The following is a 144,179-nucleotide window of genomic DNA, read 5'->3' on the forward strand; positions in this document are numbered from 1 at the left end:
ACTAGGTCAGGTTGCTCAAAGACTCATCCAGCCTGGCCTCGAACACCTCCAGGGATGGAGCAGCCACAACTTCTCTGGGCAACCTGTGCCAGGGCCACACTTCTTTTGATACAGCACAGGATACTCTTTGCCTTCCGGGCTGTGAGCACACATTGCTAGCTCATGTTGAGTTTCCAGCATCCACCAGCACCCCCAAGTCCTCCTCCTCAGGGCTGATCTCAACCCATTCTCCACTCAGCCTGTACTTGTGCTTGGGATTGCCCTGGCCCAGGTGCAGGACCTTGCACTGGGCCTTGTTGAACTTCATGAGGTCCACACAATAATAATTAAAGCAGTAAATGCTAGAGTTAACTTCTATACCAGTAACAGAAGATAAACTGGAACGACTACCTGAGTTTGTCTAGGTGCCCAGGTTAAAATGCTAAAAGCTAAATAGTTCAGATGGTGCCAAAGTTAAATGTGCTTTAGCAGTGATTAATGGTCAGGTTCAGCCTCCACTGAGGGTGTGGTTTCACAACCGCTTCTCGCTCACAGCAGTGCCATCCTCTCGCTGTTCGTTCTCGCTCACTGCCCGATTTTACCCACATGTTCATTTATGCCGGTGTAACAGTTTGAGTGACTACACAGGGAATTAGACCAGGAAACTAATTCAGCTTTTAGAAAATCTTTTTTTTTTGGAGTGTAGGAGAGTTATATTCCTCAATACATTTCAACATGTGCATGTAGCAGCAGTCATCCAGGCACAAATAAGGTTGTGATGCAGGGTGGGAATAAGCTGGAAGGACCAAGGCGTTAAAGCCAGCACTGTTGCTGAAAGTGTTGTTTGTGGACAATTGGTGCAGGGCGGCAGGAAAGAGTGTAACTGACTCTTCTGGGAATTGCTGGCTTGTATCTAGTCATTTTGTTTAGAACTGAGACCTAGCTCTGAGCACCGGTGGACCCTCATGCAGATTCCTCTTTCCTGTAGCAGGCTAAACAGGACTCTCATTGCTTCTAAACTCTAGAAAAATGTGCTGTGCTAGACTGGAATGGATGTAAATTTGGTCACTGATAGAAAGAAAACCAACCAACATGATTTTTTCGGTATGATACTGATGTTCTTCAGTGCAGTCATCTCCTTGTTGTTTTCTCCATTGTTCCCTGGGCACTGCTGCCACAGGAGATTCTGCAAATATTCCATCTGCTGCACAGATGTATGTCCCATCCAGGTATCCAATTCAAATCTGCCTTTTCTTGTGCTGTAAATCAGCCCTCCTGGACTGCAGCAGCCAAACAGACAGCCCGCTCACTTCTTTCCTGTCTGTCTCACAACTTTGCCTAAGCTATGGTTCCCTCAGCTAAAGACATTCCCTTTGCCTTCCTTTTTCCAGGTGTATTATAGTAAGATTTTGCTCTTTATCCAGTGCTTTCTACTTAGAGTCCTCACAGCTGGGTAAACACCTTCTTGTTTCTTACACAGAAAAATAGACATCTGTGATTGTAGCACCTTGGCCAGGATCACAACCTGGTCTCCATCAGGGCAGGGAACAGTTAAATTGCTCACCTCACTTCAGACCACTGGCCAAGTCATCTGCTTTTTAACAAGGGACCATTCCTTCCGGCAGCTCCATTTACTTATTTTTGTATGCGGATATTATGTTTCTGTGGTGTGTATTTTTTGTTAATATGGACTAATTGGGTCATTAAATGAAGTTAACGAGAGCCCACCAAATCCTGCTGTGTATCTGCATGCATGTCTCATTGCATACCTGAAACCACACTCATTGGTGCCACTTCTCGTGTTCCGGTCCTCAGTTCTTCCTCCGCTATTATTGCCAAAGCACATGGTGTTGTCCTTGTGCAATGTGGATAGATGCTTGATAAACCTCTTTAATATCATGAAGCTCAGTTCCTCTTGGACCTAAGGACAGAGGCTCCTCTCAGAGTTGAAGACTAAGAAGAGCATGCACATTGAAGTCAGTGACTTGATTCTGAAACCTAAACAGGATCAGAGTTGTGTCATATAACACAATGAGAAGATAATGGTATTAACTAATAAAGAAAAATAATTATCCCCTTACCTCATCTTTATTAATTTTAGTCTTAAAACTCATTGATCCCTTCAGTTCTGTGCACAGTCTGTTTACAAGTCAACTGCTTGAAGACTTTCTCCAGTTTTTACTGTTCTCAATGCGGAAACTTTCCCAGCGAAGCTCATGCTGTTTTGCCTGCATAAGGGGACCAGTAAAAAGGAGGCATGTGCCACGTAGCGGTGCTAGGAATCTTTAAGGCTTCTCAATGCCCAGCTCAACAAAGTAGTGAAGGCTCTGCCTGGTGCTCACAAGGGTGCTCATTTGCAAGGTTAGCATTGTTGTGGCTATACATTGATGCTCCTCTCTATGTCCCAGTAAGTGAGTAATATGCCAGGTTTTTGTCTCCTCCTCACTTTACTAGACAAAGCCCTCTATGTGGAGGTTGTCAGATTTCTAAACAGGGTTGAAACCATGAGTCTTCTCTGCCAAGTGCAGCTATTTCCAGGTGGTTATACTATACTGTCCTCTAGTGGTAAAAGATTCTGCCTGCAGTCTTAGGTTGGTTATTAGAAAAAATTTCTTTACCGAAAGAGTGCTGAAGCATTGGAACAGGCTGTCTGGGGAAGTGGTGGAGTCACTATCCTTAGAGGTGTCCAAAAAGCGTGCAGACATGGCACTTTGGGACATGGTTTAGTAGGCACGGTGGTGTTGGGCTGGTCTTCTTGGACTGGATGATCTTAGAGGTCTTTTCCAATCTTAATGACTCTATGTGAACTTTGATAGTGTGACTTTACTAACATAATTCAGTTTTGAGTTTAGTTTAAAGTTCTGTTTGGCTGCCTCAGCCATTCTTCAGTGTTGTTCCGTGAGTTTACAAGTGGAAGAATATTTGTTGGAGAAGCATGAAACATCAAGTCAAGGGGTTTGGGTTCTTGCTCTGTTTCAACTATAAAGTGTTGGCAAAAATTCGGCTATATTTTTTCCTTACCGTTTTATGTATGGAGAGTGGAGTGATGATGATAGCTATTTCATCACTGTTTGAGAGCTGTTGATGGAAACAAAGTCCTTAGCACAAAAAATGTTTGATGTAAAAAACAGTAATACACTGACTGTTACAATAGGACCAAACTCTGAGAGAATCCTGTCTCAGGAGTGGTATTTTTTATATGTTTACATAAAATCTGGATGAGCTCTTGCTATATGCAGCATTTAAATTCTTTGGTTTTCAGTGAATTCTGACCTACAATCACAGACTACAAACAAAAACGGAGGCTAAGGGAAAAAACCAGCAAATTTGAAATATTTATTTTCCTTTATTTTTATATAAGTATATTCAAATGTGTTTTGTTAATATACTTAGACCTAAATTATTAGATCATTGATTAATTAACGTTAGCCAATTGTTGATTTAACCTTTAAATTAAAAAAATATTAATTCATATGAGATAACTAGAAAGTAATATTCATGTCAATCATTTGCTGTCTAGTATCTGTCTAATGATAGGCAGATGAAAATTCCACCAATTACCCTGTTATTAATTATTAACTCTTCTAACAGAAGAAAATTCACATGCATTTTTCTGGAATAAGTATAGAAAGAAAGAAGGAAATAAAGAAGTTCGTAAGAAACTAAGCATTGCTTCCAGCCAGCATCGCTTCTTCTGACTCCAGTGAAGCAGTAATCTGAGGGACTTCAGATCTCCAGGGTACAGCAACTCGGTAAGACTTACTGATTACAGTACTGTTCAATATCTTTATCACTGATCTGGATGAGTGCACCCTCAGCAAGTTTGCAGATGACACTAAACTGGAAGGAAGTGTCAATCTGCCTGAGAGTAGGGAGACTCTACAGGGGGATCTGAACAGGCTGGACCGATGGATAGAGGCCAACAGGATGCGGTTCAACAGGCTAAGTGCCAAGTCCTGCACTTGGAGCACAACAACCCTGTGCAGTGCTACAGACTAGGAGAAGTCTGGCTGGAAAGCTGCCTGGAGGAGAAAGACCTGGGGATGTTGTTTGACAGCAACTGAACATGAGCCAGCAATGGCATCTTGGCTTGGATCAGAAACGGCGTGACCAGCAGGTCCAAGGAGGTTGTTCTCCCTCTGTACTCGGCACTGGTGAGACCGCTCCTCGAATACTGTGTTCAGTTCTGGGCCCCTCACCACAAGAAGGATGTTGAAGCTCTGGAGCGAGTCCAGAGAAGAGCAACGAAGCTGAGAGAGCTGGGATTGTTTAGCCTGGAGAAGAGGAAGCTGAGGGGAGACCTCATTGCTCCCTACAACTACCTGAAAGGAGGTTGTGGAGAGGAGGGAGTTGGCCTCTTCTCCCAAGTGATGGGGGACAGGACAAGAGGGAACGGCCTCAAGCTCCACCAGGGGAGGTTCAGGCTGAACATTAGGAAAAAGTTTTTTATGGAAAGGGTCATTGGGCACTGGAACAGGCTTCCCAGGGAGGTGGTTGATTCACCTTCCCTGGAGGTGTTTAAAAGACAGGTGGATGAGATGCTGAGGGCCATGGTTTAGTGATTGATGAGAATGGTTGGACTTGATGATCCAGAGGGTCCTTTCCAACCTAGCGATCCTATTATTCTATTGTTTACCACCTGTATGGTCCACCAGCACACAAGGCCCCGGAGATAGCTAACAACATCAACTCAGCATCCCTCCCCAGGCTGACCAAGGAAGGAGGCTTGCTGACAACTGGCTTGCTACTGCTAACAAGGCTTGAGATGAAGCTGTACATCACAGATCAGTGTCATGGACATTTGCCACACGAATTGTGGGTGATGTTCACCAACAGCTATTACTGTTTGATCACTTACAAACACAGGACATGATGTCGAAACCAAATAGCCCTCACGGACATAGTCAGCAGGGAGAATTAGGTATTGTCCTTCATTAGGTACTATCAGTTCTGGGGGAGGTGGGCTTTGCTGATTGAGGCATGCTTCATGGGGTACCAAGACAGATCCCTAACATTAGGCAACATGAAAAACTGCCTTATAGCAAGTCCAAGATATGTCTCCTTTTGAAAGATTTCAGACTGAAAACTAGGTCTACTGCATGTCTAATAATTCCCCAAATATCAACTACTCTGCCTTGCTTAGATAGCTCCTTTTAAAACACAAGAGGAGGAGCAGTGTTTTGACAAAATATTTAAAGAATTAGATCCTTGTCCAAAGGTTATTGGGAAAGAAGCTTCATTTGATTTTCAGAACCTGAGACTGTGGTTTCAGCTTTTGATTTCTATTGGTACTGCTCTGTTGCTGTCTGACTTACCACGGGCGTCAAGTGTGGTCTGAGATAATAAAGGAAAACTATTTGCTCTCATTTTTCAGTCGCAGTAGGGTATATGAAGAAGTCTATGAATGTATTGGTTTACACCCTTTGTGAAAGTAGACTCTAATGATGTTAACAATTGAAATCAATGCTCGTGGGCATTTGGTATCACAAAATATTTTATTTAATTTAAGCATGGAATTACGCTGATACGGAAGCTATACCAAGCAGTTCTTACTAAGTAGCAGTAAGAAGTGCCTTGTGGAGATTTCTTTCTTTGCTTTCTTTCTTTAATTCTTCTTTTTTTTTTTTCTTAAGGTGAGTGGTTTCGTAGGAGCACAGTTAAAAAATCCTTGCAAGGAAGTGCACAGTAGAATGAAATATTTTAGCAGAGGGCTAAAAGTACAAGACTTGACCTGCCTTCTATTTCGTTTTGTTTTTTATATTAGGAACAACTCTATTGCAGCTTGATATGTTTGGCTCGTGTGATGGATTTTCCATACCTGTATATGGTTAATGAACCAAATTTCTTCTCACACTGGCTATGTCAGTTTTTTTCATAAGCAGCATTTATTGCTGATTTGGGGTCATCACCTCATATTTTCTGCTTTTACCTCATTAGCTGCACACAGTTTTCTCTTTAGAAGCTGGGAATTTTGTTCATGCCCCTTAGCTCTATCCCTAGCACCTCATCCTACATTGTTTTAAGTGAAGTCAGCAATTACCTGCCTTCAACTCTTCATTAAATACGGAAGAATTAACCCATTCCTTACTCTCTTGCCAGAACTTTCATACAGCTCTTTCAAGATTGTAAGGGTCAAGCCCTTTAAAAAAATGAACTATTTAAGATGTAGCAGTGACCAAGTTGATTTTTGCGAATAAATTACTTCATTTAAAAAAATTATCCCCATGTTTTGCTTCTGTGTGTTCATCCTGTCTTCAGGTTTTTTAGTTTATAAGCCCTTTTGTGCTGATTTGTATTTGCAAATAAACTGTCTTTTTATATAAAAGAAATAGTTTAAATATGACAGTAAAGATATGGACTTTTTATAGCAAATACTGTAGACAGATACCACTATTTTTTATTAGTAAATGTAATAATCTTTTTCTCCCGGTACTTCCGTGAAGATCAAATCACTTGATACCAGGATTTACCACCGTTTCTCTGGAATTTCATATCATTAATGACTGGGAAGTCTATTTACTAAGCAAATAAAAGTAAGTAGTACAAATAGAATTAAGGTTAGGGAAAATATTTGAACAGCAGATAGTAGTTGTGGAAAGTACAGGTCTGAACGGCAAACAATTGGAATGGGATTCTGGGTTGACACAAACCACTATAGCTCCATGGAAGTTAGTAGATCTGTACCAATTCACCTGAGCTGAGAATCAAAATAATGAAGTTAAGCTTAAGAGGAAAAGGGAGAACTCCAGATGGGACTTGGAGAACACAGTGAGGAAGTCTGTAGGTTTTCAGACAAATACACCACAGAGCTCGCAGTAATCCTTCAGCCACTGGAATAATTTTTTTTCCGGTTCTATATGTCTGGTAGTTGTCTCATAAATGGTACCTTCTACGTGCAAGGGCAAGGACTAGGTAAGAATGCTGCCCAGTTTGTCTCTAGTCAGGTTAAAAATACACTTATAAGGTCCAGCCGCTGGATGTCTCTCTCGTTCTGCTTGCATGAATGAGGACCGGCCTTTCCGAGTGAAAAAAAACTACATGAGAAAGATAAATGGGACAGTACGGAAAGCCAGCTGTCCAGTGCTGCCAGCTGAGCAAAATAATGTGACCCCAGTCCAGCTCTCGACATGACAGACTACACATATGAGTTATACGCAAGATTAACACTTGAAAAATGCGTTTTCTTCCATTATAAGAACACTTCTTACCCCCCCATTCTTCTTAGTTGTGCTCTGCACAACTGTATTGAATAACCTGACGCCAATAAATGAATACTATTTGATAAAATAAGTTAAAATTAGTCGTGCCTTTCTCAACAGTTAGAGTATGTATGCAAATGCTATGTTAGGCTGGATGGTGGACATGCACCAGGTAAATATTCCTTTTTCCTGCCAAGGGTTTCTGTTGATGTTGGTAGTAACTTCAGTGAGACAAGAACAAGAATCCCTTTTTCTGGAAGAGTCTGCACCTTCTATTAATTTGTCTATTCTGAAACTGAATTAAGATACACAAACATTCTGAACTTCCCATGAAATCCTGTTCTGGAAAAGTAAACATTAGGAGATACTTTTGGTTACCTATGTGAGTCAAGGGTACAAGACCAGGTCTTTGTTTTGCTCAGCTGCATTGCTTAAGCAATGGAGATCTTTCTGATGGGCATTGTTGGCTCTTGTCTGTTTGAGGCGTCAAAAAAAAATGAACATAGGAAAATGCTTAAGAAATCCTTTTGAATTTAAGAACGGCCAAGGTCTCTGACTCGCGTAGAATCAGAGTTTTGTACTGCTTCATAGCACATAGCTTTCAGTGACGTGAAATACCGGGAAGAACAGAGTGAAGCCTCCAGCAGTGATTTCAGAAGGGCGTATGAAGGTGAGTGCTGAGAATTTAGAGTTTCAGTGATTAACCTAGGATAGCAGAAGAGTTTGGGGTTAGGAAGGAATGTAATAAAGATCCTAAAGTTTCAAGGTAATGTGATGATTAGATAATTTTTCCATTCTTCAATTCTCCACGCTATTTTCACAAGGACTTTTGTCTGTATATTGTGTCATAGTGTATTTCCTTATGTTCATGCTATTTGTTTAGTTCTTCAGTTTAAAAACCAACTTAGATTACAAATTCTGAATGCTAAGATTTTGATATCTTTCAGACTTTTGCTGGATTTTTTTTCTGTACCTCTCAGTATACATGGAAGAAGTTATGTAACTTTTTACTCTGATGGTTGGCCAAGATTTGCACTCCACTAGTTTATTTCTGTCAAAAATGTTGATATGAAGTGATATATCTTTGTGTACATTCCTTGTAATCAAAGTGGGATTAAACTGAGGTCCTGTTTCCCTGAATGTAGTAGGAAAAAAGACAATAGGAAACAGCTCCTTTGGCAGTAACCCAAGCCTTTCTTTTCAATCAGCGCTGCACTCAGAAAACTCTCACTTCCTCTTTTTCTCTCTTTGTTGGAATTTGGGATCACTTTGCAAAGTGTTTCACTTTTTTTAGAGGGGGTTTTGCCTCCATATGTAACACTTCTGACAGGGTCACTTACACCATTCTGCTAAAATTACATATACACCTTTGTGTTTCCATCCACATGCCTCAGATTTTTTTAATTTGCCTGCCTTTTGGCTGGGAGGTGATACCTATTTGTCTGCATTTTTTTTTGCCCACTGTTATATTTCAAACCCATTTTCCTCTCTATGGCTACAAACTGCTTTCATTTCACTCTGTTTCCTGCTGGTTTTCTCTGCAGCCGTTAAGGAAAACGGGCATGGGAAGTGTGTCTCCCACTTCTTTGTAAAAGGTGGGTTTATGAACCAATCTATTACCGCTTTTTGAATGTGCCGTTATCAATTCTTTTGAGCTCCATTTCTTTCTAAAGGATCTAAACAGCATTTGGTCATCCGAGAAGTTTTGCTCTCTCTTGTCTTGGACAGTGTATTTTAAACAATATCAGACATCTTGTTTAACTGTCTAAATTAAGACTTAAATGGGGGGAGGATGCTTGTTGCCATGTTCTTAAAGTCTAGGGCAGACAACCTGACATTCTGCTATACTGAATATTTCAAGGCCTCTACTCCTTTGGGATTTTAGCTTTTCCAGTTTAATAATGGGAAAGATCTTTGCCTAATCCTGATTATGTATAAAAACCATACTCAGAAGTGGTTATTAAATGCAAGAGCCAGATTGTACGGTTGTTATCTTAGACTGGCAGAGAAACCTCCAGAGAGTTATTTAATTTTGTAAATTAGCATGCAGTTAGAAAAGGACTTTTGCTTTGAGGTGTTTGGGGGGGGGATGCAAAGTCAAGAATAAGTGTCATCATAATGTATGGTTTCTTTCTATAGCTTTCAGGAGATTTAGCGGTTGCTTCAGAGTTCATCATTAATTATTCTGTACTGTGTCATGCAACAATATTTGTCCTAGTGTTGTCGGAACTCCCGGTAGTGTGAATCTATTCAAATTTTGCAAAAGGAGACATGAAGGGAGAGGGATAATAATGTACGCCGATGAGTGCTGTACAGAGCTCTGAAGTTCCAGTGTAATTTTAGTCAAAAATAAATGTCTGTCTAATTCCAGAATTAAAGAAAAGTCTGTAATTGTGTTCCTAATTAGAGGTGTCCTTTTTTTTTTTCTGCTTAATCCACATAATGTAAAATATGTAGGTTTCTGAGCACCATGGAAAAAATATCAAAGCTGACAATGCATGTGGTTATTGTGGTCCACAGAAAAGAGGAGGGCTGGATTCTAAAATAGTGAAAATCAGCAGAGCTGAGTTGGAGCTCTTTATTTCTATTGATTTAAGCTAGTTGAAAAATGGGGTTATGACTTCAAGTTGCATAGAAACAAAGCAAACCAAAGAAACCACTACAAAAGCATCCATCTAGGAAAACACTGGGGGAAGAAAAATGCAGTAAAAATGGAACTATTACTAAATTAAATTTAATACTAAATTTAATAAAGCTTCCTTGTAGGGAATTCCTGGAAAATGTGGACTGAAATGTGAAGCAAACTTCGATTGCTCTTTTAGCTACCTTGTCAGTATAGTTACAAGGACTAAATTTCTTTTTTCTTTTCATTACTGCTAAAGAAGCTTTCTAGAGAAAGGTACCCATGTTCCATTACCCCTTTAAGAAGCGTTTCCCATGGTTGTTTCCAAAGAAACGGATTAATAGTTTCATAAAAACCAAAGTTAACAGGCTCCTAAAAACAAGGAAAATTGCCTGTAGGTAATTTTCACTTATACAGAAATAGCTACTCTCTGAACTGAAACTTTCTCTAAACTTTCTCTCTAAGCCTGTTATCTATTAGTGCATACTTTGCTGTCCTGTTCCTACTTCCTTTAGCTGTTTTGAATCAACTGTGGGTAGAGCAGTACTTAAATGAAATGTACTTGAGGATAAGACATGATCTAACAAATTATAAAAAATAAACAATATGAAGCATAGCTTGTTACTACAAAGGGATCAGAAACAGTCAAAAGGGGACACACTTTTTTTTAAAATGCAACAGCTATGCCACATCACCATGTCTGGCTTTGAAGAAAATATAAAATCTTTCAAAAAGTGGCTTCCAGGACAGAGTCTTAGAAAAAAAATTTTTTTTTTGATTGAGTTCCTGTTTTGTAAGCAGGAACTGATCCTCCTTCAGCTTTGCTGCCTTTTCTTTTTCCTTGGTATTAATTTTAATGATGTTAAGGCACCTAACAATCTTGGTAAGCAGCTTTCATAGAATCATAGAATCACCAGGTTGGAAAAGACCCACTGGATCACCGAGTCGAACCATTCCTATCAAACACTAAACCATGCCCCTCAGCACCTCATCAACCCGTGCCTTAAACACCTCCAGGGAAGGTGACTCAACCACCTCCCTGGGCAGCCTGTTCCAGTGCCCAATGGCCCTTTCCATAAAAAATTTTTTCCTAATGTTCAGCCTGAACCTCCCCTGGCGGAGCTTGAGGCCATTCCCTCTTGTCCTGTCCCCTGTCACTTGGGAGAAAAGGCCAGCTCCCTCCTCTCTACAACCTCCTTTCAGGTACTACCTGAAATTGTAGAGAGCAATGAGGTCTCCCCACAGCCTCCTCTTCTCCAGGATAAACAACCCTAGTACCCTCAGCTGCTCCTCGTAAGACTTGTTCTCCAGCCCCTTCACCAGCTTCGTTGCTCTTCTCTGGACTCACTCCAGAGCCTCAACATCCTTCTTGTGGTGAGGGGCCCAGAACTGAACACAGGATTCGAGGAGCGGTCTCACCAGTGCCGAGTACAGAGGGAGAATAACCTCCCTGGACCTGCTGGTCACGCTGTTTCTGATACAAGCCAAGATGCTATTGGCCTTCTTGGCCACCTGGGCACACTGCTGGCTCATGTTCAGTCGCTGTCAACCAACACCCCCAGGTCCTTCCCCTCCAGGCAGCTTTCTAGACAGACTTCTCCTAGTCTGTAGCACTGCATAGGGTTGTTGTGCCCCAAGTGCAGGACCCGGCATTTGGCCTTGTTAAACCTCATGCCATTGGACTCTGCCCAGCGGTCCAGCCTGTTCAGATCCCTTTGCAGAGCCTCCCAACCCTCCAGCAGATCAACACTTCCACCCAGTTTAGTGTCGTCTGCAAACTTGCTAAGGGTGCACTCGATGCCTTCATCCAGGTCATTGATAAAGACATTGAATGGGGCTGGACCCAGCACTGAGCCCTGGGGAACCCCACTTGTCACTGGCCTCCAGCTGGATTTCACACCATTTCCCACCACTCTCTGGGCCCGGCCATCCAACCAGTTTTCCACCCAGGAGAGTGTGCGCCTGTCCAGGCCAGAGGCTGACAGTTTCTGAAGCAGAATGCTGTGAGAAACTGTGTCAAAGGCTTTACTGAAGTCCAGGAAGATACATCCACAGCCTTTCCCTCATCCATTAGTCAAGTCACTTTGTCATAGAAGGCAATCAGGTTAGTTTGGCAAGACCTGCCTTTTATGAACCTGTGTTGACTGGGCCTGATCACCCGGTTCTCTTGCATGTGCTTCATGATAGCACTCAAGATGACCTGTTCCATGACTTTCCCCAACACTGAGGTCAGACTGACAGGCCTGTAGTTCCCTGGGTCCTCCCTGCGACCCTTCTTGTAGACGGGCACAACATCAGCCAGCCTCCAGTCCAGTGGAACTTCCCCAGTCTTCCAGGACTGTTGGAAGATGATGGAAAGGGGTTTGGAAAGCACATCTGCCAGCTCCTTTAGTACTCTTAGACGGATACCATCTGGCCCCATAGACTAGTGGGTGTCTAGCTGGCCAAGCAAGTCTCCAACCACCTCCTCTTGGATCATGGGAGCCTTGTTCTGCTGCTCTAACTCCTGGGTTTGTACACAGAGGGAACAACTTTCTTTACAATCAAAGACTGAGGCAAAAAAGGCATTAAGTACCTCAGCCTTTTCCCCATCCCCTGTCACTGTTGTTCCTTCTGTATCCAATAGGGACTGTGTATTCTCCCTAGTCCTCCTTTTATTGTTAATATATTTATAGAAAGAATTTTTGTTATCTTTCACAGACTTTGCCAATCTGATTTTTAGTTGGGTCTTAGCCCTCCTGATTTTTTCCCTGCACAATCTCACTTCCCTCCTGTAGTCCACCCAAGACTCCTGTCCCTTCTTCCAAAGCTCATAGACATTTCTCTTCTTTTTGTTATCTCCCAAGATCTCCCTGCTCAACCAAGCTGGTTCTTGCCCCCGCTGGCTCTTTTTCCGGAACATGGGGATAGCTTCCTCCTGAGCTGCTAGGATTTCCTTTTTGAAGAGCTCCCAGCCCTCATGGTCTCCCTTGCCCTTAAGGACTGTCTTCCATGGGACCTTGCCAACTGGGCTTCTGAACAGGCTTCTTTTACTAAATATATAAAATCATTATTTTCTGTGTAGGCTTGGTGATGTGTATAAGAATCATAATGGCCATACTTAGAGAATACAAGAGCTCTTTCCTCTCTTTAGAGCTGCAGGAATACTCAGTTGCTGGCAAATTACTTTACGCTGTGCTTCAATCTTCTTACATGTAATATTTGTGCTGTACTTGGGGGACTTATAATTATTAAAATGCTCATAGGATCAGGTTTATGAAAAGACATGCCAAGTATGAGGAGATGCTAATTAAATTGGGTCTTTCTGTTAGGAAATGTGATTTAGTTTGGGACATCTGCATCCCCATTTTGGGTCCCCATTAGATAGAAACTAAAAGGCTCTTGCCTGACTCTTCTTTACTGTTCCTGGTTTTGATAATTTCATTTTATGCACAGATTCATTGTGTTAGGTATTTGTATTTCACATTCCTCAAGTCTCCCACATTCTTTGTCAGTGAAGAAGAAATATTCATAAAGCTGTTTATCCACTAGCAAGTTTTAGAAATCTGTTATCAAATTTTATGTAGGAGCTTTTAACAAAACCTTTATTTTTGAAAGGTAATTCTAGAAGTACATTGTTACTAGGAACATCCTTGGGAGACTGTTTCCCTCTTGAAAATATATGCCTGCTTTGAAAAGATGATGATATGTCATAGTCTTGACTCGAGTAGGTTCTTAGTTCCTCCAGCTGCTGTTTTTTGCCAAATCCATCCCTGATGCTCCATTGCAGGATGTAGTGTACAATAATGAAAACATTATTTTCCCTCAGGCAACAGATAAGCTTCTCTCACCTTCCCTGCATTCAGCTGCAGTTAAACAAAAAACACCATAGAAACTTGGAGGGACAAATAGAATTCAATATATATTTCTTCTAATCACCAGGTACAATATAAAATAAAACTTAATCCCCAACAGTTCTGTCTTTAAAACGTGTATAATATCTTCTGGTGTTCTCTTACTCTGCTGTGGCTGTCAGCATCAAAATTTCTGTTATCCTCCCTTGCTTATTGTGGGGGGCGTTTTCTACTCTTCTTCTCCTTCCACTGATCACTCCCTCATCTTCATGACACTCTTTCTTTTTCTTGACTCTCTGACAGCTTTTCAGTTCGCTCCATGTCAGCAGGACTGGATCTACCACATTTTTTCTTCTGTTTGGTAAGGGAAGCTGGAACTCAGCATCCCATGGATTTCTCCGGGTGCTGTGTAACTGAGTTGTCTCGACTATTAGTCATCATTTGATTATTCTGACATTCTTGATGAAAAAATATGTACATTAAAACCATAATGTAATTACAGAATTTTCTTTTAGCATGAATATATTTGTTCACAGTGACACTGAAATTATTTAATACTTACAATACATATATATTATTTTGACAGTTGTGCAGTGGGCAATGAGTAATTTTAAGGTGGCACAGTTTACTCCATGCAGCTTGAAAGCAAGGATTTTCCCCCTCTCCTTTTCCTCCATCACATTTTATTATTAATGGTCACATTTGAACTGTCAGCTTTCCCAAAGCCTTGGTGTATGGCCTGGAATGATCAGATTAATTTAATTGCTTAACCATGTCATTGCCAACTAGGAGTACTGAACATTCTTTTGTTCTTGCTTTATCTTTTCTCTTGCAGTTCTTCTGGGTTTTGGGTTTGTTTTTTTTTAATTAATCCTGTTAGTTTAAACACAAGAATTCCGAGTCAAAATAGCCTGTAATGTGGAAATGTAGGCTTCCAGGAGCTCTGTGGGCTAGGAATAAACTTTTGACTTTGTCTGGAGGCAGGATGCTATGACGGCTCAGCTGGCAGGTTAATGAAGATTGTCATGAATATTAAATGACAGAACCAAAACAGAACTCCCAGAGAGGCACTTATGCACAAATCTTACATGGCAACACAGCCAGCTCAGACAGCTGGCTTTCTGTAGAATTTCTTGAAAGAAAACAGTGCTAAGGCGCATTAGGATGATTTTTATAAACCGGAAAGCCAATTTGTGATGCAGTGTTTGAAAGTTAGAGGTCTTAATGATTTATAGCTTGAAACAGAAATCTGTTTTCTGAAGTAGATAAATAACAGGTAATTATATCTGTGCTGTACTTCCTTGTATTAAGTGTTTCAGAATATTTTTGAGCTTCTTCCTCACTAAAATGTGTACAAGCTTTACTGTTGAAGTTCATACCAGCTCTCTGGTGTGTGCTATAGTCCCATTTCTTCTTCTGAAGTTCCTCTAATCCTTGCTTTGGTTTTTGGGTTTTTTTCTCTCTGAAAAAAACACATTGCAGGGCACAGAATAATAAACTACAGTTGGTTGTGTTTCTTTCTCGTGATTTGTCCTGGACAGGATAACAGCTTGAATTCACAGAGCTCCTCCTTCAGCTTCAGTGGTGAAACGTGAGCTCCTGCTGCATAAAAAAATTATTCCAACACATGCCAAAAATTAGAATTCAAGCATCTTGGATCAATTTGAAGCAACACCAACATAGATCTGGGATGATTCCATTAGCAGCACTGCAGTCATGCTCTGTTTCCAAGAGAGTATCTTAAGGTGAGAAGTTCTCTGTGGCCTAGAGAGTAATCTTTGCCAGCTGGGGACAGGTTCTTGCACATAACTTCTTTGGTTTTTATGGTTATGTAAATTTATACCAACTTAATGTGTGGCTCAGTGGTTTTTCAGACACCAAATGGAATGAGCTGAAATAACAGAGTAGGTTTTCTCAGACAACTTCATGTAGGCACAATCCATTTTGTGGTGTTATTCCAAGTATAAAAAGATAAAATAAACCTATTTTTAGGTATGATGAGTCAGTCTAAATGAGTTGATGGAAAAAGATATAAATGAAAGGACAGTCCAGTTAGAGGAAATTATGGAGAGTAGTGCTTTCATATAAACATTCTGCAGAATTCATTTGGCTTTCCAAGCCCTGTTTGTAAATCACGAAGTGCTTTCCAGTGGCTCATGGAGACCTCTCTAGTCATGTGGTGCTAGCTGCCTTTGTTTTCAGTTCAACTGCATTAAAAACAGAATGCATTTTTTTAAAGCAGAATTTTAAAAGTATTTATGTAAATAACTGATGTGGTTATTCCAGTGATATTATGTGACTATGAACAGTGTGCGCATCAGAACCAGAAGTCCCAGTCTAGAAGGTCCCTTCCAACAAAAACCATTCTATGATTCTAAGTGGCCAGCAGGTTCCCAGCTGTGATGAGAACACATACAGTGAGATAATTTTTCAGCTAGTATCAGAGCAACCCCTGATTGATTTCTGTTGTTGTTAAATCAAACAGCCTAAGTGGGACGGGAGTGATTTTTTTGGTAAAGGTAACAGAAATCAGACATATATAAAAGACTGACCTAGACTAGCTTAATTTTGTGTTTTCACAGTACCACAAGGAATTTATATGCATATGGTTTGACAGGGCTTGCAATAAGGTGAGCTACAATATCGTGGAAAAATAGTTTGTAACTATTTCCCTATATATTAAAGTTTCCCATAAATATATATTACTTTGTGAAGCTGATGCAGCTACCATCATTATTCAGATAAAATCTTGCTTAACGTTTTGCTTTTTTTTCAAGCTGGAAAGCTCATTTAGGCACTTGGGGCACTTCAGGTTAATGTATCTTATGCTACAAAGGCTATGAACAGTTGTTTGGGGATTAGAAGCTATTTTCTTACTTATTTGAAATATCTAGCCTATTATAAATTACCTAAGCCTCGTGGATGAAAAGTTTACCTCTAGCTTCCAGCTGCACCTCCACTTTGCACATTTTAAATGCATCATTAATACTCTTGACAATGTTCTGAAACACATTTTATACAATGTTTTTAAGTGGAGAGCCAGAAATACTGCTGGGATCATCATGGTTTCTACCAGTATTTCAACAAACAAATGACCAATGGACTTACAGGAAAATTCCAAGTGATGACAGACACAGATAAATACAGGTGAAGTATATTCACTCCAGCTGAAAGATGAAGTACCATGAAGTGATACCTCTTTGGAGTGAGGGAATTAAAGCTAGAGCTTCAGAAAGTAGCATTCTTGATATTACAGCCATCTTAAGGTTCCACCGGCCCAAATGACCAACCAACATTACAGTCTTCAAATGGATGGAAGTACCAGCAGGGATGATGGATGAAAGACCATTCAAGGGAACTATCAGCTCAACTTAACAGCCAGGAAACCTACCACTAAGAATTGAAAGTTGTAGTGAAGCTGGGATTTGCACCTTCGACCCTTGTCCCTAGTCACCTCTTCAACTGCAACATTCCAGCCTTCTTTCTTAAACTGGAATGAGCATTTAAAGACAAAATGATAAAAAATTATAAGTTATGGACTGAATAGCAGCAGCATGATTTTCTATGAATCCAGGCACCTGCAAGCTATCAAAGCCAAAGGCATCAGTATTTTTGGAGAATAAGACAGAGGATGTCAAACAAGGAGCCAGAAGTCACAAACTGTTTAATTCATGCTGGTTTTCCCAGAACTGTATCCAAGGAGGATGTCACACTTTTTCCATTCTCAAGTTCAACCTTTTCTCTTAGCGCATCAGCAAGTTTCACCTCTTCTGAAACCGTCCTCTCTCGTGTGTTATTTATAATCTCCTGCTGCTTTTCATAAGTACAAATTCACTCACCTACCTTCTCTCTGACTTGGATTGTTACATTCCACTGATTTGCTGCTGCTTCCCACATAAGCTTTTCAGCAGCCTGTTTTTTTCCAGCTCCAAGATATGCTAAACTCAGTGGAGACCATTCAGAGAAATGGGAAGGAGGTATTTACCCTTGGCAGCAATAATTTAAGAAAATACATAATGTGTAGAATCACAGAGGGACTCAGCACATACTCAAACATACCTACTAAGCACACATTCTTAAAATCATTTCAGGTTCACTTAAATTTACAGGTTGGTCCTTAGCATGCTAATACTGAGTGCTTTTCAGATACACCTACGGGCTACCATCGTAGTTTTATTTCTGTCTACCATTTTGTTGCATCAGAGACCAAAACCACAAGGTGTTACCTCTGGCCGGTTCAGTTTAAGAAATATATGGAACAGAGCATGTTTTAGAAAGACTGTGAGATTGTTGCCTTTGTCTAAAACACTCTTATCTGTCTGGCGTTTATCTCAGACATACATGTATGTTTGTCGTTCTGTAACACAAAAATATACCACAAACACCTTGAAAATCCTACTGTCCTATTCTTAAAAGCATTGCATAACTGCTTTAATGTTCAGAGCATGGTTAAACAATAAATAAGGAAAAACCAGTGACCTTCTTGAGATACTTCCAAGCATAATATAGGACACAGACATGTCACCTAAGAATATAATCACATTTTACATGTGTAATACCTTCAATTAACACATTTGCTGTAAGTATACTTAGGTCTGAAGCAAAGCTGCACAGTTCTGCAGATAAGAATTAACATTTGCTTTTTGTAGAGCAATATTTATTCTTTTAGGTGAGACTATGTTTTTGAGAGCCTTGCACAGACTTAAAAATTAATAAAAGGTTAAGTGTAATGAATAAGTCTGAGTTACCTGGTCTTCATATATGATCATTACCCAAAGAGCGCTGCAATGTAAATAAAGAGTATGTAGCCACAGTCTCCAACGAGAGCAATAACCTCCCAGGATACTTTTGATCTGCACAGCTATTTTGAACCAGTTAACAGTTTAATCTATAAAGGTATCCTCCAGGCAGTTAATTGCTTGGTAACTAAGCTCTGCATATCCAACCCAAGTGATTTTACTGTCTCTGCAAAGGAGTGTAGAATTAGGCACAGGGAAACTTTCACTTCAGTCATCATCTAATTCTGTGTGTCCAAGTACCAGAAAAGAAACTTCCCTTTCCTCTACTGGCTGAAAAAATGCTACCTATAAAGGGTTTGGTTTTTTTTCATTCAAAGATTCTGTTGCCTACAAAAGTAGGGTGCAAGGCTTTAAGTTGAGCTCTGCATTCAAACATTCCTACACGTTTAGACCTGTTTGCACACAGGATCTTTGTCTTTGGATCTTTGTCATCAGTCTGTTATCTGCGAGGTCATAATCTCTAAAGCCCAAGTAGATACGCCAAGGAGTGGACTCAGATTTTATCTGCTGCCTTTACATAGTATGAAAAACCTTTCAGCAAAATCTAGACATTGGGACATTGATCTGTTTTCCTTGTTCAGAGAGATTTCTTTAAGTTGAGGGAAAATTATGTCACATTTTGATTTTGCTTGGATGGCTTATCTCCAAGATGGCTTGCATCCAGATTCTTCTGAACTTTTCACTTCTCAAAAGGATAATGTCTCATGTCAGAAGTGTAAAGGCTCATGTCAAAAAGTAGTGTAGAACACGGTAATTTGAACATTCATTAACAGTGCAGAATTTTGATTGCAACTGCTACAAATAAGCTATAGGAAACCTAATATGAATTGTTTATTCAAGAAGAGTTCCTGTGGCTCTGCAGTTCTTCAAACAAGTGCACTAGCTCTATTTTTCAACAAATGTTAATATCGGTTTCTACGTTATTTTGGATTTCTTGTCAACGGATAACCTAAACCAAGAAGATCTAAGCATAGGTTTTGTAAACGAGTAAATTAGGACTCATGCCTTCTACTGAATAGGAAAAAAAACCCCACAAAACAGAGGCATCAGGTAAAGACAAGCAGATGGGTAAAGGTACTAGTTTATATTATTACCATTAACCATTTTTGACAGAAGTGAAAATAGGAAGCACTGTCTTCTGACACACCTGCATGTACTGCTCTGCCACATCTACCTTACCAATATAAATTGTCACAAGAGCACACTAAGATACACTTTCATTTGCCTCTTACTCTTTTTTCTGGGTTAGGATTTCACAGGTCATGCCAAGATCAAAATCATGCTTATGCTATTACAGTACTTCTAGCAGTGGTATCCACCTCTCATACACTTAGTTCTTTGAGACTCTGATTGAGTAGAGTGAAAAAAAGATCACCTTTTGATTTGGCACTAATTCTTCTGTCAAAGCAGACAGATATATTCTATATTATGTCTGTAACTACCTAAATCAGCATTCACTGATAGGCCTCTAAGTGAAGTAATTATTACAAATCTAAAAGGGGTTTTTTTGTCTTAAACAAAGCATTCACAGACAGGACTGATTTTCTTTGAAAATAGCCATTCTGTACACCACACAAACAGCTTTCAGGTTATAGGTTCATGTGTGTTTTACTTTATCTGAATAATACTCATGGTGCATGGATTTGTCATAGAAGTTGCATGGCCTGTGCATTTTTTCCTGCATGGATGGAAGAACATTAAGTGAAAGCATAAATGGATGATGGATAACAAAATGTATGATTGTCATCACTTACATCACTTCTGGGGATTTCAAGATATCCAGTGTTCATCTGAAACCAAATATTAATCAGAGCTACTTAGCACATCTTACTGATGTGCAGCTGAATCCTACTGAACAGCAGCTTTTTCACTCACAAGAGTAGTCAGAAGGTTTTTCTGAATGTTTCTCCTCTCAGTTTAACCAGATCAGCTGAAAAATCAGCATTGCACTTACCAAACGAAACTTTTCACATCTCTTCCATTTTCTCTCGAGCAGATGCAAATTACATTGAACACATTTCAGATAAGTATATTTATCTATAAGAGAGACAGAATACATTTGTAAAAGTCAGCTAAACAAATTTTTTTCTTGTTCTCTCTCCTGCACCATCAAGTGAGTTCTACTTGTTCTTGGGAGTCTTGCAAGGGAAAAAACTACAGCCCCTTTCCAAACCTCCACTTGTTGAATACGTAGTCCAATGGTGGTTTTGAAACAGAAGTTAAAGGAGGTGATTTATAAACAGTTGAGGCTTCTCCCACTCCAAATGACCATACTTAAACAGATAAACATCCCCTTTTAGTTTTTACCAGAACATGAAAGTCTGGCAGGTCTGACAAGTGCAGTCTGAAACATGACCCTACACTGATTGTCATGATGTTATGAATTCACAGCTGCTGTCATCAGACCAGAATGAATATTAGCGTAGGCTGCAGTATTCAAAGTAACACAAATACAGAAACTGATTCACTTAAATCAATGAAATGCTCATATTTTGTCAAAGGGCCACAAAAAGAATAGTGTCCACATACACATTAGAGTTAGGGAAGAAACAGCTTTGTTTTATCGTAGAATCATAGAGCGGTCTGGGTGTCCTGTAGGCAGGGACACCTTCTGCTGTATCAGGTTGCTCAAAGACTCATCCAACCTGGTCTTGAACACCTCCAATATTGGGGCATCCACTAATTTGGGATTATGTCTAATCCCAAATTCCTGGAAAAATCTCAGCCACTTAATCTGCTGGGTTCAGAGTCTCTGCATTCTGGTAGGTGGTCTTGTTTAGACTAGGATGCAATAACTAATAATCATGACTAACAGCTGATAGCACACCTTGCTTTTAGTAGGATTTCACCTAACTGCAGTCTCTCCAACTGCTAAAAAAATATCTGCATTTCACAAGCCCTTTACTGAATTTTGGTTGCTTATATTATTAGTCCCCTTGCTCCAGTTGGTAATCAGAGATGTCCTTTTTAAAATACAGATGACAGAATTTATCCTGCCACAAACGTAAGTCAAATGCACTAGGATCAAACTGAGGGACTAAAGGAAAAGAAAGTGTCAGGTGGGAAACAGCAGCTCAGGCTATGCATCCAAAAAGCAATGAACCTATATAATAATTCTTAATGTTCTGAAGAGTGAACTATTATTAAATATGAAGGTAAGGTAATTCTTGATGCAGCATTCGTTAAAAAGTTTCGACCATTCAAACCGCCATGTTAAATTAGCAAGATCCAGATTAGAAGCTACACATAAAAAATAATGACATTTGCAATGTTACCTGGAGGCAGCAAGTAAACTGAAAAGAAATTCTTCATTCTGCAGAGGAGATGTGGAGTGGTAGGAGGGCTGCCATAAAGCTCTACACAGCTTGCAATTCATAACTAGTGAAGGTACCTATCTTACTGGAATAACACAGAGGTCAGGGAGAGGCAACATACTGAACGGAACAACCATAGCAGACAGTCTGCTTTTAAGCAAAACAAATTTCAGGCTGTTGGCAAGTAACAAGCTTAGACATGAATGGTGTCATTAAATTAACACTACAAGAAATTAAATTAACACTTAAAGAAATACTGTGGTAATCCAAATAAATTTTTAAAAAGTAGTCAGTGAAAACATGTTAAGGAGACATGCGCACTTTAAGCCTTATTATCATAATGCTATTCTGTTGAGTGGGAACCTCAAATTCAAGTGTAGAAGGGATTAAACGCGAGTCCTTCAGTTTCCAAACTGAAATAAAACAAAAAAGGAAACATTTTGCATTCTAAAATGCACTCAGTTGGGATAATCCTATCTTTAATAACAGATAGGAGGGACTAGAGCATCACCCTCCATTCACAGACATGGATAAGGACAGGTTGGATTTGAAGGATCTTGCAGTATGAGACTGGGGTTTATATCATCATATCCTGTTGCAGCAGGAGGGTTTCTTCACTGAAATGTAGTACAAATAGAAGCCAACTTTCCCACTTCAAGACCAGCAAAGGTGACCTTCATAGCATGAATAGGAAAAGGAGGGAGGGAAGAGTAACACTAAGCCAAGCAGTGGTGATCAGCAACAACATTTCTCTGTGAAACTTTTGAAACGCAGCTGGATACACTGATTCCAGATGAAGCCAAGACTATTACAGCAACCACAGCAGCACAAGCTGTCCCGTAAAGAAACACGCAAGGAAGGGAAGGGAGAAAATCATGAGGCACTGGAAAATGATTCGTGAAATGCTGGCAACAGAACAACCACCATTACCACCAAACCCATGCCCATTCCCATAAAGGTGGCAGGTATCATCAGGGGCACAACTCCAAGCTGCTGTTGGTCTAATCTAATCAAAAGTCAGCAGTTATAATAAAAAAAATTCTCTGAAGCAATAGTATTTTCTTTGATGCCAAATTATTTATTGCACCCCAGAGTATGATCCAAGAGCAGGGGCCTTATGGAGACCCTCCTCCAAATTAAGTGGTTTAATAGTAAGATACAAAACAAGTTTAAAATCCGTAACAAAGTGAAAGTAAGGCTTTTCCAGATATTTAACTGACAGGCAGCTGTCCCATGCACACCATAAAATGGAAAATTATCTAATAAAATCTTTCCTTCAAAGTAAACAACCAAAATGCTAAAAAGTGAGAATATAGAACTGTAGTATTTATTATTATTATCATTATTACCATATCTATGTTATTAATACAGAATTGGGAGTAGCTGCTCAGTTTTTCCATGTCAATTCAACCTGTCTCAGTGGCAGATAAACCCACAGACATGACAATTTACATTCTACGTAAGTCAGTGGAAGCCTGCAGTCTGCTCACTGCTTGAGAATCCTGACCATGGGGGGTCTGCTTTCACCCTTCCATTGCAACAGCAATGATGAAGTCAGAATAAAAGATGCTAACAATAACCACAAGATACTAAACTACTATACAAACCTGTGCTGTAAGACTGTGGGGTAAATGGTGGTCTACCGTTTCCTATTTTTTTTTTTTGTCAGAGAAGAAGTGGAGGAAGCTAGAAGGAAATCATCATCATCTAATATAGATGACATCTTTGATAACTATTTTAGAAAAATAAAGTATCATTTATTCAAAACTAATATAATAACAGTGTTAATTAAAATGTCACAGTAGTTCTCGAGTAAAAACCAAAGATTTATTTTTCTTGGTTTACACCTGTAGGCTTTGCAGAAATATTCCACAGTAACTGCATTTTAAGTGATTGTGTGTTTTTACATCCAGTATTCTCAAACCTATCAAGTCCTAAATCCCACTATGCTTTTTAAAATGTAAGCATCTATTGCATCTGCTTGTACACGTGATACCCACACTCACCTGAAGCAGACAGAATTGATATTAGTTTGTCCAGATAAAGCATTCACACTTCTTCATGGAGTGGGAAACAACTTGGGATTTACAAAAGGACCAGTCATGTTTCAACTATTAAAAACTTCCTTATCTCTTCTAAGGAACGTAATTTTATATTACACATTTGTAAACAGAGAAATCCAGGCAGGAAGAACTGTATGAAAAAAATTCCATAATTCAGAGCAAACACACCAAGTTTAAGACACTAATACAGATGTGTGTTTTCTCGAAGGAAGAATGCTATGAAAAATGTGTGTACACACATACATATTTTCTAAACAGAAAACTGACTCAAGATAGCTAATCGTTGTAATGAACTCTAGAATAGAGGGAATCCATCTAATATTCTACCATGTCTCTCCCTGGGCATTTTCTGGGTACAAAAGTGTTCCTCAAAATTCATCTTTAACGTTGAAATGTGGCTGATCTTCAGGTTTAAAGTCTAGATTGGGGCTGCCATCCTCATTCAGAATCCTTCGAGAAGTATAGCCAACAATTGGGTATTTGGCCTTATAAACATTATTGAAGATATCATCCAGAGACTTTAGTTCCTCTTCTGTGAGCCCTGTCTAAATGAAATATGGAAACAAAAATCAGATATTTCCATGTATTTTTCTTTTTATTGATTAGTGTAAACCCTAGGGTCAGCTTTTCAAATTCAGCCTTGACAAAATTTTAATATATTCAGGTCAAACAAATGATTAATCTCCCTTCATTTCCCCTGCATAAATACATCACACCTCAAGCAACAAGCCACTGCCAAGGTAGCATACACTGCCATGTCACTGATAGAGGCTAAACTAAATCAATTAACGAGGTGATTTACTCTTTTTGGAAGCATCTTTTTAAACAGCAAGTAATTCCCCCTTCACGTGCTTAGGTAAATTGTATGGATTTCGCAGATTAAAAACTTTCTTCTTCAGGGCTGTTAGCACTGAACCTTTCCTGAGCAGTAAAAACACATCTATTTTATGTATTTAATGATTATTAGTGCATTTTGGTTTTTAATTTAAAAGATGTGAACCGACTTAAATATATTAATACAAGTTAATGTTATAATTCTTCATCTTTCTGAGCTTTTCATGTGCATTGACTAGCAGAACACAAAGCAAAAGAAGAAAACTTTACAAAATGGAATAAAACTAATAGTCCAGTTTCTTACTATATCGTGAGTAAGATCTGCTGGATCCAGAGACATCTTGGCAACTCCTCTTGTTGAGTCTTTTCCAACCAAAGCATTGTATGGGGCCCCTTTTCCATAAAATTCTGTCAGATTAAAAAAAAAATCAAATAATCCAGTGCTGATCTGACAATGTACATGGTATGTTCAGCCTCTACTTTTTTCCCAGCCTGTTACACTTGCCAGTGAACTCTAAGAAACAACTCAAGTCTAAGCTCTTCTTTCCAAAACTGACTTTTGATTTGCTACTTTTTGCTAACATTTCCCAGTCCTTAAAAAAAACCAAAACAGAGTGTAGAGTTGTACAGTACAACTGGTGAACTCCTACACTGCAGTCTTAAATATAACTTAATTTTTAAGGGAGTTGTGCTTCATGTTCTCATGAGAGGTTTGTAGAGTCCAGAATTTGCACTGGCCAGGCTGGTTTTAAGATCAGCCGATGTGTATGTCCAGACAAGCTGCATTAACATAACAAGCTTAGTACAAACAAAGCAGCAAGCCATTAGTTCACCTGTTATGACATTAAGGTGAATCACCAGGACCCCTTGGTCCCTCCAAACATTTTATAGCACACGTGCTACCTTTCCCGCTTTCCATTAAAAAAAATAATAAAAATCAGTAAAATACCAAGATATAATTCATAAAGACTATTTCAGCTAGCTCACAGTTAAAAGCATTGTTGTCTTTTCATCACTAGAACTATAAAATTGGATTAAGTAACCCAGGTTCAAATGAAAACATCTGTATTTCTTAGGGAAGGCACAAACAGCAAATTCAGCAATAAACCGTTTAGATATAAGAAAATCTTAAGAGAGAAAAAATACTTATCCCTCCTCACCCTTCAAAACCATAGTTAGCTCTTCCAAGAGTTTTGATCAAGCACAGAACAGCAAAACACACAGAACACCAGCGCAAAAAGATATTGTGTGGCGCAGCATGAGTACATCCAGGTTAGCTTTGACCTGGTCAGTTCATGTACCCAGTACAATAAAACACTGTAGCACTGGCTTCTGTGTGGGCTGACCTCACACGTGGGGAGGACTCGGGAGCCTGGGCAGGTGGCGTCAGCGCCCCAGCTAACTGGACTGCACTGGCTTGTCTGTCTATGCGCACCATAATCTCAAACCAGTATAAGGTCCAGACAAAACCTTAGCATGAAAGAGGAGGAAAAATGAGTTTTTTTAAAAAGGAAAAGGTATATTCTTTTTGTTGCAATTGAACTAAACTTTTCTGATTGGAGATATTTAAAAATAGATGACTGAATAATGGCATGAAAACAAAGCAGGTAACAGAGGAGACACAAACTAACCTTTTCCGGAAGTGACATCGAATACTACTCCCTTCACCGCCAGGTAAATGGGCTCTCCTTCCTGGAAAGCAAGCCATCGATATCTTCTCAGCACTTGAGCACAGGCAAAAGACAATTACTTTTAGCTATGAAATCCATAAGCACTCAGGACACAAAGAAGAGAATGACATCCTCTGTAGTGCGTTTTCTCATTTGTTTGTGTATACAAACACACATTATCTCGCTTGAAATTCCTTGCTTGTGATTTAAACTGTCTCCAAGATTTTTTCTTTGAGGATTTAAACATATGGAAGGCATTTTTTTTTCATCTAAATGTCACAATCATAGAAGGCATGTCCCACTTGCAAGTAACCTCGCGACACATCTGCTTGAAGGTGATCAACTGCATCTGTCTGTTCCTACTGCAGATGGATATTGCCCAAGATAAAAGGTCTATGGCAAACAGCATTCTTTATTCAGTTACAAGAACAACAGATAAATACATGAACACACGCAAATGTGATCTGGTGACATCTGTTTTACTTAATAAGCCAGTGTTTCTGTTTCGTCTTTCACACACAAAACATTTTCAGTCAGATGCTGGTTAGGTTCTTCTAAGAGAAGATCCTGAGAAGGTCAGCCAGCAAGTTTTTCTCGAGAGAAGGTGGGTGTGTATCAATATGGGGCTTCATCATTTTGAATGTGAAGGTCTGCTGAGATTTCTGTGTCACAGAAAGCTAAAAACTCTTAAGTTGAAATTACTTTTTAATTCTGTAATCTTGTAGGCAGAAAAAAAAACGGGTCTAAAAGCATGGTTTAATTAATTATTGAGAGAAAATTACTTAGGCTTCAACTCACGGTAATCTGAAATTCCTTGGCATGAGTTTCTTGTCAAGCAGGCGCAGGATAAAATAGGAACATGCCATCTAAATGTCTGAGCACGACTTCAATAGGCCAAAACCTTCAGCTGCCGCCCAGGACAGATGACAGCAGGCCAGCAACACTGCCATAAGCAGGGATACCTCCCATCACATCAGGCTGCGCAAGGCCCCATCCAACCTGGCCTTGAACACCTCCAGGGATGGGGCAGCCACAACTTCCCTGGGCAACCTGTGCCAGTGTCTCACCACTCTCATGGTGAAGAAATTCCTCTTTATGTCTAGTCTAAATCTGCCCCTCTCCAGTTTATACCCATTGCTGATTGTCACTACAATCACTACAAGCCATTGCGAACAGTCCCTCCTCAGCTTTCCTGTAGCCCCTTCAGGTACCAGAAGGTCACTATAAGGTCTCCTTGGAGCCTTTGCTTCTCCACACTGAACAATCCCAGCTCTGTCAGCCTGTCCTCATAACAGAGGTGCTCCAGCCCCCAGTCATCTTCGTGGCCCTCCTCTGGACCCCTTCCAACAACTCCATATCCTTCTTATGTTGGGGATTCCAGAACTGGACACAATACACCAGGTGGGGCCTCAGGAGAGCAGAGTAGGGGGATAGAATGCCCTCCCTCGCCCTGCTGGCCGCGCTTCTCTCGATGCAGCTCAGGATGCTGCTGGCCTTTGGGCTGCGAGCGCACACTGTTGGCTCATGTGGAGCTTCTCATCCACCAGCACCCCAAAGCCTTCTCCACAGGGCCGCTCTCCATCACATCATCATCCTTGTCCTGCTTCGAAACCGTGGATTGTCCCGACCCAGGTGCAGGACCTTGCAACTGGCTTTATCGAACCTCATGAAGGTCACACAGCCCCGCTTCTCCAGGTCCCTCTAGATGACATCCCGTCCCTCTGGTGTGACCTGCATCACTCAGTTCAGTGTCACCTGCAAGTATGCTGAGGGGTCACTCGAACTGTCTATATCACTGATGATGATAAATGACTACCATAAACTTCTCTGCAGTGCCTGAGAAAGCAAGTTATCCCACAATTCGCGCGAGGGAGGGAATAGCGCACCAGGAATAAAAAAAAATCAAGTTATAAGGCGGTTCGAGGCAGCAGGGCCGCGGCGGCGCTGCCCCACCGCCGGCCCCTACCTGCCGCCCGTCGTATCTGGCCAGCTCGGGCTCGGTGAAGAGCCGTACGGGGGCGGGGGGCGGCGGCCTGAGGCGCGGCTCCCGCGGGGCCTCGGGCAGCACCGGCGCCGGGCCCAGCACCGCGCCGAGCAGCGCGGACACCAGCAGCCGCCCCGCCGCCATGACACCCCCGAGGATAAGCCACGCCCACCGACAGGCCACGCCCCCTCCCGGCTCGCGCCCGCGCCTTCGGGATCCCCTCTTGTCCTTAGGCCACGCCCCTCGCCGGAAAGACCACGCCCCCTCCGTGCCGCGCCCCCGACAAGCCACGCCTACGCCTTCAGGCCGTGCCCACGCGGTCAAGGGACGCCTGTGCCTCCAGGCCACGCCCCCTCCTTCAGACCACGCCCCATCCAGACCCTCGCCTGCGCCTTCGGGCCACGCCCCCTTCGTTCAGGCCGCGCCCCTGTCTTCGGGCCGTGTCCCCGCCTTCGGGCCACGCGCCCATTCAGGCCACGCGCCCATTCAGGCTCTCACCGTCGCCTTCGGGCCCTGCCCCACGCCTTTCGGCCACCGCCTCCTCCTCTCTTTAGGCCACGCCCCTGCCTACAGGCCACACCCCTCATGCCTCCAGGCCACGCCCCCCGCCGTAAGGCTACGCCCGTGCCTTCAAGTCACGCCCATGCCCTAGGCCACGCCCACGCCCCAGGCCTTGTCCGGTCCTCACGCCCCGCCCCTTCCTCCAGGCCACGCCCCCTTCAAGCCTGGCTCCCGCCTTCAGGCCCCGCCCCCTTCAGGCCGCGCCCCCGCCTTCAGCTCGCACCACCCTCCCGCCTTCAGGCCGTTGTGCCCCCGTCCCCGGCTTTGGCGTATGGAGGGAGAGAATAAATGGGAAATTTTCAGATTAATCATAGAATAGTTTGGGTTGGAAGCGACTTCAAAGCCCATCCAGTTCCAGCCAGGGACGCCTTCCACGGGACCAGGCTGCCCAAGGCTCCGTCCAGTCTGGCCTTGAACACCTCCAGGGATGGGGCAGTCACAGCTTCCCTGGGGAACCTATGCTACTGCCTCACCACTCTCACAGGAAAAAAAATTCTTCCTAAGATCTCATCTGTATCTCCCCTCTTTCAGCTTAAAACCATTACCCCGTTGTCCTATCCCTGCACTCCCTGATAAAGTGCCCCTCCCCAGCCTTCCTGGGAAGTGCTTTTTAAGTACTGGGGAGACAAGTACTTTCCAGTACTTTTTACTTTCTTTTCCCCAGTACTTTGTACTGGAAGGCTGCTATAAGCTCCCCCCGGAGCCTTCTCTTCTCCAAGCTGAACAACCTCAACTCTCCCAGCCTGTCCTCATAGCAGAGGTGCTCCAGCCCTCTGATCATCTTCATGGTACTCCTCTGGACTCACTCTAACAGATCCATGTCCCTCCTGTGCTGAGGATTCCAGAACTGAACACAGTACTCCAAGTACGTGATGATGGGACTTCCGCATCCTATAAATACCGCACAGGGAAACATTCTGGGCTGGCAGAACAATAGGGAGTTTGATGTTTGTAATTCTATACAGAACTAAGAAAATCAGGAGCTTTTTACAACTCAGGTATACATATTGAATTCCTCGCTATAGAGCTGGCAAGCGAGGACTTTAAGGATTTCATAGAATCATAGAATCATAGAATAACCAGGTTGGAAGAGACCCACCGGATCATCGAGTCCAACCATTCCTATCAAACACTAAACCATGCCCCTTAGCACCTCATCCACCCGTGCCTTAAACACCTCCAGGGAAGGTGACTCAACCACCTCCCTGGGCAGCCTGTTCCAGTGCCCAATGACCCTTTCTGTGAAGAATTTTTTCCTAATGTCCAGCCTAAACCTCCCCTGGCAGAGCTTGAGGCCATTCCCTCTTGTCCTGTCCCCTGTCACTTGGGAGAAGAGGCCATCACCCTCCTCTCTACAACCTCGTTTCAGGTAGTTGTAGAGAGCAATGAGGTCTCCCCTCAGCCTTCTCTTCTCCAGGCTAAACAACCCCAGCTCTCTCAGCCACTCCTCATAAGACCTGCTCTCCAGCCCCCTCACCAGCTTTGTTGCTCTTCTCTGGACTCGCTCCAGAGCCTCAACATCCTTCTTGAAACCTGGATGTTTGATGCTGCAGCACTCCAGGGTATATTGGAAGACTGGTGAGGGGGATTGTAAACACGCTCAAGGGACTTGCAGCTGGAGTGTAAAAAACCACATATATCATCCTAATCATTGCTCAGCCTTGTGTGCCTGACAAGTAGAACCTTTGTGTTCACATAACACAGGCCTGTGATAAAGTCAGAGGCACCCTAGCAAATAGAGAATCCTTGAGATTCCTGCCTTGCTGTGGGAAAGATCAAGGCACAGTGAATCCTTGATACACAGGTGAGAACAGCAGGTTCAAAAGCAGACTCTGAAGCTCCACAGTGCCTGCCTTCCCACTTATGTGCTTCAGCCTGAGTGTTGTTTCAGAGATCCTCCAGTTCACAAGGTAACAAAAATAAACTCACTCTTTGCATTTCATCTGTGGTTTGTGGTAGTCCTTGCATCGTGCCTGTGCCAGCTCAGACAAGCATCCAGTCTTTCCAGCTACTGTGCTGTAATTCAAATCCCTACTTGGTATCTCTGCTCCTTGTACGATGCGTTGTGAAAGCTGAATAGTTCAGAGAAGGATCTGGGCAGTAAATAAGAGAGAGAAATGGGTTTGATCTTTGCTTTAAGGATTGTTTATAAACTCTTCTTGTGTAAAATCCGTACATCTACCTTGGAGGACACCTGTTTCACATTGTCCTTACCACAGGCTGTCCAAAGGCATTTCTGTACATTGGTATAAGCAGAGCTGAAGCAACTACTCCAAAGCAACATCTCCATTGATCTCTTCTAGATGGCAAAAGCAGTACACAATGAGAAGAACAGGGGAGTGAGGGCACGTCACCACACTATGGAGGTGACGACCAATGGGCCACATCCTTGTGTGAGGAGCCATATCAAGCCTGCAGAGCCAGGGCATGGAGAAGGTGAGTTGCTGTGGCCATATGGGAGCTGACTGTTGCAGGCTCCTTAGCAGTATGGCAAGCTGAGTATGGGTCCTGTTAGGGTGAAAGTTTACAAGGTTGTTGCTTTGATTCTCCTCAGGCAGTGAAGTTTGCCTACACTGCTGGAACAATAACTGGGCTTCAGAATGGGGTTCTCAAACTGGCTGTCCATCACATTCAATTTGCTGACTCCACACACCATAAGACAGGTATGAAATGTCAAGCAGAAAAGTGACCTTTAGTAAGGCTTTGGACAAAAGAGCTCCTGAACACTCCATGCTAGAATGAGCTTTTGCATTTGCCTGGCTGCTCTGCCAGCAAGTACCCTGCATGGCTTGCCACAGAGCCCCATGGTGCTGGGAAATATGCAAAAGTCTACTTTGTCAGTTTGGTTCAAGTCACACTATAGATTTACTTTTTATTCTGAAATAATTATTTATTGGTGTCTCCCCAGGACAAGGCTGCCAGTTCTGAATGCTGGCCAACATCTATGTGAAGTGTTATTGATTTGAGAGTGAGTTAGAGCCTGCCTTTGAATCACAGACATCTGAAAAATAACTGAAATACTTTCTTTCTGAAAGGACAAGTTGTGTATAAGATTGTTGTCAAAGGACTTCAGACCTTGATTATTAACTTACTAGCTATGGACCTTAGGCACAGCGAAATGATCTACTGAGGAGGGATTCCACTATAGTGCTACTTCTCAATGGAAGAAATATTGTGCATGCTTTTTCTCAATGATGAAACATTTTCTTCTGTTCTGGGAAGAAAAATAGCTGTGTCAGTATTTGCGGACGGATGGCTTGTGAGTCAGCTTTTATGTACTTTTCACTTTTATCTTCCATTGCTGCCGTTTCTCTGCTGGCGCAGTGTGGGTGGGTCTTCCCAGGAGCCCTGCAGAAGTTCTGTGTTGTTGCCAAGAAAGTCTGTTGGTGTTTTCCTAACAGCCTTGAGCAGCAAAAATTGGAAACCATTAAAAAAACCCAAAGCAATATTGTGTGTATTTTGTGGAGAGCTGGCTAACTTGTTTTGAATTGCTTTTCCAGTCTAGTTCAGTCTTGAGTAGAAGACTTTGTGCTGTGTTCTCTTCTCCCAAGTAGCAAGTGATAGGACAAGAGGAAATGGCCTCAAGTTGCACCAAGGCATGTTTAGACTGGATATTCAGAAAAAAACTTTACTGAAAGAGTGGTGAAGCATTGGCACAGGCTGCCCAGGGAAGTGGTAGAGTCACCATCCCTGGAGGAGTTCAAAAAGCTTGTAGATGTGGCACTTCAGGACATGGTTTAGTAGGTGTGGTGGTGTGGAGCCGATGGTTGGACTCAATGATCTTAGAGGTATTTTCCAACCTCAATGATTCTATGATTCTAAGTGTGTGATGTAGAAAAGGCTCCCACTACACAGCACGCCTTGGCATCTTCCATACAGTCAACATCCTTATAAGGCTTACAAAAAAATCCACTTATGGGTGCTATGAGCAACCACACTGGGTGGCTTCACACAGCCCACAGCTAGAGTGCTTGTAGGCAAGCTCTGGAAGCTGAAACAAGACCCTTGATGGTGTTGTGAGCCTTGTGGCACCTTCTGACTTTTACAGCTCTGTCCCCTGCAGCCTGGTTGTGGGAAACAGGAGTGGCTATAGAATCATAGATTGGTTTGGGTTGGAAGGGACCTTAAAGATCATCCGGTTCCAAGCCCCCTGCCATGGGCAGGGACAACTCCCACTGGATCAGGTTGCTCAAAGCCTCACCCAACTTGTCCTTGAACACCTCCAGGGATGGGGCATCCACAACTTCCCTGGGCAGCCTGTGCCAGTGTCTCACCACTCTCATGGTGAGACATGAAATTCCTCTTAATGTCTAGTCTAAACCTGCCCTTCTCCAGTTAATACCCATTGCCCCTTGTCCTATCACTACAAACCGTTGTGAACAGTCCCTCCCCAGCTTTCCTGTAGCCCCTTCAGGTACGAGAAGGTCTCTATAAGGTCTCCTTGGAGCCTTTGCTTCTCCACACTGAACAATCCCAGCTCTGTCAGCCTGTCCTCATAGCAGAGGTGCTCCAGCCCTCTGATCATCCTTGTAGCCCTCCTCTGGACCTGTTCCAACAGCTTCATATCCTTCTTATGTTGGGGATTCCAGAACTGGACACAATACTCCAGGTGGGGCCTCATGAGAGCAGAGTAGGGGGATAGAATGCCCTCCCTCGCCCTGCTGGCCGCGCTTCTCTCGATGCAGCCCAGGATGCTGTTGGCCTTTGGGCACACACTGCCGGCTCATGTCGAGCTTTTCATCCACCAACATCCCGAGTCCTTCTCCGCAGGGCCGCTCTCCATCACATCATCATTCCCATCCTGCTCTGAAACCGTGGATTGTCCCGAGACAGGTGCAGGACCTTGCAACTGGCCTTGTTGAACCTCATGAGGTTCCCACAGCCCTGCTTCTCCAGCGTGTCCAGGTCCCTCTGGAAGACATCCCGTCCCTCTGGTGCGACCCGCACCGCTCAGCTCGATGTCCCCCGCCTCAATCCCTCTAAATCCTTCCCCATCCCCTTTTGAAGATGCTCCGTGCCCGTCCCAGGACTACGGCTCCCAGCAGCTCCCGCTCGGAGGGCGGGGGGTCCCGGCGCCTGCGTGCCGCTGCCCGGCGGGCTGGGCAGCCGCCGGCCCCATGCTCCGCGCCGAGGGCTCCGCGTCCTACCGGGAGGTACGGGGCGGGGGGGGGATGGTTCCCACTCGGCGCCGCCGCCCCGAGCTCAGCCGCAGCGCGACGTTTTCACCCTTTTACCAGGGACGGAAATCGCGGGCAGAGGTGGTTTTCTCTCCCTTCTCCCCGCAGGGAGAGGGGCTGCGGGGCGGGTTTGGCAGGGCGCTGTTTGCATCCTGCAGGTGAGCGGGATGCAGGTGTTCGCCTTCCTGTGCGGGTGATGGGTAGTTGAGGGCTCTGTTTTAGTCCGTTCTGATTGAGTTGAGTACTGTCAGCGGCGTTTCAGCTTCTGGTTTTCATACCAGGCTAAAAGGCATTGGGAGGTGATGAATCGGTGGGCCAGCAAAAGGCCTGCATGGACAAGTTCTTCTTTTATTTAAGAGGGTTTTATTCAGTAGGAAGGATTTATCCCATGATAGGAGATGTCCCATGATACGAGGACAGGCTGAGAGAGTTGGGGTTGTTCAGCCTGGAGAACAGAAGGGTCCAAAGAGACATTATAGCAACCTTCCAATACTTGAAAGGAGCTACAAGAAAGCTGGGGAGGGTCTGTTCACAAAGGCTTGTAGTGATAGGACCGGGGGAGTAGGTGTGAACTGGAGAGGGGCAGATTTAGACTAGATGTGAGGAGGAATTTCGTCACGATGAGTGGTGTGGCACTGGCACAGGTTGCCCAGGGAAGTTGTGGCTGCCCTATCCCTGGGGGTGTTCAAATCCAGGTTGGATGGGGCCTTGGGCGGCCTGGTCTAGTGGGAGGTCCCTGCCCATGGCAGGGGTGTTGGAGCTAGATGATCTTTAAGGTCCCTTCCAACCCAAACTATTCTATGATACCAGGATGAAATGAACCATGTAAGAGCTTGTATTTAGAGGAGGTACTTGAGAGTCTTAAGGAAGTCACATTGGTGCTTGAACTATGGACTGGACTACACACATTGTTTCCAGCTTGTGTATCAGCTACTGCTGACGCTGCTTTGTATGTTTGGGATTGTCACAAACTCAGTGGTGCAAGTCTGGATGGAGTGTAAGTGCAGTGGCTGCTTTCTATTCCTTTGCTGGCACCTGGGGCAGTCTGTGATGCTCCTGCCTCTAGCAAGGATGCTTAAATGCTTGTAATAGCCTTTTCTGAGCTTCTGTTTCTTCAGTGCTTTTCTGTGCGCAGGATTGAAAAGGAAGTGCCGAGTCACGAGCAGGCTCCTGCAGTTGTATCTCGCTCAGCTGCACATGCTGAGCCTAGGAGGAATGCTAAACAAGGGTCTGTTTTCGTGCCCTTACTGCTCATGACATCCTGTCCTATCTCTGCATCCTATTGCAAGTTTAACTGCCCTGGAAGTTTGTGTTCCCTCTGCATTAGCACCATGCCTCACCTCTTTATCAAAAACAGGATGTGGGAAGAGCTGGTCTGTGAGGGTGAACACTGCTGGCAAATGCCAGGTTCGCTGTTGTCAGTTGCCTTGATTTCAGTGTTCTCTCAAGTGTAGAGAAACCAGTGCAGTGCTAGCTTCCCAGTTGTTAGGCTGTAGCGCAATACGCCTGTGAGTTCTTGGGTTTGTAGGTCTGTGCTGCTGTAGAGTAAGTGTGGGAACATGGTGGCTCAGAATGCAGTGGCTGAGCCATGAACAGTGCTAAGCTCGTGGCCTCAGGGAAGTTATGCAGCATCATCTCTTGTCAAGTTAAGTGTTTGGGATTTGCGGTAAAATTACTTGGGTTTTAGAGGGTCTTACACATCATCTCAACCTACTCACTGCACCTGAGGCAATGTCAGCACTCCTGTTTTGACTAGCTGTCCTTCACTTTTTTTTAATGTGTGAAAAGCTTATGAAATTATCTGTGCATTGTGAGCAGAGATGATAAAACATAGAATCATAGGATGGTCTGGGTTGGAAGGGACCTCAAAGCCCCTTGATATGTGCAGGGACACCTCCCACCAGACCAGGCTCCTCAACCTGGCCTTGAACACCTCTAGGGACGGGGCATCCACAACTTCCCTGGGCAGCCTTTTCCAGTGTATCACCATCCTCATTGTAAAGAATTTCTTCCTAATATCCAATCTGAATCTTGCCTCTTCCAATTTAAAGCCATTCCCGTTGTCCTGTCGCTACAAGCCTTTGTAAAAAGTCCTTCCCCAGCTTTCCTGTATCCCCCTTCAGGTACAAGAAGGCCGCTATGAAGTCTCCATGGAGCCTTCCTCTGGCCATGACCTCTGGCCATGCTTCTTTTGATGTAGTCCAAGATGTGGTTGGCCACCAACAACAATACTGTGTTCAGTTCTGGGCCCCTCACTACAAGAAGGATGTTGAGGCACTGGAGTGTGTCCAGAGAAGAGTGACGAAGCTGGTGAAGGGGCTGGAGAACAAGTCTTATGAGGAGTGGCTGAGGGGATCAGGGTTGTTTAGCCTGGAGAAGAGGAGGCTGAAGGGAGACCTATTGCTCTCTACAACTACCTGAAAGGAGGTTGTGGAGAGGAGGATGCTGGCTTCTTCTCCCAAGTGACAGGGGACAGGACAAGGGGCAACGGCCTCAAGCTGTGCCAGGGGAGGTTTAGACTAGATATCAGAAAGAAATTTTTCACAGAAAGGGTCATCAGGCACTGGAACAGGCTGCCCGGGGAGGTGGTGGAGTCACCATCCCTAGAGGTATTTAAAAGACAGTTAGACAAGGTGCTCAGGGACATGATTTAGTGGTTGATAGGAATGGTTGAACTCGATGATCCAAGAGGTCTTTTCCAACCTGGTGAATCTACGATTCTTTGAAACCTGGACTGCAGGCACACATTGCCGGCTCATGTCAAGCTTCTCATCCACCAGCACCCCCAAGTCCTTCTCTACAGGGCAGCTCTCAATCACGTTGTTCCCCCATCCTGTATTTGAAACTGTGGATTGCCCTGACCCAGGTGTACAGCCTTGCAGTTGGCCTTATTGAACCTCATGAGGTTCTCCCAGGACTGCTTCTCCAGCTTGTCGAGGTTTCTCTGGATGACATCCCTTCCTTCCAGTGTGGCAACTGGACCACTCAGCTTGGTGTCATCTGCAAATGTGCTGAGAGTGCACTCAATCTTGCTATGTCATTGATGAAAATGTGAAACAGCATTGGTCCCAGCACAGGTACCTGAAGGACTCCATTTGTCATGGATCTCCATCTGGACATCGCGTATTTTTTGACTTTTTGATTTGTTTCTATGGGATGCTGAAAGGTTACATTTTCTGAGTTTTTCATCTCTTTTCCAATGTGTTGAAGAGTTGCTATAGGTCCTCTTGAGGGGACGAGAAATGTTGCCTGTTCTGTTCTTGTTTAAACTTTTGTTGGCATCCAACTGCTATCAGGAATATAGTTCACTTACCATCTACATAACCCCAGCTGATGAGATGCTTGTACCTGGGGCACTGTGGCTAGAGAGATGTGAGACTCAGCTGAGAAACTGCACTGATACGTAACTTAAGCTTAACTTTTTGGATCAGCTCTGGTATAAGGCATTTGCATGAGCATAATTTGAACTGGCTTTTTAGCTGATTTAGCTTAGCCGGTAGAAAAGGTTCAATGAATACTCTTACTGTGTCAGAATAGCTTATTCTAGGTCAGGCAAAAAAATAGAACTGGTATAGTCCTTTGGAAAGGAGCAGAGTGTTAATTTTCCCCTTTTTAGTGAAGATAATTGGAAAAAAAAAAAAGTCTTCAACTGGCCCCTAGTAAGTCCCCTGCAAATGAGCTGAGTTTAGCCTATTAGTTGCCTGTTCACTTCATGCCTCACCCCATGGGAAATCATGCTTTATTCATGTGCAAGGAATTTAAAAACAACTGGGTAACTTGCTTTGCATGGTGGAAATGAATACAGAAATATGGCAGGAGGCAATGGAGACTTGACGTCAGGCTTTGAAGACATAAAATGAGTGAACTCTTTCCTAATAAATGCAAATGGTGATCTGTTAGTGGTATAATGAATGATCATTTCAATACTGAATTAAAGTTGGGTGGAAGAAAAGCACTTCCTTATGGATATGTACATGTTGAGTAAGTTGGGGGTGTAAAGTTTAATTGCATTCAAAGTGGCTGCTGCATTATCTGTGCACCCATTTTCCTTGAAATAGGAACAAAGCTCATCTCCTTTCCCTAATGAGGTAGTTGATACTGATTGTTCAGCTTGGACAGTTACTGTGCGACACGTGACAAGCTGTAAGCTTACGCCCTGGTTTGCCTTGCTATAATTTGTATGTTGTTCCCTGCCATGCAAGAAATTTATAAAACATACTGGAGGTACTTTATTTATATGTATAAAAAGTCTAATGCTTCATGATCACACGTGATGCTGATCCGATGTGACCAGCTTCTGACTTTAGCAGAAGTGTCTTGACAGTTTGGGCCCAGAGCTCTGAACAGCAAAACAAGAAAACATCTGGTTTCTGTTGTTGTTTTAGAAACACTGGAAGACTAATTAGTTGCATAACCACTAATATATATTAATATGTACAGTGAGCTCAAGTATCCACCAGAAATGTAGGGATGTTTGACTGTTGTCTACCTACCTACGTGGCTCAGACTGCATTTGACTTACTTGCCCTAATACCTTGCAACTTGTTCCTTTTGCACCTCTTTATTAAGAAATGCTAATGCTTTGTTTGCTGGTATGTGCTGTGGTTTGTTTATGCCTAAAAAATATATTCTGGAGTGACAGAAGGAAGATCCTGCTTATTTCAGAGGGCATTGTCCTAATTAGGGGTTTAAAGTGAGCTGAAGCTGCCAGGGAAACAATTACTTTGATCTTGAAAGAAAAGGTGATGTTATTGTTGAAACAGCAGGGCAGAAGTAGGTTAAATTTAATGTGCCATCTTTCTCTTTTTGCAGCATGCAAGTCAGTTAATTTTTAGCTGTTGGTCTACACAAATGTGGCTCTTGTGAACAAGTGGCACAAATGTTGGGCACTCTTGGACTGGGGGCATGTTTTTGTGTGTTTGGTTAGTTGGAGCCTCTTTTATTTGTACCATAGAAATTCCAGCAATTGCAAGTTGAGAGCATGTTTGGAAATTGAACCACTGTTTTAACTACACAGCTGAGTGAAGATGTGGAGCGAGTATCTGAAAACCCAACAGATGAGAGAGGAGGAGAGATGGAAGTTCATGAAGATGCCAGTTCTATTATTTTACCAGGTGAGAACTGTTGGCCCAGAAATTACCAATTTTAAGTGCCTGATAAGCTGTTTCTGTGTGTGGATTTGGTTGGGTGTTTTTTTGATTGCAATTCTGGAAGCAAGCAAAACACTAAAAGGCTTGTTTTGGCGAATAAATGCTGATGGAAAGCCAAGGAGTTTTTCCAAGGTTTGAAATGAGAAAGCTGGTTTGATTTTGTGGTGGGTTTTTTTGTTTTTTCTTTTGTGAACTGTGCTCAAAGAAGATCCAGCGCATCTGGTTCTGAGATAGCTTAGTACGTCATCTACGTAAGCGATGACGCTTAGTACGTCATCTTCCTTTATGGCGTACCTTACCTGAGTTGCAGTGTCTGTGATGACAGTGGGTTTCCAGCAAAGTCTGTGCTGGGTTTATGTAAGCAAGTCACAATATTGAACAGATTTGCTTTTAAACAAATTTTAAACTGTATGGATCTGCTTTTGCGGGGTGTGAGGCAGTGTTAAGTAGGCTCATTGCAGCTCAGATATAGGCATTAAAGGAAGCCAACCTGAAATGACTGTCACCTAAATGCTTTGCAGCTGTTCAAGACATACTTATTTCAATAGTGCAATTTAATGCATATTAATATCCTAATTGCCGTAGCTGCTATCTCCTGGCATGTAACTTGGGAACACGTGTTTGACCATGGACCTTTGTAAGGGGTTATGTGTTCTGGTATTTACTAAAAGGCTAATGTTTGTTGTGGTAAGGAACAAACACCAAACTATGCTCTTACACAGGGCAGAGTGTGGCACAGCCTGAGAGGGCCTGACTCATTTAATTACACCACACAGAAGAGTCAGCATAAAATATGCCTACTTATATCCTTTCATACACTGGATTATAATACTCTTTTTTGTGTGTTCAGCTATATATCCCTCACAATCCAAACATGATGTGTAGCTAAAGAGTACATGAATTTTTCCTCACAAGCATTGCCAAGAGAAATGGTGAATGCAAAGAGTGTGAGGAAAGCAGTGTCTGTGCACAACCGAGACTAATGTGAAGGTCTTCAGAGAGTAAGCTATGAAGGCAAGGAGAGCATGAGAGAACTGGGTTGTGTTGTTTTTTTTTCCTAGCTGTAATTGGAGGAATCCTTTTGTGAAACATTATATAGTATGCACAAGAAATTATGAACCAGAGTCCAAAAATGAGAGGGCAATAAGTATCTAGTGACTTTGCTGTGGAGGAGATGCAATGCATCTGCTATCTAGATAGCTGTGTAAGAGCGTTAGAATATTAAATATCACTGCTGGAATGCATAAGAATCACTTCAGACTGCAATAGAGAGAAAGGAGTTGTTTTTTCTGGGAGGAAAGATTGACCATTAACAGACTTCTTTTCTTGTGAACTTTGAATTTTGTTTCTAAGTCGGCCTCCTTGAAAATGAGCCTTGTTTCCTGCCTGCCGTGTCCTTAGGTACAGTGCCAAATTCAACATTTGAAAAAGAAAAACAGTCCTTAGGTGATTATGCCTCATGCTTGAGAAGGAAGCATCTGTATTAATCATCAAAGATCATCAAAAACAGCAATAGTTGTGGGTTTGGTTTGGTTTTTTTTTCAAATTGAGCTGAGTTTGAGGCTTACTTTCCTCTCAAGTGATTGATCTTTAAATGAACACTACATAAATTCAGCCCAAATATCTGTATTTTAAAGTCCTAATCCATATTCTGTTTGGTTCCAGATAGTGAACTGGGTACCTCTGCCCCTTCTTTGCGTTTCAGCAAGACCTGCCTAAAGAATGTTTTTTCAGTAATTCTTCTGTTTATTTATCTGCTGCTCATGGCTGTAGCTGTGTTCCTTGTCTACCAAACCATCAGTGACTTCAGGGAGAAGCTCAAGCACCCGGTGATGTCTGTCTCGTACAAGGAAGTGTCCTTGTATGATGCACCTGGTAAGACTGGTAACAAACAAAATGGGTTAAGTTATTGTTCACATTTATCTTAGATGGTTTTAAGTTTTTGGTGTTGATCTCAAGGGCCCAGAGTGCCTATAATGCTTTGACAGAGGTCTTCCACATCCTTTTTAAAAAAATCTGTGTTGTATTGACTTTGCACAGAACTATTAATACTGTATTGGATATTTTGGGATCTTTTGTGCCTGTAACATGAATGACAGTAGCTATGGAGCATTGTGCAACATTTGAGGGGTAAGAAGTGTTTTCAGACTTTAGGATGAGTCGTCTTTTAGGGAAAGAAGATAATGTCTTATGGAATTACTCCCTGAACTGTGTCGTTCAAACAGGGTAGCACATACTATGTGTATCAGGATCTCAGTGCTGCTGCACTGGCCAGTGAGATGTTGTTGAGAGTAAAGGAAGTGAATTTCTCCAATCAACCACAAAATAGCCACAGTGCCACTTTCTGCTTCTGTTCTGCATTGTTTACAACTTGGTATTACATCAGCAGGCAATGCAAATGCGATGTGACTGCAGGGAACAATGTTGGCATAAAAATGCAGTGTGGCATCAGAAAGCTGTGTTAGAGCTCACAGGAGGGATTGTGCCACAGGAGCATTTTTGAGTAGTGAATTCTACGTTGTTATTTTTTTAAGTTATTCAGAAGCCATTCATAAATAGAGCTGCGGTAGCAACTGCAGCTCAGTCATAGGTCAGTTTCTAATTTAAAAATAACACTTCTGTTTGATGTGTGACCACATTTTACAAATAACCACTCCAGTAATTGTGAAAGGTGAGTGTTTCAACTTGTTTCCATATTCCTGTAGCTATTTTTCTGTGTGGTGATTAGATTCAGCTCTGTAAGTTAGTCCTTATGTTTGGACCACATGGATCTGACTGTAAGAGCAGGCTTTTCTGTTTGTTTTTCCCCATGAGCTTTTCAACAGGAAGAAAATATCATTTGAAGAAACAGAGCAAGATATATACAAATCCAAAAGTATTGTCAAGGATCCCTGCCAGATCAGAGAACCTAAATTAATGTAGCCCTTCACTTCTTAGCTCTGTTAAAGTGATGAGGTGGCGAGTTGCAAGCATGGAGCACTGAAGGAAAGGTTAAAGCATTCTTTGGCTGATGCATGCCAACTGCTTTGACATCTTGCATTTTGGCAGACAGGTCATCTCTGTTGTGTGAGTTAATCACATCTAATAACTAAAATCATACTTGGTTTTTTGGTTGTTGGTCTAGATTATCTTCAAGCAAGCTTGTTTCCAGTAACATGTGGCATATGTGGTGTAACAGCACTTTTGGTTATAGGCTTTGTATTTTGCTAACCTTTTACAGCTGAGGTGACTGAGGTTCTTCTAATGCATGCTGTCGGTCTGAAATGATAGGTTTGTGGGCTATATGAATTTCCATGCAGGTGAAGTGGTAGTCTGTTTACCCAATGATATCAGTAATAAGGGATGGTAACAGTTAGTACTTATTTGATGGCTTTGATCTTTATCATGACATCACATTGGGTGAACAGAAGATGCTATGTGTTGTGGAGAGCATCTTTCCACTTTTACTGGATTAGCCAGTGATCTTTGATCTGTCATGTGTAGTACATACATTGTTTCCAATTAAAATTTGACGTGTTAAACGATAATGTCTGAAAACATGTGCATGCTGTAAGTGCTACCTGTCCCATTTGACTTCAGTTGTCTCCTAACTTAGTTTATACATTCATTTCATGTAGGGCGAGAGGAATTGATGTATTAGCTTGTGGGAAGACTAAGGACACTTAGTAGCTTCTGTGAACCTTGAATTGTTGTAACAGAACATGAACCCTGATTCTTTCAACACATCACGGGTGTTCTGTCCTGATGCAGGTGGTATATTTGTCATGCTCCAGAAAAATGCTGAGGCACATGGTTTAATTTGACTGTTTTGCTGGATCTTGAGGATAGCTCAGTATGCTGTGGGATTAAATCCCAGAATGAAAATCTGTGTACTTGGGAAAGAAATCGTCTCTCTTCAATGTGTTTTCTCCCAAAATAGGTATTGCCTTTTACCCAGGCAAGGCTCAGCTGCTTAGCTGCAAGCATCATTACTATGATCACATTCTGCCACTGGTAAATCCAGGTCAGCCAGGAGACATTGAATGCACCACTCAGAGAATCAACTACACGGATCCTTTTACTAATCAAACTATGGTAATAATAATATAACAGAACAAAGTTTATTCATTGGGGGTTTTCTGCTTGTAATGTTATTTGAAAGTAAAAATATTTACTAAAAGTGCTGCAAAAAAAAATCCTTCCTTCTAGTTTTTTTTTTTTCTTTTTTTTCAAGCCATCTGTCCTTTTGTTTTCAGAAATGTAAAAGACCCCAGTCAGTGTGTATACGTGTTATGAACGATCAGCTGTCATGTGGGTGTGTGCAGCATGAAAACCTGAATGGGATAAAATAAGTCGATTTTTAATAATCAGACTCTTCTTTCATTCCTCTCCTAAATGAGCTGCCAAACATACTCCTTGGTATAGTAAATCTAGCTGTGGTTGAAAGCAATAGCAGTTATTCCATTAAAGCAGGATAGCTTATATCTTCTTGTATGTTTGCTGGGAATTACAAACTGGTTTTGTCATACCTGGAGACCTCTTAACTGGGCTTCAGCTCTTTCATTACACTGAAATGCTGTGAGCCAATAAGATAGGCACAATGAGTGATTGCCCTTAAAAATGCAAGGAGTCTTGCATCTGTATAAATAAATGTTCAAAAAAAAATATGGTCATTTGTATCTAAAGTAATTGCTCAGATGAATTTTAAGGAAACTAAACATGAACAAACAATCTAGGTACATGTTTGGTCAGCTTTTTTCCTCTTCATCTTTTGCCTTGTGTCTAGTAATATTTTTTTTTTCTGGGAAACAGCTTTTTGGTGTAATTGAAAGTAATATTCCAGGTGCAAGTATAATTTAATTTCGGCCACTCGGATACTCTTTTTGTGTTTTAAAATGCAGGTTCTTAGTTTTTTATGCTGTGTGGTAGATTCATTTAGAAGCTTGTGGATCCAGTAAGCCCTAGTCCTGCAGTGGACTGGAGAGGCAGTATGTAGAGCTCTGTTCAAATTGGCTGAGTTCTTTTCCAAGCAGCAGCTGACTGTTTGATATAATGCCTGCACTTCTTTTAAGTTGTATTCTGCCTGCTGGCAGGTTTTGTTGCTTTTTTTTTTCCCCTCCAGCAGCTTACTTGAGGTGCCAGGGGCTATGAAACTGTTCCTCTTTCTTAAGGAGAAGCCAAATGTTCTCCGCATCAGACACCATGTTCACTTGTTTCATGTCAAGAGCTGAAATTTCCTAGACTTTAATGCTCATAACAGTTTTGATTGTCCTTCTGCAGAATGCAGGTTTTGGGGCCTGGACTGATAATTCCACATCAACCCAAAGGACTGTGATAGAACTTAAGCAAATTTCTTAGAAAAACACTAGATCCCGGTGTAAAGACCTAATTTTTAACCTAAAGTAGGAATTCAATTGGCATTCTTGTTAAATATTTTAATAGACGTATGCTTAGTAGTGGTCAAGAACATCTCAATGAGTATTAGGTTTCTGTTGAGTATGAATGACAGGTGGCAAATTCACAAACGGTCAGTGAGGATTCCTTTGCTACTCTCACCATCCCTCTGTTTGCTTGCAGAAGTATGCTTTGATTGTTCAAGGCCCTCGTGATGTGAAGAAAAAGGAACTGGTGTTTTTGCAGTTTCATTTAAATGGAACAGACCAAGATTTTAGTGCCATTGACTACCTTCTGTTTTCTTCTTTTGAAGAGTTTATCAACAGGTATGTAAAGGGATGACTCTGTAACTGCATTGAACTTGCTACAACAATACTCGTGAAACGAGGACAGTTTTAGTAAAAATCTGACAGACTTATATTCTCACCAATGGTTCTCTACATTGTTTTTTTGTTTGGTTGGGTTTTTTTTTTTAAAGCAATTGGGTCCCTAGATTAATATATTGTGATTTCATTGAAAGATTCACTATATTTCATTGTATTACTAGCTTTATGTAAGATTCTACAGAATGATGTAATTTCATAGGTGGGGTGTTCAGAATTGCTTCTTGTTGGTCTAGCATTGTAGTCACTGATCAACCTTCTTCTAATCTTAACAAAAGTGGAATTAATCCTGTCATGAACTTTCTTGAAATCCCAACCCTCTTTTCCCACCATGTGAGAATAAATTCCATATTTTACTGTTCAATTTTTGCCTTTAATTTAAGTTCAAGTTCTGTGCTTCTTTCTGTGATCCACATTAAAAATAGACGAGAGGGATTAGTCACAGTGAGACCTAATAGAAAGCCTTAGTTTGGTAATAGTCAAATGCTCAGTGAAAAAGTGACAGAGGATGAAGGCCATATGCAGAACAAAATTAGGTGAGGGAGGGGAAGAGAAAGTACAGATTTTTATCACAACAAATCATTCTTGGAGGCTTGGTCATACTGGATCATACTGGTGCTTTACAGATGGAGCAAAGACTGGAAGTGTGGCCAAAACCAGTTATCCAAATTTGCTTTTATCAGAGCAGTTTCAACTTCAGTGAAGGAGAAATCTTAAGTTATTAAGTACTTTCTGTGATTGTATTATAACACCTTATAAAATGCTAATGTTCTGGGTATTTTAGGCATCGATATTTTAGGATAAGAAAATACCAATTAGGAGTGTAGTGATGTAAAAGATGCTACTTGTTCCTTCTCTGTTGCTTTTTCTCATTTTTTTTTTGGCTTGTGCCACAATTAAGTATGGTTGTGTTGTATCTGGTTCCTGGCTCTTTGCAGAATGAGCCAGTTTGCCAAGGCACAACTTGGTCTGTGCATACTCAAGTTTTGGGAGCCACATTTCTGTGCTCATTGTATCAATTTGCAGAGAAACCATTTTAAAGAGCTGTTTCTTCCCAAGTTAAAACACATATGTCCTGCTTAAGCTGGCAGTATTTCTGCAAGCAGGCTGCAAGTCAGCATGCTACTGTCCCAAACACTTGTGCTACATGTTGCGCAGGTCAGAAGTACAAAAGAGCAATGAGCAGTTTTGCAAAGGTCTTGACTTCAAGGCTGTGCATGTCCCAGTGTAGGTGAATCGGTGAGAATCGTCTGTAAGCTGCCTGGCAGAAACCTGGATTGCAACCCCCTGCCTTCAGATTTGCTAGGTCAAACCAGTTAGATGGCAGAATTGATCCCTGAAGAGATAGGGAAGTGTTGCTTTGTTCCTAGAGAAGCTGCAGTATCTCAGTGTTTGGAGGCATCAAAACTGAAGCTGGGAGAGTGAAAGTGGTGGTATCTGTTTGGGGATGCATCCTCTGTACCCATTTGCAGCAAGTAGTAGGAGTGTGACTTAAAACTGGTTTTGAACTAACCTAGATAACAATAGAACTGGTCTTTAAAGCTGTAAGCCTTTAAACTTATGAGTAAAAGATCTGCATGTACAAATGAAATACAGTAAGAGAGCCAGTTGTGCACAAGAGGCCAGTAGCATCTTTTTCAGCGTCCTCCAAAGCTTGGTCCAGACTATATGGCTTGTCTTGCTCAGTATTGTGTATTGCGGTCCTGGCATCCCAGGGCATGAACTGGAGAGGCTCAGGGCAGGTTGAAAGTTTACATTTTCTCCTGACTACCAAGTGCATGTGGAACTGCATACGTATGTGGAATGTACTCATTGTGTCCAACTTACAGCAGAAGAGAAAATAGAGATGATTTCCGGTTCATCAGCAGATGCTAAATTTAGTTGATGGGAAGTCTGGACTAAGATATCCGTAGAAACTGTTGTGTATTGACAGTGCAGATGTCCTTCTGTACAGCCCTTAAAAACTTCAATTACTGCCCGCTGTTAACTACTTCCCCTGACAAAGCCTCTCACTGGTTATGAGAACATATTATTAGCACTGTGCCCACGATTCATGTGAAGTGTTATTATACATGCTGATATATATGCTAAAACTCATCAGATATCATAATTACCTCTACATTTTTTTTGCCATGGCTGCAAACAGCTTAGGTTGGGCTGGGCAGGCAGACTGCTGTAAAATACATGCGTAGGGTATTCCATTGTCTTGAATCACAGTGCAAAACCCGTTGAAATTGGTGAGAAGAGTCCTGCTAAACACCACAGTTTCTCTGTATAGACAGTGTTATGCACAGTTCACACTTGCTTTAAATAGCAATAATCATATCTGTGAAGGCTGCTGCAAGTATCAGCCATAGGCAATAATAAAAATGGCATCTAGAGACTTGTAGCTTTAGTGGGTTTTTTGAGGCATAGCAAGTGGTGAGGACTCAAGTAAGGTCCTCTTGTTTCCGTCAAGGGTTTTATTCTCTGCAGCTCTTCTGTTAAAATTGGGTCGACAGAGTACATGAAGCTGGCACTGCCTTGCTAGTTTTGTTCTAGCCTTCACAGAACACTGCTGAACTGTGTGCTGGTTTTGGCCTGGGAGTTGGAGGGATACTACCACTGTCTTTTTTCTTCTTTCTTTTTTTTTTAAGACAGTGGGAGCTCTGCTGTCTGTACCATATTAATTGGAGTGAAGGTAATAATGAAACTCTTGCAAATTACCAAAAAAGTGTGGTAAAAACTTATTTCCTTTCCTGAACTGTCATTATTATCACATATGGATTTAAGAAGAAAATCCTCTGAACACATTACAGACAAACTATTGTTAGCATAGCATGTAAAATAACTTAGGGTCATGTGAGATGATGAATACCAGTCTGAACAGGTCAGAGATTATTTAAGGGTCTAAACAGAGCTCCATGTTCACGTGTCTGGTCTGGATTGCTGCATGCACAGAAATAATTTACAACATAAAAGGGCTGAGACTTCTGGTGCTATGCCATCTGACCTTTTATGAGATCCCATTGCTGTCTGAGAGTTTCCCCATCTAGGGGAAAAGAAAAGCGATAGACAAATTTGTATTGACCCACCTGTGGTTTTAGCTCTTGTTGCATTAGAGTCTGTTGGTGGGGCATTCCAAGCTGCCTCTTGTGGGTTGGTCCAGAGAGAGTGGTGTTACAAGGATCCACTGCAGAGCTAGAGCCCCGTCCAGAATCAGGTTAGTGACTCCCACAGTTGGGACAAATACAGTGTCTCGTGGTCTGATGTTGATCAATCTGTGCTATAGGGCATTATTAGGTGTTTAAACTCTCTGTGGATACCAGAGAACATTGGCTGAGTGGAGACCAGGGCTTTGTAGGTCGCCCAACAGAGACAGTGGCCTCTTGCACTTCTCTTTTTCTGCTGTAGTATAGGAATTTTTGCATGGTCTTAAGATACCGTTAGTACCTTGGGAGAGCCTGTTGCAGAGTTTTCTAGGACTGAAGGACAGTTTAACAGGTAGAAGAACTCAGTGAACAGGAAAAAACAAAAGTGCAATCTTTGCAGGCTGTGTGTCTTTGGGGTGAAAAGGGGATTTAAAAGAAGCTGTCTGCCTGGAGAACTGTCCTTCAGGGTAAAATCCCTTGCATGTCTTTTGTTCACTTAGTTGTGTATGGATTTTAAGCTGCATTGTTTGCTCTCTACTATCATTTGTGCAAAGTTTGTGCACCTCTGCCCTCCTTTTTCTCCCCTGACTCCATGGCAGTGGTCTAGATTACGGGCACACGCAAGGAGATGCCTTCTCCAGAACTCCCCAAAACGTTATTAATCTCTCTTCTTCAAGCCTACAATTACTGTTGAAGGCGAAGTGTACTGCTGCTGTCTGCTTACCACGTAAGTTGTGGCTGTAATGTTCAGCTCTGTCGCATAACTTCCTGCCTCAATTTTCCATGTTGGTTTGGAAAGCTTTTCTAGAATGTTGTATTTAGTCACACATTAAGCGTATGACTGGCTGGCAGAGTGCTAATTATATATGTTTTTCTGAGTGGCAAGACACTGTGCGCTTCCGTACCAGCCCATCAGCTGCTGCTCTACCCACTTACTAAAGAGGGAGGAAGTCACTGTTAGATTAGGTCTCCCTATGTCATTGTTTTGTGTGGGGAGGAGCAGTTGGGTGGCTTTGTTCTGGTGCTTTGCTCATGTCTTGATTGTGAAGGTTAGAGGAGTGCACCGCCATCCTGTTGGGATCACTAAATAAGCAGCTCGTGTTACAAATCCATAAAGATACTCCTAACCTGCAAAAACACTCTTGGAATCTCATCTGTCTTGATGGGTAGCAAAGAATTAGCTTTTCCTTCCTCATCTCCTTGCTGTTCGTATGCACAATAGAGTTCTGTGTTTGAGCCTATCACCTGAAGCTTTGACTCGAGTGCATCGGATTTGCTAAGTTTTGCTTTCCTACAAACACGCACATATTCAGTTATTAAGGCTGAGCAGGCAGTGTAGTACAGAGTAGCCGTCAGTGTGATATTCTTTTTATCAGTTCCTGCCTAATAGACAAGACATCCTGGTTTGTAGAAACAAAAGTAGCTTCAGTTTTGATAACTAAGGAAAAAGATAAAAGTGCAAATCCACTCAGTGCTGGTACAGGACAAATCCTGATTGTTCTCTGGAGCAAGAGCTTCTTCAGCTCTGCTGTTCTTCCTCACTTCTTTGCATATTTATTTGAAAGACCAAAATACCTTAATCTCCCCATAGACCCAGCCATGCACATGTTCTGCTGTATGAGCAAAGTATTCTCTTTCCCTTTGTCTAGGAAGGTGGATCTAATGAGTCAAACCCCTTTTCCTTGTCTCAAGGACCAGTGTACCCTACCGCATCTCTACAATTTAAAATCTATCTTTAGTAAAAATCAGCAGTTTGTGCTTCAGTGATTCATGACTCATCACAGTGGTTTTACCCCTTCATCTCAAATGAAACCGTGTTGAAAAAACAGCTTATTTCACAGAGATGACATGAAAGTGGCTAAAGTCAGTACTGAGGAGCTCCAAGTAAGTAACATGGTTAATACACCATGTCCTGTGCAGTTGGTCGAGAGAAGATGGAGACCAGGTATGTCTTAGAGGTGCCTCTTTACCACTTGGCTGTGAGGGGTATTGGAAGCCTTAAAATGGGTTAAGGTCACAGTATGGTTTTCTTTTTTAAAAAAAAGGAAAAAAAAAAGGCACAAAGCAATCCTGGTGTTCTGGAGCTACAAATGTCTGGGATTACATATTGGGATAACAGCCATGTTATTGCAGATGGGAGCCTTACACCAAAGGTACAGTGTTCCCAAAATGAGACAAATACAGTGAATGTAAATGTTGAAGTATTTTAAGTATGTCTGCATTGCAACCAGTTTATTTGGTTTGCAGAAATGGGGGGAAGTAGCCTACCGACTCTAGGCTGTTCCTTCCATCTCTGGCTCCTTGCATTGTGGCAAGTTGTTTCCTGGGATGGTGGCTCTGCTCCTTTCTGTCCCGGAGATGATGGATGAGCAGAACAAAGCTCCTTCATAAGACAGAATAATCTCCAGGGTGGTAGGGCACCAGGTAAATCTGCGGTTAAGAACACGAGTGCAAGTGTTACCATTAATCAAAACGTCACTACTAACGTCTTGTGTATTCTGAATTTTAATCATGAACATGTTTTTATGTGCCTGTAGGTCTGACATTCTCCTGTCTACAGTGCTCAGATACTGCTGAGTTTGCTCAGTAAAGTAATGGTCTTTTTCCTTTAGTCCAGAAAAAGCAGAATTCATGAAGGAATGTGAAAGTTCATACTCTAGCTGGAAGTTTTCCGGAGGCTTTCGGACTTGGGTCAAGATGTCCTTGGTGAAGACAAAAGAAGAAGATGGTAGTGAGACGGTTGAATTCAAACAAGAGGTAAAAAAACCCTACCCAAAACAGAAAAAGCCACAAAACCCCCCAACTCCTCAGGAAGCGTTTGATTTTGGACCTCTTAGTTTATTAAGAACTAGTTACCGCCATGGTTGCAGTGATAACTGGCCAACAGAACCAGTTCTTGGGGCAAATAGAAATATTGAGTTGGAAGAAGAGTGGGTGGATTGGTTGGTTAAGTAAGCGAAACATGAGGAGCTTGGGTTTTGTTTCACTGCATCCACTTGCCACTGAGCAGTTTTGGCTCTACAGTTACTTGCATTCTTTCTTAACATGGAGAGGTTCTCTAAAAGGCACTGAAATATTAACACAACTACCCTGCGTTCAGGGTGGGGAACAATTGCCAAGGGAAGTGTCTAAATAATAGCTAGTACTGGAAAGAGATAGCATTTAGGTTACCACAAGGGCTGATGTTGGCATGAAGAGGTAAACGTAAGCCTTGCATTCTTCGTAGCATTCTCATATCTGCTTTTTGTTTGGGTTTGGGGGGTTTTATTTGTTGAGTATCCTTGGAAACACGGAATAACTTAACTTATTGCATAATTTAGAACTAGAAAACATGCAGGTGGAAGATGCAAACTTAGGTAGAGATTAAATGAGTTTGACTTTCATTCCCGTTCTGTTCATACCAATGGAGAGGAGACTACTTGTGTTTTGTTACCTTGCTCCCAGCATTGGTTAGGGAGAAAGAGTCTCATTGGTGATGAGAAATGGGAATTTTAAGAGCAGTCCTTTTCATAGAATATGTGTTTCAGAGTGGTATACTTGGAAAGAGTACTTTGTGGAGATCAAAATAAAGCAGGTAGGGGCTTTTTGTCACCATAAACATCCACTTCATCCAGCAGTTATGGACTCTCTGATTGTCTGGGTAGGTGAACACCGTTGGGGTTTTTTTTTGGTTTTGTGGTATGTTTGGTTTTTTTTTAAAAAAAAAACCAACGAAATTCAGGAAATAGGGATTGGTACAAATGTGAATTAATGGTACTGTAGAAGCTGAAATAGCTCAGAAGTAAATTGCACTTGCTTTGTTTGAGAGTAAAACATCTGCTCAAATTGCATAAGGAAGTCCATTAGCCTTTTGAATGTGAAACAGGGAGACAGCGCCGTTTTCGTATCTGTAGTTCCTGTCAAAGTCCTGAAATGCAGTTACAGTACTGATGGATCCGTTACTTCCTACTCACGTAGGAAGAGCAGCGGTACTCCCTTGTGCACACACCAAGGTGTAAATACTCCTTCGAGGGCTGGAGAAGGGCAAACTTCTTCCATCACTTTTTCAGCTACGACTCCAGTGTGCTTTCCTTTTAGGTAACTGCCTGGCTCTTGAGCAAGTGTATATTGTCTCCTAGTGGGAGGGAGTCAGTGCAAACCTGTGTCATTACTGCTTGTGTACAAACCCCATGCAGTTCTCCTCTGAGCTGGGGCTGGGGGGGTTACGAGACAAGATGAATGTTTCTCTGAGGCCTGATGCGTCAATACTTTCCTAGTTGTGATTCTTAAGACTGTGGTTTCATGTAATCTGGTATCCTAAACTGTACCCTGGTGGAAATGGGCTAAAGCTCTCTGCCCATCAAATGGTTCTCTAGTTAATGGGCAACACTGGGAACTGTAGAATCATACAATGGTTTGTGTTGGAAGGGAGCTTGAAGACTATCCAATTCCAACCCCCCTGCATGGACAGAGACACCTTCCACCAGACCAGGTTGCTCAAAGCCTCATCCAACCTGGACTCGAACACCTCCAGGGATGGGTCACCCATGACTTCTCTGGGAATTATGGTTTCAATTGTTAATATCTAGGCTTCTTTCAATTTATTTTTCATTCTGCAATTGCTGGCATCTTCTAGTTTATTCTGCAACTGGTTTTTGAAAAAAACAGAGCCTTCCTGCCACCAATGTGTAGTTCTTGGTAAACAGAAGTAATTTAGCATTAATTCATAAGAGTTTTCCAAATGCTGTATTAGTCCAAGTAAGTGGATTTTTAAAATAAAATTTCCTCCATTGAAAGGGAAAAACTATGAAATAAAATAAAGGCCCTGGCTACTGGCATGAAAATGGCCTCACAGTGTTTTCAGAAGTGAGAAACAGGAAAAGAATATGAAGATGAGACAGGTGGAAGAAAGTGCCCTTTCATTATTTGGGGAGCCTGTTGTTCCAGGTGGAGGAAGGCTGAATTAGAAGTCCCGTGTGATGCACAGAAGACTTATTACACCACTAAAGAAAGTAACCTGCATGGGTTTTTTTTCCCCTCTGTCCAGACTAGTGTGGTTAACTATATTGACCAGAGAGCTGAACCAAGAAGTGACCAGCTGTTTTTTGTGGTATTCGAATGGAAAGATCCTTTTATACAGACTGTTCAAGACGTGAGTAAAGCTAGTCACTTTTTGAATCGTTATCTGACTGTACGTGCTCATATTTGTGTGTATACGCCTCCGTTACCTCACTCCAAGCAGAAATATAGAGGAAGTAGGAGGTTACTTCTGACATCTCAGTCCAGGCTCTTCCTTATATCTAGTACAGCGTGTTCTGTGGAGGTCAAGAGCATAAGCCTTTCCCTTGGCCTGGTGACACTCAGCATTCTGTTTGCAGCTGCAGGTGTGCATAGCTAAGAAAAAGCACGTGTCCCCTGTGCTGAAGCAAAGTGTAGCTTCAGGTCAAACCTGAACTTTTTGCTTGAAGAACTGTGTTTGGATATATATATTTTTTTAAATTAATTGACAAGCAAGAATCCCAGGCTTAAATGAGAATAATAAAAATAGCCTAGTGTTTTATTTTTTTTTTTTTTTTAGAACAGAATTTGAAACTGTGATCAAATGTGCCAAAAGCACTTCAAAATGTAACTCAGTGTGCTGCAGCCAGAGGCGTAGAATGAGCTGGACAAGACCATGATCAGTCACTGAAGTGCTTAAAAGATGTACAGGTGTGTGCTGTAGGTACACGTGCTTGGAGCATGTGAGCTGGATCTTGTTTTCCCAGTGTTCTGGAGAGAAGGCTGGATACATTTTCCCTCCCCAGATAAATGCAGGATGGCAGTGTGTGCAAACACAATCTGTTTACAACTTTGCATTTAAACTGATCCTACCTGCCAAGCACAGTCCACCACCAGCCAAATCCACAGAGTTCTTGTTTTCTTGCCCAAAACCTGGTGCAGCTGAGACCATGTGGGGCAGGAGTTTGTCGCTGCTCCTTTGCTCTCCTGCTGCTGTGTCTGTGCTGGAGCTGGGGCCCCTCCTCTCCTAGGCCTCAAGAGCCCAGTCCTATTCCCAGCACCTTGTGCTCCTCTCTGTCAGATGGGGTTCACACCTCTGCCTTCTTGGAGCTGGAAGCTGCCCTCGGTCCAGTGTTTCGTTTTGCTGAAGAGGAAAGACCAGTGCTGCTGCATTTGGGAAGATTAACAAATACAGAAAGGCTGCGTAAGGCCTTCTGGCTCAGGTGGTGACCTAGTGACACTGCACTCATGCTGACCATCAGGGCTGCAGACTCCGTGGCGAGTCTCAAAGCTGCATGTGCTCCTTTATTGCTGCCTAAGCCTAGCTCTGCTTGCTTAATCTGAGATCCTAGAAGTCATCCTTGTGCCTAGAGGTGCGAGGAGAATTGCAATCTATCCATAAAATAATTCCTCTGGAACCAAACCTGGTTAGAAACAGAAAATACTTCCTGTAGGCCTGCAGAAACAGACAAAAATTGGTTTAGCACTACTATGCTGTCTTGTTAAAGCTTTCCAGTAGTTGCTTCTTTCAGCTTTGTCTTAGAATCATAGAATCATAGAATAACCAGGTTGGAAAAGACCCACTGGATCATTGAGTCCAACCATTCCTATCAAACACTAAACCATGCATCCTTAATGTGACTGCTCATTTTTGTTCATCTTTAATACAGTAAGTCTGTAACCTTAAAGTTAGTAATGTAACTGTATCTCTTCAGTCTTAAAGGAGTCTAGCAGCTGGTACAATTCTTCCTGATGGAAGGAATGAGAAACCGTAGTGGGAGGCAGATGAGTGGAGAAGGCACGACAGGTCTCCTTTGCAGCATAAAGGAATGTGCTGCAAAACACTTCAGTTTGAAAGCACAATATCTGCCGAGTCAGATGAGGGGAATAATACTTTTAATCTTTTTCAGATTATCACAGCTAATCCCTGGAACATGATCGCTCTTCTTTGTGGCATCTTTTTGGCCCTGTTTAAGGCAGCAGACTTTGCTAAGTTAAGTGTGAAGTGGATGATCAAAATCCGAAAGAGACATCTGAAGAGGAGGAGTCAAGCGATGAACCACATAAGCTGAGACTCAGACTGCCTTTTAACTGTTCATAGCAGGAGGGATAGAAAATAACTGGAACAAACTCCAATCAGCAATGCAGCAGTTTAAGATGGAAACCAGGTATGTTTTCTTCCATAAAAATGACAGCTGGAGGAACACAGCTGAGTGAAGTGGCCTTTGAACTTCAGTAAGGAGCTAACTCTAGGACAGGCCTAACAATCTCATGCTTTTCTATTCTGAATTTAACAAGCTTACCTCAATTTGTGGGGAGAACCCAGGGGGAAGGAGGGAGATCATTCACTGATGTTTAAAAAGTCAACGCTGCAGTGTTAAGCTCTAAAAAAAGATGGATAGTGTTTGCTTGCTCCTCAGAGGAGGAGGGTTTTAACTTCTGCATGAGCTATGACCTGCATCTGCTACCATAACGCAGTTACTTCCTTGACTGTGTTTAGTGGAAGGCAAAGCACTCAACAAAACAGCCTGCCGTCCCCTCTCCGAACTATGTATTAAAACAAAATACACTGGAATTCTATTACGTGTCATTTTTTTATTTAAAGCATAGCAACTTTAATATTAAAATAATACTTCTAATAAGATATTGTGTACGTTCCTTGAAACTCCCCCCTTCCAGGATCAGCTGGAGCTTTACAGGAGGAAGGCCAGGCAGAGGATAAGGGGAAAATCAGTCCAACTCAAAGTAAACTCAAGGAACTCAGTACCTGGGTATTTGAGCTGATGACAGAATTCAAAGCCTGTCTGTCCCTGCTGTTCCTAAAGTAGTGAAAAAATAGTCTTTCATCAGCCTGGCATTTCAATGTGATTTCCTACTATAGCGAATCATAGAATAGTTTGAGTTGGAAAGGACCTTAAAAGATCATCCAGTTCCAACCCCCTGCGATGGGCCCGGACACCTCCCGCTAGCTCAGGCTGCCTAAGGGCCTGTCCAACCTGGCCTGCCTGCTAACAAACTGTGCCGAGTGGTGTAGTTTTTTTATTCCAAGTAAGTCCCTTATTCTTCTGGATGCCTAACTCAGAGTCGTGGAGGCTACAGGGGAGCCGTGCATCACTGTGTTTCCTCCCATGGCTTTGTTGCAAGGAAAGGAGCGTGCCAACTCTGTATTTTGCTTCTTCCATCCTCTACTAAGAAAGTATTAATATAGGAGTAAGCGTGTCACATTTGGTGTTTTGCAGCGATGGTTCTGGTCCAGCAGGGCTAATTCTGTGCCTGCCTTGGGCAAGGTAGTTAGCGCAGCACATGGCAAAGGGATGAGTCTGAACCAGAGTGGAGCAAAGACCAAACGCTTCACTGCTGAAGCAAACTGAGAGCTACTTCATCCCTAGGTGCTGGTGTGGTAGGGAAGGGGACAGAAACTCAGAACTGAGGGAGGGAGGAATAGGGAGGGAAAAAGAAATGTTGATTTTGCCATGTAACAGCCTACAGGGGTAGGAAAGCATTCCACTGACTTCCCTGGCCTGTTTACACCCCTTTACCTTCCCCAATACACTGTTGAGGGCCTGTTCTACAGGTAAGGTGGAGACAACTGTGTTCTCTTGCTGATTGATGAGAAGCTGGATAGGAGCTGGCAGTGTGTGCTCGCAGCCCAGAAGGCCAATCGTGTCCTGGGCTGCATCAAAAGAAGCGTGGCCAGCGGGTCAAGGGAGGCGATTCTGCCCCTCTGCTTTGCTATTGGGAGATCCCACCACAAGTATTGTGTCCAGTTCAGGAATCCTCAACATATGAAGGATATGGAACTGTTGGAACAGGAGCAGAGGAGGGACACAAGGATGATCAAAGGGCTGGAGCACCTTCCATATGAGGACAGGCTGACCGAGCTGGGGTTGTTCAGCCTGGAGAAGCAAAGGCTCCAAGATCTTATAGCGACCTTCCAGTACCTGAAGGGGCTACAAGAAAGCTGGCGAGGGACTGTTCACAAAGGCTTGTAGTGATAGGACCAGGGGGAGTGGGTACAAACTGGAGAGGGGCAGATTTAGACTTGACATAAGGAAGAATTTCTTCACGATGAGGGTGGTGAGGTGCTGGCACAGTTTGCCCAGGGAAGCTGTGGCTGCCCCATCCCTGGAGGTGTTCAAGGCCAGGTTGGATGGGGCCTTGGGCGGCCTGATCTAGTGGGACGTGTCCCTGCCCATGGCAGAGGGTGTGGAACTAGATTATCTTTAAGGTCCCTTCCACCCCAAACTATTCTATGATTCTTTACTGTGTTCTTGAAGAAACACTCTTACAGCAGCTGTTTCTTGGCTTTTACAGAAGTGTTTAGAAACCACCGCTCTATCAAGAACAATGCATCCTGCTGCAGTTTTTGTTCTCTCATGCCAGTAAGGTCAGAGAACATAAAGCTGGAAGACAGCTTAGCCCCAGCTATGGAAGGAGTAGGGGGTATGGTTAAATAAAGGCTACGCTCCGTTCTACGGTATTTAATGAGCCTTTTTTTTTTTTTTTAATTAATTGTCCTAGTAATCAACTTCAGTCCCTAGATCTTGGCTATCTTATAGAGGTCTGTTGTTAGTTGAGCAGACCCAGTGGCTCCAACCAAGAAACCTTTCTTCCATAGACCTGTGCACAGGAGGGATTCTAATAGCAAGCGCTGCACTGCACGCCTTGAAATAGCCTCTTACTAGAGCTACTGTGTTGGTTTTCTGTTACTTCCTCTTCGTGTCCACATTTGAAAATTTTTTTACAATTTCAAATGCCAGTAATTTGTTCTTTGTACTACCGCGAGGTAAGACTTAGATTCCCCAAGTAGTATATAATTTATTTCCTTTACTCTGCAGGACAGCTGACAATAACTTATATTGCAAACTGGGGGGTTTATTTTGCTATGGAAAAAAGGCACTAAAGTACTGAACTGAGGTAAACAAGAGCGCCGCCCCCTTGCTGAGCTGGCCGAGCACACCCTTACGGGCCCCACGGGGTTTAACATCCTGCTTCAAGAAGCACCAGAACAAGTAAAGGACTTTTTTTTCCTCCCAAATTTTAGGCAGCCACATACCACAGCAAAGTTGACTTTGGTCAGCTGGGTATGGAGCCTTTTTATATAAAGCTGACAAGCAGAGAGGAGCAACTCCTTGGTTTTGATCAGCCAGAGTTTATGGAAGGGTAAACCACTTCAGGCAGTGTTATTCCTGTTTCCTCTGTGAAACACAACACAGAAATGAAGTAACAGTAAAAGTGAAATTAAGTCAACTTAAACAGAATAGTAGTGACTTTTTCTCCCTCAAAGCTGGTTGAATAACAGCAGTAAACCAGCCAAGCACAGGGTAAGAGCAGCTCAAGATGCCTGCCTCAGCTGCTCTGACCAGCACAGCAGAACACAGCCTTCCCCCCAGCTCATAACAACAAAAGCCCAAGCAGACTGTGCCTCCAACACTTGGTGAGAAGCCACAGGTTATTCAAGAGACATGCAGCTAAAAAGGTTGTTTGTAGAAGTCATTCTAATTCTTCTGGTCTTTATAAACACAAAAACGTGATGTACAGCACTAAATACAAACATAAAGACTTTATTGAATGCTGCTCAATTTCCCAAAGATCTTTCATTACAAAAGTTTTCCACACAACTGCAATTTAAGAGATTGGAATGGTACTCTGATAAAAGATGTGAAAAATACTTGATCAAGTAAACAGACAAGACTTCTGTTGTCAACATTCCACCTGTAAGAAACAGACTGCATTTTCTTTAATTAAAACAAGGGACTATTTATTGGCTTCCTTCTCTCCTTACTAGAAAAAGAGTAATCCCAGTTTTGGTCTGATTCTTTAGTCTATGAGATGCTAGAACTAATGCAGAAACATCCTGGACAGTCTCTAAGCATCCTGCACCAATCTGCAGGGAGTCCTTGGGCTGATGAGGAGCATCATTGATGGGCTCTGGAGGAAGCTCCATCCTCAGCTGTAGCAGGAGGAAATCTCTGAAGCAGCCCAGGACTGAGAGGCAGTGACAGCAGGGTAGAGGCACTCACCAAGTTATAGAGGTCAGACACACGGACCACGCCAATCTGTTCAAGCTCATTTTCCTTCCCTACTCTGCCTCATTCTAATGTGAACGTTACATAATTAATCTGAATCTAACCTGAATTCAAGGACAGCACCATATCAGAGTTCCTTTCAGTGCTGTAAGGGGCACATACCGAATATCTCAAGTTGCTGGTAACGTACCTTGCTTTTATTTGAGAAAATACAGCACAACTAGAAGCCTTTTCTATAATCTTAACCAAAGTATGCAGCAATGTGAAAAGCACATATAAAACAAGAAAAAAAATTTACATAGCAAACTATACCACCTATGTGCAACACAATCAAAAATTCAAGTCATAATTCTCACCACTCCCGTAATTATTTCACTCATTAAGGATGAAAATTCAGTTCTGTGAAACGTTGGAAGTGACAGTCTATCAATAATTAGACAAATTTACAATATGCTGTGGTAATGACATCACCTAACTGCTGTATTTAAATTCAGATCTTTACATTTGCCAGAGAAAAAATTGGCTGCTTCTCTTATACTGACGAGGTTTCTTCTGCAAATCCTTATGTATTTCAAAAGGGTACAAAAAAGTATGTCTGCCGAATAGAGGCGGTCATTTCTTTTATTTGGCACTTGTACTGTGTGCGTTCAGCACGTTGTGAGTGCTGTTCTGCTTTTCTGCCATAGCCTTCTTAAGCTTTAACTCCTCTAGCTTCCTCCACAACTCTTCACGTTCCAATTCTTTCTTCTTCTCTCTGTAGGGAAGAATGAAGTGTGAATTTCAGATGTGTTTTAAATGCAATGTGGAGGCACAGTTACTGAACAACTGTGGTTTACAACTACTATTTAATCTTCTAAATTTTTCTCCAAAGCTATTTTTAGAGGCAATTACAATTTCCTCTGTTAAAAAGTGAGCATACAAGTGTGTAACGGTTAGTGGTAAAACCGTTAACTTTGCTCCAATAAATTCTGAGCTACTGCTGTAGCATGGCTTTGCACAGATGACTGTAGTTCTAAGGAGGCTCTTTATCACATGCAAACAAATTAGGTCTGCATCTCTCTGGGAAAAAAGCACAGCTACTGAAAGGAGACTTGGCGCGTGGCCTCAGCTGGCTGGGGATAATCTATGCCCTGCTTCTCTTACTCCAACAGTACAACTTAGTAGGATGAGAGAGTATTCTCCAGCACAGCTTTCTTCACACATCACCCCCTGAAGCAGCAGAGCCAGCACCAGGCAAGTCCCTTGCAGCAGCAGCTGAGCCCTCTGCTGCCACATAGGAGACAAAGTGCTCCCTGCCCCGGCAGGACGGGGAGCCAGGGCCTTCCTGCCACCTCCCTGGGCTTCAGCTCCCAACATACCACTGACAGACACATCTGCACAGGTGCTTTGGACTCAGGTGACACCCAGCAGCAAATACGTGACAATTAGTCCCCCCACAGCTACAAGAGAGGTTTTGTTTCTTTTCAGCTGGTCCATTCTAAACAGGCATTCAACATGCACTTGGAAGAAAAATCAGTACCTTTGCCTTTCCGCTTTGTATGAGCTTGTAAGTTCATCGAAAAGCTTGCCGTTCATTTCCATCAGGGTTTTCAGCACATTATATACCAGTGCAACAATAGTTCTGGAACAGAAGGAACACGGCCATTAGAGTTATTCGAGACAAAATTAACTTTATTAAACAAATGCTTAGTTTCTTGTTTGGACTCTGAGCTGCTTATTTAAGCTAATGTAAGGTAAGCGAGTTTCTGAAACAAAATCCTTTACTATAATTTCCTCTCTGAAATGTTTAAATGCTTAAATGTTTTCTGAAATGGCACATAACTTTACATTTCTGACTCTTGCAATAGCACACGACATTATAATTGGTGCTCTGGCTGTGCTATAAAGCTGTTTAATTACGTCAATGTTTAAAAAACTGAGTTTTAACAACAATATTGTAATATTTGGGTAATGAAATATGAAAGTCTAGAAAAATAAACTTCTGGCTAATAGCTTCAAGACTGGACGAAAGAATGCAGCAGAGGAACCACAGGCACATAGTTTAATACAGCTCCTAAAAGCACTACCTGCAGCATTTCAGGGCAGTAGATAGTTTTGCTGCATGTGACTCGTTGGAGAGCTTCACTGAGAATGTCTAATGGTTTCTGGTACCTCAGTTTCTTTAAGAAACCAAACAGCTTAAGGAATACTGGTTGTGTCTTATGCTCATTCCAAATGCACGGAAACCCAGCCTGTCTACACACTGTCCTGTCCTGCCCTCAACCACTGCCTTGGGTGTGGTTTGAAGACAAAAGATCATTTGGGGTTTGGTTTCCTGAGAAGAAAGGCTCTATTTTGAGCAAACAGTTCAGTCCCTATTGGACAGTGAGGTGGATATAAGCACCTTTCTCTGCCCTTCAAAACCAGATTAAAACCAAAGGGCTGGACATTCTTCCTTGAACTTCCTGGTCCTAAAAGTACACGGTCATCCTGCGTCTTGCACTTCCTTCATAAAAAGCAACTTCTGCCTGCAGCTAAGGAAAAAGGGACATCCTTCGAATCTGCTGAGGTCCCAGGCACTAGCAATATTCCAAGACTTATATTCGTTCTCAGCTGATACATTTGCAATTGGACACTCCACCTAGATAAATTCAGAGCCTCTGAAGGCTTAGAACAGGACATCCCATTTATTTTGAAGTTGTGGAAGGTTTCTGCCTACCCTGGCTTTTGCCTGTATGAACTTTACAGTCTGCAAACTGACTAGCAAATCAATTCAGATTGGGGGCCACAAGCAAATTCTGCATTTTAGTATTTCAATGTAATTACTGCTTCTTGCAATCATGGTATAAAATTACTAACATTTAGCCTGTGGCATTACGTAACAAAACGTAGTAGCCACTCATTTCTCATCACTACCATCCTTTATAGTGGTAGGCAGCTACTCTTCTCTGATAGTATCTATCCCCTTTCTTATCTCACCGGGCAGCAGTAATGAACAATGTCTTCTACTTATGAAGACACTGACAGGACTTTGTTCATCTGAAGCAGTAAAGGACAGCAAAGCATAAAAACAGCAGAAGCTTCCCTTGGCAATTGTTTTGGTCCAAGTAGTTATTAATTTCCATTTTTAACTAATGCACAAGATCACATGAGATTACAGTATAAAGACCATGATCCGATTTCCTCATCTTTTTTCAATTCCAGTTCTCCATCGTAACAATGCAGAACAGTGAAAACATGATACAGCTGAAAATTACATCCATTTAGGCACACAGAATCTCATTGACTTAATCCAATTTAAGTAAAAATGAAACCACGTTTGCCAGCTTATAATCCGGACCTGAAACCGTGGACAACTTACTTGTGGTAATACAGATAAAGGTAAATATTACATACGGATTCCAGTGTTCTTTGGAGATCTTGTATAAACTGCCAAACATAATTGGTAGAATTTTATCAATGTTCTCTTCGATCAGGCTAAGAATATATTCATTATTCCAGAAGTACAAAGCTCTTTCTGCAACCTGAAACACAAAGTTTAGGAGTCAACAACCACACAATAAATTATTACAAGTTAATTTTTATGTTCCTTTTTTGTTGTTTACCTGAAAATGTGAACTTGACACACACTTGGATATTTGCTTAAATAAAGGCTCTTCTATTTTTTTGAATTGTGTCGGTTCTATTACATCTAAGATTTCTTCAATTTCACCTAAAAACATTATCTGTTGTATAAAAAAGAAATACATCAAAAAGTATGAGAATGTTTTATATTGGCACATTGTAAACAGAAGCAAACAAGATACAGATTATACATTAGTCATGAACCCTGCAAAGAACACCGCATGTAATTACTATGCATTAGACATACACGGGTTTTTTGCAGCCTCAAAGAAGTCAATCATCAGTTTCAGCTACCAGGTTACAGCTCTCATCTTGGATTTCTTCTTTTGTGTAACTGCTCTAAACACTCCCTAGCACTGCTGCTGCAGAATATGGGCTTGAGCAGTTAAAATCCCTCTCTTTTATTTCTTCGATAATGGCTACAGAGGTTACCATTACCCGAGATCTCCAGAGTAGCTTTTGAAGTGATAAATAGTTAATTCCAGTTTTAAATTTCAACCAGCAGAGCACTAGGTAAGTGGTACAGAAAATTTAACACTGCTCACACCAACAGGACAAGAGTGTTAAGGGACTCCACTTTTAAAGAACTACTGGTAGGATGAGATCTGGTGGCCGAAATCAAAGTCCTGATTTTTGTACTCACTTTAACTACACAGAAAAAGCCTGAAAAAATTTATTTCCCAATGCCATTTAAAATTATTTTTATACCATGGAAGAAGAGCGTATGGATGCTTTACAGATGCTTATTTGGCATCTCAATTGCTAAGTAAATTCATCACATTCCAGATGACTACATCCAGCCTGGTGTGTATCTACTAAAAAAATTCCCCACTCAGAAAACTGTTTCTCTGTACAATCTTAATTGGGATGCAACTTTTAATATAGTTTTAAGATACTAACACCACAGTAAGAACAGAAACACAATGCAGTTGCATTGAGTTGCACAACAAAGATGAGCACCTCAAGAATCTCCAAGAACTGCAAGTTTTCTGCAAGATCTCTGGGACAGCACAGCAGAGGTAAAGGTGTATGAACCTGCCACAGGACATTTTACATCACAGCAGACACAGGCAGCAAGAAACAAAACCAACCTCTTTCTGACTGCAGGTTTTTGGCCAAAATTTGAGCAGTCCTCTGATCACCTGTATTAAAAATACAACAAGTTAAAGCATAACAAGTTTCTATTACATATTTGATAAGATTTTTTAAAAAGTACTGGTGGGCTTTTCCTCATCCAGAGGTTCAATGAAAACTGAATACAGCTAAATGTAGTTTTACTGAAAAAGAATCGCTGTCTTGTCTTGTTTAAATATTTATCTCGTTTACGTTATCAGAATAATTTAGACCCTTATCACTTCACAAGTCTTTGATTAATCTGTTCACGTTCCAATCCCATCCCAGCACACAGATGAATTGATAGGATCTTGATAACATCAAAGCACAGCAAAATTAATAACTCCCCTGTAGCTTAAATTCCTAGAGTATTTTGTCTTGTACTCATACTTCAGGGAGCAACTGTTTTGGTGTTAAGGTTTGAATCCTGAGAGCTACATAGAGGAGCCATGGCCTCCACCACTCCCTTTTTTCTTCTAGAATTTGAAGCTTTAAAACTGGAAACTAGAAAAAAAAAAAAAAAAAAAAGAGATGTGAACTTGAAGGGGAAATACATTCCAGTATCTACACTGGAAACTACCTTAACACAAGATGGGGAAAAAAAAACCTGTGGGAAACTTAATTAGAAAGTACAGCCCTGAGAGGAAGGGGAGAACACACAACAGACACTGGAGGCTCATTCCCTAGAACCAAACACCTGTCAGGTGTCTGAGTCACAAAATTAATGGTGGGTAAAAAAAGAACAAAACCAAAACCTGTAACTCTGTTTTGGAAGCAGCAACATTCTCAGAGCCTTCTGAACGTTCATTCTGAGGAAGGGCCTCTATTCTTATGATACAAGAGCACCCAACTGATCATTTCCAACAGTAAAACTTACTCAACTACTTGAATGCCTTACATATTTAACTTTTGCCAGCTTCCCAGCTGTTTTATTCACAACTATGCGTACTATCAAGTGACTTTCCAGAGAAAATGTTAATATGATTTTGAAGTGCCCACAAGTCTTTAACCTAGGATGCACCCATATCCTGCTACTACAAAACTGAATGTCACTTCAAATGACACTGAGCAAATGCAGAAACCTCAGGCAGGTGGTCAAATCCAGTGCTCAAATCTACAAAAAGGAAGCGAGTTACATGGAAAACAAATCCCTTAGAGATCCTTGACCATACAGTTCCACCTAGCTGGCTGAAAGCTACAGACAACAGACACGAATGCCATCATCTGACAGGTGACAAAGGACCAGGAGGCCCAGGTCAGACCACACAGGTGACAGCTTTGCAGCTCAGCCCACAGAGGCTTAGCTCCCTCCCTGACCCAGTCGGCTGCTGCTGACCTGACTGCCCTGCTGCCTCCATAACTCAGCAGAAGAGCTGAGGCGGACGGCACGAGGAGAGGGGGAGGAGAAATTTTGAGCTACTGCATTTCACTGCAATTAGCTGATCTGGCAGCCCTTTGCTCATCAGCTTCTCCTCCACTCTCAAGGAGTCAGACCTACATGAATTCACCACGCTTGTTTCTCTAGATTCACAATGTAAAGTAGTTGATGTAAATACACTTTAAATCCAGGACCATTTTCTGTTAATTAGCTCATAACTGCATGATTCAGTTACGTACTATTGAGACTGTGTAATTTTGAAGAACAAACTCAAACATTTGCACGTATAATAGCTTGTTCTGTTAATACCTTCCCCTCGCCCAGAAAAATGCAAGCTAAAACATTTTCGACAAGCACATTTGCAAAAGAAAAGCTGTGAAAACCTACTACCCACCCCTGACTGGAGCATGAATTCACTGGTCTCAAAAGCATAAAATTAAATTAGCTGGAAGAGTCCAGTTTCTAGCAGTTGTTATTGTCAGTGTTGACTATAGTTCGCTATACAGATTTGTATTCTCAACTTGATAAATAAATAACATGTTCCAATATCAAGATACCTATTCCTTGCTCCTCAGAGAATCAGTTTCCAGCTTCACTACGCCTTCCTATTAAAAGCCAGTATGCGCAAATTTACATTCAAAGATTTCATTCAAATATTCAACAGCAGATCTGAAATCCTGATGCTCTTGCTACAGAAAGCTCCTAAAATAAATATTCCTCTCTGAGCTACAAGATTCCCATAAAGTGATTAACAACAGTAGGCACCTGCTAGAAAACTTATTTTACATACAATGACTGCATGTTTAGCCTGATTTCTTCAAGGCAAAGGCCACTGCACTTAGCAGGGTTAGGTAACCAACTCTTGTCAGCTCTACAAACATCAGGGCTGACCTAAGGCAGACTACCAGAGTTAAAAGAGCTGAGATTGAACGTCCTCTAAGTTGACCCTGAGTGACAATTCCTGTCAGAAAAATAACAGTAAGATACTTGTGAAGACAGTCTCCTGATGGAGTTCTTAAAATATTACTTAACCTAAAGCCAAAAAAAAAAATTCCAATTGCTATGTCAGCAGTTGTGCCAAATTTCAGCATTTGCGTTAGAAGCATTTTGGAAAGTTTCTTAAAGATTAATTTCCTATCATGTTATTAAGTTCCACACCTTTATAGAGCTAATTTTACTATGTGCTAAGAGTACTGACCCAAGCAAGTACAAATAGCGACTGTTTTTGTATCTTCTCCATCCTGAACTCATCCTTAAGAAGTGACTCAAACTGTATACTACGATCCAGATGTAGACTTAGAATTGTACTAGGGCCCCTCCTGCTTCAAGAAGCCCTGCCTTATTACTTCAAAGTTTGGGTTTGGATCCTGCATCACAGTTCTGTAAATTCACATCAGGAAGTTCTGACTTTGCCATGTTGTCACTTCATTCAATATTGAAGGTTTTCATGCAATACTAAACATTTTCTGCTCATATGTCAACCTGAACTGTCAAAATGCCCGGACTGTTTCACTGCTTGGCTTAAGGAACAAGGCTTATGCAATTCCTTTCTCCTTGCCCTATCCAAAAAATAAGCTTATTGACCAGCGTAGCTGGCAATGCTACCGTACAGTGGGAAAGAAGATGCTTCAAGCAGACAAGGCAAATTTATAGACAGTCAGGTCTACCACCTTCTTCCACCTACAGAATAACCTGTCTTCTAATGTGGAATCTCAATACTTAAGAGGCTGTGCAGAGAACTTCTAGTGAGAGACTGGTGAAGATCTACGTTGTTTCCACAAAACCGTATCTTTTTAGGTTTCCCCTAAGTTCTGCACTTTTTCCTGTCAAAAGAAGTGATGAGGTATTTAAATACCAACAAACCCCTAACAGAAAGATCATCCAGCTAAAACCAGTTGCCGTTCTAGCTGGTCTGACATCAGTCTGTGCCCCCATGAGCTGCTGCGCTGCCCCGAGCCTGCGTTCTTCTTTATGGGCATCACCAAAGCCCTCGCACAACCACTGCAAATCCCTTTTTAGCTGAGCCGTCAATATGTATCACAGGAGATGCAGTCTGGCAAAAGCCACTGATGCCTGAAGCACCTGTATTACAACTGCAAGAGGCATCCCAGTAACTGAAGAGACAGAACAGAAACATCACATTTGGAATTTCAGAGTTCTTTCTGTCTAAATAAAGCACTGTTATTCTTTCCATTTTTTATTTTGGGATTGTTTATTCCCTGAAATACTTCAGCTTTATGCAGTGCCTAGGAACAAGCCATCGGCACAGTTCTTATCAGCAGGGAATATACTTGATACTTTCTCATAAGGTAATTTGCATGATATCAAGGGTTCAAACTTTTAATTAAATTTGTGCTTTATCTTGGCCACAGGTCAGAGAGAAATGCACTTTCAAATCCAGAATTTTCTTAACAGCTGTCCTAGATTTATTTATTTATTTATTAAAAACCTGCCTATGGACCATTAATCAAGATAGCACAGATATCACTGCTATACAATTCTAACAAGTTACAATGAAATGTTTGGTTGAAATTATAACCAGAAACATTCAACTGAAAAACACTTACATGCTCTGTTAAAGTTGTATCTTTTTCCAGGAACTGTACAACACAATAGGCGAGCTAGAACATAAGTCATAAGATTATTTAGGTTAAACAGACACTGTTTAGACATGGAAGCATAATGAACTATCACAACTTATAATGGAAGCACTTCAGACAGAGAGAGAGGGAGAAGGGCAACCCAGAACACCCCTACAGAGCCATTTTAAATTCTTCAAATTAAACAAAGCCACAATTAAAGCAGCAAGATATACAGATCTGCTCTCTCTAACAAAAACTTCCTGCATACCAAAAAATTGTGGTTTTTTCATCTGAGAAAAAAATTACTTCTAAGCTTGACAGGTATTTTCCCCTAACTCAGACCCAGTATTCAGACAGACTTTTCTCAACATCAGTTCCTGTATCAACATTACAAACCCATCATTTTCAAACATCTATATTGAAGTAGAAGAGGTGATACGTTCAGTCAAAAAACCCCTAAGTTTAAAACCAGGTTTGACTGAGCACACATTGCTCAAATATGAAATATGCACAGCATGTAACATTCAGTGATAAGACTACATGTGAAAGAATTTTAATATATTACATGGCCACAAGAGATCAGGCAGCATCTGTCTGGCTGAGTGTCCTGTCCCCAGCAATGGCCAACAACAAATGTCTGTGCAAGAGCATATGAAGCAGGGAAGAGCTGGCCTCTTCTCCCAAGTGACAGGGGACAGGACGAGAGGGAATGGCCTCAAGCTCTGCCAGGGGAGGTTCAGGCTGGACATCAGAAAAAAATCTTTCACAGAAAGGATCATTGGGCACTGGAACAGGCTGTCCAGGGAGGTGGTTGAGTCACCTTCCCTGGAGGTGTTTAAGGGACAGGTGGATGAGGTGCTGAGGGCTGTGGATGAGGGTGATGAGGCTTAGTGATTGATAGGAATGGTTGGACTCGATGATCTGGTGGGTCTCTTCCAACCTGGTGATTCTAAGGTTCTAATACTAGATTCCATTAAGACTGATTTTAGGAGTCACAGTACTTTTCCAACTCACAATATAAAGCAAAGACAAAAACCATTTACATGCATATTTCAATACTCAGGAGGCTTGAATTCAAGCCTTACCTTTCCATTTTTGAAAAAAATTATCTGTTATCCCAAAGCAGACAATTACAATGCTGTAATTACAACCTAATTTATTTTTTCTTACCCTGAAGTTAAGGATATGAATGTGTAGATTCAAAAAAAGGACAGATGTCACACATTAATCATGTGAAATCCCATTATATACTTATTGTACAGTAATGCTTTATTGTTTAAAGAAACAAAGATTCAGACATAATTCAGCTTTAAGCCTTTAACTTTTAAGGGTAAGCTAAACTTGTATCGTAGCAACAAAGCAACCAGGCCACTCCTGGCTGCAAAACAGATTTAATGCTCGTTTACACCTAATATGAAACCAGAAACACACAGTGCTGAAACCGCACGTGCCACTAGCAGTTTATAAAGGGACAGAGGAGCAGCCTCATCAGCAAACCAGATGCTACTTTCAGGTACACGGTACGGGTGAGGTAACAGGACCCTTTCAGGTACCGATGAACCAGATTAAATATATTGTAGATAAAAGGACAGCTTGCTGTGCTGATCTGTCGGTGAGAATACCTTTGCCAAGCGACTGGTCCTTCTCACAGTACTGACTCATTACATGGAACAGCCTATTGCAGAGCAATAAACCCCAAAGACAAGTGATTTAATTTAATAAAAACTTCATATGAGAACTAGGGATTAACTGAGCTCTTGACTTGATCCTGTTTGTAGGCCATGTAGTCACAATGATTTTACTTTAATTAGAAAGTAATTTCCTTGTATCTTTAGTTTATAAGGAGCTGTATTAGTGAGCTGACTAAGTTAGCAAAGCAAGTTTTTAATTAGTTTCAATTAACCACGGCAGAATTACTTGCAAATCTGCATCAAATGAATTCAACACTCAAGTGCCATATGCCTGGAAAGGACACATATTATTCTTCAAATAAAACCCTGAACATCTGTACAAAGTATAAGAATGGAAATCAAATGAAGAACTGAAACATTCTGACAGCATGTCATGGATCTACATAATTTGTAGCTGCTCCAGAGAGCTACTCTATATTTCTGCGATTTATATTCAACATTCTCCTCCGCTCCGTGTCACCGGAGTGGTTTTAAAAATAAAAAAGCACTTCTGAATTAAGTACCTAGGCCATGCTCAAGGTTCCTTTACACACAGCATTTAGGTTACATAAAGGAAGCGATAACAGAACAATGTCCTAGGATTAAACGATGCTTAAGCGTAACAAGACTAGCTAACTAAAAAGCTTCCCACTTCAGTTGACATGACTTTGTGTTGTTGTTATATTCTTTCACTTTTATACATGCTAAATATTATCCAAAATTTGGCATTTAGACACAAGATCTGTAAGGTGTTGTAAAAAAAAGTGACTGAACTTGCAAATATTTTGGAATATTGACATTATAACACATACTCCTTTACATTTCATTAGTTTCAAACAATTGAAAAAAAACCCCACCGTTCTTAAAAATAGGCAAAAGCTTACCTGTGCATGAAACAAAGCTAATCCCTTTGCAGTATGCATGGGAATCAGAACTTTCATAAGGAACTGTTTGTGTTCTGCTTTCAGTGGCAGTGCAAAACCATTGATAATACTGAAAACATGAATAAGCAGGATTCATTTTATTAAAAAAATATTATTTTCCTAGCAATTCAAGAATTTCTGTAAACTCAAGAGACACCCCAACTCCTGATTCAATTTCTATATCTGATTATTTTGAAGCCATAAAATAGCTCTACATTCATATGCACAAACTTTAAAGTGCTGCTATCATGCAAGTTTAGGCTCTTGGTACGAAAACAAGAGAACAAAAGTGGAAGTTAAATATTCATTAGATGACCTGAGTTCATTTTATTGTGACCTCCATTAAGCAAAATCATCAACAGTAAATCTTGCTATTTGTAAAGCTTCAAGAGATGCTTCAGGAGGCTGATCCATTCCACACACTAATGACTTCCAGAGAAAACAAAATAGCATAAAATTTTGAATTGTGTTAACAGTGCAGTTTAAATATGTTTTGAGAGTGTTGAACAACTTTTCCCCTCCAAAAACAAAGTTAAGAAATTGTCTCATTGACTCGATAATCTTATTTTTAAGAACTGATGAGTTCTAGAACAGGTAAGAGTCCTTTAGGAAGAGGTTGGGGGTGCACGTCATGTCTGTCGCCCCATCATCCCTGTATTTTAGATAAATCTGAGAAGAAAAAAAATTGTATCTCTTTCACCTGGTTTTCATAAACATTTGTTCCACAATAGTTTCACCATGTTTGGATTTTCTGTTACAGGGGTAATATCTACAAAATCTTCTAATGAGAAATACGTGTCATAGTTTTGGAAAAACAGTAAAATACTATCACAAAAAACCTTCAGAGTTTAAAATCGGTGAAACAATGTCAAAAAGGTAACTAAAAAACTCTTGCACTTACAAGGCTCTCCTGAATAAAATTTAAAGAAAATCAGGCTGGTGAAGATCAAAGCATTTCATTCAGCACAAGGGCAAAAGTTAGCATTTATTTTCTGAACCAAAGAACAATTCGTCTATCAGATATACGATAAGCAAGGACCCTTGAGAAATTTTTTGCCAGTCATCTTTAAAACTTGCACTGAAAAAGAATAATTTACACCCAATACCCTAATTTGATATTTGCATAGTAACCCACACAGTATTAGTCTATTATCAGTTACTGCACTTCATCACTCATTACTGTAACAATTCTAATTCCCCTTTCCATTCCCAAAGCAAGAGAGCTGAAGCAAGCACCCACAATAACAATTTGTATGTTTTCTGTGTCAGATCAAACTTACCTTCCTAATATCTCAAGAAGTTCAGCAACACCATTAAAGTGCTCCGTTTCATATATAAACCTGTTATGAAAAAGACAACCATCAAAAATCAAAAGAGGAGCAGACATTCCACACAAATAAGCTTTAATAAGCTTCAAATATTTGAAAACCAGATCACAGACCAAAACCTGGTCTTTCATTTTGAGAATAAATCACTGCAGACCCAGACTACAAAGAAAAGATGAAATATTCCTCAATCTAGTCACACGCACATACACAGCATACCTGAGGAAAATGTTGTTAATCTGTTTCCTGATGAATGCTCTTAAACCAAGGAATTTTCCATAAATCCGATGAAGAACTGTCTTTAAGAACTCACGTTCTCGTGGGTCTTCACTATCAAAGAGCTCCAGCAACTTGAAAAATTAAATTGAAATTTATTACTTTTCAAAGAGTTAAGTTTTGTTATTTTACACACTGATTTGAGCTTTATCTTTCATTTACAAGTCTATATTAGAAAAGTAGATTTTTAATAAAGCTGCTTATTTTTAAAAAAAATAAACCCAGGTGCTTCCTTCCCTTCAAAAGCCTGTATGCAAGAGACAAAGCCATTCCCAACAACTGTTACGCTACCAAAATAAAAATGAAATTGTAAGAATGAGATTATCACACCTCAAGTAAGCGGCTTACTCCAGGTCTTTAGGAAATCAGAGTTAATCAAATCTGTGTCAGATGTTTACAATTCCTTAATTGCTATTCCTCATCTCAAAAAGCTACTTGTGTCTTGAAGGTTAAGCAAAAGCATAATTCTTTGCAGAACCATTTTGCAGCATAAATGGATAAGACTCTTGTGCATTTCCTCAAGGGAAGATGAGCGGCAGATGCATTTAACAGAATGATAATGCATTAAAAACGATCCATGGTGGAAAAAAACCCCAAATCACTGCCAAACAGAAGTTGGTTCATTTCTGTCCAAAACTACTACCAGTATTTCCCTGCTCCCCCACCCTCTTTTTTTTGTAAACCCAACTTTCACACACACCCGTTCCCATTTCCCTCTTACATATTCTGGATGATGAACTTGTTTGGGTTTGTTCCTACACAAGAAATTTCACAATTAATGATTTAATATGAGGGGGTGGTCATAAAGTAAGCATAAGATACGTAATTATTAACTGATTCTCTATTAATACAGACTAAATGCCGCAAATAAGCTAGCAAAACTTTTGCACACTTTTTTCTTGTAGAAAGTTTTGCAAGGATGCAGAAAAGACCATACTCACGTGAAGACATCAAACATCCCATTTCAGACCATTATTTTAGTTATTTATGTAAGAGCATATTAAAAAAATGCTAACTGTGCTAAACGAGTTAGTAACTTAGCTCAAATATTGACTAGTCTGTTCAGTCCAGGTCTGGGAGCTTGGGTATCTCTACACCAAGCACGGCATATGGGACTGGAAACAGCTGTTTGGGAGCTTTGTTCCAGCCCATTTAATTTTTATATTTAGAAGGAATTTCTCAGGGTCATTACTCCACTTTTCCATATATAGCTGGCTGTTCACTGCATTGTCTTTCTTGTACTCTAGAGAAAGATCAAGTGAAATGTCAGGAACTGAAACACTGCAACATGACTCTGAACAACCACAAGTCAGTTAGTAAATTGGATCCCCACAGCCAACAGTTGAGGAGCAGCTCCAAGCCCAAATTTTTGGAGGAAGTCAAATAAAACAAGAGAAGAAGGAAACACCTATAAAAAAAGAACAGCAAAACCAAACAAGTGGAAATTAAACACAACCTCTGGAGGTGGGGAGGGAAAGTGTCCATCTATGTTTTGACTTTTCACTGCTGTACTGCGATAGCTTGCCAGCACTCACTCTTCAGACACTGCAGTTGTCCTTGACAAACAAGTATTTTGACATGGTAAAAAAATCTCCACTGACTTAACCTTGAACAAAAATTGTTACGGTATTCTACAGTCTCATTCCATGAGAAGTCATATTTAATATGAAACGTCACTTCACTTTCTCATAGTTACTTTTCATGGTGTAGCATGATTTTCTATATACTTTCTAAATTGATTCTACTTCTGTGATTAACACATGATAGTAAAGAGAATGACACTCTTTAGTGACAAGTTAGCAGATGTTGGAATGCTTTTCACGTACAATAAGTACATGAACTCTTTACAGGAAAAAAAGTTTGCTATAAGTATTGCTATATATATGAAAAAATAAATACAAAAATTTAATTAGCACATTGCTGATATGACTGGCAGTAAGTTACAAATCATTAAAACCAAAACATCTATTTACAAATTACAATTATCTTGCATTGCAAAGCACTGAGGTTGGTACCTGGAAACAAAGTGTTCCTGAAGTTACTAAGTATGTATAGCCTGTGTGGTATGATGTGCTGTTTATTCAGTGTTAGGCAGAAATAACTTCTGAAACAACTAAGATTTAACCCTCTGTCAACATGCAAGCTTTAATATCTCTTTAGCTGTGCAGTCATCTGTTAAGTTAAGCTTCAAAGGTGATCTTTAAATCTGCAGTGGGAAAACTCTCTACTTACCTGCTGTACAAATTTCTGGTCAATATATCGCTTTGCAATGCTAGGCTGAAAATCCGGGCTCTCCAAAAACCTCAGGAAAAATTCATACACCAGCTGTAAACATTGAAATGAAAATGTTGACGTTAGTAAGTAAACCATAAGACAGATCTTGGCCCTGCCACTGCTACAGAGTCAGGGGGACTATTCACATACTTAAAAGGTACAAAAGGAAACCAAAGCCTAACACATCATTGCTTAATCACAGCCTTGACCAGAATTTACTGAATTACAGTAAGTATAGAGAACACTAATTCCCAGAATAGTCAAAGTTTAATAAATAACATACTGAAAATATTGGACAAAAATCCCCAAGTTCTAAGTGCTACATATTTTCACATTTTCTATTATATTAAGAATTTAATATCTAGAAAGAAGTTATCAACACCAAGGGTAAAATTAAGGGCTCTTCACATAATTCCTTCAAAAGATAAAGAAAAAAGTCTGCTAAGTGTTCCTGAAATTTGGTTTCAACTGCAAACTCCAAAAGTGAAAAGTCCCATTAAAAAAGCTGAATTAATTCACAGAAACTTAACATTTCTATGAAGCTTTCTATGTAATGAACACTCAATTAAAAGACTAGGACCCCCTAGAGACTAATCTTCAACATCCTTTATATTTTGTAGTATATTATTTCTATTGAGTTCAACTCCCTGTTCTCCATGATCCCACAATGCCCACAAATGGAAAAACATGCCTCACTCCCTGGGAGAGGCATGAAGAAGCCAGAGCACAAGTCCCATATTTTGGGGTTCATCAGAAGTTCAAGACAAAATACTTCATGATGGCAGATTTATAAAGATACACATCAGGCAATTCTCAGCCGAGACAGAATTGAGAGATACAATGCCTTTAGGTACATTCAAGGCTGATTATGTTCTCAACACCTATTTCTGAACTCCATTTTAGTTAAACAGCTGATTAGTAATAAAATTAAAATGCAATTTAGATACATAAAGACATCATGGACTCAACTTCTAAATAAAACCCCTCATATAGTTCAAATACACGGCTGTTACCACCACAAGTACTTATTAAGCTGAGAGCCAACACCTGAGTAATGCATAATTGTGATTACGAAGTTCACTTGAGAGAAGTGGTTGACAATGGGTCCTTTTTATCTAGAACATTGGACACGACAGTAACTCATGCATAGCCTCAAGGAGGTTATGCTCATTCGGCAAAGCAGAAGCTCAGAAACACAAGCTTCCCTTCACACTCTCTTCCCCTCTGACAGACTGCAACAAGAGCTTTTCATATCAGCAGTTTAATATATACAAATGTCGTGTAACAGAACTGTATTAAAATCCAAACTTCCCTGCACAGCCTTAATTTCTCCACTTGTGCTTAAGCACAACAGCCCACAGTTGCACAATAGACAACATAGGACAGAGCTTTTAGAAGCTTGGTAATAAACTATCCAATGATATGATTTTAAATATTGCCATACTCCATCCTTCTTACAAACACATGCAATTCCAGAAACATGATTGTTCTTAAAAAGCTCTCAAAACCCCCAAAATTTAGTGCACAAAAATCCAGTTTGAGCTGCATTGCAGGGAAGTTTAGAGCACTGAAGGAATACTTATGCAATTCTGATGCCTACAGAATCGTCTAGCTTCCTGATAATTAGTTCCTCTGCTCCTAGAACATGTGCAGCTGGTAGAAGGTTTCAAATAACTTTGGAAATCCATGAGAGCCTTGGGAAATCCATAAAGCTTCATCCGAGGCATTTCAAGAAGCAAGCTACAATGGTCATTTCTGGACAGTCAATCTCCCTCTTCTCCTGTATGCTAACATTCGCAAACTAAATAGAAGCATAACAACAACTTTCAACTAGGGTGACAAGAATGGATTCTAGCCATCCCAAGTATTGACTGCTCCTACCTAAGGAAAAAAAACAAAAAAACCCAAACAAAACAAACAAAAAAAAAGAGAGAGAGAACTCTCCAAGCTTCAAAATACATGCTGACTTCATTTCCAATGTGTTTGAATTAGATTGGCTGCTACACACCATCTTGAGTATTACTTTAAAGCAATGCCTTTCAACTAGCTTTCATTTTATTGAAGGTCTAGTCTTTTGTTCTGACTACACACTCTGGCAACTTACTACACCATTATGTATCATGTTATTTTAAAGAGAAATGCCAACAGGTTCAACCAGAGAAGAGTATAGATCCAGATTTTTTTAATTTTCCCTTTTAGAATACTGGCTACCTGACTACCAGATCCAGACAGAACTCTGAATTTGTTTGTAACTGAGCAACCCCAAATCATAGCCAGCAAAACATTGTCCCCCAAGCTGTTCTTTAGATTATACCAAATGTAATAATGGTATCTGATACAGGGGGTAATACTTCCAGCATCTTTGTGCTCCTCTGGAGGGCAGTTAGTAAGTTATCAAACTCAGCCTTCTACCCTCCAGTAGCATGTAAACAAAAACGAAAAGGAGAGGAACACGGACACCGCTTCCATTGTGCTACAACAAGCAAGCTATTCCAAGGACAGGACGAACAACTGAAGCGCTAGAAGGAAACCCACAACCAATGATCAGATGGCCTGGCCAAAACTCATTTAGAAAAGGACAAAGGAAAAAGCTGAAAACAAAATTTCAAATAATACCACAGGCTAGGAACTTCTTTCAGTTTATCTTAGAGAAGCCTAAAGCACAAGTGAACTGATCACAGAAACAAGTCTTCTTATAGAAAACAAACCATAATTTACTCATGACCTAAAGTGAACTGAGCAAACATTTACAAATTTTACCCCTGAGGGACAGGGGCATTTTGAAGTCAGATAACACTGCTACTGACTAAGAGACATTTGCATAGCCCTTGCGCCCTGCCACCTCTCTAAAATCAAGCCTCTTATCTGATTCAGTTATAGTCATTTCTCCAGTAGAATCAGCAGTGAATCATTATCACACCCTTTAACCTGCAGTTATTTTTTTGTGATAACTTGTTTCTTACTTGGTTTAAATCGCAAATACTATTCTGAACAAGTATTTTTTATAGACAATACTAAGTTTTTAAGTAAAAGCAATCATTGATACTTACAACTGTAACATTACAGGGACAGGGTAGCATTTTAACTCTTTTAGGAGAGGGGAGAGAGCAGTAAGAGATGTGCAGTATCTATTGATACTCTACTCACTACTAGAAGTTGCTATGTAACTATTACTTAACAGATACTACTACTTATTGAAATTCAGTAATGAACTGAGATATGAACTTGGATGATCACAAGTTGTTTTTTTCAACTTTTAACAGTTAATTGAAAAAATCCCAAATCACCGATATTCAGCAGTATTTCAAGTCAATCATGTGATTGACACTGCAATGCCATAGTAGTCACGAGATTGGCACAGAAGTGCAACAATAGAATAACCAACCAACTGTTACCAAACAACGCCTATATTGTAAAGTTTTTGCATGGAGGGAGGATAGAGGGTGGGAAAAATAAGAAGACATCAGTTTCTTGTTCAAAAGACAAATAAAGGCTATTGCTCCATTTTTTGTTACTGTCACAAGAAACCAAACTGTTAGCATCCACTTATATTGTAACCACACAAATAAGTTGCTCAAGGGCAAAATACCAAGCCTCTTAAGAGCATAATAACCTAAAATATCCAAATATTTTTAAGACATACACAAACCACACTTCAACAGTGCAATCACTCCATTTAAAAAAAAAGGTATCTAAGCAATCTAGAAGACTTAGATTCTGCCATATTTATTCACGTTGCAAAAAGTACCATATTTTTTTACCTTCCAAGTATAGAAACTGAACTGTATTATAAAACTAACTTTGACATTCTTACCAAAGGCACAAAATGATTCAAGTATCCATTCACAGTTACTGCCTTACAAGAGGGCTTGAAAATAAAGAAATCACATACCTGTATGTGAGGCCATGAGGCTTCAAGAGTTGGTTCATCTTCTTCTGGATCAAAATCTGGGTTATCACTAGGTGGAAGTGTTCTGAAAATATTAGAACTAATCTGCAAGAAAAAAAAAAATTGTATCAATTTTTATGCTTCCACAGACCATACTCAGCAAGGTACTGCTCTTAGCCTGAATTTACACAAAACTAAACAGCTTTAAAAATAATAGTACAATAAATTACTTTTATTCTTTATTTTTTCAAAACTACTAAATTGTAGTTGAATAGCTAAAATTCTGAAACAGACTGATGAAAATAATAAGAAAGTAAGTTTTTATTCAGCTGTTTTACAAGTTTGTAGCTAGGCATGGTCATATTTAAAATTCTTCTTTGAAACCTTGGAAGTTAAAAGAAAATTTCAGTTTCCCCTTCTAAAGACCAATTTTTACCTATATGACACCGAGAGCTGAGATTTTACCTAAGGCATCAAACACTTTGACTAACTATGATTTAAACAGAGCTCTCTTCACATGTAGGGCAGACAATCCCAAAAACACATCTAAGTTTGAAGTTCTCCACTTAATTTCAAGATATTTCTCACTTTCAAGTAACAACTGAAGAACTGTTTACAATCTTTCACCTTCCGTAATTTCAAGATGTCTCAAGGTTTTGGAAAGTTAGAGATAAACCACAAGACTTTTTGATTTAACACAGAGTCACCTTGAAAAAAACTAAGAAAACAGCTACCAAGTTACTTGAAGTATGATCTAGTCACATCAAATCAATTTCAAAAGGGCACATTTGAAAAGGTTTCATCAGGGATTTTTTGAAGTATAAAGAAGTCTGGATAGAAGGCCAATCTCTCAGATGCCAAAAGAAAAATAAATGTCATCTCTTCTGCCAGATGTAACATACTGGATTTTAAATCCTTAACATGAACAAAAGAGAACATGAAGTTAATTTTGTTTCTGCATTTTCTAATTTTTTTTTTCGGGAACATATTTATCCCAACTGTTTTCATCACCTTTCAGACTCTTCAGTCCTTTTTATCAAATCTGTTTCAAATAGCTGCCAACCACCCAAGCCTACCAAATACAAAAGAAAGAATGTTAGGAAGTCTGCAGCAAAGGCTACTGCACAGCTTCCATGGAGTCTCCAAGGTGCCTGAAGAATCTTGCAAAGCGACTTTAAAAGATCCTGAACTCACACAGCTGGCTCTGCGTAGAAGAATCAGCTGCCTCATTAAACAAGATGTAAATGTATTGCATAAACTGACTTTTCATTTCCTCTTATGCGCTTCACTCTCCCTGCCCTGTCACTGTCTCCCATTGGTAGGTGGCAAAGCTGCAGATGCTGCTGCCCTAGAGTAGAAGGGCAATGTTGATCTGTATGGATGGGCACTACAGCAGTGTCCTTGTTTACCACACATCGGAAAGACACCCCAAAACAGTACAGGTGTCCTTTAATGCTGTAAACACAGGGGAGAACCAGAGAAACTGGCTGTGGGGAGAGGAGGAGGAAACCGGAGTCTGAGAGAACATGAATTTTAATCAAGCCCAAACCTCTAGACTACAGTCTTGGTCCTGTTATTTGACATTTCCTGCTCCTATTAGGTACTAAACAAAAACACCCACCATCAGTCCTCTACAGAGACTTCCCTACCTCTACCTGCAAGTCTTCTGGTAATGTCTCTCAACAATGCATTGTTGCATTTCTAGATGCACCTTGCTGAACTGAATGAGTCAACCATTTAGCACAGAGCCTCAGAGTATAGAATGCACAAGTTTAAAGTACAAAACAAGGGTTCTTACAACTGAATGTACTTCTATAGTAGAAAAAAAATTGGCAAGCCTCTTGGCCGGATCCCTGGAAAACTTATTTCAGGATTTTCAGAGTATTCAGTACTTCTACCAGCATTACCGGTCTCCTGAGACCACATGAAACTTAGGCTAGTACATAAAAATGGCACAGTTTGTTCTGTCCCCTAAACAGCCGGATCATTTACTTCATTACATTTGAAATCCTTCTGCTTCCCATCTCATTTGATTCTCCCTAATGCCTTGCTAATAGTATTGATCAAAAATGTGGTTTGGGTTAACCCGCTTTCCATTGCATTTCTATGGGTAAATTCTTCTTTACATCCTCTCATGTTATTTAAAACATCACTTGTCCTTCATAAATGAGGTCTTTGCCCAAAACTGCGATTTGAGAAATACAAACCATAAAAGGCTTTTACAGCTAGATAGGTTTCTAGAAAAACACAGAATTCACTGTCTAAATTAAAGCTCAGAAAGTTTGGTGACAGCAGTGTCTGAAAATGTGCCAGTTAAGGTATTAAGATACAACAATTATATTTTATTAAAACAAGAAAAAAAAATGATGGAAAAAAATAATCCCTTGCTGTTTGTGTGCATCCCAAAAAGCAAAGCATTTGGAGAGATACTAGATTCAATTCCAATTTCATGCAGACAGGGACATCTAACGAATGTTGTTGAAATTCTGAATTCAGAGCTTGCACAAGCTGCTAGGACAATCATTTACATTGAATTTTTATATGCTGGGGAAAAGTCTGGCAGACACTAGGAAATGGAGGAGTAAACTGTATTGGAGGGAGATTTCTGTTATGCTCCCAAACCTGATAAAAGCTAGAGCTTTCTAACTTCCAAGGAAGTTATAAAACTTAAAGTATTCACAATGCCCAACCCCAATTTGCTGTTAGCTTCAGAGTACTTTCAATTGGGAATTTCCAAACAGAAAAGACATTAATTTTAGATGACCTAGAAAGGAGGTGCACAGACCATTGTACTACCCCTTCACAATTATTTGTAAGCAAAACTCCCTCAGTTCGTAATGCAATGGCTTTGGCAAAGGAATTACAGGAAAATCAGGTTGCCTGAGACACCAAAAATATCACCTATGGTGTATGTCCTGCACATCTGCCTAAATAAAAAATTGTGGGGTTTTTTTGTTGGTTTTTTTTTTTTCAATGATTGGACATGAAAGGAAGGAATGCTAGAAGACCTCCTCACCTGCACAGACCTTGCCTATGGTCAGGAACAACACTTTTTTCCTCTTGGCAGCTACAAGGAATTCTTGACTTTGCCTCCCCAGGACTTGGGCAACTCCAAGGAAACTGGGCTGCTTCCTCTACAAGCTGCAGGGAAGCTGTCCCAGGCCTAGGGAAAGGCAAGGGTTTTTGGAAAGGAATTGGCTCTGCTTCTGCCACTGCTGCCACTCTGGCATTTTTCAGGGAACTTTTGTAGCCCATTCATCCTTTTACTACCAGGCAGATGATAGTTGGGTTAATCAAGAATGATTTCTACTTTTTTGTCCCAAATATACTATCCTTCAAACTCTGCAAAAATGTCTTTTAATACAGTAACACTGAACAGTCTAAAACAATTTTAAGACCATCTTATAAATCTCAGAAGTTTTGGTACAAAGGCTGGCTGTAAGCCCGACACACGTGTTGTTTGGAGAGAGAGAGAGAGACCCATCCAGAGTTCTTTCTGAGAGCTGGTACTTTGCCCTAATTCACAGCAAAGACCTTTGCTGCTGCCAGTTGCCAAGGAGACTAGAAATACTATTCAGGCTTGGAGAGACCTTTTGTCTCAAGCTCTGAAACAGTTCTCACTGAGCATTTAAGGCCTTCTTCATTTTCTATCATTTTAGGGAAGAAAAGGAGATGGAAATTTGTTATGGAAAGAAAAAACATGCACACACAGAGCCCAATCATTTGCACAACAACAATAACCTCAAAAGAATAACTTAACATCAACTTATCTCCAAGAAAAGAAAACAACTCTAACAATAAAAGAAAATCTTCCCTTCAATAAGTACGATAGGCTAGTTAGTACACTCGTTCTTCTAGCAAGAGACTATAGAGGGTACACAGTAAGAAAATACTGCAATGATTCAGGCTTGGTGCAAAAAAAAGCCAAAGAAGAGGCAGACATACTCAGTCCTTTATTTTCTTGCATAAAAACATTTAGGATGGAATAACAAGTCCTTTAGAAAACAAAACTATTAAAAAAACCCACAGCGTCCTAGATATTTTGTAAAAACTAATAAGCATCTAGTCAAACAGCCAAAATGATTAAAAGGGTTTCAATAATCCTAGCACTTCAAGTGTAGTTACAAAATTTCTACACTTATTTATATTAAAGATGTGATCTTCCATACCAGCTGGTCACAGAAAAAAAAGAAAAAAACCCCACACCAAACAAAAAAAATCCCAAACCATAAAAAAGAAAAATAGCTTGCATTGTATAGAAAACTACCAAGCTCCTAAGCCATATGTTTGAACTGGTCTGTTTATGTTCCAAATACCTAGTTTGGAAGTTAGCACTGTGCCTATGTAAACTTCACCAAAGGTTAGAGAACCATTAGACTAAATGTGCAGGCACTAAACACATTCATTTTATATTTCAAATTTCAGCTTATTGTCAAACGTCCTTCAGTTGTGTTCCCCGTGTATGGGCTATGGGCATAACCTAAAACATTGCTTACGTAGCATTTGAAAATGCATATAAAAAACCTGGGAAAGTCAGCAGATAATGACCACAAATATTTTGTTGCTTATTCAACAAGCCATTCGTAGAAATTGCACAGTACAAGTCATCCTGTGGTTTACAACTCAAGCAAACCACCTAAACCACACTAGCACAGCTCTCCCAAGGCCAAAACAGTAGCAAAACAGCCACATAAAATATTTACAAAGCAGAATTGCTTTCTTACACCGATAAACCTTTCTGTTGACACTAGTACCTGCAAGGATCTTTACCACAAAACTTTAATCTGTCACTCCACTGCCATCCTTAAAGAAAGGCAGCACCAAAATACTGCCATTTTCTGAATGGGAACAACTTCAAAGCTTACCCAGACTGCAAGCACCTGCAAAATACCAGTTTTTTCATCTTAATTAACCTGAATGCACCAGATTTCAGCTGATAATTAAAACTTAGAAGCTGCTTGGTTTTACAAGCCTTACTGAGGATTCTTGTAAGCCAAGTTATCAATAACATATTATATAAGCAATTCTGAGTTAGATGCCATCAGTTGTAAACTGATTAGTTTAAACTATTTATTAAATTTCAAACTGTAACAAAAGCATTCTACTTACCATTTTCACTATGTCAGCATAAGCTGATTCAACAATAACTCCACGATTTGTTGAAACATATTCAACCAGTTCATTCAGTGTTGCTCTCTTAATTTCTTTGCTTTTCAGGTCTGAAACAGAGTCCATGAAGTCAAAGAGCACACAACACTGTTGCAACTTCTGACAAAAAAGATTTTGCTGTTCATTGAAGGTTGCATCTATAAAAGGAAAAAAAACCAAACCAAAACAATACTTCAGTCTGTAGAAGTGAACTCAGGCTTTCTAAATCTATTTTGTTGATTAAATTTCCATAGCTATCAGAGCTTTTATTATGGGGAATACTATGCTCTACAGTCAGGAAATTAATAAACAGTATTGTCAAAGTAACTGTTTAAGCATGTTAGAATGCAAGAACTATCATTCACAACTTGTGTTTCATACAAGAAATAATGGATAAACACACAGCAGTGACTACATTTATAGAAAACAAGTTCCTGAATTAACTTTATTTGAAATACATAGGCATTAATATGTACCATCTCTCCCTCACTGAAAGTCAGACACAGAAGCAGTGCTTCATCCTAACCTTCCATTCATCCGATTTGTCTCATTCTGTTCCCTAATCCTTTATTATGTAACCTGCTTAAAAGCTGTAAAATCTGCTTTGAAGGAACCTTGTCTTTTTACCCCAATGCAAAATACTTCAAATACTTTTGACATCACGTGATGAATGTTTGTCTTAAGAATCAACTCCAATATTTCAAAAGTATTAATTCTGAACTTTCAGGCTTTGGTCTAAATCATTTATTGCAATCTTAGTCGTGTAAGGTTGTCCAGGTTTTCTGGCCTACTAAGACAACGTGCTTGGCTGTGAGTTGGCGTTTTCATTTTAGAGTGCAGTTTCTCTGTAAGCTGATAAGCAGAATTCCTCCATTAGTATTTCACATCAGCTTTAAAGAGAGATGGATTGTTAAGCACGGTACACTTCAAAAATGTAATGCATTCTTGAAATACTACAACTGTTCACAAGTTGCACGATCACAACAAAAGCAGACAGAGTTTTATTTGAAAAGTTGGGTTTATGTGCCTTTTATTCTTGTTTTTAATGGTTTGTTGGGGTTCTAGGCCACTCCAGCAACTCAGCATCTTCTCATTTTTCAAACAGCTGGGATTTCATTTGTTCTGGTCAAGAATTTTATCTCCAATTTTATGTGCAGATACAGAATGCTCATGTCTTGAAGGAATTTTAAGACCCGTCTATAGCCAGGCTACTCATCCCTCAGCTTCATTCACTGCAGTACTGGTATTAGCACTGCTGTTTCACCATAAGGGAAATATTAGGACAAGAAAAAGGGAATTGCATTGTAACACTGAGCATGGAAAATCTCAAGTTTTACCTTTTTAAAGGTAAAATTTCAAAGAATCGTAACACTATCTCATGCTTCTCTTTATTCTTCTAGGTTTGTTCTAATTTAACAAAGTTCTTTTTAAGTTTACACATTTAACAACTCAAAAACTCTTTGGCAATGCCAGTTCCTCAAGTTTCTCACCAAAACACTTTCCAGTTAGTGTCTGGAACAACAACAGCCAACAGTGGGCTTAACATTGACTAATTACCTGATAGAATTCTTTCGTTTCCATAAGCAAAAAGTAATTGCTAAAACGGACTGAAACACCTCCACTGTAATCCCAACCGCTCACTCTGCCCTCAGAGTTCAAAGATCAGAACATTGTATTGTACTCCCTTTCCCCATCTGACAGTTATGATCCTCTTAACTGAGCACAACAACTTCAGTAAGCTTTTGAAAAAGCTAGCAATTACAATTCTCTTAAAGGACAATTCATACTTTTGAATGTTAATTCTGCAATTTTAACCATTTTCCCTTTGAATAAAAATCTTGCAAGATGCTTATTTTGCTCGGATAGCTACAAAGACAGGGATTGTTCCACTCTGCAAAATAATGAGCATCAGCTGTAAAAACATTTGTAAGTTACATAACATTTCAGCTTAGATCTCCTAATATTCTACAGCGGATCGCATGAGTAAGTATTGTATCATAGCAACAAAGCAATAACAGTGACATGCTGAGGATAAAATCCAAAAAGCCTAATTTAAGGAACCGACACAGAGAAGACAGCTTGCTGTGACACTAGCCCCAAGCTGACAGCCAGATTCAAACAGGAGTGAAACACGCTCTTATTTTCCTCGCTACAGACTTAAGTATGCTTCAAGTTATGAAAACCCTGCAGCGGGATACAGCTTATACGGTGTACTTAATTGACTTTCAATAAAACAAAGTATTGCTAACCAAAACTTACCTAGAAGTTTCAAAAACAACCAGACAGCTAGCTCTGAGTATTTCTAACACTGGTTAAAACAGACTAAAGACTAAAGTTAAAAGCAGATAAAATAGTCAAACTTATTACCTTCCCCACAACAGCAAAGAACTCCCTGCATTAGCCCCTTTCAGTTAGACATTAGCCTAACAGAGATGGTATCTGTCCTGCCATGCATCACCAATCCACTTCATCAGCAAGCTGATCCATCTCACTTAGACCTATTCTCAAATTAAAAAGCTGATCATTAATCTTTTTTGTGGCTCTCATTGTTTAAATTAAAACCCAAAGAAGTATTTTCTTCTATGCATACATCTGTTTTCTGTACTCATAAGGGGAATCATAAAACAAAGCCATTAGCAAGTGATGAAAATTACGTGCAACCACGGTAATAAGCATAGAATCAAAGAATGGTTTGGGCTGGAAGGGACCTAAAAGATCACCCAGTTCCAACGCTCCTGCCATGGGCAGGGACACCTCCCACTAGATCAGGCTGCTCAAAGCCTCCCCCAGCCTGGCGTCGAACACCTCCAGGGATGGGGCATCCACTGCTTCTCTGCGCAACCTGCGCCAGTGCCTCACCACCCCCACAGTAAAAAAATTTCTTCCTAAAATCTATTCTAAACCTCCCCTCTTTCAGCTGAAACCGGCTACCCTCATCCTATCTCTGCATTCCCTGATAAACAGCCCCTCCCCAGCTTTCCTGTAGCCCCCTTTAAGTACCGGGAGTCTGCTATAAGGTCTCCCTGGAGCCTTCTCTTCTCCAGGATGAAGAAGCCCAACTCTCTCAGCCTGTCCTCATATGGGAGGTGTTCCAGCCCCCTGATGATCTGTGTGGCCCTCCTCTGGACTTGCTCTAACAGATCCATGTCCTTCCTGTCCTGAGGACACACAAGTTAACAAGAAAGCCAGTTCTGTTTCATCAGCACTACCTGTCTTCATGCACATTTATCCCAGGAATCACAGAATCACTAGGTAGCATGGGAACCACCAAATAAATATGATAAACTTGTTTGCTGGGTAGTGTCGTTCTTAATTTTTTAAAGCCTTGTCTTTAACTATTTTTAACTAACCCAGCACAATGGAAGCTAGACAACTCTACACCATAATAAAATCATATTGCAAACATTAATTCCAGCTCTAGGAATAACAAAAAAAAAGAAACAAAAAAACCCAACTGTGATACCACAATTGCATCAATACCAGATCTTTTAGCTTTAGGAGTTTAACAACCCAAGGCATGATTCTTAAATCAGTTTCCATTTAGAATCTATCAAGATCTGCACCATACCTCTGAAGTTCAAGAGCACTGTTTTTCTTCAAATCTTCTAAATCAATACCAAAAGGACCAGAGAAGGTAATGTATATTCAAAGTATTTTGGATGCTTCAATAAAATAAGCCTGTTGACAGGCAGTAGGGGGGGAAGAATAAAAAAAAAAATGAAGCTTGAATTGTATCACCAGCCTGTCTCTGAACTGCTGCATGTTGTTCGAAAAGACGCTATTGGGGGAAGAAAAGCAAGAGGAACAAAATATGAGGAAGCCTAAAGCAGGAAAACATAAGGAAAAAAAGGCATTTAACCCTATTTTGTAGAATGACAAGATACATACATTAAACGACACACCAGAAATTGGTCTACACACCTTCTGATCCAGGTGATCCAAATGTAATTGCCTGAACTTTATTTTCTAGTGGCTGCTCAACAGAAGCATGATTTAAGAAATTCTTTCAATCCACTGTTACGTTCTTTGTAAGTTGATCTGAGGTCCTTCAGAAAGTAGCAATCAGATTTTAGGCTGCCACTAAAAGCTGATTCTTAATAGAGGATTAAGGTAAAAAAGTCCTAAAGACAAATTTCCATCCAATATAAAAAATCTTATTGTAAATTATGGTCCACTGTAGCCATGACTCCTTCTAAGGATATTCATTGCCTCTGGGCACTTCCACAATAGATGGTAAAATGTTTGATGAAACTAATTAATTTGATCACCGCACTTCACAATGCAGAACTTATCAACAGACTCCTCCTGCTATTTACAAAAAACTGATTGCTATAGACAGCCACAATATCAAAGGGTAAGAAGTTACAAACAAGTTGACTCTGAAGTTCTTCCTAAGCAGAAGTTACTAAACATTAAAACTGCATGCCTGTACAGACTTGTCTCCAAATCGAATGCTTTCAAATTTATAAGGTCATCAACCCAAGCCGAAGCACGGACTACTGAGTTAAACGATTATTTTGTCTGGGCCCTTTGTGAAAAAATTCTATATAGGAAAAGACGTCATAGCTACTGAGCTACCTCACTAGTGGATATCTGGAGAGACAAACATCACCTTATCACTAGCCAGGGGACTACAACAACGTCTTCCCATAGTATATTTACCTCATATGTTTACAGGCTTTTCCCCTGGAAGGAAATGACAGATACCACTCCTTTCTCAATATAATTGTTTACCCAAGACCTTTTGCGCAAAGCCAGAAAACCTAAGAGAATCCTTGCTTCAGTAGCAGGAGACATAATCTAAGTTCACAAAAACTCCTCTCAACTACACAAACTGGAAGATAAAAACAACCTACTTTCCCTATTAATACAAAACAAACCCTCACAACTATTTGCAGCAAGTTTCTTTTTAAATTATTATCTCCGATTAAGTATTTCTACTTTTTCCTTAAAAAGCCACTCCAGGAAGATATAGAATCCAGAGAAACAACCATGAAGTTTTCCTCCAACAGCTTCTTAGAGCAGTTCATGTACAGCCCTTACAAACACTTTGAGGACAATGATATTCTGGAATTAAGTACTGCATCTCTCCTCACAGTAAACTGAACTTGGTGGGCAATCCTACACTTCTTCCTAATTCCCCAACAAACTGAAACACGGACAAGGATTGATATATGACAAGGATCATGCCATAGTTATGTCATCTTCCACAATGTGAAGTTTCGCATTTAGTCCCTGTTGTCCAATTATATTTCACGGAATTATTTGGGATGGAAAAAATCTTTAAGATCACCTGATTTAGTGTGCTATACACAGCTGTACTCAATGGCAGAGGGATCTGCTGGAGCCAATGAAGCCCTGATACCAACATGGGGAAAGGAGCACGTGAGGCAACAAGTGTTCAGTTTTGTTTGATTTCTTATTTATTTCTTCGCATCAGTAAATTATCAACACTGTCATACAGCCTGCTCTTTTCAGAGATACTGTTAGTCCAGAAAGGGGTTAAGTCTCCTAAATCCTGCCCTGGCCTACATAAATCAAGCACAGGGAGTCCTGCTCAACCTAAATTCATGATTTATTTTTGCCCTCTGGAGTTCTTGTGTGCATTACTGTCGGGATCTTTCGTAGCAATTGGGTGTCAATGTTTGTTACAGGCATGGTAAAGCATTGTTAAGAAATGCAGTTTTGATGCAATTGATATTACAACAGGGGACAGACAGTACATTTCCAGGTTCTCAGAAGTCTAAAGCTGCAGCCTGACAGGCAGAAAAATAGCTGGCTGACAATGGGAAGGAGAAAGGTCTCTCTCTCTCTCCCCCTCCCTACTACCCCCCTGACATTAATTCCTCCCTCCCTCTCCTCTGCTCACAGTCACATCCATCCCCCAACACTGGCTCTGGAACTTGTCACAACTCTTCCGTAAGCTGCTTTAACTCAATAACAAGGCCATATTAGTGAGGTTAAATGGCTCCTGACAGGCCCCAGCTCTGGCACAAGATTAGCGATGGGAGCAAAAACTCCTTCCAGCTGCCGAGAGCTGTGAAGTTAGCTCATCACCTCCTTTGGAACCATATCATTCAACTACAGAGGTATGAGATAACCGAAGAATCCTACCTACACATTAAGGTAGCTACTTTTTTGAATAACACTTAGGTGGGTGTTTGTTTGGGGTTTTTTTTGGGGGGGGAGGGGTAAGTTGTTTCATTTTGTTTTTCTTTTTAAACTCCTTTTTAAAGAAAAATGTAGCCCCATATAAAACCTTAGTGTACTTGGCTTTACTGGTAGTCTATAACATTCCTCAGTAATTCCTCCATACACTCATGAGAGAAGTTCGTGCAATATCAGCTTTTGGTAGCTCAACAACCCAACAAACTGGTGAGGTTACTCAGACAAGCACTCGTGCAGCACCTTAGGTATCCAAATAATTTTGTCATCAGTATTTTCTCTTACAGACAAAACAAGTACCATTTCTTAATAAACTAGTATCGTGGGTTTTCCCTCCACTCCCTCCATTCAGAGTTGATCAGTATATATTTTCTAATTGCTTGTTACCCTAAAGTATCCAGCTGTTGCCGGAACTCTGGAAGGGGCTGAGGAAGTTCCTCTGCATGTTTTCAGTAAATAGAGCTCTGACCTTCCAGGTCAGATAGAACAACATTATATATCTTACCAGTTAACCAGCTCCCTAGGCAGTAGTAGGGAGGAGGTTTGGAAGACAAAGAATGGTGTTCTCAAACATTATGCTACAAGGAAATTCTTGCTACATATCGGAAGTAACCAAAACAAAGACTTGGCACAGAAATAAAGGTACAGAAGGCACATTTCAATCCTATCTAGGACCCATCTGTTCACACTAACACCTAATCTCTGCGTTACAGAAACCAAAAGGACTGCAAAGGAACAGTCAAGATAAAGGGCTGAGCTTCTGCTGTATTTCTGCTTATAGGTAAACTATTCTGCAGATGGTTGTCATGCAGGACTTGGACTAAGAGATCCACGTGAACAATGCTTCAAAATATACTGTGACACTCTACTTGCTCGGCTGCCCCGATAGCACATGTTTTATTTAAGCTAATATACACTATAAAGGTCAAATTAAAGCTGCCAAAACCAACTGGCTAAAAATCATACCACTATCCATGTAAAACTTCAGATTCTTTTGAAATAGCTAAGAAATCACAAGTTTTGCTCATGAGAATATTCTGGATTTAAGATTATTTGTGATACATTGCGGGGGGAGGACTAAATCACACATTAGAAGTAGAACTAGATGGGGATAACAATAAACAATGACTTATTGACACACACCATTGTGGTTTATGAAGTTAGTTACCAAGTCTAGGCTATAGATAATTTTGAAGTTGTTTACTCAAAGTACTCCTGGAAAGTCATCTTACATCCGATAACAGATATTGTTTGTTCAAAGAGTCTCATCTGCCACTCCACATGGCCATTTGTTGACCTTAACAAATCAGCCCAGAAAATCTGAAAAGCTTATGCTGATCTAACATCTGTCACTATTTCTGTGACTCAACTCCTTGCAGTGAGGGTGAACTGCAAGTGTCTTGTCCAGATTTCTTCTACCATCTTCCAAGCTTTCTCATAATCTCGTGTAGTTAAGATTCTCTAGCTACTACCACGTTAAATCCTGTAATTTTAATGATTTCAGCCAAGCAAGACACTTCAGACAGCAAGAAAGTACTCTGCTGAAATACTTCCATATTAACAGCTGTATTTCCCACTGTCTAATTACAGAGGACAACATGCAGTCAGGTGTAAAAAGTAATAGAAATTATTCGCCTAGTCCTCAAAACGTCCAATAGCAAAACACTAGTAGACCAGGTTCACCACAATTCACCTCATTTCTACCACGCTTTCTCAAAAAGGAGAATTAAAGCACCACTTATTCCTTCAACAACCCTCCCACCAAACGTATCAACCACTGGAACAGGATATAAAACACCCTAAGTCATATTTAACAAAATATACAACCTGTGCAATCCAAAGTTCTCCTCAAAAGCACACCGCCAGCTCAGAATCAAACTGAAATTCAGCTATATACAACAAAAAGAATATCCAGAAAATAAGTTTATTGTCCAATTACCTGACACATTTGGCTCAATGCTGCTTTGGGAAGTACTGAGAAGTTGAGCAATTTGCATACTGTTACCCACACGCAAGTTTTGTTCAGAGTGACACTACTTTTATTATGAAAGGCGAAGAACTTCCACTCCTTACACAGTTGAAAAGTGTGTTTTCAAAAAGCAATTATGCTTACTCCTCTTGTATTTCAAACAAGCTTTCTTCCACCAGTAAGCCAGCTACTGTGTTCATTAGTGCATTCACATATGGTTTTTGACATACACTGCTACTGTATTTGCTCTCTTCACTTAAAAACCACCAAGCAGTTTTAATGACTGACCACATACCTATCTTAAATATAACTAGTGGCTCTAAGAGTTTAGCATTTGCTACTGCATGCAAGACATCAGGTCAAATAATGGCTCTGCTGACTTCACAAAGGTGTATTAGCTCACGATTATTAACTAATAGTGATCTTAAATTTAGCACACTCCAGCCCTTAAAGAGGCAGGGTTACTATTTTAAATTATTTTAAAGGTGATAAATCCTATCACAGGATTAACATGCACGACCAGGCCATTAAACTGGGAAAGAGGGAAGAGTCATTGATTTCTGGAATGGGAAATATGGTATAGACAACAACCTTTAAATTAAAATTACAAAGGTTAGAAAGGCCTGAGAGTTAAAACTGCTTTCCCAAAACAGAAAGCAAGACTCCTAAATAGCTTTAGTTACATTGAAATGCAACGAAGGTTTTTGTTATGGTAAAAGATACAACCTTTCAAGAAGTCCTTCTAACAAGAGGGCAAATAAAGGTCATGGTAACGTCCTGAGTTTATAAACAGGTCCCCTCTTTAAAGTCCAACTCAGGTTACATTGTATTAGCCACAAGCTGAAAGCACCCACAGAGAGGCTGGCACACTACAACTTGTTACTCGTGGTAACCCACTCCTGTGCCAGGAAAATCACCCACCAGGAAGACCGGAGAGACTCTGCAGAAAGGGACAGGAGACCACAGACCAAGTTTCCGAGACCCTCGAATCAAAAAGGTAGAAGAGACAATCAGTTTGATGCCGCTTGCTCCTGACACAGGCACTGTTCATGGCGATTTCTCCAAACATAAGTGCTTGCTCTTAGAAGAAATACTATTTATTGAAGTGTCAGTGTGGAATACAATTTTGAATTCCACATGCGATTGAGAAGACGAGTTAAACAACCCTTCCAGCGGAGACAAGGTAGACTTAAGGAACTGTTTCACATCTGCCCTGCTAAAAATTAGAAAGTAATCTGAACTGCCCTGCTCCCAATTTTACACCCACACACCCCTGCAACAGCTGTGGTGCTCTGCATGTACATTACCAGGGAATAAAGACAGCTGAAAAGCAGGTGACAATGTGCCATGCCACACAGGCTCAGTAAAAACTTCATCTCAATATCCATCACACTAAATACACTCTCTACTGATACGAACACAAATGTTTTGCTTGACCAGAAGACAAAAGCAATTTTATTTGCACCTTTGAAGCTTGAAAGGACAGAAACTTGTTTTACCATTTGAATAAATTCCCTTTTAATTAAGTTAACTTTAAAGCTCCTGACTAACTGAAATTAAGGTATATTATAATGAAGAAGCATCGACCATTAAGTATGCCATAAGTAAATCTGGTATGGGATCATTTTTTAAAAAAATATATTAACTTGTATTCTTGTCAAATTTCTTCATCTTATCTAAAAATAAAAGTAATTTTGAATAAGATGCTGAAGTTGCTCCAGTTTGGCATCACAACAGAAAATGCAAGTTAACGTCAAAAATGAAGCTTGCTTGTATTTTCCCTGAAACTGAGAAACGCTTGTCATTTTCACATGGCAAAATTAGCACTGAGTGCAACACAAAAATAACTTTCATTTGAAACCAAGAAGTAGCTGCCTAACTTACCTCACAAAGTACAGAAACCCACTCTGCAGTTAATATAGCACTTGGTTATTTTAAGTGTGTTAAGGGGATACTATAGGGGAATAATTAAACACGAAAGCTGTGCCAGAGGAAACATGCCATCAAGCTCTTCAAAAGCCAAGGAAGAACCTCCTCTTCCCTTGAATCCCTATGTAAATTCAGGTGGAAGTTACAGGTATTGGATTAATTCTCTGGATAGATATGTACTTCACAAACTGGCTAAACCAATGTTTCTTTATTGCCAGTTTTCTCAGACAAATAACATAATGGGATACTTCATAGTGATAGGTGTTACAGCAGGAAGAACTAAGATTAAGTTAGGCTGGAAACACATGTGATATCCTGGTTCTGCTGCATTTGGTGACCTATCTCCCACCAACCTCAACAGGAATAGATCATCCTAAACTGATATTCAAGCATTTGCAAGATCTCTTTACCTGCTTCACTTAAATTAAGCATTTAGCCTTATAAATAAACTGCTGGGATACTTTTTTTCAACTTTAACCATACTCTAACAGTTATGCTCTTCCTATCAAGAACTCTAAACATCCAGTGCTCAGCAATGAGGGATCCTACACTTGGGTACATTCCCACCTGGCAAAATCTCTTGGCTGTTTTTAAACTCCATTTATACTATTCTGATGTACAGAGTTCATTTTCCTACTCTGAAAGTAAAATACACAGAAAAATAAATTACCAAACCTTCTCCTTCCTGTCTGTACTGTTGGGACTGCGCCTATGCCTCCCTCGGAGGGTCTGACATTTGTATCTTAAACGTCCGTTTTCCTACAGAATCCAGCAACATTGAAAGGCACAAATTTATTTCACGTCTATAATTCTAAACTTAAATTAAACTCTCAGCATTTCTTGCTGTTACGTATATGTTGAACCAAAATTTAGGCTGCTTAACAAAACTTCAGTCTCACACATATTTTAAGAACCTTTTAATTAAAAGCATCATACACTTTTTAAAAGCTTTACCCAATCACAGTAAATTGAAACATTTTCAGTTTAAACTTCCATTTTATTCCCCCCCCACTTTCCCACAGAAATTTACTTGGGAAGAAATTAATAAAATAAAAGCAGTGCTTTTTTTTTTTTTTTTAAAAAGGACCAACCATTTACAGAAACAAAGTAACCCATTAAATCACTTCTAAAAGTTCACCTTAATGTAGTGAGGCACTCTGCTAGGCCTCAAAATGCTGCAATAGCAAAAAATAAAGCTTTGGATCAGCCTTCATGGCCCACACTATACCATCTTTCTCTAAACGCCCTCATTCCACCTCTTCTTTCAGTTCTTCTGAGAGAGTCTGTTGTGCTGTTATCCAGAGTCTGTCAGCTCTCCAAGTGTGAGACGGTCTTGTGTATATACTTTTAATTGATAATTTGAAAATGTAAACTTCTACAACACATGGAAACTTTCCCTGTTGTGGTACAGAGTAGCCTTAATGCCTTTAATTCTCCTGGGTTCAAAAAGAAATTACTAGAATTACAATGTCTTCCTTTTGCAGCACTGTTCTTGAACATATAGGTCCAAATGCTGTTTTCATTGCCACTCACACCTTAACCTCCCAGCCCCACAGCAAAATTCGTATTTCTCTTCCGACCTCTATCCTATCAATGAAGTTGACAAGGAGTACCAATTTCACCCAGGCTTTGCTAGATAAGACAGTGAGAAACAACAGCAAAGAAAGGAAGCCTGAGATGGGAAGAAGATAAAAATCTTTTCCCAGTAGTAGCTGGGCAATACGACAGCAGAATCTTTTTGTTAAAACAATCTGTAGTCTTTTCCCTTCACCACATTTATAGCAGCAATACACGCAACTACTTTAACAGACTACAGGTCACCTACAATTCTAATCAGACTACAGCATGTTCCTGTTTCAGGAAGATTCATGGGAAGTTCAGTACCTTCCAGTACTAAAAAGGGGCCTATAGGAAAGCTGGAGAGGGGTCGCTATCAGGGAGTGCAGTAACAGGATGAAAGGGAACGGTTTTAAGGTGAAAGAGGGGAAATTTAGCTTAGATATTAGGAAGACATTTTTTACAGTGAGGGTGGTAAGCCACTAGCACAGGCTGTCCATAGAAGTCGTGGATGCCCCATACTTGGAGGCATTTAAAGGCCAGGTTAAATGAGGCACTGAGCAGTAGCAGAAGGTGTCCCTGCCCACGGCAGGGGTGTTGGAACTGGATGATCTTTAAGGTCCCTTCCAACCCAAACCATTGTACAATTCTATGATTCTAAAACCATAGTTGCAATGAAACTATGAAGAAAGTAGCACAGCATATGACAAGAAATGTTTCCAGAAATTTTCACAGCCAACAGGAGCATTGAGACTCTATATACTGAGCTTAACGCAGACAGTAGAGAAGAGCTAACTTCTGCCCACTCTTCCCACCTACGCTTCTCTAACCAGCCCACCATTTCCATACTATCCCCTCACTTGTGATACGCTTTTGGACTCTTGCTTGTAGAAAAATACATTACAGGGCTTCCATGCACTTAGCTGCCATGTCTAGCAGCACTAGACAAGAAAAACGAAGAAGACCCATGCACAGCAGCCTCCCAAAGCACAGCGGATGGAAGCAACACAGTAGATCCTGAAATATCAATACAGAACAGCAAAGCAGATACCGAACCATTAGTCTTGCTACTGAACTACAGCAGCTACTGAGCATGTCTTAGAATTTGGATCAAATTAAATCAATTTTCATTACAAACTATGTGCTAAGCTCCAAAGTACAGGAAACGTTAAACCTCAAGACAGTTTTGGTTTGGTATGGTTTTTAATATTGATGCTATACAATTTGTTTTTCCTCTAGTCTTAGAAGCAGTTTGAACTGTTTTTACTGAAACTACGAAAATTAGCCTGAGGAACAGTTCCAAATGCAACTGTCCATACTTGGCATGGAAAACTTCAGTCCAAACAGTTTAGCAATGCTGTAAGCAGTTGAGAATAAGGTCTTGTGAAGGAAAATTATAGGCGATCTTAGCGATTACAAGTTCTGCCTTTAAGTCAAAAGTATACTATGAAATAAGCATCTTGAAGACAACATACTTCATTGGCAATGAACTCAGTAAAACTTAACAGAAACTAGTTCAGTGACTCTGGTAGAAATCAATGACTCAGACGTTAAAAAGAAGCTGTCACTGTTGGTTCAGTTTCTAGCAGAGCATTTTGCCAAGGGAATCTTATAAAACAGATTTTCTTTACTATGCATTCATTCTAGTTCAGCTGTGATTCCAACCTTCAAAATCCAACCACTGTTATGAGACTATAAAAATAATTTTAGCCTGCTACATTAAAACATAAGTTAGAAATACAATGGCATAGAAGCTTAATTCTATTCCCTTCCCAAGGGAAGTGTCTTTTTTTCATAACAACACAACACACCCCTTCTGTGCTTAAACAGAACATTAATCAGTCAAGAACTGCTGGTATGACACCTTTTCAAAAGCACTGGTTGATTTTAAGATAGATAGATATTAAAAAAAATAATCTGTAGATTGAAGTAATGTTCTTTTGATCAGATAGCCTGGAGCAATAAGTAATTCCATTTGTATTCCCTACAGCAACTAACATTAAATCCAGCACCTGCAACACTAATATCTGACTAAACAAGAAAGCAACGAATATGGAAAAAGAAATCTGATACTAAGCTGGCACACAGAAGATGTGAAAGATTTAAATAGAAAAGTTCATGTGAAGACTGTCAATAGGTTCTATATTTAGGAGTTGCTCTTGATGGAAGCATATTCTAAGACCAAAAATTCAACTCTATGGATAAAAAAAAGGTCAATTCGTCAAGAATTAAAGACTAAATGTTCCACTCTGTATACCAAGAACAGTTCCTTAATTTAGAAAAAAAGTTCAACAGTGCATTTTTCATGGAACTATGTTAGAATATTAAAAAAAAAATATTTAAAGCTTTTTTAGCTGTTACATGTTCTCTGTTTCTCAAGACTGTAACTTCAGCGAACAGCAGTTTTGACCACTTTATAGTACATCCTGCTGAGATTATATGTAAGAGTTAAACCTAATTCCTCACAGAACATCCTCATCCTTCATCTAAAATAAAGATTCACTCTCTTAAGGAAAAGCTCACCCAAGAGATCTCAGCTGTGAGGGATGTGGAATACAAAGGGTAGAGGATGGGGGACTACAGAAGAGGAAATAACAATGAATCACACGGGATACAAAAAAAGTGCAAATCTGAGACAGCAAGTTGTCATTTCACTTATAAATATTTATTAAGGCTGTAGCAAAAGTAAACCATTGTAAAATTTTGAAAGACATTTTCTTTTGAGGAGCAAAGGCAACTTAGTAGAGAAAGAGAATTCCTCCCAGCTGTTTTTAACTCTGCTTACTTTAGTCACTGTGTGGCACATGCTACACAACTCAAAACATTCAAAGTTTAAGGTTTGAACTGACCCTGCTAGAATTAATAACATTAAAATATTATCCATAAGCAAGCTTATTAGGCTTTACTGTAATGTTTCCACAAAAGCTTAGCTTGAACACAACACCTGGTTCTCAGTCAAATCCAAGCTTTTTCTCAAGAGCTTAAGTAACAAAAATACTATCATCAACACCTAGTTTAGACCCCATATTTTAATGTTGAAACTACATATTGGAAGGTCTTCTTAAAAAATCTCTTATACCAGGATACTTCATTGCTGTAACCCTCGGCCCCACAGAGATCGCTACAACTAGTGTTAGCCTGTGGTTGAAAGATTTTTGGACCACTTTCTAGTTCTTCTGCTAAAAGGGCCACCATTTTCTCTGTAGGGAGACAGTTTAATTTGGAAGCATATACCGAGAATTTCTTTTTATATATTTGTTCTCTGAGCTTGATATCCTGCAGTGACGCGCATCTTCCCAAAGGGATATTCACTACTGAGAAGATCATAGAAAGGCACTGGGAAATGTTTATTCATTCCAGCTGTGCTTGACACATTTGGTACACATGAAAAAAGGTGCATTTGCTTTACAACCTGACAGACCATATTAACTGTGCTAAATAAAAGCAGGAAGTTGTATTTTCTATTCATCATTTTCCACCTGTATTTTTACAGGCTTCTACAACCAGAAGTGCAGAAACAAGTATGCCTTCTTTTACTGTGATGAGTCAGGTCAAGCTCCAAGGTTAAGTTTTATCTCTTTATTTCAAAAATGAGGATAACTGCATGTGCTATTGCAGTCTTTTAAAATAACTTGGTAGGGAGACAAAACTACCACTTCTTAAGCCGTTTAAAATAACACTTCCTTTGCCAGATTTTCTTAAATTCAACACAGAATTGTCCATGAAGTGATAAAAACCTGCTGTTAATCAGCACAGTATTTTGGCTGCAGATTTTTGAAAGGATTTGTATTATGTAAACTATAAAGGAACAAAACTAAAAGGACAAGCGGGGAGGGAAGTAACTTCATCTTCTAACAGCTTTAACAAGCCTTTTTTTTTTTTCTTTTAAAATCAGTCACTAGGCCTTCATTACTTCTTATCCAACTTATAAATAATGCGGTAGACACTCTCCTGAGTAACAAATACACAGAATACCTGCTAACTTAACTGAAGAACACATTACTGATTTATTTTATGTACCCCAACATCAGTCAGCTTTTGCCGAACTTTTGTCTAACAATAATAGGTATCATCACACACTAAATACGCTGAATGTTAATGACAACACGCAATTCTGCTGCCCCTACGCTCAATCTCACTCCCCCAGTAAAACCTCAGGAGGGAAGAGTATCTAATATTTGGGACTGTTACCTACTAGTTACAGATGTACTACTTCTCCTACCAGCAATAGCAATACACAGCCAAATAAAGGAATTTTGGTAACACAAGAGTAGCGGTACAATTAACTCCAGAAATACATACTTTTAAGATTATCTGTCTACAGGCTTTCAATCAACACAACTATGCAAGCACGTTACACAATCCGATCTGGCTGTTTCAGTGACAAACAAGAGTCCCAAGAAAAATGGAAAAAAAAAACCCCTCCACAATGCTACCTATCCAAAAGTCTACTTTTTAAAGTGGATAGGTTTTTTGGGGTCTTTTTTTCCTTCTAGGATGGCTCTCCTTCCAGTAAAATAGAGGCAAATATTTTCAGTCGGTCTAGCAAACCTATTGGGGAGTTATATAATACTGTTTATACCTGATTTAGGATACTTTTTCTTACAAGTGATGAAACAAGACAGTAACTATAAAAGCGATTGTTTCACAGCAGCATAATACCAACATGCTTTTTCATCCACAAAACACTACTTTTCTCCTAATATAGGCTCCAAACATCTCAGATTTAACCATTTATTTGAAGATACCTGGAAAAGCAAAATGTTTTCATCTAATTTCGTAAGTGCATGAAGAGCACCCTTAGGCATCAGTATAATAACTGTACGTTCCTTTTTCAGCCCCTCCCCTAGGAACATCAGCTACTGCTCTATAGATTATACCACATTGACAGCATCACAGTTATTACTGAATTCCGTGCTGGCTTTGAATGATAAAGCAAAGGTTCATCCCTTCCAAGACGCATGATTAGAGCAAGAAATCTTACAAAACAACAGATTTACAGAGAGAGCAAACACTTTCTTTCCAGAAGCTTTTTTGGTTTGAGGGGTAGAGGAGGTTCAAGAGAGTAAGGAAGAGAGGAAGCCTCAAGCAGACAGAGAAATCCATAGCTACGTTAAGGACAAATTTCTCAGGGGCGAAAACGTGCAGAAGAGTGCTGCTTAACTTTCTGACGACTGGCTACTTGGGATACTACAATTCATAAAAGTATATACTGCCCAGAATTTAAGTTCCGAAACAGGTTTAGAGGACAAGTCTTCACATGTAAATCATAAGCATAAAGACAGATGTGATTTTCCTTTATGAATTTTAAGGCAACTCAAGCTGCTATAAAACTCTGCATAACTGGAAAAATTCCTCCAATAGTTTATTGCCTCAGATTTCTGAGCATCTCATCCGCTGATGCCACGCAAAATTTCTCTGTGCTCTAAGTAAAAAGCTGTAAAACCTCACTCACAAAACTTTAAGATTTAATCATACAGAGTTAAAAAACTAACATTAAAGTCTCAGCTCATCAAAGAATGTAAACTTGAACATTTTGCTGATTTAAGCTGGAATTACTCTGTGCATAAGGCTTAACTGTTTGCTGGGTAAGGACTCAAACTTTCTTAAGTCTGCCACCTATGTGTGATATTTACCAAGTGCTTTTGCAAGGTCTCGAGCACAGTTTTATAAAAATGATCTCAAAAATATGCTAAGCAGCACACGAATAGCAGAAACTAAACCTTGATTTCAATCAAAGTATTGAAAATCAGTGTACTAAGGTGGGACACAACTTCACAGAGAAAAAAAAGCCCTAAACAAGCAGTAAGAACACCCCTGCTGTTATTAAAAGTAACAGACAAATCTGCTGCAACAAACACGCTAAGAGAAACCACAACCCTCTGTCAGTTACTCTCCTGCCCAATCTTATTTGTGTTTAACAACATTTCTACCAGTTTTATGGTTCATGTAAATCTACCACTGAAGAGTACGGGAAAAAAAAATAAAATCAATCTTCTGATACTAAAGACATGACCATAAAAGCCACAAAAATCAAAGAGGAAAAGAAATTCCTTAGCATCTAGGAATATTGGCTGGAGGAACAGGCTGCCCAGGGAGGTGGTTGAGTCACCTTCCCTAGAGGTGTTTAAGGCACGGGTGGACGAGGTGCTGAGGGGCAGGGTTTAGTGGTTGATAGGAATGGTTGGACTCGATGATCCGGTGGGTCTCTTCCAACCTGGTGATTCTATGATTTTTATGCTTGCTGTATTTCATTCAGACTTTGGATATTTGCTGCAAATGCTCGGAGATTTCTTCCACGATCACACAATGCAGCATCAAAAGCCTTACGACTTTAACACTAGTGAAGTAAAATTACTACACTGCATCAAGTTAAGGTAAAACCTCTCTCAATTTTCAGGCCCCTGTTAAATAGTTCAATAACAAGTTCATATTCTCTGCCTAATAACTGTATCTGTAATTTTTAAAAGAGGAAATAGAAATTTGTCGTTCAAAGGCGTGGAAAGCTATAAAAATGAGATGGAAGTTAACTGTAATTAACAGATGCTATTCTGAACCAAGTGTTTTCGGATTTTAGGTCCACTACAAAGGTTAAAACCTTCACTATTTGAATGTCAGCAACACCGGCACCTACAATTTTCATTCACAGGAGGAGATCTCCGAGGCCACCCCGATCGCTGAAACAGGACAAGCAAAACGCCACCGGACACCGTCCCGAAGCGGTGGGAAGTCACCTCGGAGCCAAACGCGACCTCTCTCCGGTAACTCAGGATATTGTGCCACAGGCACTAAGTTCCTCTTTGCAAAGTCCCCCCCGGGGGAGGAGCCACCACTCGCTCTCAGGCTCTAATGCTCAACTCGCACTCCTAAACTCAACTCGCTTTTTTTGGTTTGTTTTATTTTTTCCCCCGCGGTAACACTTCCAAAAGCAAACCTGCCCCGCCAAGGCCGGCTGGCGGTGTCCCGAGGGAAAGGGGGCGAGGGGGAGGACAGGAGGGGACACGCGGGGGCGACACGAGGCGACGAGGACACGGGGGGCGACGTGCGAGCAGGGGGGACACGGGGACCACGCAGGGGCGAGCGGGGGGCGGGACACGAGGGGACACGCTGAGACAAGCAAGGGGGACACTAGGCGGGGGGAAGGGGGAGACACACACACACAAGGGGACGCGCAGAGACAACCAGGGGGGACACGGGGGGCGACAAGAGGGGGTTGAGTGGAGGGGGACACAGGGGGTACACACGGGGGCGAGCGGCGGGGGACACACACGGGGGCGAGCGGGGGCGAGCGGGGGGGACACGGGGGGGGACACGGGGGGGGGACACGGGGGGGGGACACGGGGGGGGGACACGGGGGGGGGACACGGGGGCGAGCGGGGGGGGACACACCGGGGGGGACACACCGGGGGGGACACACCGGGGGGGACACACACGGGGGCGAGCGGAGGGGGACACACACGGGGGGGACACACGGGGGCGAGCGGGGGGGGAACACACGGGGCGGGGAACACACAAGGCGGGGGGGGGACACAAGGCGGGGGGGGGACACACAAGGCGGGGGGGGGACACACAAGGCGGGGGGGGGACACACAAGGCGGGGGGGGGACACACAAGGCGGGGGGGGGACACACAAGGCGGGGGGGGGACACAAGGCGGGGGGGGGGACACAAGGCGGGGGGGGGGACACAAGGCGGGGGGGGGGACACAAGGCGGGGGGGGGGACACAAGGCGGGGGGGGGGGACACAAGGCGGGGGGGGGGACACAAGGCGGGGGGGGGACACAAGGCGGGGGGGGGACACAAGGCGGGGGGGGGACACAAGGCGGGGGGGGGACACAAGGCGGGGGGGGACACAAGGCGGGGGGGGGACACAAGGCGGGGGGGGGGACACAAGGCGGGGGGGGACACAAGGCGGGGGGGGACACAAGGCGGGGGGGACACAAGGCGGGGGGGGGGACACAAGGCGGGGGGGGGACACAAGGCGGGGGGGGACACAAGGCGGGGGGGGACACAAGGCGGGGGGGGACACAAGGCGGGGGGGGACACAAGGCGGGGGGGGGGACACAAGGCGGGGGGGGACACAAGGCGGGGGGGGACACAAGGCGGGGGGGGGACACAAGGCGGGGGGGGACACACACAAGGCGGGGGGGGGACACACAAGGCGGGGGGGGGACACAAGGCGGGGGGGGGGACACAAGGCGGGGGGGGGACACACACAAGGCGGGGGGGGACACACACACAAGGCGGGGGGGGGACACACACAAGGCGGGGGGGGGACACACACAAGGCGGGGGGGGGACACACACAAGGCGGGGGGGGGACACACACAAGGCGGGGGGGGGACACACACAAGGCGGGGGGGGGGACACACACAAGGCGGGGGGGGGGACACACACAAGGCGGGGGGGGGACACACACAAGGCGGGGGGGGGGACACACACAAGGCGGGGGGGGGGACACACACAAGGCGGGGGGGGGACACACACAAGGCGGGGGGGGGACACACACAAGGCGGGGGGGGGGACACACACAAGGCGGGGGGGGGGACACACACAAGGCGGGGGGGGGGGACACACACAAGGCGGGGGGGGGGACACACACAAGGCGGGGGGGGGACACACACAAGGCGGGGGGGGGGACACACACAAGGCGGGGGGGGGGGACACACACAAGGCGGGGGGGGGGACACACACAAGGCGGGGGGGGGGGACACACACAAGGCGGGGGGGGGGGGGACACGGAGGGAGGCAGGCGGGTACCTTTGAGCTGGGGCAGCGGCGAGAGCTCCACCTGGCTGCTCTGGCTGCGGAACTGCGAGGAGCCCTGCGAGCGCTTCTGCCTCTGCGCCTTGCGCACGGATTTCCGCGTGAAGCCGTCCACTTTCTCGGCGGCGGAGACGGCCGCCGACATGGCTGGGCGGAGCGGCGCGGCGGCGCTCGCCGCCACCATATATCACACCGGGCGGGCGGAGAGCGTAAAAAACGGGCTTAGAAAACTAAAAAAAAAAAAAAAAAAAACAAACCAAAAAAAAAACCCCAACAACCGAAGCCAAGTCTTCCTCCTCGCCGGGGAGCGGAAGGAGGAAAGGCAACAACAAAACAAACAAAGCGAAAGAAACAACTTTTCCCGCGGCGGGGAAGGCGGGAGGGAGCCAAACTTTTTGTTTTGGTTTGTTTTGTTTTCTCCCCACGGAGCTGCCGCCTTCCTCCGGGCACGCTCCAACCCCGCTCAGCCGGGCTCCCCTGCGCCCGCCCGCGCTGTCATCGGCCGAGCTCCATGGGGAAAGGCAGTTCCTGCGCCTCTTCCCTTCCTTCCTTCCTTCCTTCCTTCCTTCCTTTCTTCTTTCCTTCCTTCCTTCCTTCAACCACCGCCGGGCGCTCCCCGCGCCTCCGCCGTCATCCTGGCCGTGTGTCTCCCCCCCCACCTCTCCCGCTCTCTTCGCGCCCCGCGAAGCCTCGACGCCCAAGCCCCGGCCGCGCAACTCGGCGGAGCGACAGGGGCGGGGGCGGTGGCCGAAGGGGGCGGGGAAAGGGGCGCGGGGAGCGGCCGCGGTTGGCGGCGCCGGGCGGGAGGAGGGGGAGGGGGGGCCGGGCGGACGGGGCCCGGGCGGCCAATCAGAAGGGCGGAGCGCGGAGGGGACCGGGAGGGCGCGCGCGCCGCGACCGGCGGCGGGACCGCCCAATCGGGAGAGGGAGGCGGGGTGGGAGCGGGGGAGGGGCGGGCGCTGGCCAATCAGCGATGGGGCGGGGCGGTCGTCGACCAATCAACCCTGCGGCCGCGGGAACTGGCCAATCAGCGATGGGGGCGGGCATCAGCCAATCCGCGCTGGGAGAGGGAGCGGACACCGACCAATCCGCGCGGGGGCGCGCGGGAACTGTCCAATCGGCGCTGGGGGGCGGGCACAGGCGCGGGCGCCGACCAATCGGCGCTGGGCGATCGCGGGCACTGGCCAATCGGCGCCGAAGCGGGGGGCGGGCGCGGGAGAAGGAAGCGGCGGAGCGGGAGCGGCGTGTGGGTCGCTGAGATCTTCCGAGACCGCTCGCTGTTGCTTCTGCTGACACGCGGCGGGAGGCGCGGCCGGGGTCCCGCTGGGAGAGGGCGAAGAGAAGGAGCCGTCGGGAATGGCAGCTCTGGAGCCCCTCGGGGAGGGACTGCGGCGCTCGGTGCTTCGGGCTGCGCCCGGGGCTCTGCTCCTCGCCGGGGGAAGGTGCGAACGGGAGGTTAAATGCGAGCAGCTGCGGTTCATGCCGCCTTCCGAGTGCCTCTGTCGCTTTTTCTTCCTCCCACCCTCCTGGCAAGCTCAGCGTGTTCTTAGGCTCCCCTACATCTCAGCAGGTCGAGCGAGGTGGTTCTGTCCCTCTGCTTTGCTCTTGTGAGACCTCATCTGTAGTGCTGTGTCCAGTTCTGGAATCCTGGACATAAGAAGGATATGGAGCTGTTGGAACGGGTCCAGCGGAGGGCTACAAAGATGATCAGAGGGCTGGAGCACCTCCCATACTAGGACGGGCTGAGAGAGTTGGGGTTGTTCAGCCTGGAGCACAGAAGGCTCCGAGGAGATCTTATAGTGACCTTCCAGTACCTGAAGGGGCTACAGGAAAGCTGGGAGGGACTGTTCACAACGGTTTATAGTGACAGGACTATTGGCAATGGGTATTAACTGGAGAAGAGCAGATTTAGACTAGACATAAGGAGGAATTTCTTCACCATGAGGGTGGTGAGGCACTGGCACAGGCTGCCCAGGGAAGCTGTGGCTGCCCCATCCCTGGAGGTGTTCAAGGCCAGGCTGGATGGGGCCTTGAGCAGCCTGGTCTGGTGGGAGGTGTCCCCGCCCATGGCAGTGGGGTTGGAGCTAGATGATCTTTAAGGTCCCTTCCAACCCAGACTATTCTATGATTTCTGGATGAGTCGGGCTCTCAGGAGTCTGTGTTACCATGGTGTTTTACTTTCTCTCACTGAGTCACAGTCTCGTTTTGTAAGCTGAAAGCTCAAAATTGCCTGAAACAAGCACTTTCAAAGAGTGAATATTTATGAAGTTACTAATTCTTTTGTTTTGTACGATTTGTATGGTTCAGGCTGAAGTCAGGTTATGAGAAATGAGAACTCTTGACTGCAGGTGAAAATGACGATTGCGTGTCCAGGACATGGATGCATTGAAGTCTGACTTCTGCCTGATGCCATTTCCACATATGAACAACCCCCCATTTTGAGCTGCAAGCAAGTGCCTTGGCTCATAGAAATTCATGTAGAGATAAGTTTTACACACGTAATCATATTTTTTCTTGCAACACAGTTTTATGTACCAGTTCAGCAAATACTTGTAGTATTTTAAATACACAGTCAAATTTCAGTAGTTGACATAAATACCGTAAGGTAATAATGCGTGTTTGTTAAATGTTTTCATGAGTTAGAGTTTAATCTTTATAAACCATTACTCAAAAAACAAGTATAGGTTATAGCTTTATGCAAACCTAATAAAAGACTGGAAGCCTGTTCAATAGGAACTTTTGTCTGTGTTTTCTTCTGGTCATTCTTTGCTTCTTCCTTTCCTTTGTCAGCACAACCTCTACTACCTTTTTGATGTATGATTACTTGTGTACCTCCCGTCTTTTTTGCTTTTGGTGAAATAATCTTTAGAGAGATGGACAGTACTCAAAGAGAATTCTTTGCCATATACTTTAGATTCAATTCTGAATACAGCATCTCTAGAAATGATAGTGGGCAAGTGTAATATACTGTTATATTGCTTTGCAGTGTTTACACTTCTGATTTCATTTTTATTAATCCATTACAAAGTCCATTTTACAAACAAAACAGCCAGCTCATGTATTGCAGTAAAGGAAATTCTTGTGTTCCTTAGCCTGTTAATGCAGATTTCCCTTTGTGGCTCACAGCTCCTATTGAGAGAATGCAAAGGCCCAGCCCCTGTATTGGTGTGTTCTTCTGTTCCTGCCTGCCCTCTAACAGCTGTCATTTTCTTCTGTGCCCGTTTTTAGAAAGTGATACTGCCTAGTATGTCCTGTATACCGTTTGTTGGCAGCTCAAGCCTTGCCGCCTCTTCCCTGCGTAAAAGAATCTACCTTAATGTTTCATCAATTAAATACTTGAGAATTTGTTAATGAAAAGCCTTAGATAAGTAATGTAAATATATTTTTTCTGAGATTTAAAATATTTTCTTCGAGGTTACTAGGCTTCGTAATGGCTGCCATGCTGTTTAAAATTAGGTTGTAAAAATCTGTTGGCAGTTGAAATTCATGATGCAAAGACCTCGGAAAATAATAGGTGTAGTCTTGCAATGATGGCATTTTCATACCAATTGCACTGGAAGATATTTTCGGATTGTATCTTCATGTACCACTCACAAAAGAAACGCTGAAATCTGAGCCAAACAAAAATAAACTTTTGTTCTCTCAAGTAAATGATAAGTTATTGAGGCTGTTGAGTTTTCTTTTGCCTTTTCAATATAACTCTTCTCTTTTGGAAGAGTCATCAGCAGCTCTGTAGACCAGCTACAGCTTCCCAAACTGAAGTGATAATGTCTGAGTTAATGTATGCTCGAAGTCAGTGGAATTATATGGATCTATGAAATCATTGGAGCATACAGGGCTGTGGGGCTGGGATATCCAGATAATAAAATGGAAGTGAGAGCTCTGAGTGGCAATCCAAAATAACTGTGTTTGAGAAGGCTGAAGATTGCCCTTCACCGGTCTCGGCACACAGTGCTTCCTACACAGCTGTTGAAGCTGCTCTGAGTCAGCTTCTGAACCCCCTGATTTTCACAGTGTATTTAAAGGCACACAGCTGTGATGCCAGGTTATAAACTGCTGTCTGCAAATCCAATTCATAAAAGTCTGAAGTGTCCACAGAGAATGTTGTGAATAGTAATTTTATGCCAAGCTATTCCCACTGTTAAATCAGAGCCCTCAACATGCACCAGAGTATTGATTCTGCAAAACCTTACACACATTTCTAACTTGGCTGGAGGAAAAGTCGTTAGCATTCATGATCATTATTCAAATTGAATAAGCAACATTCTGGAACAGATTTGACTAAAGAGTCACATTTGCAGTTCTTTTCATTCAGTCACAGAGATTTCTTTCCTGCACCTTCTTAGCATCTTTTTTACACAGGAAGGAAACTTTTGAAAAGGTAGCTGAGTAACTTGCAGAATCCTGACCAACTTGGCTTGGAGGTGTGGCGCTTCAGGTACCAGGTTGCTACCAAGGGTTTTCTACAGGGAGCTGCATGGTTGCCTGCAGGCTAGGAGTTAACCATAGCTCTGCTTTCCTGTTCTTCTGTACAGCTGCTTAGAGGCCAAGCTGCAAGAAATCCAGCTCTTCTCAGAGACAGTGGGAGGAATATTTGAATATTTTAGTAAGGAGGATGCCCTAAGTGGGTGAAGCCTCAGCCAGGAAGGTTTGTGGAAGAAGGTTATGGAAACTTACTTTTATTTCTTTCTCAAAATGCAAATTCTTAAGGAAAGGCCCTGTTGGCTACTGCTGTGCTTATTTTTACTGTACCACCCCATAAGGTTTTCAGGGTATTATTTCAACTAAGTTTACATCCTGGGCTAAGACTGTGCTTTTTCAAGCATGCATGGAATTAACTTTAAGCACTTGGACTGTCCCAGTAAAACCAAGTAAGCCATTCACATGCTTTGGGTTAAATTCTACTGGCTAGTTGCTACCTAGCAGAAGTTTTTCCAAGTCTTCTGCTTGGTAAATCCTCAAATACTATGGCATTGGTTATCTCAGGGACCATCTGTCACCTTCCTTCCAGAGCAGCCTTTGAAATTCTGGGACTGGAACTCAGAGATCAGTTGGCAAGAACTTCTCTGTGAGGGCCCCGAGTTTGATTTCCTTTAGCATACCTATAACTACGTCATTACAGTCTTTCCAGGCAAAACTATGTGTATGGGTATGTGCAGGCAACGGATTGTTAAAACTAGTTCTGATTCATGTTGTTATTTTAAAAGTCTTTTAATTAAATCTCCTGTCAGACAATGCAGCGTGATTGTGTTGCAAATAGACAATGTATTTTAAGAAGTTTGTACACACACACACATGCATGGACACATACACTGATTATCATAACTGATAGTCCAATGAAAATGTATCAAATTTAACTCCTGAATTCTGCCTGTGTCTTGAAATGTCATTTTGGGTGGAAACAGTGCTGAGGGCTCAACAGAAGTCTTTCTGGCTCAGTAAGATGCAAAGCATCCCTTAGGGATATGGGATTTACAACTAAGCTCTCAGAGTCAGTTAGCATCTTTGCCATAATAAGATTTCCTTAGCAAAAAGCTGCAGAACATGAGCGTATGTGTATTTACTAACCTGTTCTCTGTGCTGAAGATTTGTTTCCATTTTATGTGTGAAATAGGGGAGAACTTCAGTGAGAGGATTGGATTCATAGTATTCTTAAACGTAAAAAAATAGCACTTGTATTTGCTGAAATGCACAAAACAACAACTGCCAACCACCACCACCAAAAAACACTACAGCCTTTCCTCTACCTCTTTCTAAATGCTTTTGTCTGTGGCAAACCAGACCTTTGTAAATGCCAACAAGAGCTATCCTTGGTGTTACAGTCTTCTGTAAAGATTGTTCAACACAGCATTTAGAAAATAAAAGGGAGCTATTCCTTTATGAAATGTTTGCATGCAAAAGCAAACACCTGGAAACCTGAGTTCTTTCAGAAATAGTTCCTAATGCTTAGTGAAGGGAATTAAACAAACAAATAGCAAGGTTTATTCTGTCAGCTTCTCAGCAGGCTAACAAGAATTACTGCATGCTAAGAATCTTGGAAACTTAATTAATGTGGCAGCTAGAAAAGTACAAAATGTGGCTGAGAGATGTAAGCCAGACATGTAGACTGTAGTGAAGCGATATGAAGAGGATAGGGGAACCTCCACGTATCCAAGGTGGAAAGGATTTACCGTACCAGGGTTTCTGAACACTTTGGCCATGTTGAATACTTTCTGTAAGAAAATGGTTTTGCATCTTGAATTGTAGTTCTATTCCCTTGTCATTCCATTCCCCTTGGAGAATAATAGCAGAAAAAGTTTTTTTATCTTTTCATCTGTTTCTGCTGTGGTTTAGCAAGCAGAAACAAAGAGCCAAGTCTGCCAAGTAGCCATTTCTCAGCAGGTTGCTAGCAAGTGGGCTGGCACCCATCACCCGCAGATCTGCCCTCTCAAACAAAGCTCAGTTTCAAACTGTACCTGTTCAAAGGCATTTTTATAACTTTTTTTTTGCAGGAGGAGTCTTAAATATTGATTAATTATAATCAATCTTTCCACTCTCTGGTTAATTAATGAAATCAAGTCTCATGCACTTGTGGATACTATTAATTTCTCAAATAGGTTGCGTGGCTTTTGTGTGTAGTTGTTTCATGTTTTCATTTTTTTTTCACAGCTGTTTTTAGAGCTGCAGAAGAGACTTAAAAGAGACAGCTGTGGTTCTTATGTAATAATGTGATTCCCAAAGCTGGATCTTTGAGGGGGAAAAGAAGACTTGAGATAAAGCGATAAGCATGGGTAAGTGCACAGAAGAGCCTGTCGTGAGCTTTAGACGGATGTAAATAATGTTTATAGTAACTTAGTTATTTGTCTTTTTTGTTTGTAGCATCCAGAAAGATTTATCTTTTGACAGCTGATGAAAGAAATGGTCTTACTGAGATTTCAGTAGTATATGCTTCCATGTTAGGACTTGTCTGTCTTTGGGAGATGTACTGCCTTTCCTTTAGTGATCGAGCCATAGTGGTCGAATTAAAGCAGCATAGGAATGCCCGTGATATTTTCGTTGTGTACACGCACTCTTAATCATGATGTTAAAGGCGGTGGTACTTGTTTTCACCACAGTGAAGTGTGACCTTGTAGAAAAAAGCTGTCTCTCACTGGTCATTGTCTAGAGCAAGATCTGAGCATTTCCCTGCCTCTGCTTAAATATGGACCACCTTCAGTGACCTGACTTGCTCCCCTTCCAGTGGATCTGACACCACAGTCACTAAGCACAGGCTGTGCAGCAAGCTCACTTAATCCTACCCAGCGAACACATGAGCCACAGTTTGCGTTTCAGTCTGTAAATTGTTCTTTTGTTTTGCAGGCTTTACTGAACACAGTTTTATTTCATGTGACTGTGCTATTTATGGAGGAGTAAATATTGCCGGGGGTCTATTTAAAAAGGCCAATGACCTGGATTTTTTTCCATTTGAATTATCTCCAGGAGTCAGACATGTTTAACAACTGGCTTTTTTCCCCTTGTTGCTGTAGATTGCAATGATTTCTAACATCTTAGATCAACACCAACTAAAATGACAAAGATTTTGAGAGAAATAAAAATTCATGTAGCAGGAATGTGGTCAGACCGTATGCAACCTTGCCACTTTTAGAAAAGATTAAATCCATCCTGAATAACCAGATATCAGCATAGCATGTTTTTAATCTCTGAATAGTTGATCTTTATTACCATCATGGTAGCTTCAGTTCATAACTCTGGTTTGTTACTTTTATTTTTTTTACTTTTGTTTCCCCAGGTATGTTTCCATATATTATAAATAAATAAACAAACCATGTTTTCAGAAAGGGAAGACTGAAAGGGAGCAAATGTTCTTCTTGCTATTCTTGTAATCTAAATAGCAGTATTGCTGTACTATTTTAGAAGCAGGAAGTTAGATACTGTTGAGAAAATAGTGCTGTATTTTCACTTTCAAGAAAGAGCTTTGTGAATGCAAAGAGGTAGCCAAATGTCAGGAATATTAAATATGTTTGATATTCTGAAAAGATTAGCCAACCATATTTTTTTAATACATAAAGATTTTAATAGTATGAAATTAGTTGATGACAGTAAGCATAATGGTCTCAAACCTGAAATTTTGCTGTAGACATATTTATCTTTACCCAGTCATGTAAAAGCATAAAAAGATGCAATTTTTATACTGAATACTATTCAATGTGTGTTCTAAAGTTTGTAGGGTTTACTGTGCCATTACAAGGTACCCTGACTTCAGTCTAAAGCTGGCTTCGGAAGTGACAACACACTTCTCCCCTGGAGACATGGAGCAGGTGGACCAGGATGAAATTCTCTCAGCCAAAGCCATCATCCCACCTGACCACATTTTTTCAAAATCTCATCTTTACCGGGGAAGGAGTAGAATGGACAACACAGGTACTTCAACCATATGAAGTAAATTATGAGCATATCTTTAATATTATTCTGTCTTAACCCACACTACACCATGGAGTAGCCATGTGATTCAAGCTGCCTGTGGACAAGTCTTACCAATCCTGCTTAGCCCTTCAAGAAAATGCCAAGAAGCAATGGCAAGGCTTCTCCTTGAGGAGACAGTTAGTTCAAGGTGTTGGGAAAAATATTCCCCAGAGCTGGTCAAATTAGTAGATATTTGCATTGTCATTTCTTCAAATGAAACAAAACTGAATCCTTGGAAAAGATAATTTTACAGAGAATAAAGACTTCTCTTGAAGGTTTTCCACTCAATCCCACCACTTCTTACTTCGACTTTGTCATTTTTAGTGTCCCTTTTCAAATATCAGAATTTACCAGTAGGTTATTTCACATTTTAACAAGAGATAGTCTTCCTCGAGTCAAAATTGTTAATGTGAAATGAACTGTTGTCAGTGACACCTACAGCCTTCATTAAGACGAGCTGTACAAGTGCTGTTTCATTCTCAGTTGTAACATATGTTTTCAGTTCTCGTTTGTATTACTAAACAAGAGCTTTCAGATTCTAACTAAAACCATCTTTCAAAATTAAGTTAGCTAAAGCCTTAATTAGCCAACACTGAACAGAATGCATTGCAATGACTACATATGCTAGTCTGGTCTATGTCTTAGTTAAATAGCTGCAAGATTTTAAGGAAAGAAAAAAATCAAGGTATTATCTGTGTTAATAGGCATCAGAACTATCTGAGGTGAAGCAGAATAATTATGGTATAACTAAGCACATGCTGTAATTCCTTTCTAGATTATTTCTTAATGGTTAACAAGTTAAAACACAAAACAGACCTTGAAGTAAAAATATGCATGCCCTCATACATGGCTGTCTCGCATTCCTCTTCCATTTTTCCTCTCCTGTAAAGACTAATGGCCTGATTCTTCTCTAGTTTTTGGAGAACATAGAACTGCCAAAGTTGTCAAAGTTATGTTGACAGAAAATGTACTAACTTATGTCATTTAGGACCGTCTCCTCAAATGAGCTTGGAGGTCAGATTCGCTAATTAAAAATATAGATTTCATTTTTCTGAAACTAGTTTTTTTTCCTAAATCTTAAATTTTCCCTAAAAAAAAAAAGAAAAATTGGAGCGGGTTTCTGGGAATTAAAGCCATCCATTTTCTGACAGAACAAATAGGCAGCAGAAGTTGAGCTGATCCGTAAGTAAAGCTCAGTGCGCTTCTAAGAGGGCATCTCAATGCACCTGAGCTGATACTTGATAAACCGGGTCTGAAAAATAAGGCAGAAACATGTTAGGTGTTTTTTCAACACAGTCCTTTGTAGAAAAGGCTCTTCGCTGATCCCAAAATATTCAGTGCTATTACTGATTTCAACTGTATGACATAAGAAAAAAAACCAGACATCGCAAAATATACCTTGTTGTTCCTGTCTAGAATGATTACTCTCACTTTTGGATTTTTCTGTCTGTTAAGAAGCACTCTTCTCACTTTATAAACTAGTAAGTTTATAAAGAGATTTTTTTGGTAAGTTCTGTTGCTGGTTCCTGAATTTCTTGTGTCGTGTGTCTCTGTTCTGCCCATATCAACAGCTGTATTGACCACGTGTCAGGTAGTGTGCTCTGAAATATATGCCTGCTTTTCCTCTGTGCAAACTGAAGTGTTGAGAAAAAGAGGGGTTGTAGTTAGAAGATGTCTTCCAGTTTGGTTGAGTATAGGCATAGTCCACTATTTTTCTGGATTGCTCTAATGGATAAAAGATGGGATTACTTCTTATGGCGACTTTTCTTTATGTTCACTTTGTTTCCAAAATGTCGTAGACAAATTGCTATATATATTTGGTTTCTATGGCTGGAAATTACCCATTCATGCCTCTAAATGTGTGTTCTAAACCAAAAGTTGCTTTCTATTTTCAGCAACTTTTACCACAGAGGTTTCAGAGGATGTATAAGTTCCTGTTTTTTTATTTTAAAAAGTACCTTTACTGTAGTCCAGTGTTGAATATCCTGCTGTCTATACATACTGTCAACACCACAAAGCTGTATTGATACTTAAATGTCTTTAGTGTTTGTTTGCCTTGCCCAACAAGGCAAATGGGATTTCAAACACTTGCATTTGTTTCTGCAGTTTTATTATTACGATTGCCTACCTGTTTTTCTAGGATAAAAAAAAAAGGATGACATTTCAAAATCATTGTTACCAAAGTCTTACTTCAATATCTGAGTTGATTGACTTGGCCTGTCAGCTTCTGTTTATGATATTAAAGTAGGCTCAGTCCTGTGCTCTGTCTTAGAAAAACCCCTAAAGCATCCTTTTTAAACAAAATTTAAACTTTATTTGATCCTAGGCATATAGGGTGGGCAGTGTGTTCTACATATCTTATGAATTTTGGACAGTGTTATTATGAATGTCATATTTTTAATGAGGAACAGACCATCTGCTAACTGGGTCTATACCACGTACTTGCCTGAGTGATGAAGAGCCATTAACTTTAATGGCTGTACCAGATAAAGTGGAAAATTCTCAGACAGGAAGGAGGAACAGAAATTAAGAGAATGGCAGTTCCAGAGGGACTCACAGGGAGAACAAAAGGGAGGATTTTTGAAGTGCTTCAAAGGTTTTGAATGGGAAATAAAGGCGATTTTTTTTAAGCAGAAGAAAAAAAGATTTGATTTGGCTATAAGACCCTACAATATCAAAGGAAGGCTAATGATTTTGAGGAGAAGCAATGAGATGCAAGAAGACTGAATATGTGCAAAAGGATGCCTGATGTATTGCCAAATAACAATATATAAACCAAGGCTTGGAAAAATATTAAATTTTATTATTCTCTGCATGACTGTGTATTTCTCTTGTGAGCTAAGTACAGAGTCACTTGTTTTAGAGTTCTGTACAAAGTCTGCATGGTTATGAACACTGCTTTGCACAGACACCCAAAGATTTACACACAGACTGATCCTAACCAGCGCAGGCACCTACCTGAAATACCTGAATGTTAAGCCTGATAACCAAGGTGCTCTCTGGTCAGTGGAGTGATCTAGGCACTCTGTAGTGGAAAGTCACGTCTCAAGTGGGCTGAATTGCTCTCTGGAGACCACCTGTCTCTCTCCACTGACTACAGAAGTAGCTCACCATGACCACTATGCTGTGTAGGTGCCGGCCATGACCAAACCTTTGGCTTCTAAAGGCCAAAACATCTGTAAAGCTGGAGCTATGGAAAGGGATTCATGAAGATCACTAGTAACCTGCGACTATGACTATACCTGTAAATTAAACAGTGCAGGGATTGTTCCCAGGTACTGGGACTCTCCCATCTCTGTCGCGATGTCACTGGAATGGCACCTGGCTCAGGCTGATCTTCCCAAGCCTCCAGCGTGCCACGCACACGCACTGCCCTGGTTTTGAGGTTGGGAGTGTTTTCTTAATGCTAAGAACTGATTTCCAAAAATACTTCATCAGAATAGAAGTATACTTAACCCATGAAACGCCTGAAAATTAGCTCATGCTCATTTGCATTATGTGTTTGCACAGCCTACAGTTACTCCTTGGCCAAGTCACTGTGTTATCCCAAACTGCAAAACCTCTATGTGCTTTGATTCCCTTTGTTGGACTGTTCTCCTCTTAAGGAGGGAAGCTTCCCAGATACAGGCTCTTTGTTTCTAACACCTTAGAAAGAGGCTTTCACAACCAGGAATAGTACTGTAGGTCTGAAAATACTTGGAATTCTGCGCAGATGCCAAGAGGAGACTGTCAGCAACACTCGAAGGAATAGGGCTATTTGGTTGATAGCTAGAATATTAGAATGTCCTGTTCATTTGCGTAATAGTAAGCTTGTTGTTTGAAGTATTTTTCTTTTTCTAGGTAATGCAAAGTGTTCTCCTTTTTTCTTTTATAACCATCATAATTTCCAACAATTGTTTTGGCCATTTTTCTCTGCTCCATTACATTAAATAAGATCATCACCTTCACTGAAGATATACTGATTTATGTCAGTTGAAGATCTGGCAATTTCTTCAATCTTTTCTTAATAAATCTCTTTTTTTCTGCTCTCCTCTTCCCCCACCCCTCTTTATTGTATTACATTTGCTGTTTTCACTGACCACTGATCTCCTTTAACTGCAACAATTTGTCACTGTAGGAATTGTAGCACCATGTGATGTAGTGTTGATTTTAGTTCTGTAGGCCAGAGTTTAAATTCTTTCTATTACTTTGTAGGTCATATCATGCTGGGTGTCTTTAATCAGGTTGCATGCTGCTATCATTTTGCTGCATCTAAACATTAATTAGGCCTTCAGAGGAGTAAGTATTTCTAATAAGTTTAGTTAAGTTTTAATAACTGGATAAGAAAAGGGATCTTTTATGGAGCAGACAACCAAAACAGTAGGAGCTATTTTCCTATGCACAAGCATTGGCGGGTAAAGAGGTTTTATTAAGTGCTGTTTGGTAAAGGGTTGTGGCTCTGTGAAGAAGGGCAGAAAAAGACAGAGAAACCGAGATAGGAATATAAGAAAGTGATTACAACAGCCACACAAGTACCAATAGTCTGGAAATGTTAAAAATGTTTTTAAAAAGGAGGACATTCTGGATTCTAGTTAGCAAATGGTTAAAAGAAGCAGGATGCTGCTCTCATGGTTGCCATTCACATTCTGAAGCTTTCAGTTTTCCTTCCTTATCAGGAAAGCTGGGGAGGGACCCTATCAGGGAGTGCAGTGATAGCGTGAGGGGTAACAGTTTTAAGCTAAAAAAGGGGAGATTTAGATTAGAAAAGAATTTGTTTTTACTCTGAGGGTGGTGAGGCACTGGCACAGGTTGCCCAGTGAAGTCGTGGATGCCCCATCCCTGAGGGTGTTCCAGGCCAGATTGGATGAGGCTTTGAGCGACCTGGTCCACTGGAAGGTGTTCCTGCCCATGGCAAGTGGGGTGGAGTCAGATGGTCTTTAAGGTCCCTTCCAACTGAAACCATTCTATGATTCTATGAACTGGTGATTCTGGATATTCCCAGGAGCACAGACCACATCCTCCTGTGGTTGGTACCCCAAGATGCGCTGCTTTCCTCATGATTAGTTTATTTCTGTGCAGAAGACGCTAGTGGGGGTGGGGAAGGTGAGGTAATACACGTTTTTATGATGCTTTCACAGTTACAAGATGGCATTGTCAACTGACTGCAAACTGGTGCTAATATGCTCACCAGATTTTGCTTACTGCTTACTTCAGTGCAAAGGATTAATGGCTTCCTAAGATGCTTGTTCATCTTCACGAGAGAAAACACTAGAAAACTACTTACGCTCTTCAGTTTTCATTCTTTGTTGCATGAGTTAGAGGCATTTAAGGGTCTAGTTCAACATAAAATTTCAGATAATGATAAGGTAGTAGGATTTTTTTTTAAATAAGCGCTTCAGCATGGTAATCTACAGATCATGTGAGCATCAGAAGTTAGAATAATATTCTGTTTTCATGCTATAAGATCAGCGTGACACATTTGAAAGTATAAGACAATAAAATATTGGCTTCTTGAATACACTTTCTTGCAAAATTAATTGCAGTTGTCATGACCTTTCACAATGATCTTTCTTCTGTAGATTAATTCAAAGAAAAGAACAACAACCTGTGCAGCAGAACTAATGGATCCTGGTTTCATATGGTAGGTGTCCAATGCCCTACAGTATCTTACTAACCATAGATGTCTTCTGCGGGTCCTTATGACCTTAGTGCCCCAGTGCTCCTGTGGGCCAGACACAGACGATGCCATAGGTGGCTCTGAGGTCTGCTGCATGCTGACCAGCAAAAAAACCCTACAGCTGTTGAGCTCTGATATTGGTTTCTTCTCACACTAGAGTAATTGCTGTGGTCTCCCCACTACATCCTACATGCTGATTTGCATTGCACTTAGAAGAGCTTTTATCTTTAAGACCCCTGCCCTTCTGTCAATTGTGGTTAAACTTGGCCAACAGACTCAGGATTTGTTGCACGGGTACCTCTAACGCATGTACGAACAGGCAGTGTGATTGAGAAAGTCCCTTTTCCTTGAGAAAGCAGGCAAAGATGTAGCTACCATCAGGTTTTTCTGGGTGTAATAAAGTGCATCGGTCAATGTGAGGCTGGAGGCGGCAGTGGTGGGGCACAGCTGGCTCTCGCTGCCCTGCTCAGCCCCATAGGGCCCCACACCTGTAGCCTGTACACTCAATCCTGGCCCAAGCCACACCTCACCTATGCCCAGATCTAGCCCTTCAACAAAGGGGCTCCATGGGATCTGTCACTTGGCTTGCACAAGATTTGCACCTGTGGTTCCCTTGCAACTCCAGGGTCACATATGAATCGGGCCCCAGCTCTGCCAGCTTTGGTAACGTTCCTTGTCTACCCCCACTACTCTTCTATGGGGACCAGGAGAGGTCATTAGTCAGATTTAGATCATCTTTAATGTGTACCCAAGAAATAATGACTTCTCAGCGCTAAGGGATAGTCCCAGATTGGGTCACTGCCTCTATGGAGCACAATGACCCTCTGCTCCAGGACGGGAGAGGTTTGTGATTTTCAGAATGAAAAGATATTACCAGTCGTGGGTCATAATTTGGCTACTTTGTGGTAGTGCTGTTTGTGGTTGGAGAAGAGAAGAAAATGAGCATGAGCTACAAACTATGCGTATTGTATAGAGAAAAAAATGCAACATTATTTGCAAAATAAGATTATGAAAATCCCTGCTTTATTTACAAAGTTAATTTAAACCATCAGTTAACAAATAGTTTTTTCAAATTTGTCATTACAGCTCTTTCACTCACTACAAATTCCTATAACTCTTATTTTTCAGTTAAAGTGTTCAATTTAAAATTTACATAAATTTATTACCACCATGATTTTTGTAGAAGTCTTCTCTTACACGGTTTGTTTTTAACGACCTAGTAGGGCCTTTTTGTTCTTATGGCCAAAGAATTGTAAAAATGTAATTGTACATGATTCCTGTCAAAATGAAAATGCTGGCTAAATGGGGTTATACCTTTCATGCAAGTAAAGGTCCAGCACTCCTCTGAAAAGACAAATTATTTTACTTTCAAGGAATGTGTACTCTTAAATCAGACCTGCTAGTTATTTTAAAGAAATGGAGAATCCCCTCCCTTGTCCTTCTGGCCACGCTTCTTTAGATGCAACCCAGGATATGACTGGCCTTCTGGGCTGTGAGTGCACACTGCCAGCTCATGTTGATCTTCTCATCAGAAGGACCCCCAAGTCCTTCTCTGCAGGGCTGCTCTCCATCACATCATCCCCCATCCTGTGTTGAAACTGTGGATTGCATCAACCCAGGTGTAGGAACTTCCACCTGGCCTTGTTGAACCTCATGAGGTTTTCACAGACCCACTGCTCCAGCTTGTCCAGGTCCCTCTGGATGACATCCCACCCTTCTGGTGTGACAATTGCACCATTCAGCTTGGTGTCATCTGCAAACTTACTGAGGGTGCCCTTGATCTCGCTGTCTACGTCATTGATGAAGATATCAAACAGCACCAGTCCCAGTACGAACCCCTGAGGGATGCCGCTTGTCACAAATCTCTATCTGGACATTGAGCAGTTGACCATTAGTCTCTGAATGTGACCATACAAACAATTCTTAATCCACCAACCAGTCCACCATCAAATCCAGACCTCTCCAGTTTAAAGAGAACGATTTTGTGTCAAAGGCTTTACAGCAGTCCCGAAAGATTATATCCATTGCTTTTCCTGTGTCCACTGATGCGGTCACTCCTCTACTCCACTCTCATGAGACCTCCACATGGAGTACTGTGTCCAGGTGGAATCTTCAACATAAGAAGGATATGGAACTGTTGGAGCAAGTCCAGAGGAGGGCTCTGAAGGTGATCAGAGGGCTGGAGCACCTCTGCTATAAGAACAGGCTGAGAGAGTTGGGGTTGTTCAGCCTGGAGAAGAGAAGGCTCCAGGGAGACATTATAGTGACCTTCCAGTACCTGAAGGGCTAGAGGAAAGCTGGGGAGGGACTTTCTATAAGGGCAGGTAGTGATAGGACAAGGGGGAATGGCTTTAAACGGGATTGGGGAAGATTTAGATTGGACATTAGGAAGAAATTTTTCACATTGAGAGTGGTGAGACACCGGCACAGGTTGCCCAGAGAAGCTGTGGCTGCCCCATCCCTGGAGGTGTTCAAGGCCAGGCTGGATGGTGCCTTGGGCAGCCTGATCTAGTGTTAGGTGTCCCTGCCCATGGCAGGGGGGCTGGAACTGAATGATCTTTAAGGTCCCTTCCGACCAAATCCATTCTATGATTCCATGGAATAACTCGGGTTTGTGCAGTTGTTTTATTTCCACTATAAGGCATTGCCAAATGTTTTGTGTGACTAGCAGCATTTGGTGAAGTTTCTCGATCATGTATTTACATGACTGCATAAGAATCATTATTTTTTTTGAAACATGACTTATGGAATAGGGGTGCTTTATATGGGACAGAAAACCTCAATTCTATATCATGAAGACTTGGTCTACATGTCCAATTGAAATTCAAGTCAAATTAGCCTTATCTGCATAGTATTTTACAGATACTTATGCAAAATTTGATGCAACCACTTATAATTGTCAGTTTATTTTTGGACCATATTTTTGTTAAGTCAGAGCCGACAATGTGGAACTTTATATCTTTTACAGAATCTGTTATGTGGTAGTTCTGATGCTAAAAAACACCCTTTCTTTCTTTTTCCTGGTATATCTCAGCAGCAGACACAGCTTTCACTGCTTCCTACTGCCAGTGCCACTCAGGACTAAAACCAGGCAGTTAGTAGTGTTCCACAGTCTTGTAGCAGGAGCCAGAAGTCAGTCTTACAAAATATTTTTAAGCAAGGAAAATTGCAAGGTAATCAACTTTTAGATCCTTGTCATCATGCCTGGGCAACACCAAACTAAGAACTGATAGCTCAGAGAAACTATCTGTTTGAATACTTACCCACACCAATCAGTAAGAGCTTGTATCACATCTCTGGTACCTTCACAATGAACCATCGCTAGCTATGAACTGCTAGAATGGGCAGAAATGGGATTTTAGAAATGAGAACTGCCTTGTATTTTAGCTGTTGGTTCAGTTTTCTCAAAGCCCAGGAAACTTAAATGCAGATCGAAACTTTCCATGATTCATAGTGAATGGCCAACATTAGTTCCTCATGTTCTAACGAGGACCTGCAGTGTTAGTATTATATCCACTTTTATGAGAGAAGAATAAAGCAGATGGACAATGGTGCTGTTATGCAGTTTCCACTGAACACTGCTGCTCTTATATGAGTGTTTTTGTGGACTGATGTGAGCTCTTGTATGGGTTTTTACTTGCTTCTTTGATTGCTTATGTTACTACCTTCCAGTATTTTTCTTTTGCTTTTACATTGGCCCATTTTTCTTTATAATTTATTTTATTTTATGATAGAGCTCCTCCTGGAAAGAAGTTGGCCTCACTTCTGTGATATGACATCCTGAAGTGTTGCATCAGCAGTTGAAAAGAAGTATGAATTTCAATACCTCATGGCTGCAAGCAGGTTTTAAACAAACAAAAAAAATTCCTTGTGCTGTGCTCACTAGTTTAGTGTACAACAACTGTGCAGGGAAGAAACAAATGTGGTTCCAGGGCCCAGATGAAATACACATAAAGGTGATGCTCCTACACATAGTGGTGAAAACACTCCATAACGCTGAATGTTGATGTCTTCTACCTATTGATGGTGGCGTGCAGAGAGTACTCCTTATCAAGCACTCACTTGTATGTTGGCTGAGGCAGGAGAATCTAGGATCCAAACTGGTTCATTTTAGGGACTTGGCATATTTGTTTTTCATGAAGCCTGCATCTGACGGTAGAGTTCTGAGATGCAGAACTCACCTGAACCTGCCAAGGATCTCTTGCCTTGGGGAGGTTTTCTACAAAGGCTTGAGAACCTGCAATTCTACACCAACCATGCAACTTCTGCACATGGTTATTTTTATCTATATTCCAGAATAGCTCCAGGCCTGTTCCCTGGGTACTGGATAAGCCTACAGAAATATAGTAATTACTTGAAATTATATATATATATCTCAGACCTCAATACTCATACAGATTAACACACGACTGCGTGGATTCACAGAAATTAATCTCGGGCACAAAACTACAGCGCTTGAATTAGGGATCCGTGTTGCCTCTCCAGTCAGTGGAGAGAGGAAGTTGATACACGGGCTGAAGTTACATTCTTACAGCCTCAGTGAGCTGGGGATGATTAGATGTCAATGCTTAAAGGACTCAGTTAGATGTTTGGAATCAAACAGAGTTAAATTTTCTACCTCTGAAAGATGCAGTAATAAGGGAAGGAGAAAAGTAACTCTGTCACCTTGGATGAAAGGCTATTGTGCTTGCATTGAGCAGGCTGCATATGCACAGTCATGCTAATGTTAACTCGGAATTTCAGCAGAAAACTAGGTGAGAAGCTATACGGGTAGGACAAATGGGGACATGGCTGCATGAGGGGCCTCCTAAAGTCATGGTCAGATAAAGGCAAAGGAAAAGGTGATATGCCAGACAAAGATGTAGATGGGTTGTTTGGCTGACCACTTTTCAACTGAAAATTGTCTTATTGTTGCTGCTTTTTCCTGGTTTTGACTCATAATAACTGGAAAATGGGTGGAGAGCTGCTGAGTAATGGGGACAGGGAGATAGCCTGTGGCAGGAGAAGAGAGGAAGGGCCAATGGGATGGCCACTCGGGACTGTATCGGAAGATTAGAAGTACACCTCAATTCTGATGCCAGAGGGTGGAGACATGAGGGTGGGAACCTTGCCATTGCTATCTGTGCTGGGATTGCCAGGGCATCTGGGGAAGCTAAACCTTGTTGTACGGACACTGTACCTCAGCCTGCTTGAGACTGCTGGAGCAGATGAGCAGCTCTAGAGCATTGACAAGGAGGCCAACAAGACCTCAACACATCTTTGTTTCTGCTGCAGATATGGGCAAGCACATATTGTGCCTGTCTTGAATTATCAGGGCACCCAAAATGTTTGCAAAACCTTTGCTAATAGTTGTATTAACTCAAAATAGCACACTTGATAATTGCCAAAACTGTAGGCAGACCGTATCTTTTGGTTATGGCTTTGGTACAGTTTGTTCTACTCAAATTTGAAATGATGCTATTTCTAATGACCCCTTAAGAACAAAGATATAAACATCAGAATGAAGCAACTGATTCATAGATTTGAAAGCTATCTTCTGCTACTCAGGATTGTTACTGACTTTTTGTTTTCTTAACAATTTTCTGTTTTTATCTGAGCTTCTCTGCTGTGGGTGTTGAAGTCTTCTGTGGCTGAGTGATTTATGAGGTACAATGGCTTTAGATAGGAGATCATCACCGGCTGAACTTTCTGAAAGCTCGGGCTCTTTGGGTCACTCGTTGGGCCAGCCTCTATGAATAATGTAGGCTGTCTCCATTTCTTAAACTCCTTAATTTGAAATTCTGAATAATGTTCCCTGAATCTCATTTCTCAGCAGTCATTTATTTGGGTGACTTGCAAGTACAATGACATTCTGTTGGACATTCAAATTGCATTCGGATGAAGTGGTTTTCTTATCTGCCTTAACATTTTACCTCCTGGCCTCCTAAATCCAGATGGCAAGTTGCAAATGTGATGTGAATCATAGCTATACCATGTTTTTACTCCTGTAATGCATTTCTGTGGGTACATCCAAAGTAAGGCTTCCTTCCAGAATACCAGGTTAAGTTAAATATTCTAATAAAATTTCCTGTTTAGGAATGAGCACAAACCTTACACAGCACTCATATGCTGCTTAGACCCTCAAAATTAGGCTTCTTTGCAGCTTAAGGGATATGTAGGATTCACAAAGAGTGGTCAATTTAGTACCTAAGTCCTTGAGGTCTATTTGTGAATCCACATATTTGCAAAGAAAAGCAGGCTGGTGTCAGCAGCAGCTGGGAGAGACCAGCCACCTTCAGCCAGTAAGTTCACTTGTGAACATAAGCAGGATTCTTTTCATTTGTGGTTGCTGCTTATTCACACTCTAGTTACTCTTTAAAGCTCAACCTTCCTTGCAGCAAGACAATTCTGTTTTAAAATCAATCCTGATTCATCTGACCATTATCATATTTTACAACCTGCAGCTGGAATAAGAAGGGCCCAGAAACAGAGAGCCCCACGGTGCCAGCAGCTCATGGCATCTGCTGGCCACGCGCTCTTCTTCAAGGCACGCTATGCCCGTAAATATCACAAAGGGCAAGCTCCTCTGTTAATGGCCTTAGCAAGATACTGTCACAAAGCCCATTCACTGCAGAATTTTCTCTCTTCACATACAATACAAACAAAAGTTGAGATTGCTGAAAGATGAAGCCTTTTGCTCTGAGACTTGCTAATTTCAGTTTGCAGACATCTCTGAGTTACGAAATGAGTCAGATGATTATTATTTACTCATCCGCTCTGCATTTTCTGCTGTCTTAATTCCTTCGGTTGTAGCTGGAATTGTTACTTTCTTGAAAATAAAGGCTTGAAAGATGAGCAACTAATTGCAGTCTTCGCTCTTTTGATTACAAAAAAGCAGTATCTACAAGGCTGGCAGCCATGTTAAGGCCTAGGATAATGTACTTTCCTGCAGCATCTAGAGGGTTAATCCAAGTTTCTAGTCTGTAAGGAGTGTTAGAAGAGATGCAGAGTTAGTAATACAGGGGTACCCAACGGCAAGGCTTCCAAGCATCCCTGCACACAGAGGGGCCCCAAGACCTGCCAGTTTCTGTGCTTACGGGACTCAATAGAGGTCAGAGCTGGTCCGCAGAAGTGCTCCAAAACTGCCATCCTGTCTCCCAGGAGTTGCCCTCCTGTAGTGCATCATATTCCATAATTTGTCTCTTCCTAAACAAAACCACCCCATACCACCATCCTGTTTTGCAGTCTTTTAATGGTTTCTAAGTCTGACAAAGAGTCCCTCCCACTGTATGATGCCCCTTGCAACCTAATCCTACTCATTTGAAAATGGAAAGAGAGTTCCACAGCAGCCACTGATGAAATATTTTCTAAGCATGCATACATCTGTGGCAGAGAGCACTGTGGTATCTGAACACCTCATAAAATCATCACTGCAAGCTCTAACTGCTGGTGATCTCCTAGATGTAGGTTTAGAAAATGTGATCTCTTTTGGCGCTATCTAAAATTTGAAGTGACTCACAATAACGCCCAACTTTCTTGTCATCCTTCTTCTTTATGCAGCAGTTTAGCGGTTCAGTGTCTTGTTTGCTTTCGTTATCAAAGCAGTGTGATACAAGTTCAGGCTTTTCTATGGAGATTTCACATTCACCCACTAGTTGCTAGTGCTGCAATTGTTCCTTTGATAACAAGTGCTATTAGTGCATTGTTTGCTGTCTCTGTCACTGTCACATAACTGTACTAGATGTCACTTATCATTGGACCGCTCCCCTTTCTATATGTGCTTTTTTTCAGTTACCGTTAGACTTCATCTCTGCACATCCCTGGATGATTTTTTATTTCACATTTTTTTGTAGTAGCTGCCAGTGGTCCCAGTGAAATGTAGGAGCTGTGGTTTGCATCCGGTATGCAAATCCATAAAAACAAGTTGTCCCTGCCCTAGTTAAGCAGCTCACAGTGTGAATAAATAAAAAAGAGCAGCCAATGGGGAGAAAGTTAAGTCATTTCCATACAACTACATTTCTGAAGCTACTAGCGTTTAATATCCCTCCTAGAATTGTTGGCAGGATCAAAATGCTATGAGAGTGTAAGTGCTGGTTCCAGACAGGCTGGGGGAGAGGGAAAAGTAAATTCATCAGTTAGCCAAAGAGTTTCTCCTTTTTGCAAGATGTACACAAACTGTAACCCAAGTATCACACCATCATTAATTCCTATCCACTTACCTACTTCATTAGTTCAAGGACTGTGGCGCTTTTAATCTTTGTGATCTGGGTCACTGCAGGATTCAGGCTAATGTTTGACTCAATACAGGGCTCCATTTTCCTACTCCTACCACTGTGTGTTTTGCAGTCTATCTGTTCTCACTCGAGTTGAGTAAACATGAAGTCAGATTTTGATGCTCGGCTTTTTTTTTTTTCTTTAATAGTCATGTCAGTTAGCTTCTTTCCTTGGTTTGTCTGTCCGTTATTTAAACGATCAATACCAAGTAATCCAGGATCAAAACCCCAGTGCATTCAGCATTGTGCAGCCTTTCATTTCCCCATCTCCCAGAGATACAGGCTTGAGAGCATTTCAGGCACAAGTGAGTTTTCTTGACTAGGGTTGTGGATGTTTCACTGTTGTCTGGTACCTACCCCATCCGCAAGGAGGACTTGCACTAGAGGAGCAGTAGGGAAGAGAGGTTTACACACATAGGTACCTTATCCAGTTTTGTGGGGTGGTTGTTAATTTCTAAGTCAAATATCTGATAAATCTAAATGTGCAAGAACCTCAGAGAGAAATTGTGTGGGGAAAAATAAGGTCTGTACTTAGGGAAACCTCTTTGCAATGGAAAATAGGCTGGTGAGGCAGTCTGATGATAAGAACAAAAATTATATGTCTCTCAGATTGTATTAATTTCCTGTCTTCCTATATGAAAATACGAGAATAAGCAGGTAACAGTATTGCCTAACATCCACCTGTCTTGCTGGAAAAACTGGGTTCATGTTGGCTGCCTGGTGCAGCTGGTTTGATAACCCATCTGACAGGAAAGAAGAGGAAGAAACTGTTGGAAGGGAAACTGGAATTTAGATGACCAAAACCATCAGTTTGATCTGAAAGTATTGCAAATGGATTGGGAGGAGTCCAGCCTGGGGTCAAACCTGGGAAGTGGTTTGGAAGCTGTGGAAGCACACAGTAAAGCCCAGCAGGGAGGGCAAAGTGGGTGTGTGATAAAGAGATCCCCAAAGAAATATCCTGGGAGAAATGATACAAAGAGAAATGAGCAAGTTCAAGTAAAAATGACTTTAGTTGGGACCTTCACCTAGTTGACAGTGAGGTTTTATTAACAGTAATAGGACTTTTCAGTTGATATATAGCAAGTAAAAACTGCCCTTTGCATAGAGCTGTAAAACAGTTTATTCCAGTATACCCTGTTTTGCCTTGTGTAAGTGGACTAAACCATACCAGTATAATTGCTGCAATGCCAGAAAGGCATTATGCTGCTCTGTGTTAGCGTAATTAAACTAGCAGAACTTGTAAGCACAGATGAATCCTTGAAAGCTTTGGAATCTTGTTTGGACTCAGGCAGAGCTGCTGGCCTCATATGTATTGCATTGCTTAGTAAAAATATTTTCTGTTTTGTTTTTTGCACAGAAGTATTTCCTTATTGCCATGTAATCCCTCTCAGAGAAGTGAATGCACTTCACAGCGCATGCTGCTTTCTTTCTGAAAGGTTTCTTCTTCATGTGCAGGGCTGCTGAGGCTTTGAAGAGAAATCCTGGATCACTTTTTAAATGAGTTGTGGAAAGCAAACTGTGGGAATGTGTGGACTTGGCTGAGCTGTAACTTCCCTAGATCCTCCGGGAGTTTGGAGTGTCCAAGGGATGTGAGAGAACAATGTTAAGAATATCCCAGAAACGTGAAGTTCCTGAAGGAAATACTAATCTTCATTACATGAATCCTAAACCCTATCAGCTCCTGAGATTTCAAGCCTTTACACTGTATCTCTTACTTCAAAGGAAATGCATGCGAAGGGAGCAGTTAGATGATTCACAATGAAGTCCATAAATACTATAAGGCAGTAAAAATATGTTCAAAAACAATTAGTGACATTAACATTAATAACCTGTCTGAAATATTGTAACTTCAGCAAAACGTATAGGGGAAGATTCTGATCCTTTGAAAAAGGCAGAAGCACTGTCCTAAATGCTAGGGAAAAGAATAGCGAAGTATTGTCATGCCTCAGCCCTTGGGAAAGATAAGCTAGATCCAGAAAGCATGAGAGGCATTTCTACACACGTCAGTGCAGAGAGGGGACATACTTTTCTCTGAAGCCCTTGAAATACTTTGTTCAGGAGGAGTTACAGCAACAGTAATCAATGAGATATTGGCTAAGAAACTTGTGATCGGTATGATTTTAGATGGAGAAAAAATACCTTGGGGTATATATGTACATGTATGTACAACCGACTTTCTTTGCAGAGAGTGAGAAATGGCTTTGTTCTGGGGTCCAAATACTGCTAAAAGCAAATGGACCCACTTTTTGCTCAGACGAGAAGGATCCTTCCTCTCCAAGAGAGAGTATTTGGATTCTGCCTGGGAGGCAGCGGTACGGCTTTGCATGCTGAGTGTCTGCTGAGTGCGCAGCTGGATACCTATGAAATACCGGGTGACCACAGACTCATTTCCATGTATACTACAGCATTCCTTTGAGAGGAGAGGCTCCTAATAGGTCTGTTCATAATCAACGTGTGAGCATGAAAGCTTTATTACCTGCCCCTGCCAACTCACCAGGAAAGTATGCCGCTCCTGCACGGATGGATATGTAACCAGGGCTGTTTAATCATCATGTGGCCGTGCTGCCAGAAACACTGACTCGCTCTGTCCTTGGGCTTTTCACTGATATACACAAAGCAGCAGCCTCTTGCTGTTCTGAATTAGTACTGGTATTATTGCAGCTGCTGGAGAAAGGGAAGGGCAAACCAGGGAAGAGCTAGGCACTCTGCTTATGAAGAAAGTCAAGGAGGCACTGATTTTGGTACAAATCTGTGACTTACAAAGTCTGTGCCTTCAACGTGTATGACTTTTGAGATACCATAATCCTAAAACCCCCCACATGTAAAGACTTTCTGCAGACATCATGAATTATAATAGTTTAAAGGGTAGGATTTAAACACAAGAGTGTTTTTCTGTGCCTCTTCCCAGGCTTGCAAACTAATACTCTGAGACAGACCCACAGTGTTGCCATTTCGGTGCTGTGCAGAAGAAATCTGATTACAGAAACGCTATTAGGAGCTTGAGAAGCAGAAAAAAACATACAGCAAAAGAAAGTTGAGGGATTAAAAGGGAAAAAAAAGGCCACAAACCCCAGCCAAACCAAAGCCACAGGAAATGGAGTCTGAATGTAAGAGCAGGATCTAGACAGAAAGGGATTTGGCAGGAAAGAAATTGTTGCAAGGGCTTCAAGGAGAAATATAAGGCCCAGTCCTTCAAAATTCACGCTTGTGGTAATGCACGCTTGTGCATGATGCTACTATAGTTTGTGGGTCTAGGATGTTAAGAATATACCATCTGGTAAAAAAATGGGTAGCAGCACTGATAAGGGAACAAAAGGTAGGATAAATGTAATGTATAGGGAGGAGGGATTGCTTGCTTTAAGCTCTCTTTGGCTGGATATCTACAGAAAGTGGTAATGACTGTTCTTTTCCAAATGGGTAGGGTGTTTGTTGGGAAAACAGTGCCTCTGGTTGTGACAAAAAGGGGTACGTTTCACATATGCTTATTTGCCAGTTCTTCTGTTTCCGTCAGGATACTCCTTGTGATGCTGGATTTCTTCCCAGCCTCCTGTAGATTTTGGAAAGCATCCTATTTAGCTGCCATGTAGAAGGCTTTGAACTTAAAATTGGAACAGCTGAAATCCACCCAGCGCTGGGGGGACCCTCACAACCCTCTCCCCTTTTGTTCCTTTCCTGTTAGGACCACCAGGAAGCTGGCAGGCGCTGTACTGGAACTAGCAGCACTGGCAGCGAGCAAAAGTGTGATTTTCAGCACTAGGTGAAAACTTTTGAAGACAGGGGAATGGGTGTTAATTGGAAGCCAGTGCTTGATTAGTTTTGAGGATGGGATTGAATCTTTTACTGGAAAGGGAAGCACTTGCCTGCAGGAAGGGTTTAGCTGTGCAGGGTCTGATGAAGAGACACCTGTCCCAGAGCCATAGAAGTGTGTGGAAAGGCTGCAGAGAGACGTACTCCATGATTGTGGAAAAATAGGTAACATTTGTAAAAAAATCAACAAACTACTTTCTCTTCAAGAAACAGAAATGCTGTTGAAGAAAATACCACCTGTGCATCAGCTCCTTTCTGACTATAAGTGTGTTTTAAGTCAGGAGAAAAAGAACTGTGAGCTATTTAGCTGATAAACACAAGCAATTAATTTAGCTGCGGCATAACAGTAGGCAAGTCTTACATCAGTGTGAGTTGTGTGCAGCTAAATCTGACTATAAATGAAACATAATGTTAGGCAGCTACTCTGCAAAGTTCTATGCTGCTTCATCCCATCTGGAAGCATAGTCATGATACTGATACATAACGTATTTATTTGTCCATGTGTCTGATGTTTGCACATAGGGTCTGAACTAGAAAGACAAACAGATACCCTGGGATATGGTTAATATTACCCTCAACATCCTTGATGCAACCAATGCTGTGTTTGCCTATCATAGCACATTTCAGAAGATCCCCTTCTTACTACCCTGAGGAGCTGCAGAAAGTTGTTGGTGTGGGAGAGCATGATGCTTTCTTCACTTCCTTCCTTACACTCTTACATAAAGTTGTGGTCACTATTATAAAAGAAAACATAATGCATATTTTTTTTTTTGTCCTTCTTTGTAAAGGTTTTATCAGACTTATTCCTTTACACAACAGAGTTAGGCTTCAGTTCTGCTGAAGGGACCCTCACGACTGCAGGGAAACTGCAGAGCTGCAGAAGATGATGCAAAGTGCTGCGCCACATGAGGGGAGGTATAGCTGCTCAGATATGTACTTCTCACAGTTTGCCTTGGGATGGAAGTTAGACTAGCAGGTTTCAGTAGCAATGTAAAAAGTATCCCATCAGCTTAGGGGGATTTCTTCTTGTATCAAAAGGGGCTGCTCTGTAATAAACTCAGACATCACAGAACTGAACACTGTGTGGTTGGTGGGTTTGTGGCATTTTGAATGCCCAAGATAAGAGCTTTGCTCCTCTACAAAATATCTGGGGGAGAGAGAAGCATCTGAGTGAACAAATGGGGCAATGTAGGAATAGTCATTTTTGCAAATTTTACGTAAATACATCTACCCACCTTTTTTTTTTTTCCCCTCCAGTGCATATGAGAAATAAATTCATTCAGTTTTGTTTAAAAATCAGCTTGGTTCTCCTGCTCAGAGAAACGCCTTATTACTAAAATTCTAGACCTTGCACAGAGATAATGGATAATTTACTGATCTTCAAATACTCATCCTTAAGAATATATCAAGTTGTCGACTCAAGCCTAGCTTAGGGAAGTATATGTCTTTTCTTTCAATAATGTGGAACAAAGGAGTTGTGAAATGTTCGATTGTCTTTTTTTTTTTGGTAACAACCAGTGGACCCTGTTTGACCAACTGAGTGAGGGAAGTGAATTGTATAATTTGGCGAGTCCCAATCCATTGTCCTGTTTGTATCTCCCATCGGTTCATATGTCTTCCTGAAAGAGCACACAGGCTCATGGCCAGATGATGCACCACATAGATGACAAACAAAAAGCCATCCAGGAGATTCATGGACCTATCTCTTGCGGTGCATCTTGAGGATGCATCTCACTCCATGCCTTTTAGGAAATGTTTACACACTTGTTCCACCTCTCCCACTCAGGGGAAGCAATTCTGGTGTAGCGCAGAGAGGCTAAAGCAACTTGGGAAAGGAATATCACATTCAAGGAAGTAATCAAATTCAGCAGATTACCTGGGATTTATTTTTCCTTCAGGATCTCCTTTCCTAGTCACTTGTATTCGTGTAAATATATAGCATCTAGGAGGAGAAAACAGTCTCCATTGAAGACGATTCTGAAAGAGAGCTGTAGGCAAGATAATTCACTAGAAGCAGTCACTGACAAAAGTCTCAATGTAGTACTCTAGCTTTCTGGTGTTTAACTTCTCATAACGTGCATAGGCCAGGTCCTGATAACTGTAAGGACTGTGAGAGGGAGCCCGGCTGTGGTGTCCACCCATCGGGAAGCTGCATCCTCTGCTCCTGCCAGAAGGAACGCGCCAGCCCAGACTGAGCTGCAAATGTCCAGGTCTCGGGCTGCAGGGATTGTCACCAGCTTGCACTGGAAACAGAAGGCAGCAGGAGCAACAGCTGTGTAACGTGCAAACAGGTGGTAGATCTCCCCAGCCTGGTGGCAGAGCTGTGAGAGGAAGCAGGCAGGCTAATAAACAATAGATAGACTGGTGGAACCACACCCTGATCTCTCTGAAATATGAATGGAGACAACTACCGGAAAAGGCCTCTGACCAAAGGGATTCAGTATCTTATCCTACCAGAATGTAGGCAGGGACATAAAGGGAAGTAGCAAGTAGAAGCAAGTCCACCAACGGGGCAGAAAATGAACCCCCTCCTCCTTGCCCACACCTCCCCAGATACCTCTGCGCAATAGATACAATGCTCTAGCTGTGGAGGACCATGGGTAGCTGCAGTACATAGCCCAAGGGTGTTATAAAGTGACTTCAGAGCCTTGGGATAGCTAGTGAGGGAATCTGGGGCTCAGGTGATTTTTCCCTCCCTCCTTCCAGTTGCAGGCAGTGATACTGTAAGGATCAGACAGGTCCAGTCTATTAATTCATGGCTCCAGGGCTGGTGCAACCATAACAACCTTGGTTTTTTTGACAATGGGATGGCCTACACGGCACCAGGCTTACAGGCATCAAATGGGAGCCACCTTTCTCAAAATGGGAGGAGGGTCTCTGCTCAGGAGCTTGCAGGGCTCATTGATAGGGCTTTAAGGAGGAGGGGAATAATAACAGTCTTGCCTATGACAAGCTGCAGGAGGACACACAGTGGTTAGGGGGACAGGATGCTGGTATGGGCTCTTCAGCTGCTGCCCCCGCGGCATGCTGGGGATACCACAGCACAGTTGAAGTCTTGTGGAGATGAGCTAGGGGCTCCTGAGGTAGCAGGGTCCAGCAAGAAAACTTCCGTGGAACAACTTAAGGGCAACAAACGGTTTTCCACTAAGAAATTGATGCAGCCAACAGCCCAGTTGAAATGCCTCTACACAAACACACACAGCCTGGACAACAAACAGGAGGAGCTGGAAGCTACCTTCCTGCTAGAAAGCTATGGCTGAGTCAAGACCTGCTGGTCAAACTCAAGAACAAGAGGAAACTGCACAGGCAGTGCAAGCAGGGACAGGGAACCTGGGGAGAGTATAGGGATGCTGCCCGGTTGTGTAGGGATGGGGCCAGGAAGGCCAAGGAGCAGCTGGAGCTGAACTTGGCAAGGAAAGTGAAGACTAACAAGAAGGGCTTCTGCAGGTACGTCAATCTGAAAAGGAAGTTTAAAGAGAACGCACCCCAACTGATGGATGAAAATGGTGACCTCGAATCAACAGATGACTAGAAGGTTGAGGTACTCAACAATGTTTTTGCCTCAGTCTACAATGACAACCGCCCTCCTCACCCCTCCTGGGTCATGGGACAAAAAGATGGTGACCAGGGGGGTAAACCCTCTAGCACGATAGAGGGAGAATAGGTTCGTGAGGAATCTGAACAGGCTGGACCGCTGGGATGAGACCAATGGCATGAGGTTTAACAAGGCCAAATGCCGGGTCCTGCACTTGGGGCACAACAACCCTGTGCTGTGCTACAGACTAGGAGAAGAGTGTCTAGAAAGCTGCCTGGAGGAGAGGGACCTGGGGGTGTTGGTTGACAGCGACTGAACATGAGCCAGCAGTGTGCCCAGGTGGCCAAGAAGGCCAATGGCATCTTGGCTTGGATCAGAAACAGTGTGGCCAGCAGGTCCAGGGAGGTTATTCTCCCTCTGGACTCGGCACTGGTGAGACCGCTCCTTGAATGCTGTGTTCAGTTCTGGGCCCCTCACCACAAGAAATATGTTGAGGCTCTGGAGCGTGTCCAGAGAAGATCATGGAACAGATCCTCCTAGAAGCTACAGTAAAGCACATGAAGGACAGGAAGATGGATAGAGACAGACAGTGTGGCTTCACCAGGGGCAAGTACTGCCTGACCAGCCTAGTGACTTCCTATGGTGGGGTAACCACATCAGTGGACACAGGAAAAGCAGTGGATGTAATCTACCAGGACTGCTGTAAAGCCTATGACACGGAACCCACAAAATCATTCTCTCTAAACTGGAGAGGTCTGGATTTGATGGTGGACTGGTTGGTGGATTAAGAATTGTTTGTATGGTCACATTCAGAGACTAATGGTCAACTGCTCAATGTCCAGATAGAGATTTGTGACAAGCGGCATCCCTCAGGGGTTCGTACTGGGACTGGTGCTGTTTGATATCTTCATCAATGACGTAGACAGCGAGATCAAGGGCACCCTCAGTAAGTTTGCGGATGACACCAAGCTGAATGGTGCAATTGTCACACCAGAAGGGTGGGATGTCATCCAGAGGGACCTGGACAAGCTGGAGCAGTGGGTCTGTGAAAACCTCATGAGGTTCAACAAGGCCAGGTGGAAGTTCTTACACCTGGGTTGATGCAATCCACAGTTTCAACACAGGATGGGGGATGATGTGATGGAGAGCAGCCCTGCAGAGAAGGACTTGGGGGTGCTGATTAATGAGAAGGCTAACATGAGCTGGCAATGTGTGCTCACAGCCTAGAAGGCCAATCATATCCCAGGCTGCACCAAAAGAAGTGTGGCCAGCAAGTCGAGGGAGGTGATTCTCCGCCTCTAGTCCGCTCTCGTGAGACCCCACATAGAGTACTGTGTCCAGTTCTGGAATCCTCAACATAAGAAGGAACTGTTGAAATGGGTCCAGAGGAGGTCTATGAAGATGATCAGAGGGCTGAAGAAGCTCTGCTATGAGAACAGGCTAAGAGAGTTGGAGTTGTTCAGCCTGGAGAAGAGAAGGCTCTGAGGAGACTACAGGAAAGCTGGGGAAGGTCTTTTTATGAGGTCAGGCAGTGATAGGACAGAGGGGGATGGCTGAAATTGGAAGGGGAAAGATTTAGAGTGGACATTGGGAAGAAATTCTTCATGATGAGAGTGGTGAGTCACTGGCACATGTTGCCCAGGGAAGGTGTGGCTGCCCCATTCCTGGAGGTGCTCAAGGCCAGGTTGAATGGTGCCCTGGGCAGCCTGGTTTGGTGGGAGGTGTCCCTGCCCATGGCAGGGCAGTTGGAACTTGATGATCTTTAAGGTCCCTTCCAACCCAAATCATTTTATGATTCTATGGTCTTGCTGCTGCACCAGACTGGGAGTTGTTTGAGTCAGCAGTATTGATTATGCTTTATATGAACACAGTAATGTTACCCAGTATATCATGAAGGGGAGAATGATTTATTCAAGTAAATAAAGTGACAGGAATATTTTGATGCTGTTATCCAGAGAGGAGAGCTAAGCTGTTGCTGCCTGTGGATGGATGTGTCAGAAGTGCCCTGTGCTTTTCCAGCACATCTGTCCACGAGAAAGCCATCATGCCATAGGCCACCTAACCTCACTCTCTCTCTAGGCTTTCTCCTAAAACCAAGTTTTAGTCATGTGAGAGATTTGATGACTTGTATTGGATACCTACATAATTAAGGATTTTCAAAAGCATGTGTTGTACCAGCTTCAAACTACAATGCATTTGAAAGATTGGTGGTCAGGGATTTATGAAATGATTCATTGTGTCAGTGGCCACTTACATACTTCACATCAATGGATTATTTTTCTCTGTAATAGGAAGAACATTTGGTTTTATCCAGGGCCAAAACCTGAAGTCATTATTCATTTTATTACTTAGGCAAAATTCTCATTAAAGGCTTAAGCATTTGGATCAAGGCTCAGTATTTCAAAAGAGAATGTGTTTAGAACAGAAAACAGCAGAAGGGGTTTTGTGAACTTCGAACGTCCCTCTAAACTCATTCTACAAACACATTAAGACCACAGCAATGCAAACAGAGAAAGTTAATCCAGCTTTAATTCCCACCTTTCTTCCGCGCCAAGAGTAGATCTGTTTGCTCCTTGTGAAGATAACATTGTTCTTACTCTCCCAAGCTAGCCATAGCACCTCCCCTCTTACTACCTCCACCAGAGGTGAGCCCTGCTAGCCTGCTTCACAAGCCTGCTGCGATGCTTATCGCCTTGGAGTCCAAAGAGATCTTGAGCAGCCTGTCAGTAAAAACCACTAGAGAGACAGAGCCTTTCAAGTGTGCTGTCGGTGAACAAATTGTGTGGTTGCTGAGGGAGCCTAAAATGAAAATACACAGCATACAGATTTCTAATCGGCCTGAGGGCCCCCAGAGAGATATTGCAGGAATATAGTGCAAACCTATCAGCAACCATTCCTGATGTGCACTGGGCATACATACTCTTGCCTAACTCAATTAGAGAAGTCATATCTGTGTGAATACAAGGTGTCGGATGATTCTTCAGATATGTTTTCAAGTTTAATTGGATATTTCTAAAATATGGAAGCGGCTTACCTGTAATATAATATACTTTCATCAGTCTTTAATTAGATTTGACAGCTCCTTAGGGCAGGAATTGTCTTTGGTTATGGTGCACATTGGGATGACAATGAAAATTTTAGTAATGTATGTAAGGAAAACTGGAAATGACTGTAATTTGCTTTGTTTTCCTGAAGAGTCTTAAAACTTGCTGCAGACTGAGACTATGGTAGCTCTACGTCTGTACGGTGGTGAGCTATCAGATTTCAGAGGCCAGCTTTCAGTGTTAGAGTTTCCTCGTGTAAATTATACCGTCTTCCATCCATAAAACACATTTTCCCTCTTCAACCATATATCAGTGTAAAAATGACATTATTCTCTGAATTTTCAAAATCAAAATGATGAACAGGAGCAGATTAGGAAGAGGCAACCTAAGTTTCACTAGTCCAGCTTCTCAACAGGAAAGACAGAGAATGGTTTTCTTGAGTATACAAACCAGAATGAGGATGATCCAGCCTCATTCACCTTCACTCAACACAGCTTTAAGATTTTGAAATCACATCATCCAGTATGATCTATTGGCCAACAGTGCAGAAAGCTGTTTTATTATTCCACGTAGTATTCCCCCTAGACAAATCATCATTCCCTGAAATGACACTCTTGGCTGTTCAAGCAGAGATAAATGTGTATAAATACAAATTTAACTTCAACTGCAAGGCAAATCTGAGCAGGCCTCAAACACTGGTGCAGGTGTGAGGCAGCTCCATCATTCAAATAAAATGTGCATTTGTCAGGTAACATCCTACTCAGAACTGTGTAAAAGACCATCAGCTATGGTCAGATGAGATTTTTTTCCTCTCCCGTGTTAACCACACCGTTGTTATGCATATGGACTGTTGATTTGCCCATAATTTATTAACCTGGACAGCACTTGCATATTTCAGGTATTCCAAAATAAGTCTTTTCTATGTGATCAGGGAAAAATGGGTAGCAGAGAAAGATTAATGGTCTTCAATATGTGATTGCTATATTTAAAATACATCACACATGGAATATTTAATGTCCTTTTACTCTCTATTTTAAGCCACAAAGGCAAGTGCTCAGGGCTGTTGAAATGCCAGATTTTTTTAAAAAAATGCCTGAAGTGCATAATTCTGTCTCTTTGTGCCTCCATTAGTGTAGTTTCCAACTACTATTTTTTTGGCAGGTGATTAGACCTATTTGCAATGTCCAGATGCACAGAAAGGGACTTTCCCACTCAAGCCAAGTCTTTTGTGAACGTGGCACGTGCTGCTGGGGCTGCACAACCACTGCATGATGGTGCTGGGCTCTGGGCTTCGTTTTGCCTGGGAAATCAGTGCTGGCAGCAAACAGGAGACTTCTGGATGCAGAAAAGGCAGATGAATCCAGACCCATACCACCCTGGATGTGTTCATGCCACCCAGCACAGGCAGCCATCCTATAGCCGCTAAGTGTGCTGTGCTTGACCTTCTGCTTTCTGGCCTCAGTGCTGCCAGAAAATGCATAGCCTGTGCAAGCACCACCAGCCCATCCAGGAGCAAACCTCTCTGGGCTGAGATCAATGGCATGAGGTTTAACAAGACCAAGTGCCGGGTCCTGCTCTTGGGGCACAACAACCCTCTGCAGTGCTACAGACTAGGAGAAGTCTGGCGGGAAAGCTGCCTGGAGGAGAGGGACCTGGGGGTGTTGGTTGACAGCGACTGAACATGAGCCAGCAGTGTGCCCAGGTGGCCAAGAAGGCCAATGGCATCTTGGCTTGGATCAGAAACAGTGTGGCCAGCAGGTCCAGGGAGGTTATTCTCCCTCTGGACTCGGCACTGGTGAGACCGCTCCTCGAATGCTGTGTTCAGTTCTGGGCCCCTCACCACAAGAAGGATGTTGAGGCTCTGGAGCGAGTCCAGAGAAGAGCAACAAAGCTGGTGAAGGGGCTGGAGAACAGGCCTTATGAGGAATGGCTGAGAGAGCTGGGATTGTTTAGCGTGGAGAAGAGGAAGCTGAGGGGAGACCTCATTGCTCTCTACAACTACCTGAAAGGAGGTTGTGGAGAGGAGGGAGCTGGCCTCTTCTCCCAAGTGACAGGGGACAGGACAAGAGGGAATGGCCTCAAGCTCGACCAGGGGAGGTTCAGACTGGACATTAGGAAAAAATATTTCACAGAGAGGGTCATTGGGCACTGGCAGAGGCTGCCCAGGGAGGTGATGGAGTTACCATCCCTGGAAGTGTTTAAAAGATGGGTGGGTGAGGTGCTGAGGGGCATGGTTTAGTGATAGATGGGAATGGTTGGACTCGACGATCCTGTGGGTCTTTTCCAATCTAGTGATTCTGTGAAACACGGCCAGCGTGCTCAGGGACTGGCTGTACCCAAGGTGCTTTTGCAACTTGCAGGGGAGATAGTAAGTGAATTCAGTTTCCAGGGCAGGGTCTAGGTCACCCATAATAGGTTACCCTTAACGAATGGCGTTGACACAGAGCTGGAATGGCAGCGAGTGAATGAAACTTAGCTCTCTCCTATTTGAGCAATGGAATTTATTCCCGGCTCTGACCTTGTGCAAACTCTGTTACCATATTTATCACTTGGAAAGAATGACCGTGGCCGCTGCCGGCAGCACAAGCAGGAGGCCTCCTCAGCAGGAGCTGCTCCCAGCCTGATCCGCACACCAACAAGCTGAAATGTACGCAACGGTGCAGGGGAAGGAGGGAGGGGGGATGTCCTCTGCTCTCCCACCTGAACCCAGGATTGGCACAAAAGGCTGCAAAACCCAGAAGGCACACAGGGCACAGAGCTGGGCTCTGCTGCTCCACAGTGTATCTCTACCCACATCCTGTGGGTGCCTGTGGGTGCAGCAGGGCACTATCCAGACCTTCGTCTCCAGGACGAGGTGAGGAGAGCTGGCCTGAGGTGCTGTTCTCTCCAGTGGTACCATTGGAGCTGGAGGCGGGAGGCCAAGGAGGCTACAGCCTTCCTTTCACCCTCACGCTCGAAATCAACAGCTGCATCTCTGAGACACAAGTTTGCGGTGAGTTATGCTGTGCTCACTTTTCCAGCTTCCCAGGGTGCCAGAAGGAAGGAGGATTTCTGTGCGATAAAAATTTTCCCTTTGAATCCGTATCTCCTCTTGTGCTGGCAGGGGCTACTTAGCTACTCGTACAGAAACTGCCTGGTCTCGCGCTCCCTTCTCTCCTGCGTGCCCCTCTCTGCTGGGAATGTACTTTACCAGAAACAGCAGCTGATGTCCCTGAGCGTACAGGAAGCATGCGCTAAAAAAAGCAAGCAGGTCATGTGAACAGAGCTAAACTTCCCACAAGGTGTAATTTTTCTCCCTTTGTTACTTTTAAATGCAAAAACATCAGGACAAATAGGTACAGAGGAGTTATAAGAGAGCAGGAGAAAGAGCCCTTGGGACCAGTCTGCTTTGCATTTCGATATCCTGAGCCTAGAGAGGCATTTGTGCTAAAGGTTATTTCAAAGTAGCTTAAAGGGGAGGCTTATTCTTACTTAAGGATTTTTGTTAATCAGCTGTGACGCATCTCAAATCATTCAGCTCCCTGGGCTTTTCAGAAATAAGTCTGTGCTTTTCCAAGCTGCCACACTGATGGAAGGAAATATCCTATTTTGGTCAAAGGGTAGGTTCTTGTAATAGAGTCAGGATAAAAGCAAAGCCCAATGTGCAGGCACAGAAAGGCTCACACTGCTGCTTGGCAACCCACAGGGACCCTGCCAGAGCCAGACAGCCTCCCAGCGATGCTGGGACAGGATTTGCCGTGGGTAAGGGCTCTGGAGAGGAATTCCTTGGCCCAAACCTGCTTTTTTGCAGGTGGTTTGTGGCAGTTCAGCAAGAATACGCTAAGAGCAAGAGGTTTTTTGTGATTAAGCACCCATTCATTTGCACCATAGATCTTTTTCTGGGTAGCTTCACCAAACCTTAATCAGTACAATAGAGTGCTCACCATAAAGAAATCATACTGTGAAGCAAACTCCTTTTTTTGCATTAAGATGGTGAATGGGTGAAGTATTATTTAAAGGTGCTACTGTACTGATCCTTCCCTAGGGTTTTCCCACAGTGAGGTGAAAGAAGGGGAGTTCACCGGGAAGCTTTTTTTTTTTTTTTTTTTGCATCCTCAGCTCTGAGACAGTAAGCCTTTGGTTACATTGACTCTTTGGCTTTTGGGGAAAACATACTTTCTCCTCATTCCACCAGTTACCCTGGAGCTGTAAAATGCATTTTCAAAGACGTTCCTCTACACAATGATTTTAAAGCATTTTGCAAGTGGGAGATGCCACCAGCATTAGGTGAAATAGAGAGGAATAGCCCCATTACAAATTAGGAGGAACAAGCACAAAAACGTCAAATAACCTGCAGAGAACTTGCCGCCAGCAAGAACAAGGTTCAGCTCAAGCCTCTCATCCTGTGAGCATCTACATGTATAGGGCTACCCTGCTGCCTTGGTTCCTCAGGGTGTGCCTGGCCCGGAACAACACATGATGCTTCTGCTGCTGGATCTAATGACTCTTCTGCAGGCTTGCTATGCAAAAATCATTAGCTGTGATCAGTTTGAATGCAGGCTGTTTGTTCCTGCTGGACACAACAGATATAGAATTTTAAGAGGCTACCAACAAACTGCAACCACGGTAGAGGAAAATTTTACTGTATACTATGGCCTGGTGAGCAAACCATTTCTTTTTCTGTGGTTGTTTTGGTCTTTCTGCTGCAAGGCAGTGCTAGGTGCTGCTGTAAACTGCACTTCCTAGCCAGCCACTTGCACCATGATTGTGTCAAAGCTGTCCAGAGAAAGCAGAATTGCAGCTGAGATACAGCCTTGCAAGATTAAACTGCTCTTTTTGTTTGCACTGTTTATCTTTTTCCCTTGCCAGCGCACTTCCCTATGTTCCTCTGCTGCACTTTAGAACAAGTAAGCCTTTTGAAATTATTCTTGTAGCACACAGAGAAACCACCTCGGGCGGTCATCAAAAAGCCAGGCTCAGTTTAAGTGAGGCATACTGGCTAGAAAAAACAAAGGTGAAGTTTTTTGCCTTGGAAAAGTGTGAAGCTGACTGTTGCAGTCTGCTGCAAAGGAGATTTTATTTAGAAACACATACATAAATACGGTCATGTAAAATACCATGGAAGATGTTCAAACTGTACTAGCAGATCTCTTTCATGCTGATGATGTACGAATGGTCTCAGGCTTAAATCATGCAAGAATAATATAAGAAAATTTATCTACTGCTTTTCTATCTTTCCATTAGGTTCACACCACACCATCTTCATCATTCCTCTTGGTATCAGTTCCCCTGCGGAACACATGCCTTCTACTCCCCCTGTACTTTGGCCTTATGAAATGCCTTCATGAGAAATGCTATAGGTGTCTCATATTTTAAGATGAATATTGACGGTAGAGGTGTAAAAAATACATTTGTACTTACAGTTGAGCTGAGAAAAAAATGCTTCTAAGGTATCATTATTTTGCCATGATAGAGTGCTGCAGACACTTACATATCAATGTTTGATTTACCCCAGTGTAGCTTCAGTGATGGAAAATGAGCAACATGCAAGTACATCAACACAAGGCACTGAGAGAGCAACAAATGTTTTCATACATCGATCTATCTGATTATTTGATAAATCAGGAAGCTCTGCCTTTAAAATAATATAGAGGATATCAGAGGCTTCAGTTGGAAAGTGTTAGCCTTCTCTGAGCAGAGAATTTTGTTCTCACTAACTCAATCTGCATCATTTCCTTCGGTGCAAAAAGTTTCCAGTTTGATGACAACAGTGCCCCGACTGGATGCTGAGCCAGGAAGGCAGGTGACAGCAATGGAAACCCAGCTACAGTGACACTCGGAACTGCCATCAGTGGCACCTAGGCTTACAAAGACCCTATGAGGAAATGATACTTTCTGTGCTGAACTTATTTGGAAATAAAAGTATGGAAAATAAACAGCTTTGGTCATGCCAGGTTTGGTTGGGAGTGCTACCCCTTTCAACAGCTATTCAGATGCCAGTCTATTTTTAGCATTCCAAATATTTTTACAGCACAGTTTTGGTATGCATTTTCATCCCATAATTTGGAAGGACTGACTTAAAGTTTTGCTTTTGCTTTCTAAAATGAAACCAGAGGCACAATGCGGTGCTCTCTTCAGCCAAGAGCTTTCCAATGAGTGAGATTTGCTTTATAGTGGGATACTGATTGAATATAAATTAAAATCTAACACACAAAATACAGTGGGTAACACCTTCCATTAGTGTAACCTAATACTGATCACGAATCAGCCTATCTGCAGAGACTGGCATTTCCGAGCAACTTAAAACTCCCTTCTTTTTTTAAGGAATTCTCTGCTTTACAAGCTCCAGAGAGTTCTTAACTTATTCCACTGGCGATTTAAAATCTTGTCCCCTTCCCTCCCATTGACTTCCTAGTGTCTTGGTTTTCCTGTGGCCGGATCTTTAGATATTTGGGTTGAATTTTGGACTATATGCATTTTCAATAAGTTGTTGAACTTCATTTTCTTGGATACATCTTAAGGCTGAATATTGTCAGAGAGCTGCAGTGCCAGTGGAGCTTGGCTCTTTGTCTGTGCAAATCACATTGGCCATGGCTGGTGGGTCCCAAAACAGTCTAATTTTCTGCTCTTGGACAGACACATTCCCCTCACTGCCTAATGGGACTCAGCAGCTACATCTCCCAAATCGAGAACTAACCCATTAGGGATGTGCTTTCCCCTTCTGTCTGACCTTGTTCCTTGGCATGAAAAATTGCTTGTCTCTGCAGGTGTGTGCAGGGACAGATCATGATTTTTGGCTCCCTACAAGTATCCCTGCTCTATTTAGTGATGTAGGCCTTAATGTTGAAATACTCACTGGTGCAAAATGTTGTAGAATCATAGAGTCATTAAGGCTGGAAAAGACCTTTAAGATCATTGAGCCCAACTACCGTCAGCCCAACACTACCATGCCTACCAAACCATGTCCTACAGTGCCACCGCTACACGTATTTTGATCATCTCCAGGTCCTAGGAAGACAAAAACCTGCTTTCAAATGTCACTGCAGAGCCTGCCTGGAAGCTCAGAGGATGAAGGCTCCTCAAGGATTCAGGCATTCCTGAAGACAAGTGGGAAGGTGGGAAACAAAAGTGTTGATTTCTGATCCCGTCACATCCTGCCCACGTTGCTGTGGCTGTTGCTCCCCTACTCTGTTCAAAGGGAATGTTATCATTTTGGGGCTTTTTTGGTCTTTCTCACCAGGATATGATGTGAAACAGAGGTGATTTGGGTTGCGAGCTGTCAGTCATGGTGGATATGTAGCACCTTGGTTGCTGTCAGATGATATTGCAGGAGCAATTGTCGTGGTTTATTTGTGCTGTATTACAGCACCTCAACTCAAAATGGGAGATTCTGTTCTGGTGTTGAATGAGTTTAGTGAACCACAGGGATTTGATTGTAACTCTTATGCCTGGTCAATGTGAGATTGAATTGATCTAGCTGTGGTAGTGGGGTTCTCAGGACCTGAGTATGGTGGAGCAATGGAAAAACTGGCAGAAGTCAGAGTAGAAAGGGGCTTTTCTACAAAGCATAAATAATTAGCAGTGTTACAGCGTATTTAGTAAATAGACTAAGAAGTTGAAGCAAAGCTGAGCTACCACTATATAGGCAGAGGTATTCAGGAAACCACTGCATGCTCAAGCTTCGTACAATTAAATAGCTGCCCTGTTTCAACCCAGAGGTGGTTGATCTTCAGCAACAGATGAGCCACTTTGCTTACAATCGGCAAAGGCAGCCTGCAAAGGGCTTTGGTTAGAGGCAGAAATCATATTGTCAACAAGAA

The 144,179-nt window shown here is 41.9% G+C and overlaps 3 protein-coding genes across 8 annotated transcripts; 1 reads left to right on the top strand and 2 right to left on the bottom strand.

The window, feature by feature from the left end:
* Positions 1–23,552: 23,552 nt before the first annotated feature.
* Positions 23,553–28,442, bottom strand: NENF (neudesin neurotrophic factor). Its single transcript, XM_069850896.1, has 4 exons — positions 28,281–28,442; positions 26,276–26,336; positions 24,949–25,052; positions 23,553–24,355 (listed from the first exon to the last, which is right to left on the bottom strand). The coding sequence occupies exons 1-4, from the start codon at positions 28,440–28,442 to the stop codon at positions 24,179–24,181; spliced, it is 504 nt and encodes a 167-aa protein (XP_069706997.1). The 3' UTR covers positions 23,553–24,178.
* A 2,222-nt stretch (positions 28,443–30,664) lies between these two features.
* PACC1 (proton activated chloride channel 1) lies at positions 30,665–55,650 on the top strand. 6 transcript variants are annotated; one of them, XM_069852829.1, is made up of 10 exons: positions 30,665–30,769; positions 31,163–31,295; positions 31,414–31,522; positions 39,054–39,150; positions 40,960–41,061; positions 43,106–43,260; positions 44,743–44,885; positions 50,686–50,830; positions 53,100–53,204; positions 54,961–55,649. In XM_069852829.1, the coding sequence occupies exons 3-10, from the start codon at positions 31,460–31,462 to the stop codon at positions 55,120–55,122; spliced, it is 972 nt and encodes a 323-aa protein (XP_069708930.1). In that variant the 5' UTR covers positions 30,665–30,769; positions 31,163–31,295; positions 31,414–31,459; the 3' UTR covers positions 55,123–55,649. The 6 variants fall into 6 exon arrangements, with proteins under 6 accessions (XP_069708930.1, XP_069708929.1, XP_069708925.1 ...); XM_069852824.1 differs by having other exon boundaries at positions 30,672–30,769; positions 40,852–41,061; positions 54,961–55,648; XM_069852828.1 differs by lacking the exon at positions 53,100–53,204 and having other exon boundaries at positions 30,666–30,769; positions 40,852–41,061; positions 54,961–55,650.
* A 2,948-nt stretch (positions 55,651–58,598) lies between these two features.
* On the bottom strand, positions 58,599–104,292 carry PPP2R5A (protein phosphatase 2 regulatory subunit B'alpha). Its single transcript, XM_069852821.1, has 13 exons — positions 103,639–104,292; positions 83,222–83,418; positions 78,116–78,217; positions 74,182–74,274; positions 71,893–72,023; positions 71,629–71,688; positions 70,310–70,418; positions 67,741–67,794; positions 63,774–63,824; positions 62,664–62,783; positions 62,455–62,582; positions 60,599–60,700; positions 58,599–59,833 (listed from the first exon to the last, which is right to left on the bottom strand). Exons 1-13 carry the CDS (start codon positions 103,826–103,828, stop codon positions 59,701–59,703), a joined length of 1,470 nt encoding a protein of 489 aa, XP_069708922.1. The 5' UTR covers positions 103,829–104,292; the 3' UTR covers positions 58,599–59,700.
* Positions 104,293–144,179: the final 39,887 nt, after the last annotated feature.

The sequence above is a fragment of the Phaenicophaeus curvirostris genome, chromosome 2 (assembly GCF_032191515.1).
Source record: "Phaenicophaeus curvirostris isolate KB17595 chromosome 2, BPBGC_Pcur_1.0, whole genome shotgun sequence".
In the NCBI taxonomy this organism is placed as follows: domain Eukaryota; kingdom Metazoa; phylum Chordata; class Aves; order Cuculiformes; family Cuculidae; genus Phaenicophaeus; species Phaenicophaeus curvirostris.

Bases quoted from the DNA above. Each gene is read 5' to 3' on its own strand.
- NENF (XM_069850896.1), bottom strand. From the start codon at position 28,442: ATGGCGGCGGGGCGGCTGCTGGTGTCCGCGCTGCTCGGCGCGGTGCTG. The intron at 25,053-26,275 runs GTTAGTTTGTGT...TTAATCTGACAG, and splicing joins CGATGTCACTTCCGGAAAAG to AATTTTATGGAAAAGGGGCC. The intron at 24,356-24,948 runs GTAAGAAACTGG...TATTTCATTTAG, and splicing joins CAGATCTTACTCACGATATA to ACAGGGCTCACAGAAGAGGA.
- PACC1 (XM_069852824.1), top strand. From the start codon at position 31,460: ATGGGGTTCTCAAACTGGCTGTCCATCACATTCAATTTGCTGACTCCA. The intron at 44,886-50,685 runs GTATGTAAAGGG...TTTTTCCTTTAG, and splicing joins TTTGAAGAGTTTATCAACAG to TCCAGAAAAAGCAGAATTCA. The intron at 53,205-54,960 runs GTGAGTAAAGCT...AATCTTTTTCAG, and splicing joins TTATACAGACTGTTCAAGAC to ATTATCACAGCTAATCCCTG.
- PPP2R5A (XM_069852821.1), bottom strand. From the start codon at position 103,828: ATGGTGGCGGCGAGCGCCGCCGCGCCGCTCCGCCCAGCCATGTCGGCG. The intron at 71,689-71,892 runs GTATGCTGTGTA...TTTTCATAACAG, and splicing joins ATTAACAACATTTTCCTCAG to GTTTATATATGAAACGGAGC. The intron at 62,784-63,773 runs GTTGGTTTTGTT...TTTATACAACAG, and splicing joins AAACCTGCAGTCAGAAAGAG to ATAATGTTTTTAGGTGAAAT.